At 46.2% G+C, this 121,896-nt stretch overlaps 2 protein-coding genes, 1 non-coding gene and 1 pseudogene across 3 annotated transcripts in view; 3 read left to right on the top strand and 1 right to left on the bottom strand.

Moving 5' to 3' along the window:
- Window positions 1–1,270: 1,270 nt before the first annotated feature.
- Tll2 (tolloid like 2) lies at window positions 1,271–118,155 on the top strand. The gene is made up of 21 exons (XM_076834561.1): window positions 1,271–1,463; window positions 27,467–27,577; window positions 58,032–58,109; window positions 72,096–72,251; window positions 74,517–74,634; window positions 78,146–78,324; window positions 79,277–79,382; window positions 86,081–86,205; window positions 88,695–88,810; window positions 92,649–92,751; window positions 100,267–100,383; window positions 101,570–101,715; window positions 102,166–102,361; window positions 106,855–106,980; window positions 107,482–107,642; window positions 108,838–109,018; window positions 109,569–109,694; window positions 111,081–111,208; window positions 114,035–114,248; window positions 116,353–116,603; window positions 118,021–118,155. Exons 1-21 carry the CDS (start codon window positions 1,271–1,273, stop codon window positions 118,153–118,155), a joined length of 3,066 nt encoding a protein of 1,021 aa, XP_076690676.1.
- LOC143381193 (superoxide dismutase [Cu-Zn] pseudogene) lies at window positions 67,746–68,203 on the top strand (annotated as a pseudogene).
- Trnaa-ugc (transfer RNA alanine (anticodon UGC)) lies at window positions 71,090–71,162 on the bottom strand. Its single transcript has one exon. It is a non-coding gene; the product is annotated as a tRNA-Ala (tRNA).
- Window positions 118,156–121,719: 3,564 nt separating the features above from the next.
- The window catches only part of Opalin (oligodendrocytic myelin paranodal and inner loop protein), a 13,810-nt gene continuing 13,633 nt past the window's right edge, over window positions 121,720–121,896 (top strand). Inside the window, exon 1 of the mRNA XM_076834344.1 lies at window positions 121,720–121,761. Within this exon, the coding sequence (XP_076690459.1) occupies window positions 121,720–121,761 (42 nt within the window). The remainder of the gene's footprint in view (window positions 121,762–121,896) is intronic.

The raw sequence follows: 121,896 nt of genomic DNA, 5'->3' as shown, positions 1-121,896 counted from the left end.
CATATGGAAACTCCAAAGAAAAGTTCAGTCTAATTTTCTGCTTTCAGTCTGAATGCAAGAAGATTCTACTGGTGTGTTGATAAAAGCCTCTGCATGTACACATTGCTGTGTTATACTTAAGGCAATTCTGCTTGCATAAAAAGATTTTTGAAAAGCAAATGATAATGTCTCTAAATCAAGATGGCTCAGTTCTCACAATTTTTACACATAAGGTACAACATTCAAAACATAGGTTTCAATTTTTTTTTATTGTGCTCCTAAGCTATCTGGGCATATGTTTTTCATTGGGGGAAAATATTCCAGAAATTGGTCATTTTTATTCCACTAAATTAATGGTGAGGAACTTATTTGATAAAACATGTCTGTAATTCAACACAAAAAGCACGTTCATTTGTTCTTTTTGCCTGTAGGAAACATCTTAGACTATTTTACTAAAGGATAGGGTCACCTAGAGGGGAAATCTGTCGTCTTAAATCGTTCTTCTTTACACGTCATCAGCCAATACATGAGCTTGGGTGGGTGCTGCAACAACCGGAGGAGGGGATGTTGAGAGAGCTCAGAGAATCCTTGATTTTTCCTGCGGTGAGAGGGACTTTATCTCTTCAGAGAAGCGATGGTCTGAAAACACACTGCGAGTTGGTAGAGATGCGAACCGCTCAAATAGGGCTGCTGGCCGTGTTCCTGCCTTCGTCCACGTGTGCCTCGGGGAGTTGTAAAGTGAGTTTTGAGAATAAGGCGGGAAGCCCAGGTTTGATATCCTGGAGCTATATTCCCGAGGGCCGAAGGCCAAGGTGGCATCCAACCAAGGGCGCCTTCCACTGGGTGGGCGCGCCGCTGGTCCCCGGCCCTTGCCTTCAGCATCTTCACCTTGCTCCCCTTCCTCCGAAGTTGCGGAGGTGCCGGGAAGAGGAGGGGCCTCGTCTCGGGCGCCCGAGTGATTGGTTGTCCGGGGTCCTTGGCGAGGGCTCTGTGGTCCAGCCCTGGTGGAGAGGGGCGGAGCGGCCACTGCTCCAACCACCGCCGCCACCGCTACAGTCGCAGCCGCCGCAGCCCCGGCCGCTGGGCAAGTCACTCCGAGCGTCTGCTTTCCGGGTGCCCCGACACGGACAGGGGGCGCCGCGCTCAGCTCGTTTTGCGCCAGAGCCATGCCCGGCAGCCGCGTGTAACCGCCGAGCTTCGACCGCCGCGAGCCCACCTCGTGCACCGTCCCTCGCCTGAGCCGAGCTTTCTGTGCACGCAACTCCCTCGGCCCCCGCCGCCCCGCACCACCATGCCCCGGGCGACTGCCTTTGGGGCCCCGGTGTCACTGCTGCTGCCGCCCCTGCTGCTGCTGCTGTTGCCGCTGCCCCGCGGCACTGGGGGGCTGGAGGAGCGCTTGGACGTCGCCTCGGACTATTCGGCTCTGGAGGGCGAGGAGGGCGCGGAGCAGCAGCTGGAGCATTACCACGACCCGTGCAAAGCCGGTAGGTGCCGTCGCCTCCGGGGAAGTCCGGCAGAAGTTTGCCTTTGAAATGCAAATGAGTGGTGGGCGAGCCGGCGCTGCAGTCTGTGGGGCTGGTCTCCCCTCCCCTCCCTGGAGATGCCCCGGGTTCCCCGGGAAAACAATGCTTACTAGGAGCTGCTTAAATACCCCTCTGAGCCCTGGACGTTCCGGCAGGTTTGCTGCGCTCACCGGGTGGTGGCCGCAGGAACGTTCCCAAAGCGAATCGGGTTGAGTACCCGAGGCCGAGAGGGCGCTGAGTGTCCGAGGGTGCCTGTCAGCCGAGGGTTCAGCACCGGCCGCCGCCGGACGCTTTGGGCTGTAGCAGAGCAACCGGCTGGGCGCGGCGCTCCCGGGCTCAGATGGAGTTGCCGGCTCTAGCCTCACAGCATATGTAAGTTTTGCTCAAAGTTTCCCAAGATCTGTAGGTACTCTTGGGAAGAAATTTTAAGAAGAGAAAAGCTTCACAGTCTGTAGAAGGAAGGGTCGCCTAGGAAGAATGCGCAGGACTTGAATTGCGGCAAACTTCCCGGTAGTCCCCTCAGCATCGTCCCGGCCCGGAGATGCCCTGGGCGGGCGGAGATGGAAACCGGCAGGTGCTCTAATCCCGCCAGGAAGCGGCGCCCCGGGACGCGCGGGACTACCGCGAACTACCAACTAGCTGAGGGTTCTCTGGGTAGTGGCTTCCGAGCAGGAATCCTTGAGTTGTCAGCCCCAGAAGGACCCAAGCGCAGGTTCCAAAGATAGCTGAAGGGGCAGTTCCCAGCCAGGCCAGGGGGTTGCTCTCCTCCCGGGGAGGTGCTGGGCTCAGAGGACCCCACTCCTGCTCTGTGGCCAGTGGCCCGTGGGTAGTGGTGTTTATCTCTGAGCATTGTCCAGCCAGTGTCACTTAGCGGCCAGCTGAGACGAGCAGAAAGAGGTAAGCTGTCACCCTCAGAAGGCAGGTTGCATCTTCCAGGTCTGTGCCAGTGTCATGGTCCAGAGCTGCATTCTCTCCTTCCTCTTTCAGCCTCGTTTCCTCATCTCTAAATTGGGGAGCAAATAGGAAGGCTCAGATGATTTCTGGAAAAATTCTTTTCCAGTGGAATGACTATGATAGCATTTTAGTTATTTTTATTGTTACTGCAGTGGCTCTGGTATAGCCTGGGTGGAAACCAGAGGAAGTCAGGAAAGAAAAGGTTCCTAAGAGGCTAGAGGACCTAGGGAATTTGTGAGACCTCAAGATTACATAAAGGTTGAAGATCAAACCAGGCATGAGGAGTCTGGTTTTACCACAGGGAAGATTCTTGCAGAATATCCACCTAGTGCTATGTCTTGTGGGTCTTCTGAGTTGGGAAGGTGGGCAGAAGTAATTCAAGAGAATGTCAGCAGGTAGCATGCAGTGCCTCAGGGGACATCACTCATAGCCAAGGGAGAAGGGTATCCAGAGTGCTGTTGGGATGGCGGTCTGGCCCTGAAAAGAGGGTACTGAGTTTGGGAGAATGGGGCAGGGGTGGATCAGCCACCAGTGACACCTGTCAGGTACTAGTCTCTGCCAGGTGGGAGCTGGCCCTTGCGGGAGGCAGTACAGCAGCTGGTGCTCAGGAATAGGTTGAGCACCTGCGGTATGTTGGATGCTGGCCTGGACACCGCAAATCCAGAGGTAAAAAAGACACAGTGCGGTCTGTGAGAGCTTCCCAGCCTCGTCTCAGCCTTGAGGGAGATCCCTGAGGCAGTGTAGCCTGATGGGGCCTCATTTTCTCTAGCAGTTTTGCAGAGAATGTTGGCTAACCAGGGGCAGGCATGTTCTGCAACTGTTGCCCACAGGATGGGATGGGCTGGCAGGGTGAAAACGTGGAGAATCCTGGGAGTGTGGTTTCAGTCAGCTCTGTATCCTCCCAGCCCTCTGGCCTCTCTGGGCTATGTGATACTGAGAGTGGCCAGAAGAGGGCAATGGCAAGGGAGACCTAGGGAGAAGGAAACAATCTCATTCTACCCAATCTCATGGAAATTCCTTGATCTAGGGAACAGCCATATGGAAGGGCAACAAGCAGTTCAGAGGGCACTGAAGTCTCAATGAAAGGATTTGCCTTTGGGCTCAGCTGAAGGGCACTGCACTTCCTGGTTGCATATTTAAAGCAAACCTTTAAGAGCAGCTCATTCCTGTCTCAGCCAGAAGCCCTTCTCCTAGGATCTGCTTCAGGGTTTCTAATCTAAAATAGTTCCCACATGTCTCTTCTCCATTGTGGGTCTCCATTCTCTGTGGATCCCGCTTGCAGAGGGGAGAAACTTGGATCTGTTCCTGGCCTCTCAGTAGCTGTGTCACCTTGGACGCATCCCCTGTGGAAGGAAGATTTTGGTCTTGTTAAGAATGACAGTTCTGGGGTGCTTTCCTCTTGGTTCTCATCAGCCATCTTGCCCTGGGACCACTTCACACCTAACAGGCATTTGAGCCCCCCAGTTCCTTCCTATTCAGTGTTTTATGGTTTTGTGACCTTTGATTCCAGCCAGGCTTTCAGAGGCTGAGCAAACTTGCAAGTGTCATATGTACTATTTACAATGTTAATGTTTACAGTTCATCACTTTTTCAATTTACTTTTTACCATTTTTACCAGTTTACCATTTGCTCTGCCGTTATAAGTTGCATGACCTTGAACAAGTCATTTGATTTATAATTTCTGACAGATGGAAGTGCTTAGAACAGTGGTTGGACACATTGTTAGGTACTTACAAATAGATTTTCTAGAAATAGGTGGAAAGAACATCTTCATGCAGATCTTTTGAAGCAGATTTTAAGCTGTAAATTCTATATTTACTAATAGATAGTCTTTGATGCTGTGAAGGGGGATGACTTTTAAATCAGATAATTATGGAGTGGGACTGAATCTGTGAAGCACTCCTGGCCTGGGACTGGTGAGGGATGTTGGGTTTCTGGGAACATATTTTGTCCAGTGGTTTATAGCTCTCTTGTTTTGCTTTTCCTTTGATTCAGACAGAACAACCCTGTACTATACAGTAAGTCACAACACCCTCCCCACCACCAGGCCTCTGAGAGCAAAGCTTGGTGCGCCTTCTGCTGCTGCCTGACCTCATCCATAGCTCTTTAAGAAGATTCAAGCCAGAAGGCCTGGATCCTTATCAGACCTTGCCTCTTACTCTCTGTGTGACTGTTAACAAGTCATTTTACCTCTCCATGCCTCAGTCTCCCCATCCGCAAAATGGAGATGAGAGCAAAAATACTTGTCTTGTAGGCTAGATATAAGGCTAGTTTTATTTGAATTCCTCAGAGAGCAAGGCCTTATACAAGGACTTGTGTGTAGACAGTGTGTTTGGAAAGCAATCCCAGGAACCAGAGGGGAGGGAGCAGGAAGGGTGAGATAGAGAAGGAAATTCCATGTAGGGAGTGGGATTGAGGTAGCTGTTTTATGTGATGCGATTTTGACCCCAATGGGACCTCAGAGAAGCTTACAGAATACTTCCTAGAATTATCTGCCCAAAGGATAGGAGGCTGGAGCATTTATCCAGAGGCTGCTCCCTTTGTTGTTGGCTCCCTGATCCAGTCTCTATTCCTGCACAAGAGACCACCCTCAACTCAGTGGTGTAGAAAATCACCATGTTCTTATATCTGGAGTCTGTGGATTAGGAATTTGGAAAGGACCCAGCAGCATGGCTTTTGTCTGTTCCATGTGGTCTGAGCCTCACCTAGGAAGATTTTCAGGCTGGAGTGACTCACCAGCTAGGGGCTAGAGTCTTCTGGAGGCTCGTTCACTCACATGTCTGGCAGTTGAGACTGGCTGTTGCCTGGTACCTCAGTTGGACTGTTGGATAAACATCTGCAAATGGCCTCTTGTGGTTTCTCTGTGAGTGCTAGTTGGGCTTCCTTATAGCATGGCCACTGGACTCTAAGTGAATCCACGAGAAACAGATGGAAGCTATAGTGCCTTTGATGGTCCTACCTTGGGGTCATGAATCATCACTTCCACTGTGGTCACAAGCCCTCCCAGACTCAAGGGAAGGGAACAGAGACTCACCTGTCCTATGGGAAGAATGTCACAGTCACATTGTTAAACAAGAATGTGGGATAGGAGACATTGTTGTAGCTGGTTCGGGAAACTGTGACCTGCCATCCTCCTGCACATCCAGGCTTTGTGGGCCCTCCAGGTTCAGAAAGTCCTAGAGCAGAAATGTGGGGAGACATGGAGTGAAGGCATGGAACTGCCCAGAGTTGAGCTGAGAGCATGTGACTCAGGTCACCAAAATTGTTTACATGAGGCTCAGATTATGTGAAATTGCTTGTATAGCCTTTGAATTTATTAAATCCAAGGGAACCTGTGGGCAGCCAGCTTTACTTTTCAGCCAGTGGTTGGACAGGTGCCAGGGCTTCCTCACAGCTGAGTCCTGGGTTGGTGATATGATAAAGTTGGTGGCACCTGATGATGCATGGCTCAAGAGCCAGTGGTGAGGGTTGTGGCCTGGGAACTGCCTATTTCTTTGTGGGCAAGTTTAGATCCTTTTCACACTTTCAGACCTTACTTCTGCCTGGAATTTGGGGCCTCACTCCACCTTGTCATTCTCTCCAGGATGCCTTACTAATCAGGTGTGTTTTGGAGGGGGTCACCTAGAGCACTCTCTGGGGCATCTCTTGCCAGCAGCCATCACATTGCTGATGTAAGACTAAAATGTTAAACTTTACAGAGTCGGGGATTTTTGTCACAAGGCCGGTACCTACCGTATCCAGCATTCTGAAGGCATTGGTCATCATCTGTTGTACCAGAGAGGAGTGATTCAGGCCCTGTGTGGGTTGGGTCCTTTGCTGATGGAACTCCATACTTGCTGTCAGCCTGACAGGAAAAGTAGCCCTGGCCAGAGGGCTGCAGACCTCATGAGAATTCCTGGAGCTTTTGGGCCCAAGGGCAGGGCTTCTCCAGCCTTTCTACCCTTCATGGCAGGCACCAGCACCCTGGTTCCTATGCAGAGCTGAGTCTCACAACTGGCATCCCACTGGTCCCCCAGGAGAGTCCCACGGGTCACGCCCTGGTTAAGACCCCTGGCATTTCCACAGCTTGATTTTCATTCCTACTTGTCATGAGGTGCTTGCTGACAGGCAGGTGCTGATTTGATGGAATTGAAATGTTTCAGGGCCATGTTGGACTTATGTGTTCGTCTTCCCAATCTCCAGGCAGAAGCAGCATCTAGTCTACCTCTGTCTCTCCTAGTTCATTCCATGCAGTGTCCCAGAGAAGACTGGTTAAAGGTACAGGATCTGACACCTGCCAAACATGGATTCAAAATCTGCCCCTTGAGCTGGGCATGGTGATGGCACCTAAACTCCCAGCTACTTGGGAGGCTAAGGCAGGAGAGTCACTTGAGCCCATAAGTTGGAGACCACTTTGGGCAAACATAGCAAGACCCCATCTCAAAAATAAACAAAAAGCCCCACAGAATCTTTCCCTTTGCAAGACTGTGTGACCTTGAGTAAGTTGCTTAGGCTCCCTGAGCCTCAGTTTCCTCACTTGAAAAAAAGTGCTAAAATCTACTTGCTACAAGCATTATTCATTAATTTTTCAGCAGTTTCTGGCATGAGGCAAGTGCTCAATGATATTTATATAATTATAGTTCACAAGAACTTATTGAACTTATTTGCTGAAATGCTGTAGAAGAATTTGAATTTTTGCAATAAATAAATTAATAATTTCATATAGTATAATTAGAGTTGGGAATTCTTTTTAAAAATTAAATACTTTTTAGTTATAGGTGGACACAATATCTTTATTTTTTTATTTTTATTTTTTATGTGATGCTGAGGATTGAACCCAGTGCCTCATGCATGCTAGGTGAGCGCTCTACCTCTGAGCCACAACCCCAGCCCAGAGTTGGGGATTCTTAATTTCAGATCTGCTAATTGTTGTTAAACAGTCTCAAAATTAGGTGAAGAGGACTGGGCATAGTGGCAAGTGCTTGTAATCACAGCAACTTGGTAAGCTGAGGCAGGAGGATCCCAAGTTCAAAGCCAACCTGGGCAACTTAGCAAGAACTTGACTCAAAAATAAAAGAGGACTAGGATATAGCTCAGTGGTAAAGCACCCAAGTTCATTCACTAGCACCAAAAAAAAAAAAAAAAAGGGAAGGGTGAATTTTATAGTATAGGAGTTTGTATCTCAATAAAAATGCTTTAAAAAAATAAGAGTAAATAAAAATGAGGAGCAGGGGCCAAATTGTGGAAGTAAATTCACTGTCTTGGCTTCTGAATTACAGTCAACTAAGAAGTCAGCTCATCCAAGCAAGCCTGATGTGTGGCCATCACATGTCAAATAGCCCAGGGCTCCTAACAGTGGCCGCTACTCACACTGCTTGAGCAGTGTCTGGAAAAGAGGAGACTGGACTGGGGAGCATGCCTGGTACGTGGGGCTGCTCTGAGAGGTAAAGATAATAAGAACTCCACCCGTGACCCTGAACACTGCACCCAGGGCACACAGCATCTGTTTTGCCTTAGAGGAAACTGAGCTTTGGGCCTGGACTTTCTACCTGACAATAATGCTTCTTTAACTTCCAATGCTCTCCCTGTGAACAGAGCCCATGTTTGCAGACACAAAATCCACATTGACATCATCACAGATAGGTCCCCAAATCTTTCTCTTTTTAAAAAATATTTGTAGTTGTAGATAGACACAATAACTTTATTATTGTTATTTTATTTTTTATTTTATGTGGTGCTGAGGATTGAACTCAGTGCTTCACAAGTGCTAGGAAAGCACTCTACCACTGAACTACAACCCAGTCCAGGTCCCCAAGTCTTGCAGTGGAGTCCATTTTTCCTTTTTTCTGTACCCAGAGGTGCAGTGGTTGACATTGCACACCTGTTTTAGTCCCCTTTTTTGCTGCTGTGATTAAAAGTTTTGACCAGAACAACTATAAAAGAGGAAGAGTTTATTTGAGGGCTCACGGTTTCAGAGGTCTTAGTTCATAGAAGGCCAGCTCCATTCCTTAGGACCCAAGGTGACACAGAGCATCATGTTTGGAGAGTGTGGCAGAGGGAAGCAGCTCACATCAGAAAGCAGAGACTCCACTCTCTAGACATGAATATATACCCAAAGCCACGCCCTAATTCCCACCTCCTGCAGCCACACCCTGCCACTCAGTTACCACTCAGTTAATCCCTGTCAGGGGATTAAATCACTGATTAGTTAAGACTCTTAGAATCTATTCATTTCTCCTCTGAACCTTCTTACATTGTCTCACATGTGAGCTTCTGGGGGATACCTCACATCCAAACCATAACAACACTCTTCCTACAGGTGGCATGTGTGTCATAAGAGTGTCCTTTCCTTCGTCCTGCATAGTGAGACAGGAGGAGGGGAAATAACGTTATTGCAGAGCCCCCACAAAGCCCCAGATCTGCAGGGCTTCTGGCACATGCCAAGCTCTGCACTGACGATCTATGTACCTGTCAGACCTCGACACTGCCCCTGGCTCCTCTTGCCTGTGCTGTACACAGCTGGCTGCCTGAGCAGGAAGATGCTCCGAGATGGAAGCTGAGTATAGACAGGTCAGCCAGGCGTTTCATTCCCCAGCACCTCTGAGGTCAGTTCTGAACATCTGGCTGACCACTGCTTCTCTGGACACCCTCATGGTGCTCCCCTGCCTGGGCCATGGTTGTTAGGGTACCTGGCTCCTCCCAGGTCCACAAAGGACAAGAACCTTGTGGCAGCATTGTGGTTCCATACCATGATTTGGCATCAGGCTGACTTAGGTCCTCCTTCTCCGCTCTTACTAGCTGTGAGACCTTGAGCAACTCCTCAACCTTTTAAGTTTGCAGTTTCCTCATCTGTACTATATGGTTAATAGAAATTCCTATTAGCAGGCTGTTGAGGTATGAAAGATAATTGATATTGTGCCTAGCAGATAGAAGCATTTGATTAATATGCTACATACTCTCAGCATAGATTCATTGCTAGAATTACCTGGCTGCTGAAGAACCTGTCGTGGCCCCCAAAATGTGTGGATGAATTGGTTCACTTAAACACCACTGCTTTCCATTCCTGTAAGGCAGCAGGGGCGAAGCAGGCAGACACTATAGGCCATTCGCCTAGGTTCAAGTCCTGGCTCTGCCACTAATAGCTGTGGGACTCTGAGCAAACCTGCTTAAGCTTGCTGAGACTCAGTTTTCTCATCTACAAGATGGAGATACTAATGTCTGCCACATAGGATTACTATGAAGATTGAATGAATTCATATAGGTAAAGTACTTAGAATAATGCCTGGAGATGGTAGATGTTTAGTAAATACTTTAGTTTTTTATTATCATCATCCTGCAGAAATCCAACAAGATTTCCAGCTGGCAGGAAACCCAATATCCGAACAACCAAAGCCCAATGATGTTTTAGGAGTTTGATGTTGATTAATGACACAGGTAGCTCCTCTATATCTGGAAACCTACAAACTGAAACCTACCTAGAAGCTTGGGAGCCTCCTTGGGGATGGTTAGGCCGAGAGTTTCTGTATCACCTAGACACTGACATCTGGTCCCACCTGAGAAACCAGCTCCTGGCTGTTTGGAGAAGTGCCTCCTGGCCACTTTTCTTCCCAAAGCAGTGTTCCTATGGCCTTCAGGTTCCAAAGAGCTCCAGGCACCAGCCTATACCACATTGTTGGTGGCACACAGCCTCTCCCAGGAGACCTTGCCCCTCAATCTGAAGAGAAGCTATAATTTCATGGGTCCTCAAACCAAGAAGACTTGGCTCTTGCCAATGTTTTTCAAGAGGAAAATGAAGATATTAACCCTCCCATTGCCACATTTCCTTGACTCTGGCTACAACTAATAATTTACAAAGCTCCTTTCCTTCCATTCCCTCTACTGGTCTCTCAAACAGATCAGATTATGCGGATGCCCCTAGGACATGGCCTGGCCTCATGTAATTTCATGGGCATTGTAAGAAATAGTTTGGGTGCTTGTGCAGGGGACAACCTGGGCTGGGCCCTGCCCAGGATTGAGCTTGGAAGTGGTAGAACAAGAACCTCAAATCCCTGCTCTCCACTCCAGGCCATGTGGCCTGTCCTAACTTGGATCCTCTATCTTTTCTCAACTCTGCTACCCACAGTAAACAAGCATCTATACCACGCCTAGTCTGAAGGTCATGTTTGTGTATTTGTTCCCCAGACTACCAAAACGTACCACCTTGTCTCTGCCCTTAGCATAGGAATCTGACAAGGATGAGAGAATTCTGGCCTTCAAAGCACTCTCAGTCCCAAAGCACTGAGAATAATGACGAATAACTCAGGATGCTGAAATACATCTGTCCCTCCATCTTTCTTCCGGAAGGCCCTGGGGCAGTGCATGAGTGTCAGGTCCAGCCATGCTCTTTCCCCTAGATAACCTAGACGATCAAGTTTCCCAAGGAAGCTCTGGGTTTCAAGAGCAGAGGCAATGAAACCCCTTGCAAGTGACTCTTTTTGGGCATCAGGTAACCCAAGGCTAGAAGCCCATCTCTTCCCTTACTATCAATTTGGCTTCGATCAAGTTTCTTAACCTCTCTGAGCTTCAGTTTTCCTCATTTGAAAAATGGGAATGATATGAAAACCCATCATATGGGTTTGTTTGAAGATTAAATGTTAATGTGTTTAGCAAGCTATCATTCATTGCTATTCTCCTTGCTATTAATAGTATTCCTATTATTGTTCCCCACTTAAGAATTTCCCTGTAAGTGACAATCCCAGTGGCCTGCAGATACTTATTTCTCCCTCTCAGGACTGCCAAGAGTTCTCTGGGGATCTGCAGCATGTGGCAAGTGATAATGTTTTCTTCCACTGCTCGCTCGCTCTCACCCATGAAGCAGGGAGAGGATGACAGATAAACCAATGCATATAAACAGGTTTATCCTGGTACCCTCAGCCTGCTCATAATCCAGTTCTGCCTGGATGCAAACATAGCAACAGGAACCGAGCTTTCCTGCTGATTGGTTATGGACCTATCTGTGATCACGCCACCCTCTAACCACTTCTGCCAATTACCAATAAATATTCCCAAGCTCGCCTGCATGAGCACTTGAGTGTTGATGTTCAGCCCAGGTCTTTGCTGCTCCGCCAGCTGGGCCACTTATCTCCCACCTCATCCTGCAATTTGCACAGAGCCTCTTCCTCTTCCTCCCACCTGGATTCCTAGCCTAGAGTTGCTGCGAGTCCTCTGAGCTGTTCTCCCAGAAACAGCCTCAAACTACCAGCTTCCTGAAACTCTTTTTCATGTCCCTGGACTTGTTATCTCCCTGTTGATCTGGGCCTGGTTTCCCATCGTGTCCTCCATGGCTCACAAAGTTCTGGACCCCGTGGTCACAGGTGCCAGAGTCCACCCAGGTGGACTGGTTGCCAGCCTGGCCACCTGACTCTCTCTCCCTGTGTCATGCAGTCCAAACCAAGTCTTGTCAGTTCTGTTTCCAAAATTGAGTCTGTCCATTTCTCTGCATCCTTACTGCCACCATGGTCCAAGACCCCACCAGCCTGCATTAGAGCCTGCATTGGAGCCTGACCTGATGCCACTTTTGCCTCAGGAAATCTGTTTTCCATGTTGTAGGCAGAGGGATCTCTCTGAACTCATATCTGAGCATGTTTGCAAAGTTGGACCTGCTTAGGACCCTTCATGATTTCCAGTGTACTTGGTAGGAGAGCAGTCTGCAGCCCTGTGTGCCCTGGTCATTGCTCAGCCTCCCTCTCCTTACCGATCATGCTGTGTCTCAAGTAGGTTCTTTTCCTGCCTGCAAAGATCCCCTGACTGTCCACATGGTGAACTCCAACTCTTTCTCCAGGACTCATCTTGCTGTCATTTCCAGTCACAATCAGGCCCCTTCTCTTAAATCACTCTTCACCCTTGTTTTTCAGCATAGCACTTTTATACACCTAGAACTGTAGAATAGTCGCTGTGACTTGCTCAGCGACTATTTCCGCCTTGCATAATGAACTCCCAGAGTGAGAAACTGGACTCATTTGGTTTTCCAGTCATTGACACAGTGCTAGCCCCCGGCGGGTGCTCAAGAAAATACCATAGAGATTCAGAAAAAGTAGCAATCACCGTGAGACAATTAAAGAAGGTCTCCTAGTGAGAAACGTGGGAACCCCTGAGCTTGGCTGAAAGAATGGATGGGATTTGGAAGAGCTGGGATGCAGGAGAAGGCATTTCAGGTATTGTGAAAGGTGAGACCACAAGGGTGTTTGGGATCTGTTTGGAGCTGGGAGTTTACTCTGGTTTACTTTGCAGAATAGCAGTGACAAGATTGAAATAAGCTTGGAACGGTGAATGTCAAGCTGAGGCATTTGAAACATATCCCTAAGGAAATAGGGAGCTGTTGCTGGGCTTTGAGCAGAGGACTGTTGTACTGAAGGATATAGAGCTTAGGATCCACAAAAGCAGGAAACAGAGGAACCACCAGTCATCCTGGCCTTGGGAACATGAAGACTGGCTTGTGGCCTTGAGGATGGAAAGGGAAGGAAAAGATCATAGTTTTGTGGGTGGGAGGGATCCTGAGCTGTGCTGTGCCTCGGGGTCATGGCTGAAATATGAATTAAGTCATCCAGATATGTTCAGCAAGCATTAAGGTACCCTTGAGGTGGAGAGGAAAGGGAGATTATGTTTTAACATGAAACATTTTTTCTGAAGTACATGGCAAATATGCAAGGGCTAAATATGTTCAGTAATCCTGTTGCTTAGAAGTAACTGTTAACATTTTATTCTATCTTCTTCCAGATTTTTTCTATGAACATTTGTAACATTTTTTTCCCTGAAAATACTGCACACAATTGCTTTGAACCATTCTTCTATTTCACTTTCTCTTAGTTCCATGAACCTTTTTCTATGACAGGTAATAAATGCACTTGTAGAGCATCCATTTAAGTTGTTTTGTACCTGGTTGCATAGATGCACCATCATTTATTAAACCAATCTCCTTTGTTGGGCACACAGATTTTTTCCCCCTGGCAAATATGCTTTTATAAACAATGATGCTGGATCATCCTTTTAGTTTGATTTCTATGTGCATCTCTAATGATTTCTCTAGGATAGATTCCTAGTGGTGGAACTGCTAGGAATATAGATGCTTTTTAGAGCTTTTTAAACTACCCTTTAGACTGGGAGCTTAGTTCAGTGGTAGAGAGTTTGCCTAGCACTGCCAAGGCCCTGGGTTCCTTTCCTGCCCCTGAAAAAACAAAATCAATCAAATCTCCCTACAAAAATTTTTGACTCCTGGGCTGGGGGTTGTGGCTCAGTGGTAGAGCATTTGCTTAGCATGCATGAGGCACTGGGTTTGATCCCCAGCACCACATAAAAAAAATAAAGATAAAATAAAATAAAATTATTGTGTCCATCTACAAATTAAAAAAATCTGACTCCTTTACATTCCCATCAGGAGTAATACTTTGTATTCTAGTTTTTAAAATTTTTTTGCCTTATTTGCCACTCGTAATTTTTGGAGAGAAGATTTTTTTTAAACACTTTAAAAAAAACTTATCTGTACCTTTCACTGACTTTTTCCCATGAAGGTGAATATGGCTGAATCAGTTAAGATGAAATCACTAGTAATGGACCCAAGTTCATTGGCTGTGTCCATCAGGGTCCAGTTGGGGGAATGGAATCACACCAGTAATTTGAACAGTAATTAGTAAATCTAATATCAATAATTGTTAACTCACAGAAGTGAATTGACTGTTAAAGGAGAAGAGAACTTGAAGGAAAGCATGACTAGCAGAGAAAAGGAGCAACTACCAGGGAGGGAGCCCACCCAGCCTGCCCCTCCAGGCTGAAATTCTAACTTCACAAGGGAAGGTGTGGCTGTGGTCTGCTGAAGGTTGGACAAGTTTGCTGAGAACTAGTGCCCACCCCCGTTTTGTGTTAGTCTACTTTTTGTTGCTATACCCAAACACCAGACAGAACAACTTAGAGGGAAAAAAAAAAATTTCGAGCTCACAGTTCCAGAGGTTCAATCTCACTCTGGACCTTGAGGTGAGGCAGAACTTCATGGCAGAAGGGTAGGATGGAGGAACACAGTGCAGGAAGCAGAGAGAGGGAGAGAGGAGTCAGGGGGATGAGATCCAGTCCCTAAGGGCACACTACAGATACCTACTTCCTCCAGTCTTGCCCTACATGCCTACAGTTACCACCCTGTACAATAGTCCTTTCAAATTATTAATCCATCAAATGGATTAATCCACTGATTTAGGTTATAGTTCTCATAATCTAATCATTTTACCTCTGAGCATTCCTGCATTGTCTCCGACATGAGCTTTCAGAGAAAACTTCATATCCAAGCCATAACACCACTTAGCTGCAGGGGAGATGTTTCAACACTTCCAGTGACGTACTCTGAAGCACTGCTGTGTAGTACCAGAGGTAGTCTGTCCTGTGTTTTATGTCCTGCATCACTACTTTTGCTTTGAGGCCAGTGTTAAGTAAAATAAGGGTTACTAAACACAAGCCCTGTGATACTGAGATAGTCACCTGATATCTGAGATGGCTACTAAGTGACCAGTGGGGCAGTAACCTATACAGCACGGATATGCTAGATGTGTTGGTCAGCTTTTGTTGCTATGACCAAAATACCCAACAGGAACAACTTAGAGGAAGAAAAGTTTATTTGGGCTCATGATTTCAAAGATTCCATCCATGGATGACCAACTCCAGTGCTCTGGGCCTAAGGTGAAACAGAGCATCATGGTGGAAGGGTGTGAAAGAAGAAAACTACTCAACTCATGGCAGTCAGGAAGCAGAGTGAAAGATGGGAGGGGCCAGAAGAAGAGAGATAATCCCCAGGGCATGCCCACAATGACTCACCTCCTCCAGCCACATACCACCTGTCTGCATTTACCCAGTAATCCATTCAAATTATTAGTCCACTAAGTGGATTAATCCACTGACTAAGTTATAACTTTCTGGATCTAATTATTTCACCTCCTGCATTAACACAGGAACTTTGGAGAGAGATCTCATATCCAAACCAAAATCTTGAACAGAAAGATAAGTCACATTCTAAGCAGGAATGGGGCAGGATGACATATGATTTCATTATGCTATTCAGAACAGTTGCACAATTTAAAACTTGTGAATTGTCTTTTTCTGGAATTTTCTATCTAATATTTTCAGGCCGTAGGTGATGGTGGGTAACTGAAACAATGATGGTGAGGGAAACAACAGATGGTGAGGGAGGGACTACCATACTGCAGGAAAAGGCTGGCCAGTAGAAATTTGTCCATTGGAGACTGGCAAAACTCTGAAGGTTGGTACCAATGGTTCTCCTGAACACTGTCAGCAGCCATTCTTATAGAGTAAGACAGACAAGCTCACCAGAATCAGGATGAGAAGTCCTCTCTGCATGCAGTATCCCTGCAGTGCCCTCCACCTACAAAACCTAACATTGTGCCAGCAGGTGGAGAAAGGTTCACAGGGACCAGCTCCAGTACCACACAACATGATGAAGAAGGACAGACGGGGCGCTGAAGGCAGTATATCAGTAGCTGGGGGAGTGGCTTCAGCCAGCAGGAAGTCTATTTCTTTCTCACATCAGAGTCTGGAGGACTGCAGTCCGGGGCCTGTATGACCGTTCATCCCCAGGAGGTCCTCCAGGACCCAAACCCCTCCCCATTGACCACTCACTCTCCCTAGCTTGAAGCCCTTGTCTTCGGGGTCCAAGATGATATATAGTGCTCAAACCATCACAGGCACCATCTAGACATGGGAGCCATGGAAAATAAAGAGAGAGAGGGCTGGTGGGTGGGGGCAGGGTGGGGGGACAAGGAAGAAGATTCCCAGGATCTGCCATTTGTTCCTTGTACCTCATCTCATTGTCTGGAACTTGGCCGTAGATGTGCCCAGACGTGGGCACCTGGAAGATCTTGGCATCTGGAAGACCTGGAACTAAAAATCAGAGGTTTTGTTAGTATAGAAGAAGGAGAGAAAATGTGCTGGTGGGCAATGAAGCAGTCTCTGCCACGATAGACCAAAACTGCTGGACGTTTATGCAGAAGATTCAGTCAAGATAATAAGAGGCCGCTACCATTTCTAAAAGTTAACCAGCTGAACCATGTAAAGTCTTTTTAAAAAAAATTTTTTTTTAGTTCTAGATGAACACAGTACTTTTATTTTATTTATCTGTTTTTATGTGGTGCTGAGAATCAAACCCAGGGCCTCACACATGCTAGGCGAGCACTCTACCACTGAGCCACAACCCCAGCCCTGAACAATGTAAAATCTTTGAGTCAAAGCTGGTAAAATGTTAGAGCTGGGAAGAGCCTATGGAATTGTTTATTTTAGGTTTCCTGTGTTTCCTACAAGAACCCTGAGGGCCTAGAGGGGCAGTAACTTATCCAAGAGCACATGAGTAGCTATGGGTCTGATTGGAGGTAGACTTTAGGCCTCCTTGGTGCTACTCCTACTGTGTCTTTCCACTCTCTGCACTACTTAGGGTCTCCAATGGCCTTCGTCATCAGAACGAATCATGCATAATTACACTCATAATTTATGGCTCTACAGAAGATCATTCCACAGTGGAGATATTAGGGTTTATGAGATTGCCTAGTCCCGGAATCAGACACATAAGAGGAAAATTACAATCCAAGAAGCTTTTGGCTTTTAGGATCTAAACTGAATCCTTGTCTCCATTATTGAGAGGATCCCATATGAGCTTGCACTGTGGGAACACAGTGGGTGTGAGATAGCAGAAAGTCATATTCTGCTGGAATGAAGCAGTGAAAAGCATCGTTTCAGACTGAAGTAGTCCTCCCTGTTGCCATCTTCCTTTTTAGCTATAGAAATAATGGAAGAATTTTCTTAGAATAGCTATGTAAGTCAGGAGCCCAGTAGGAAACAGAATTTAAACCCCATGTTTCCGATGAGGAGACACTAGGGAAGGGACTAGTTAGACACACAGTGTTAAATAAGAGAGGTGAGACACCCAGAGACTGGACAGCTACCCTGTAGGGAAGGGACAGGGGAGGAAGCAGCATTCCTACAACTGGAACCAGGTGGGAGGGGAAGTGGCAGAGAGAGGCATCTACTGCCAGGCCTGCAGATCTGAAAAAGGTCTCCTCTTCTCTCTAGTTTACCAGAGTCTTCTCGTTGAGTGCAACCAAAAGCCAGAGCAGGCAGGAAATTGGAAGATGAAACCTATAGCAGGAGTCATCTCCCTGGGCACAGAACAGAACAAGAGAGGATGGAGAATAAGCAGACAAAGAATAACTGTAATCAGAGCTCAGGACTTGACACAGATATTCATTTACATGGGCTGAAAATTTTTAGTATTTTTACAATAATTTTTAAGTGGCAAATGTGTGACACATACAATGCTGCCACCTCCCCATCTCCCCATGCCAGTGGCAGACATTGCTCATTGATTGTGGGTTCAAGAAGTCACCTCATAGTGCTCAAGGAGACACCATCAATTGAGTAGTGTTGGCATGTGCAACACTACTACTATTCGGAGCTATAAAACTTCAATAGCCTTGCATGGCCCACCTGCCCATGCCAATCTGGTACATAATTTTTTCCCCCCACTGAGCAGATATTTGTTGAGCCAAGTTCTTAGAAAGCTGAATTGTGGCATGGCTCTGGAATATATTGGTGCAACCATATTGTGACATACAGATGAAGATGTGAGATAAGAGGCAAGGTGGCCACCAGCCTAGGCACCAGCCAGACCCTCGTGGCTCATCTGTAAAGTAGGATGATGCCCACTGGGTCAGAGAGCAGTACTGGGTGTTCTTTTTTGAGATGTGATCAGTTCTTGAGCTGCTCTATAGGATGCCACTGGATAGGGCGCTCTCCTAGGTCCTGACCGACCTTTAACACAGGAATCTGTGGAGTCCTAGGTCCTGTAGGGTTTCTAATGTGCACATGCAGATTGGAGTAGAGTTTCTATTTTAAGTGGCTTTGAATAACTGGAATAAATAGATAATAGGCTTTGGATATTGCTGGTATGACATAGGGTATGAATGACAACAGGTCTCAACTCCTGCCATTTCTATCAATTCGTGCCGGCCCTTCTGTGGCAGGCATTGTGTTGAGATGGACTCAGAGGCTGTGTCCAGGTTGAATGGACAGTTGGGGATATTTGTCCTGGGCAAGAGTGGGTAAGAGAAGGCATATGTTAGTCATATCTGTCATTTCTGGTGTGGTGAAGAGACTTGGCAGACACAGTCTCTACATGTGATATTTTGAGTGTGTTGTTTGGCCTTCCTGGGCCCCCAGTTTCCTCATATGGAAAACAAGGACATCCCTTAGATGACTTTTAAATTTTCCCCATCTTAGAAATTCCTTGATTCAAATTAGTTTTTTTAAGTCTCAATATACAACTTGCAACAAATCTGCTTGATCCAATTAAAATATTTACAACTTCCCACTCCTCTCTGCCATATGCTCGAATAACTGAGCCATCCGTCCTTCAAGAAGGCCATTTCCCCAGGAGCAGCTGGGGACCCTGGAGACAGGAGGCTTCCCATACTAAACAGATCCTACCCAAAGATCCAGGCAGTGATTCACACTCGCCCCTTTCCTCTCCTGTGTCCTCTGCAAGCCCGAACCTCTCCCCTCCTGCTCTGCAATTGCGCCTGAATGCAGAGTCCTGAAATTTAGGGTCATGGTTTCAAAGTTCATGGTCCTGAGAATAAACAAAAAAACTATTGTGGTTGCATAGAGCTGTGGACCCCATTAACACCGTCCCATGAATATTTATAGCGTGGAACTACAAAAGAACATAGAGGCCATATTGTATTTCCTAGAACTTTCCTTCCATGGGGTCCTTTCTCTGTGAGTCACTTTAATGTAAGCTTTGCTTATTTAGTTGCACACTTTAAGCCGATTAACTTTTTACTAAAAAAACCCTCCCTGTTTGTTTGTACATACACTCCCTCGACAAAGATTCACAGAAAACTGCTTTAAACCTGTTAAATCCCTCCGCTGGAAACTTGAAGTGAACTAAATGCATCTCTGGGTAGGATTTCCCTGTAATTCTCCCCGCCTCTGGCCCCTCCACCCCACCTCCGCCTGTTTCCTGAGAGGAATTCCAATGGTTTGCATGCTTCCTCTTTAGTTCCTCCAATAACCTAGGCTTATCTCTAGGTGACTACCTGGAGGAACTTTAGTGAGGTCCTTCCTCGCTTCTCAAGTGGCTTGCTATTGGGTGAACAAGCAGCAGGCCCAGGCAGAGGCACAGTACTTCTCTAAAATCAGAGTGAAATTAATCGTTGGCTCTGGGGGGCCACAGAGACCATCAGCTCCATAGGTTCCTGAACTTTAGTGTGTGTTCCTGATCTACAGGGGTGAGGCAGGGCTTGCATTTGGAATGTGTGTTCCTGGGCCCTGGCCCCGGAGATTCTGATTTCATAACTCTGGGTTGGGGCCTGGAGGTCTGCATTATCAACTCTCAGACATTTCTAATGCTTGTGGGTTTGAGTAGCACCTCCAGAAATACCAAGCTGGTTCAGCTGTCTCATTGTACCGGTGAAGAAAATGACACTGAAGGTCAACTTGACCAAAGTCACTCACAGCTTCCAGTGTAGACCATTTGAGATGCACCCTCACTGTGGAATACCTGTGGTTAGGACCCTAAGTAGAAAGTGACTTGAAAAGCACCCACACTTTAGTGCAGCCCTAAGTTATAAGTGTAGATGTGAAAACCAGTGAATAAGCTGAGGTACCTGCTGGAGGTCTCCCTTGGTTTTGGAGTGAACCCAGGACAGTGTAGTGAACCCATATGTGACTAGGATGCACTGGAAAGGTCTTGCAAGGGGCTGCCCTGGGCCTGCCCCATTCTGGGAGCCAGGGAGCTGAGTCTTGGGGAGGTTGCAGTTAGCCATAGAAGGTGGCAGCAGAATTGAAGGAGTCCCCCTCTGACTGCCTGGGCTGCTCCCTGCCTCTCAGACCCCACACCCCAGCTCTGCAGGCCACCAATCAGGAACCTGATTGCATTCAACCCTGCCAGGATTCCTCAGCCCCAAGACTCTTGGAATTTCCACTGGGAGGGCTGTAAAGCACCCTCCAGGACCCCCCTCCTCTACCCAGTCCTAAGCAACTGGCAGACTGTCCAGTTTTTGCCAGACAGGAAGCTCCTCTGCAAACAGAGTACCTCTTGCTGACCTCATCTTGAGTCTAAGTCCTAGAAACTAGGTCTGGGTAGGGCAGAGAGACAAGTTCTAGGTTTGGAGTTTGGGGCCAAAAAGTCTGAGTTGAGGTCCTCCCTCTTTGATATGGACTCCCATATGTGTTGTTCATTCATCTCCCTAAGCATCACTTTCCCACGTAAAATCAGGGTTCTGGCCCACCTTCCCTCCCCTAGGACTGCTGCAAGGAGCACTCTTTTCTTGTTCATTCATTAAAATGTTCTGAGGGTCAGTGCCAGGCCCCGTGCTGAGTGCTGGGGTCCTGGGAGTCAGAGGGAGGAGGATGTGTACATGGAAGCAAACTGTGAAGTGCTGTATCAAAGTGAGGGACTCCTTTTGACCCTTTCACTTTAGGTGCTCTAACAGCCTTGGAATTTGTTCCCTGTATCTGAGCCTCCATGCCCCCGCCCAGCCTCTGTTCCTGCAGCCTCGTGTCTACCTTGCTCTTGCCATCTTCCGTAGTCCGTGCATCTGGATCCCCCACTCCAGCTGTCCCCCTCACTGCCCCCTTTCAACCCCTGCCCTGACAGAGCCTTGCTCTGTCACCTCTAGACCTTTGCATGTGCTATCTCTTTGGCCCATATGACCTTTCCTCCTATTAGCCACCATCAAGCTTCTGCTCATGTGTCATCCTCCTACTCAAGTGTCACCCCTCAGGGAGTCCTTTCCTAATTCCAGCTCAGAGGCTGGGATCTGTCACTCCTCCTTGTCAAGGTCACCCAGGGGGACTTTGTATAGAGGATAGCAAAGGCACATGGCGAGTAAGTTAGAATTCAGAATTCAGCTGGAGCAAGCTGCCTAAGCTGGCTCAGCCCTCTCCTCACCTGAGAAGTGGAGCCAGTGATGTGTTGATTGTCTGGCTCGTGTGAAGGTAGAAGGAGGCCAAGAATCTGCGTGTGGCTGGTGCTCAAGACGGTGAGCATTTTCATCCCTCCAATGCTTTGCTTCTGAGAGAAGATCCAAACACTGGATTTGGAAAAACATAAGGGGGATGTGATGGAAGGGTGTGAACTCCATGTCTCTGGATGTGTGTCAAAAGAGACTGCTCAGATGTCAGATGGGAGATGGGAGATGAGACCCTTTTACCTGCTGGGCCCCTGCTAGTCCCAGGAGTCTATAATTCCTGGAGCATTGCTGAGTAGCTTAGCAGTCTTTGAAATTTGTCCCTTAAGAGAACAATCTCAGTGAAAAGAGATTCCAGGGACAGCCATGTTGGGAAATGAGGCATTTCAGCCTTTCTCTTGGCATCCTGATAGTTGTTAGGATTTTAATGGCTCTGAGTAGTCCTGCAGGAAAGAACACGATTTAACATAGCATCTTTCAGAAACTTCTTAGAATGTAAAAGTTTGGGAAGTGCTGGTTCAGGGTATGAGGGTTCTGATTTGGGAATCAAAGAGACTTTGGTTGACTTCAAACGCCTGTTCTTGCCTGCATGATCTTGGCCTATCTGTGAAGGAGGAGCAAGCAAGGCTTCCTCACATACTGTAAAAGGATGGATTCAGGTAAACAATAGAAGACATTTGGCCTGATCCTAGAGATAACAGTGAACACTTCATGCTTCTGCTGTAGATGCGGACAGACAGACTGGACAATATGTGGTGCTGTGCAAATCCTGAGTGGGGCTGCACTGAGCGGTGGGGCTGCACTTAAGGCCCAGAGCATGGCTATGTTTTGCAGCTGTGGGGGTCAGGCACACATACACAGGCATCAGATGGGGGAAACAGAGCTTGGAGACCATGAGGTACTGTTGTCATATTGTTGTCACTAGAGTTGTGTGCTGAAGCTGGCTGTTACTTGCTTGTGAAGGGCCAACTGTGCATACCTCTTCCCCACTCCATGTTCAATGACTCTGAAATCAGCCATGGTGGATGTTCACTCCAAGGACATCAGCAAACACTCTCCCAGCCACTTGTTAAATATCAGCCTACCCCTGAGAGAAGATATGGTATTTCCACACTTATTATATAATAGCGTTGCAACTGTGTTTGACTAATTTCTAAGGATTTCTATTTATGATTTCTTAAAAGCATTTTTCCTATTGTGTTTCATTATCTGTTCCTGAAGTGATGTTTATTTATGAGCCAGTGTTTCCTAAGCAAACACTTCCACCTGATGGCAGTGACTTGAATTGCAGGTTGAGGTTCCCCTGCAGCCAGCCAGTGCTGGAGTGGAGGGCATTTTCGTTGTTATGTATTTGAGTTGCTTCCTGTGACCTCTCCCTTCAAATTCTATATCTCTACAAAGAATTGTCCTGCTTGACCTTTTCACTATAGCCATGACATGCATAAGAGAGATGGCGGTGAGACCGTGACAACAGGGTCACAGTTGTTGGAGATTGTCTCTGGTCCCTTGCTTCAGTGCTTCTCAACATGTCATGTGCATATGATTTACCTGAGGGATCTTGTTAGCATGCACATCCTGATTTGGCAGGTCTAGGTTCTGAGATTCTGCATTTCTATGAAGCTCCAAGATGATGCTGATGCTGCAGGTCTATGGATTGCACTTTTAGTAGCTGGAGATGGAAGAGGTGATGAAAACAATTTGCGAGTCTTCTCTAGCACGGATCATGTTTGCCTTTTAGTAAGAATTCAATAGCTGTGTGTGATAAATGTGCAAATTGTCCTGTGGTATCTATGGGGTGTTGGTTCCAGGACTGTCCTTGGAAATGGAAACCTAAGGGTTCTCAGGTCCCTTATAAAAATGACATAGATTTACAACCTTCTGCACTTCCTCCTGTATACTTTAAACAATCTCTAGGTTACTTCTCATATCTAAGGCAGTGTAAATATGTAATAGTTGTTATACTGTATTGTTTAAGGAATAATAAGAGGAAAGATAATCTATACATGTTCAGTATAGACACTGTTTTTTCCAAATATATTTGATCCATTTTCAGTTGAATCTATAGATGCAAAACCCATGGATACAGAGGCCTTACTGTATAAATTTAGCTCATTTGCTTCTAAATATTGTTGATTAAATTTTTTAATTTGAATTTATTTTGGTGTTTTGTTTGAAGTTCAAAGCCAACTTGATTTTTCCTCAAATAGCTAACCCATTTGTTTTAACATAATTCATTCATTAATCTCTTACTTTCCACAAATTAACAAAAACCTCATTTAATCACAGAGTCTTCTTATATAGTCTGGAGACTGCTTCCGGACTATTCTGCTTGGCAGGATGGTTAAAGCTTTAGCCCATTTTGATGCCTGATGAAACCAGTTCTCCTTGGTCCTCTTGTTCTTACTGTTATCACCTACTTATGCAGATGAAATTTAATATCAGTTTTTTAATAATAAAAATTATTGTGATTTTTTATTAAAGTGTATTAAATATAACATTAATTTGAAAAGGGTTAACATTTTTTATTATATTCTTCCTTCTTCAAGAATACAGTAATATGGGAGTTGAATTAAGCCTTGTGGGGCAGGGTCTTCTGGAGGAGGAGAGGGAGCAGGGTAAAGACAGGTGTCTAGGCAAACTCAGTGAAAATTAGAGTGGCACCACTCATTACCTCCAGTGTTCCCTGTGGTCCAGGTCCTGGGCTGAATGCTCATCTCATTTAATGAGTAATCAACACATCTCATATCATTTCATCTCACACAACTCTACAAGGTATTTCCAACCCTGTTTCCAGATGAGGACACTGTAGCTCAAAGGGATCAAGTTATTTTCCTAAGATTACACAGCTCTTAAATAGCAACAGAAGGGTTTGACCTCAGATCTTTCTGACTCGAAGGCATGTACTTTGAATGCCCGTTCCTCTCCCAATCTCTGTGTCATCACCACAGAGGTATACGACTCACCTCACATCTTCACTCCGTGTCCCAGCCTGTGGAGCCACTAATTTATGAATCATCCTCCTATCGATGTGGGAAAGGGAACATGACAAACCTTGTGCCAGGTCTCAGAGGTTCTGCTTAGAAGTGACTCATGTCACTTTCGCTCACTTTCAATAGCCAGGAAAAAAAAAAAAAATCACATGGCAAAGACTGACATCAGAGAGATGTGGAAGCACAAATTTATATCTAGGAGAAAGAATAAATTTACAAACAATAATAGATTCTATCATTCATCTCCTCTCCTCTGGTGATTAATATTTGCTTTCCTTCTCCCATATACACAATGTATTTATCCTTCCACAGGGGAGACCCCAAAGTCCTGTGCAGTCTTGAAACCAGCCTCAAAGTCCTGGGTCTTGTGATCCTCTATACTGAGTCATGATGTGACTCCTCTTCCTCCAGAGACTTGCAAACTAACAAAACAAAGCAAAATAGAATTACATACTCACTCCCTCCCATCTATACTCAATATTCAGTGATAGATCAGAAATAGGATAAGTGTAACAGACGTTTCCATACAGAAAGGGGGCGACGGGGAGCAAGAATAGTTCCATGAAATGGTTCCATGAAAACGCTGAAATCATATTAGGCAAATGTTGCAAAAGGCCCCACAACTATTAGGTCTCATGCTCGTGGCCCCTTGGGCACTGTGCTGTTCGGACGTGTTGGTCATCTTCACGTCTGTGTGGACCACCTCTGTACCATGGCCACACAGTGATTTCCTAGCCAGGCGTCTCTGCTCCTTTGCTCTTATTAATCTTCTGTGAGGGAATTTCAGGATCAGTCTCCTTTGCTCGTATCTTCCTTTTTTCAATGGAAAGGATTTACTGGGCACCATCCTGATTGGTCCTTGCTACAAGGTTGAGTTTGTTTTCCTCTAATAGTTTCCTGTAGGTGTAACTTTCATACTGTATAATTCTGCCCTTGTTAAGGGTGCGATTCCATGATTCTAGTAATTTAACAATTTCTTGAGTCTAATTTTAGAGCCTTTCTATCAGCCTAAAAGTCCCCCTCAGGCTCATTTGTGGTCAATCCTTATTCCCATCCCTGATCCTAGTCAATTACTGATCTTCCTCGCTCCATCAGTTAGCCTTTTCTAGACATTTCATGTAAGTCACATCATTTAACATGTAGTCCTTTGCATATGGTTCTTTCACTTAGAATGATGCTTTTTGAGATTCATACATGTTGTAGTACATGTCTATAGTTTATTCCCTCGAATTGCTAAATGATGTTCCAATGTATAGTTATGCCACATTTTATTTATCTGATCAACAGTTGATGGACATCTAGGTTGTTCCAAGTTTGAGGCCATTATGAGTAAGGATGCTACAAACATTGAGTATATGTCTTTGTATGAATATGTTCTCATTTCTCTTGGGAAAATCCCTAAGAATGGGGTTTATGGTTCTTATGATGAGTTTATATTTCATTTTTAAATAAAGTTGCCAGTTTTCCATTCCCATTAATATTGCATGAGTGTTCTTGTCTACCTATACCACGAGGCTGAGTTTTAATCAGTCCTATGACTCAAACTTCTCAGTTTTATTGTTTCATTATGAGAAGAGATTGGCTCTTTCAACTCTCCAAATCCCTAAATTTTTGCCCACTTCTTGTTTATTTGTTTGTTTTATTCCTACTAAATTTTGTCCAGTTCTTTTCTGAGCTTGTTTCTTTCTTTAGGACCTTGTTAACCATAGTTAATAGCAACCAAAGCAGGCAATTAACATTCTGAGTTTCAGTCCCTTCTCTTAAAACCATATGCTCATTCAGTCCATCATCTGCCTTCCAGATTAATGCAGGCAACAGTTTACCCGAAGCCTCATCACTGCAAACATCCATCACCTCTTTTCAGCCTTTAGTAACAGTCTCCTTGACAGCTGGCCTAAAGATAGTGGGTTCTTATTATACTACCAGACCACCTTTGATAGCAGTTTCTGTATTAATCAGGATAAAAAAGTTGTGCTGTAGTTTCGAATGTTCCAGAATCTGAGAGGGTTATAAAAACAAGTTTTTCTCCCCCACCTCCATCCACGCTACCATCAGCTTTCTGTTACTGTAACAAATACCTGCAATAATCAACTTGTAAAGAGAAAATGTTGATTTGGGCTCACAGCTCTAGAGATCCAGTCTGTGTTGGGTTGGCCCTGTTACTTTTGGCCTGTGGTGAGGCAGCACATCATGGTGGGAGCCCATTTGAAATAAAACTGCTCACCCCATCACCAGCGAGCAAAGAGAAAGAGGAGGAGGCCAGGGTCTCACAGTCTCCTTCAAGGGCATCCCCAGGACCCAAAGCCCTCCCATAGGAATCCACCTTTTAATGGCTCTACCATCTCCCAATAGTGCCACCCTGGGGACCAAGCCTTTAACACATGGACCTCAGATCAGAGCCGCACATCCATCCTGACAAGCCCTGCCTGTGCTTCACATCATCTGTGCTGGAGATCCCAGGGAGCTGGGCTTACCCTGTGCAGAGCCTTGTTGTCTTCCGGGAGAGGGAAAGGAGAACATGGTGAATCATGTGCTAACTCCTAAGGCCTCCTCGCACACTGGATTAGTCACCGCAGGTTATGTGGCCAATCCTGACATCAATGGGGCAGGGAAATATAATCTTCCCCTGGGGAAGGGCAGCAGATATTGTGAACAATAGTATGAGTGATGACATTATGCTTTTTTTGTTGTTGTTTATATCCTGGGGACTGAAGAAGAGAAAAAGCTTTCTTTATATGGCAGCTTTACCCAAAGTTGCCTAGAATTAGGGTAAGTTGGGGGCCTTTCAAAATGCCTTGTAGACCAAGGATTTGGATTCCCATGGATGTTGGCCCCTAGCCCCGTGGCTTTCATGTGCAGAATAGCTGCCGTTCCTCTTTCTCTGCCAGCAATTTGAGTCCCCCCAAGTTGCTCAGGGAGAGATTTGATTGGGGGGACTGTCTTTTCTAGAGTTTGCTCCTCAACATCCCACACCTTCTGGGGCCTTTGTAAATTCATTTTCTTGACTTCCAGCTTTAGTTGAACCACTTCTGTTTTTCCTTCCTAGCTGTCTTCTGGGGAGACATTGCTTTGGATGAAGATGATCTGAAGTTATTTCACATCGACAAGGCCCAAGACTGGACCAAGCTGTCAGTGGAGGAGTCGGGTCATAGCACGGGTAAGTACTGATTCCCATTCTTCTGCCCCAGCTGGTAGGGATGGGCTCCAGCAGAGGGAATGGGGTCACAAGTCTTTGATGTCTGACTGTTGGTCCAGGGAAAGCCAGGGACAGGTTGCCCTTCCTTCTCTAGGGAAGAAGTGCAGCGGGGCCTCCAAGTTGGCGGGTTCTTCTGAGATGTCTCCACTTGTCCCTTTATCCGAGGGTCTAGGCTGGAGCTCTGTGTTGGTTCTTAGGATTCTGGCCAGGGGTCCTCCTTATCCCAGACTGAAAAGAGTTGCCCATTGGGCTGGTTTTAGGACATGTCCATTGAAAATGTTAAGAATGACCACCCAGGGGGAGGTGTTTGCCCGCAGGGTATTGTGTGCCTGTTTGGCTGACAAGCCAGGTACTAGTCACCTGGGGCCCAGACACCACCCAGCCTTCAGACTCTGCTTGCCCTCTCCCTCCTTGCTGCCCACCTGGGGTGAATACTACTGAGACGGGTCTTCTGGGTTCTCCTCACCTCCCTGCCCACTGGGTCAATGGCCTTGGCTTTGCATCTTAGACATGGTCCAGGGAGCTGAACATGGGAACGGGTGTCGACAGGTAGAGGCACCTGTGACCCTGTTCCCACCTCCCTTCCTTTCTCTTGGAGCTTTTTGAGCACCTTCCTGGGCCAGCGATGGTGCTGTGGAGGGAAAGAGGAGACGATGCAGCTGCTGCCTTTAGGGAGGCTGGTGTGGATCTGGCCCAGCTGCCTGTACAATGGGGGTGAGACCAACCTCATCCCATAGAGGTTTGGGGGAAGGACTCCAGAGGTAACAGGCTGCCCATGGCTTGGCACATAAGATCTCAGGAAAGGGCAGGGATTTTACTAAGAAACTCCTCTGGCAATGTGTAAGGAACCAAGGGCAATAGGAAGAGAGAAGGGTGAGCAGAGCCTGGCATCCTGTGAATGGACACCATTGTGTTGTGTCCTGAAGGGCAAACAGGAGTCCCTAAGTGGGAAAGGACATTTTGGGTGGAGGGGAAGCTAGGTACAAAGACAAGGAAGGTAAGAGGTACTCTCTTTCTTGGGGGGACTGGGATAAGGCATAGGTTCCTGGAGGGTGGCCCTTTGGGATGGGCCCTGTGAGAGATGTGTCTGGCTGGGTTGGACTGTGAGGGGCTTGTCTGACCAGTCAGTGAACTCAGGCTTTACCTGTGGGCTGCAGGGCTCCTGCCCTTTCTGAATAGGTGTATGTAGGACAGAGTGCCTTGGGAGAATCCCCTCCCCCACTGCTCTCCTGAGCTAGGTTCCTGGCTGGAACCTGGGCAGCCTTGCCATGCTGATTGCTGGTGATGGGGACAGGGTGTATCAAGCAACCCCTTCCCCAGCTGCAGATGGACTTGGTGATGTCCAGGAACATCCCTGAAGCTTGGAGGGATGAAGGTGGGAATGTGACCAGATTGGGGCATTGGGAAGGGAGGGGTGATGACTTCCATGGTTCATGGGGAACATGAGCAGCTAGAGGGACCAAAGCTCGGCACAGGGCTTGGTGGGCGAGGGGTCAGGGTTGTCAGGAGGTCGGGGGGAACCATTGCCAGGGACTGGGGAGATGGAGGTCCCCTTAGCCACACAAACCTTCTTGGTGGCATCCAGTTCTATGACCAGTGTTCTTAGAATTTCTGAGGCCTCTTTCATATGGTTTGGAGTCTTAGAATTTGAAATGAAGTTTTAAATTATTTTTCTTAACAGTACATCCACAGTCTTAATTGAGCTCCACAAAAAAGGAAAAGTCTCTTCATAATTCTACCATCTACCATGCCATCAAATCACTCTTCTCTTGCTTTTCCCAGAAGCCTAGAGAAATTAACCTCACTAGAGTCTGTGTGGTTAAGATGTTTTCTTAAATGTTTCATGTTGCAGTGTTACTTAAAATTAGTGAACTTCACTACCTTGAATGTACATTATAATAAACTTTTATGTAAATAAATGTCCCTGTAACTACAACCCAGGCCAAGATGTGGAACATTCCAGGCTCCAGAAGCCTCCTTTCCCCCAGTCAGCTCTTGTTCCAGAGTCACCTCTAGTCTAACCTTCATCACCAGGCTCATTTTCCCTGCTTACAGGGGACCCTATGCCATGTGTTTTTCTGTCTTCTTTCACTCAGCTTTATGACTGTGAAGTCCTCCCATGTTGCTAGGTGGTATTCTATTGTGTGAGTGGACCCTGGCTTCTTCATTATGTGACAGACATTTGGGCAATTTACAGTCTTTGGCTATGAGAAATAAAGCTGCTGTTGACATTCTTATACGTATCTTTGGTAGACACAGAATCATTCATTGCTGCTGGCCATGTACCAGGGAGCTATGGCAGGGTCCTAGGGTACACTAGTTTAGCATTAGAGGAAACAAACTATATTCCAAAGTAGTTGTACCAATTTACACTCCACACCAGTACTTATTTGCTTAGAAAGCAGGAATGATGTTCACACAGGGTCTGTGAAGGCCTCTGGTCTTGGGCCTCCCAGCTTGGGCGTCTTTTTGCCCTCTGGGCCTGAACAGAGATCAGATGGTGTCCATTAGTCATTGCAAATGCTCAGGCTGCTCCTAGCTGCTCTCTGGCACAGCTTAGGGGTTCAGGGTTGGCAAATATGAGTGAGAGGCACCAGAGAGAGACTGGGTGGTGGCCAGCCACCATGCCAGCTGTATTCCCAGCTACTGGAGAGACCCTGTTAAGGAAGGTCTCCCGAGGATGCCATGGCAAAGGGAAACCTAACGCTTCACCTGTCACCGTACTTCCTCTGGCTGGATGTGGAATGTGGAGGTGGAAGTTTCTGTCTTTTTCTCCCTTGAGCTGAGAGAGGGCAGAGGCTGCATCACATTTAGCTTTGGACTCCAGAGAGGTAGGCCAGCTGATTTAACTTAGAAGGCAGTGGCCAGAATTGGTGAAGACAAGAAGAGGTGGACAGAGATTGCAGACCTTGGAACCTTCTCCCAGAGCATGAGAGGAAACCAAGAACTCCGCACATCAGGGAAGGACACTTAGAGGAAAATGGTCACAATCACAGCCTTAGAGTTACGCTGCCTGGGCTGAATTCTCGGGCTAGGTCTTAGTTTCTTTATCTGCCAATGGAAATAGTAATAATATCTACCTCAGAGTGATGTCATGAGGACAAAAGAAAAGAATGTGCAAAGTGCCTGACACACAACAAATGCTCAATAAATAGCAACTGATATCCATAAATATCAACAGTCTTCTCATTCCTATTAACATTTCTAGAAAAAAGATGGATCGAAGAGTGTCTAGGATGAAAGTGGGAAGTGGAGATTTGCTACCTGTGGAGGGAATTTGGGGGCGTGGGCACGCATCTTTAGAACATACACTTGGTGTTTCCTCCTTCCCAAGCTTGTTATGTATTTTTTTCTTTTCGGTGTGTTTTTAGGGCAAGGTAATTTTTATCCTGATTGCTTTTCTCTGTGGGCCAATAGGACTTTGCATCTATCTAGAATAGTTATTTTATTTTCAAAATGGGAATATGTTTTATTGTTTGGGCTGATTAAACTAATACCACTTGTAAAAAAATAAAAAGTTCAATAGCTCATAATTGTATAAAGCATAAAGGGAAAATCCCCTGTTATCCCAGCCTCAGGGATCCCTATCATTAGTTGCTGCGTTTTTCCACTATTAATGTGCGTGGGCCACATGCGCAAATATGTACACATATGCATGCATATATTTTAAACATAAAAGAGATACCTATTTTTTAAACATAAAAGAGATTTCACTGAACATACTCAGTGTAGTCTGTGCTTTGCTTGACACCGCATTGTGGATCCTCTTTCCTGCAGTACCTTGTGATCTCTCTTATTATCCTGTGGCTATAGTGGTCCATTGTGTAGTTCTGCCACACTTCATCTCACTAAGCCCTTACATGTGGATGTGAAGGTTGTTTGTCCCTTTTTTTCCTAAAAAAAAAAGTCTTCTTAAGAAGGAGCTCTACCTTGACCCCCTCTTCTTCCATCCAAATAAGCCAAAGATGCCTTCCTAGACAGAGAGTACTGCATTTCCGAACTTTGGTAAAAGCCCCTGTTTCCTTTGTTTGGAGGCTTCGGGGTGGGGAGAGCTCAGGGAAGGGGGCTGAAGTCCCTGAACAGGGATGTGGGGGAAGGGCCCAGAAACCTCAGGGCCTCCTTTCCTGGTCTGTGCTATGAGCTGAACTACTTTCCTGGCTGAAGAATGAAGTTGTCATTTTCCCTAGATGTGGCCTTGGTCAGCCTCATTTCCAGCATTCCAAGTTCAGTCAGTGGCAGAGTCAGGACTAGAGCCCGATTTCCCAGCTCCCAGGTTGCTGTGTCCTCCACAGTGTACCAGCCTGCCTGCCATATTGCCAGTTGGAAGGAACAGAAAACAACCTGGAAGTAGGCTGAAATGTGGGTGAGCAAAGACCCTGGCCTGGTTTAGGAGCCCACTCAGGGGTTGCACTGGGCACAGAAGAAGCCACTGAAGGCTTTGGGGCTCCCAGCAGGGGGCACCATTCTATTCACTTAGGGGCAACTGTTCCAGTCCATATCAGTGCCTCTAATCTCTCTTTCCCCATCCCCATTATCTTCCTGTTAACGTTGCAACAATTGTGGGTGGAATAGCACCCCTCCAAAAACTCTCACCTAGAACCTCAAAAGGTGACCTTCTTTGGAAATAGTGTTTTTGTAGATCTAATTAGATCGTTAGATGAAATCATCCTGGACTCAGTCCCACCCTAAACCAGTGACTGGAATCTTTATAAATCCAGAAAGGCACAGGGAAGAGGCCATGTGAAGATGGAGGCAGAGACTGGAGTTTGCAGCTGCAAGCCAAGAACATCAAGGATTGTCAGGAGCCACCACACCAAAGATGGGGCAAAGGATTCTTCTCCAGAGCGTACAGAGGGAGCACAGCCCTAGCAGCCCCTTAAATTTCAGACTTTTAGTGTCTAGAATTGGGTGTTGTTGCCACCCAGTTTATGGTAACTTGGACCGCAGTCCTAGGGATCTAATGTGATGCCGCCCTAGGAGCCCTGCAGAGCCCCCAAGGCCTATCAAAAACATTCCTTAGTCTGCCTCCCAAGGTCCCTGTCTGCTCTGTCCACATTCCAGGCTCCCTTCCCTCGGCTGGCCCTCCAGCCAAATGCAATGACATCGTGTCTGCACACGCCCTGAGTTCCTTCCTTTCAGCCTTCTGTTCCAGCTGCTCCCTCTGCTCCAAGTCCCCATTATACAGATCAAGAAATGAAGGCCCAGGGAGGGCCAAGGACTCATCCATGGCCCTGCAGCTGAACGCATCTGGGACACCTCTTCAGTCAGCACAGCCGCCAGCTATGGGAAACTGCCTGGCAGACAGTGCCATGAAGAGTGGCCTGTTGTGTACTTGGGATGCCGAGAGAGCTGTCTTCCCCCATGTGGGGAAGGGCCCAATCCCCTGCTGTGGGAGCTGCCAGGGGATACGGGGAGATACCCGGCAGCAGCATTTTGGATGTGTGTGGGGCAGGGAGAGCATATCCTTTGGACAGAGAAAGTCCTTCTGTATGCATTTTATTTGCAGTGAGAAGAATGGGAACTCTGGGCAGGCATGGGCCAAGCTGCCTGTGAATGGGGCCCTTGAATTAACATTGCAGAGTTTCCTAAAGCTGCTAATCGGATTAGCTGTGTAGTGAAGGAAGTACTTAGCGGGAGGCACACACACTCTCCGACTCTCTCGCATCCTGTTCAGTGTGGTGGTGGCAGAACTTGTCGCCTCATTTCTGAGTTCTTAGACACTTCACTCAACCTCACAAGATGTGGAGAAGGCTGTGTGGTGGCTTCTTTGGACTTTTTGCTTGTTTATTTCTTCCTGAAAGACCCAAGGAAGCTATCTTTGCAGATGTACCTAGAGAGCAGTTGTCTCTGTCCAGATAATGGATCTGATTTCTTGATCTCTGTAATGAGGACTCTGAAAGGGGAAGCGGTTTTAATTACTTATTGGCTCTGATGGAAGCTGATGTTTCCCGCCTCGTTTATTCTGAGCCATCAGGCCATAGCCATCTCTGTTTAAGAAGCCAACCTTGTTCTAAATCCTTGCGTTCTGAACGCTTGCCATCTGTATAGAGCATCAGCAAAACCCCAGCAGTTTGACATCTGGGTTCAAAATAATAAATGAGCAGGAGAGAGTCCAGGATGTCACTTTGGATAGCCTGTGTCCTCTCTCTGGACATCAGACCTCTGAAGTCTCTTCACCCACCACATTGTTGTCTACTAACAGAGAATTCCTCCTCCAGCTCTGGCCAGGACGTGGAGTGGCACAGGATGCCCCCACCTTATCTCAGTGTTCCCATCTGAATAGAGAGGCTGATGAAACCATATCCTCCTTTCTCTCAAGCCCGCTCTGAATTCAAGCTCCGCATTTCACATGACAGAAAAGGGAGACCGAGGCTAGCAGACATCACTGGGCTCACTTTTGGCATCAAAGGCTACTGTATACCTGAATCAGAGAACTGTGGTTCAGTTTCTGGGCTCTGCTTTCTAAGATTGAGGGGTCTAGAAAAAAACTCAGATGTCTCAAGGCTCTTGAGAGAACGTGTGTGCAGGGTTGTTTTAAGCAGCCTTGTTGACTGGCTGTGCTTTCTCAGCCTCTAGGCCCATGGACACATTCCCCAGGCTTGGTAGACAGTGTTTCAGAATTTCACTCGTTTTTGTTGGGGCAGGAAAATGAACTAACAAGTGTCTGGGAGAGTGGCAGCTGGTGGCTCCCTGTGATATTCTGTGGAAGGAGCCATGTCTTGAGTGCATGAATAAATGCCAGGTGGACTTCTTGCTGGGACAGTTCATTGGAGTCAAGTCTGTCTTCTTTCGCATCATGCATTGCCAGGTGCCACCTCTGAGGAACCTGGTGACCTCTATGACTAGGGCCTCTAACTTTGGAGGGACAAGGGTCTGACATGGGCCTCTCTTCCTCATCCTAATTCTACCTACAGTCTCCACAAGAGCTGGGTGAACAGGGACCCAGAGAATAAGGTCACAGTGATTTCTTTTTTCCTGGTACATTGCACTTGACATTTTGAGGTTCTTGGACTTCTTTGAGAGTCTGATGAACATTATGAGCACTTCTCTGACACAAATACACACACACACACCCCCCCCCACACACAATTTTGCTTGCAATTTCAAGAGGTTTAAATTACCCTATGGATCTCAAGTTAGGAAATTCTATTCCTTGGCTTCCCTTTTCTGTGGGCTTCCACCTGTTGGCGATGTTCACGTGCGCATCTGCAGTGCGGAATGTGGTGAGTATGGAGTCAGGTAGGCCTTGGTTTGTGTCTCTGTACTAATTAGCTGTAGGACTTAGGCTAACTCCTTCCTTATTCATAAGATAGGATACTTTCACTGGGGGATGAAATAAATGTGGTAGGTATGGGCTGGGGATGTGGCTCAAGCGGTAGTGCGCTCGCCTGGCATGCGTGCGGCCCGGGTTCGATCCTCAGCACCACATACAAACAAAGATGTTGTCCACCAAAAACTAAAAAATAAATAAATATTAAAAAAAAAATGTGGCAGGTAAAGCATTTTTCCAGGGTCTGACACCAGAAGCCATAATACCCGTGGTGGTTGTCCCTTTGCTGGCTCCATTATCTTCTTTTCTCTCTAGTCTACTTCTGTGTCCCAGACCCTGTGCTCCACAAGCGTGTGGCTCTCCTGGAGCTCCTCATTGTCATACTCTGCCAAGACCTTGGGGAAATGCCGGAGCTGGGCCTGCGGCAACACACTCTGATCAGTCCTTGGATTTGATCCCACCGAGCATACGTGAAATCTCTGTCAATCAATCCCCCAATAAGGACTTCCTTCATCATCTTGAGCCAACCTCCAGGGTCACAAGGTCTGAAAATCAATTAGGTGCTGGTTCCTCTTCAGTAGCCACAGTGAAAAGAATAATAACCTGTAGATGTGAGATCCAGGGTTCAGAGGGGTGAGTAATTTGTTTGTGATCACACAAATAATTATTGGAAAAGTAAAGATTAGGACTTTTATCTATCCAGGTCTCTGTTGTCTCTAGAAATAGCCTCCGGCATCACCACCAACCTGGTCTTGCTGAGCTGATGGACACTTGGTCTCTCCATCCACCCAAGAGGTGATGTAAAAGACAAGCAGAGCTCCACAGGTGAACAGGAGCTGCCCACATCCCACCTTCCATTGCTCCTACTTGCATGCAGCGGTTGCCTTTCTCCATCAGACTGTCAATAGCAGTGACTCATCTTTGTTGAGTCTTGGGCCTCCTGCGTGCGTGCCCGCAGACTGAGTAGAAATGATGCCCCACAAATACTCAAGAACTGTGGATCCCATGTGCTGTTTGGATTGTTTTCGTTAGCTTTTTCACTGCTGTGACCAAAACACCTGACAAGAACGATTTTCAGGAGGAAAAGTTTATTTGGGAGCTCACAGTTTCAGAGGACTCAGTCCATAGACAGCCGGCTCTATCCCTTGAGGCTTGAGGCAGAACGTCATGGCAGAAGAGTGTGGTGGAGGAAAGAGCTAAGGACATCACACCAGGAAGCAATGAGAGAGAGAGAGAGAGAGAGAGAGAGAGAGAGAGAGAGAGAGAGAGAGAGAATGTTCTGTTCACCATGACAACATAGAAACCCCAAAGGCATACTCCCAATGATCCACGCCCTCCAGTCACACCCTATATGCCTACCATTACCTTGCAGTTGACCCCTATCTGGGGATTAATTCACTGATTGGGTTAAGGCTCTGCTAACCCAATCATTTCACCTCTAAACCTTGCATTGTCTTGCACATGAGCTGTTGGGAGACGTCTCATTTCTAAACCATAACAGGGATCAAATCCAAGGGTCTAACCGGGGTCTCGGGACTGTATAGAGGGTTCTTCTTCTCCTCCACTTGCCTAAGAGGCTGTCGGGGTTGGGACTGTTTGCTTGAAGGTGTGATCCTGCAAACCCTGGCTTGGGGTGGATGCTAGCAACAAAATGATTCTCAGGCCCAGGATTGTGACCTTGAGGCTGCACAGGCCCACATCACTTTGCAGGGAGTGCCCAAAAAGGGCATCCTGTAGCCACATGCCAGATACTGGGTCCTCTGTCCAGATTCCAGATGGAAAACATGGTTCTTAGCACTTCTCTGAGTCAAAGAGCATGTACTGGAAAATCCTCCCAGCTCCTCTCAGCCTTCCACTTCCTGACAGACGAGGCATCCAGGTGACCACCCATAGTTATCCTGCCCCTGCTATGTGCCTTCTCCTGGGCTCCCACAGGGTAGAACTTTATCTTCCTGCGCTGGACTCCTAGTCGTCCTCAGCACTCTCCTCTGGGGTTTACTCCACAGCTTTGCTGCCTCTCTTATGTCAGCTTTATGATTAGAATCATTTCCTCCCCTCTTTCCTTCCTTCTGTAGTCAGTGCTAATGGGGGACCCCTTCTGTGCTCAGCACCAAGGATATATCTATATCCACCTTTCCCCTATCATTGAGAAGACTGAGCTTTAATGATGAGAGTGATTACTGTCATGCTTTGGGTGCACTGGAGAAATGGGGCAGGCTGGAGGAGTGGGACCTGGGATCAAAACCCTGCTGGCATGGGTGGTCACCTACCCCCTAAAACAGGCAAAGTCCCCACTTGGAGGGAAGGCTCCAGATGACAGCTGTCATCCAGGCTGGGAATTGCTCAGGAATCCAATCTAGGAATCCAGAAACCTAGGAAAATAGCATTTAACAAGCTTCTAGTTCCATGCTGGCAGCTCCAAATAGCAAGGCAAGGATCCCTGGGTCTTGTGAGAAGTGAGAGTTAGTGAGAACGCAAGCCAGAGTGTTGGCCTGGGAGAGGAAGATGGGGACAGAGTTAGAATAAATCAGAAGTGCACAAATAAAAGTCAGGGGCCAGGTTAGAGCCAGACCAGAGGTAATGGTGATGTGCTACCCAGCCTCTTGAGTGTGGAGTCCCAAATCCTTAAACCCTTGCCTGAGGACAGGGCTGGCCGGAGCCAGTGCCTGAGCTCAGCTGACAGAAGTCAGCAGGCCCTGGCAGAAAAGGAGGACCTCAGGACAGGAACCAGCAAGGTCTGGCAGCTCCCCCACCCAGAAAGTTTTTAATTTAATAAGTTGATCTGAGATGATCAAGAAGCATCTGATACAGTGCACATCTGCTCTTTGGGAAGGACAAAGGGATGCAACATAAGGATGCTATCATCTCACTCTCTGGGGCCTCATTCAGGCTGACTTACAGCTTGGATTGAAGCCAGAGTTCACTGAGAACTTGAAGGATTGGGAAAAGCAAATTCACCTTTGAGTTGATCTCTATTATGACTACATTTGTCAGGATTTGAAGAAGCAGTGTTGAGAGTCCACCTGGAGCTGTAGAGGATGCACAGCCAGCCAGGCGGATGCTCTTGAGTATGCATCCAGACAGCTAGGAGCCTCCCAGGCACGAATCTGGGAGCCTGAATCAAAATTGGGAGATTAGCCTGAGAGGCTGGGACAAATGAAGAGCTAGCACCTGACATGCTAGCCGAGGGTCTTTCAGTTGTAAGATACAGAATCCCTCTCAAGGTAACTCAAGTTAAAGAGTTTATTGTAGCAGAGGCAGAGTATGGCTATAGCTATCATGTAGTTGACCCCTATTAGAAGATTAATTCACCGATTGGGTTAAGGTTCTCATAACCCAATCATTTCACCTCTAAACCTTCTTGCATCGTCTTACACGTGAGCTTTGGGAGGCACCTCTTGGGGACAGGAATAGGAATTGGAAAAAAAGGAACAAGGCTGATTTCTCTTCTCAGGGGCCAAAAATGTCTCTTATTTTTGCTTTTTGTCTCCTCTTTTTTGCACCTGTCCCAATGGCCACCATGCCTAGCTCAACATCAGGATCCCTCAGCTGATGCATCCTCCATTGAAATCCTGTGGTGTTTCTCATCCTGATATAAAAGAATGCAATGGCAAATTCTTTTGGTAAAAATAAAGGATGCTTTCATTCAATAAGTAATCACTCCTTAACTTTATTTTTCTTTTTAAAAATTTTTAAATTGTTTTAATTAGTTATACATGACAATAGAATGCATTTATGTACTTTGATATACATAGATGGAATATAATTTCTCATTTTTCTGAGTGTACATGTTGCATTCTACTATCTTTCCTATCCTTACATCCCCTCCCCTCCCCTGCCCTCCCATCACTTCCCTCTACCTAATCTAAGGTAATGCTATTCTTCCCTAGTGCCTCCTGCCTTCTTGTGAATTAGCATCTGCATATTAGAGAAAACATTCAGCCTTTAGGTTTGTGGGATTGGCTTATTTTGCTTAGCATGATATTCTCCAACTCCAATCATTTACTGGCAAATGCCATAATTTCACTCTTCTTTAAAGCTGAGTAATATCAGAAATTCTTGAAATGAAGGAATCAGTAAGCCAAATTATAAATTCAATAGAAAGCATCACCAACAGACTTGACCACTTGGAAGACAGAACCTCAGACAATGAAGACAAAATATATAATCTTGAAAGTAGAGTTGAACATGTGGAGAAGATGAAAAGAAACCATGAACAGAATATCCAAGAATTATGGGATAACACAAAAAAAATTGAATTTAAGAGTTCTTGGGATAGATGAAGGAACAGAGATACAAACCAAAGGAATGCACCATCTTTTCAATGATATAATAGCAGAAAATTTCCCCCAACTTAAAGAATGGAATGGAAAATCAGATACAAGAGGCTTACAGGACCCCAAATGTACAAAATTACAGCAGACTCACACCAAGACACATTATAATGAGAATGACTAACACAGAGAATAAAGATAAAATCTTAAAGGCTATGAGAGAAAAAAAATCAATTACATATAGGGGAAACCAATTCAGATCTTAACTTATTTCTCAACCCAGACCCTCAAAACTAGGAGGTCCTGGAATAATATATTTCAAGCTCTGAAAGAAAACAGATGTCAACCAAGAATTTTATATCCAGCAAAATTAAGTTTAAGATTTGAAGATGAAATTAAAACATTCCATGATAAACAAAAATTAGAAGAATTCACAACTAGAAAGCCTACACTACAGAGCATTCTAACAAAATATTCCATAAGGATGAAGTGAACTTTTTTTTTTGTACATACCTGTGGTACCCAGGTCAGGGTACTGCAGAAGTCCTGAGAGTGGAAGAGATGTCCGGGGGGTGGGGGGGGGGTTATATAATAAGCTGAGCAGAAGACTGACAACCTCCCGGGAGGAGATTGGAGGTGGAAATGAAATAGCAATGAGAGCATGCAGTGGGTTCAGATCTGTGGCCCAAGAGAAGAAGAAATAATGGAGCAATTTTTGGTTTGGGGAGGTGGTGGACGAGTGAACTGACCCCCTGTGATGGCCCAATTTTTTTTGGAGTTAACTTGGCTTTTAGAGACAAGCCTGGTAATCCCATCCTCATCTTGCCATTTATGATGTCATTTTCATGGAAAAATACTTTATGAGTTACCATCAGCCATCTTAATACACAGAATTTGGGAACACAGCCTCACAAGAGCTGGGGACAATTTTTATCAAAGGAGAAGCCAATATTTGCTTCCCAGCTTTGACGACAGAAATACTGTGCCTCACCTTCACAAGCATTGTTATTTTGATTCTTCTTAATCTGTCTGTCTCTGTCTCTGTCTCTCTTTCTCTTTTTCCTTCAGTGCTGGAGATTGAACCTAGGACTTGTACATGCTAGGCAAGTGCTCTACCACTGAGCCATATCTACATCCCCAGCCTTTAATTTACACTCCTTTGACTGTGCGTTTTGTTGAATTGTGATTTTATGTTTCCTGATCCTAGATTAAATAGCAGTTGATGTCTAAAGTAGAATTGGATGAAATAAACTCTACAAAAGTAACTCTTCTTATTTATTTATGTAGCCCTCCAATAAATATGTCCAATACCAGTGGCCTAGATTTAAAAACTGTTTCTCATCCTGATGTAAAAGAATGTGATGTGAATGCGTGAATGCTTTTTGATAAAAATAAAGGATGCTTTCATTCAATAAGTAACCTCCTCTTAACTTTTTTTTTTTTTTTTTGGTAACAGAGATTGGACCCAGGGATGCTTAACCACTGAACCATATTATGAACCCTTTGTTTTTGTTGTTGTTTTTGAGACAGGGTCTTGCTAATTTACTTACAGCCTTGCTAAATTGCTGAGGCCAGCTTTGAACTTGCAACCCTCTAGCCTCAGCCTCCTGAGTCACTGGGATTATAGGCATGTGCCACAGTGCCCAGGCCCTTAACCTTTTTTGACCTAATATTTTAGTTTTCCTAAAGTTAAGTACCTTTGTTTTTGAGTTTCTCAGCATCTCTTAATTGGTGCATTTGCTATGGCTGGACACCACCCTTCCTCATGCATGCACTGACTGTTCAAGCATATTTACTGGGCATGATAACAAATTCAATTGGTTTTTGACAAAATCAGTGCTACAACCCTCAGTGACCTATGATAGGGAAGACTTTAGAAATGTCACTTCACTTTGGGGGAACCTCAGCTTCTTTATCTATAAGATGGAGAGTTGGACTCAAAACTTCCCAAGCGCCAACAATGAGTCTTTTGGTTGGTGAGCTCCCCGAATGCAATGTGAATGGGACACATGGCGTCTGCTTCAGGCATTGCTGATTAGACTCCCATGAGGGCTTTGGTTTTCGAAGGAAAACCAAATGTCTCATGGAACTTCAGAACAGATCTGGTTAAATCCAGTATAATCTGGGGCCTTCCAGACACCCTCCAGGGGCTCCCAGAGATACAGGCAGAAATATGGCTTTGGCTTCCCCTTTAGAAAACAACAACAGCCATGGGCTGGAGGGAGAAGGTTTAGGAAGCCCAGCTTCTCCCACAGCAGAGCCGCAGGAGGGATGGGAAACCAAGCACCCATTGATGAGAAGGCTGGACCTTCAGAGCTGGAGACAGCTTGAGGAGTGGCAGGTGGCCTTGCTGGTGTAAGTTTAGGATATGCTCCCTTATCCTGATGTCCAGTGGCTGATGTGCAGGATGGCCTGGATAAACCCATGTTTTTCTGGGGTTGTTTTCTGGGTTGTTATTTCTGTGGTTTCCAGGGAGATGCAGAGAGAGAAGGTGATGATGGTGGTGGAGTTGCCAGTGGAATCTCACTTTGTGTTCTGTCATCTTATTTCCCTTTAGTCTCCTTAATGACCCTTACTTGCCCACAAACCCTGAGGACAAAGCCCCAGCTGACCTTGGTGCTGAGCCTGTGGACTTTTAAAGCCCCTGCTGCCGCTTGCTTCTGCTTCCCTGGTTCTCCAACACCTTTGCATGCCTGGGGCTTGGCAGCCTCAGCCGAAGGCCTCCCTCCCTTCTCTGACATTAGCATGGCCATAAGCATGGCTGTCCCATCCTTCCTCCAGCTCAGAGGTCTTAGCGGTCAGCCCACCAGCCAAATCTGGTCTGCAGATGTGTTTTGTTTGTTTTGTAGTGCTTACTTTTTTGAATTTACTGCCAACATTTAAAAATCTGATTTCTCATAAAAACCCAGAACTCTGGCTTCTCTTGAAAAGTTAGAAGATGTGGCCATGCTGGTCCAGCAATCCCACATGGCAACAATCAGCGGGGTTGCATAATGATGGGCCGGGCTCTACAGGGGCAGGTGTCTGAGATTTGCTGTCGTCCCCATCACTCCCTATCATCCTTCACACCCAGCCTCTCTCACCCCAAAATGTTACCTGCCTGACCCCCAACTTTAGGCCCATGTGTAATGGCGCCATGTTGGGCCCTATTTCAGGTCCTAGGACACTGGTCAAGGTCACTTCTCTCTTCTCCATCAGAAAAGGAGTGTCCTGAAACTTCACCTATGACATGGCAGCCTGGGAGATGGTCCTTTTGGGGGTCTTCTTTTCTTCTTTCTGTTAAACATTTGTGCTCTGGCACCTATTTATAATGCAGCATGACATGCCCCAGGCTCTGGGTGGTATAGGGTGGGGGGACAGAAAAGGCAGACGGGGGCATGAGGGCTTGGGGCACTGCACATGTGCTGGTACCAGAACAGGTTCTTCCTGATCCAACAAATGCAATGATGGAACCATGAATAGGTGTCAACCTCTCTGGGACAAAGGGGTCATTGTATTTTACTGATTAATGCCATCACCCCCAACCGCTTACCTATGATCCTTAGTCCAGTCTGTCGTATGCTGGGAGAACTCAGGTTCTTGCTGATGCCCTCAACTGTCCCCTGCTGATGGACCAGAGTGGCCACTCCTCTCAAGGCCTCCACTTATTGTCTTGGAAACTAACACTTGATCTTGAGAGCCAGTTCATTTGCTTCCCTCCTTTGATGAGGTGGGATGCTGATAGCCAGACACTTCAGATGAAGCATCCATCATGAGCCCGTCAGTGAGGACTTGAGGAATCCTTGGGCCCATCAGTGTGAATGCCTCTTCCCTCTGTCTTCTTTACTGAGGTGCAGTTGATCTCATAACCCACCAATCTGTGAATTCTCCTACTCACCTAACTTTATTTGCAATGCTAAAACCAATACAGCACTTTTGTGGTTGTTCATAGACATGCAAACTGAGAACAATTTTTAAAAATATCTTTGTGGTAGATGGACACAATACCTTATTTTATTTATTTATTTTTATGTGATGCTGAGGATCGAATCCAGTGCTTCATGCATGCTGGGCAAGTGCTCTACCACTGAGCCCCAGCCCCAGCCCCTGGAGAACAAATTTTAAGTGGCTATGTTTGCATGCTCCCGGCTGAGGCCGGATGATGCACCTTCAGACCACGTTTCAACCCTCATACTGTGTGAACAGGGGTCTCTTTTGTGGTGTACTTAATGCTCTGTTTTTGTTGATGATTTTGATGTTTAAAATGGTCCCCAAGTACAGCGCTGAAGAGCTAACTAGTGTTCCTGATGGCAAAAAAGCTGTGATGGGCCTTGTATAAAGGTCTGTGTTGCTTTCAGGCATGAGTTACAGTGCTGTTGCCTATGAAGTCAATATGAATGAATCAATGACAAATATAAAATAAGGTGTCTTTAAACAGAAGCAAACATGAAACGAGGTTATGTACTGATCATTTTGTGGAAATGTGAACAGCCCAGTGCATTACATAATACTTTATGTTTTTCTGTTTAGTAGGCTATACTATATATCTCTTCCCTAGGAGCCATTGTTTGGTATTATCTAATTTAGTGTTCCCTGCAAGTTCATAGACCATAACCCCTACAAATATTGAGAAAGGACTTTATCTTCTTTCTGCAGGATGAAAGCACCAAACTGGGTGTTCTGTATTGTCTAAGATTTCCCTCTTCCTTCTCTGCTCCCGTTATAACACTAGGGAAGAAGCAATGAGGTGAAGAGCAAGGGCTGGAGTCAGACTCTCACTTTTGCCAGGTACCAGGTAGTGACCACAGATCAAGTGCTTTACCTCACCGGAGCTGTTTCCTCATCTGTAAATGGGAATAGCAATAATATGGCTGATCCAATTGAGTCTACTTTGGCTGAACCTGCTAAGCATCTGCTATGAATAGCACGTGGTTAGAGATTTACAGGATGATGTCCTGGTCCTCCAGGAGAACATTGTCCTTCAGGGGTGACAGCCTAGTTTACAAAGTATTGTAGTATAGGCATGATATGATCAGGGCAGGAAGCCCCTTGAGGGCAGGGACTGTGTCTGATCTGTTTTCTGCCCTGGTCCCTGGTACAGTGCCTGGCACAGAGAGGCACCCTATAGAAGCTTGTTGGGTGAAGGAAGGAAGGAAGGAAGGAAGGAAGGAAGGAATATAAGGTCATGAAAGAGATGAGAAAGCACAGAGGAGGGACGTGGCTTTGTGGGAAGAGGCCAAGGTGGCCTTGCTGGATTTTGCTTAGGGTTGCCATGGGGTGGGTGCTGCAGGTAGAAGATGGAGCTGGTCAAAGGTATAGAAGTGGGAACTGGGCAGTGAGAACTGAGCAACCCAGGAAGTAGATGGTTCGGGGTATCTGGCAGGTGGGTGAGACGGTGGGCATGAGGGTACTGGGGGGCATTGGAAAGGCTTGTTGGGATCAGCCCAGGGGAGACCCAGGGCAGAGGCCTTGGCTTGTCCTCCACAGTCTGCCCTCCTCTCCACCTTTGTGCTGGAAGGTCCCATCCTCCCCTCCACCTTTCCCTGGAGCTCACCAGCTCTTCTCAGGGAGGCCTCTGGATGCCCGTGTTTCCTCTCTCTCCCACACTGTCCGAGGCTTGTCAGTTATCATTGTCTATGCATACCCAGTGCCTTAATCTCATGAAGAGCACATTTTAGATGCATGCCAAAATTTGCCAGATAAGTGATCCCACCCCAAATGAAAATTAAACCTCCACCAGGATCACCACGATTGTTTATTTTATTTATTTTACTAATTTAATAGCTGAAAAATGGTGCCTTGTTTTGGGCTTTATCTTCATTTCTCAAGACTGAACTTCTATATGGTTATGTTAGTCACTTTTGTGTCACTGTGACCAAAATACCCAACAAGAACAAATTAGAGGAAGGAAAGTTGGCTTTGGCTCATGATTTCAAAGGCTTAGTACATGGTGGGCCAAGACCATTGTTGCTCTGGGCCCAAAGTGAGGCAGAACAACATGGCGGCAGGGCATGGCAGAGGAGCAGGGTTCCAATCATGGCAGGCCGGAAGCAGAGAGAAGGAAGAGATGAAGGGGCCACAGGGAAGATGAACCCCTTTGGACATATCTCCTCCAGCTACTCCCTACCTGGCTCCCGATACCCCTGACACTTTCTCCCCTTCTCCAGCCATGCCCCACCTGCCTACTGTTAACACTCTGTCCATTCAAATTGGAGGGACTGATTAGGATACCGCTCTTATAGTCCAGTAATTTCACCTCTGCACATCCCTGTAGCAAGATAGGAGCTTTTGGGGGACACCTCATTTCCCAACAGTAACAATAATCATCTACTGCTTTAGCCCTTTGGGCTACTGTAACAGCACATCTTGGACTGGGTAACTTACAACCATCAGATATTTATTTCTTACTGTTCTGGAGGCTGGGAGGTCCAAGATGAAGGCCCTGGGAGATTCCATGTCTAGGGAGGGCTCACTTCTTTGTTCATAGGTGGCACCTTCTTCTCTCTGTGTCATACTTGGAAGAGGGGATGTGGGAGCTCTCTGGGGTCTCTATAAGGGCACTGATTAATTCGTGAAGATTTGGCCCCCATGATTTAATTGCCTCCCCAAGGCTCCCCCCTCCAAATATCATTAGGCGAGGGGTTAGGATTTCCACATGGGAATTTTGAGGGGGCCACAAACCTTCAGTCTGTAGTATCTACTTAATTATATTTATCTTCTCTCACATGTTTGCTCATTCCCTTTATCTGTATGTCTACTGGATATAGTTTTTTTCATTGATTTGCACAAGCTATTTATACAACTTTATTTGTGGATAATAATTGTTATCCTCAGTGCAGATATTTTCCCTTGTATAGGTGATGTATTTTCATTTTGGAGAATTCATTTTTCTGACCTCAAAGTTTTAAAGTTTCTGAAGCTAAACTATCAAACCAAGTTTTCTTTTTCTTAAACTTTTCGATTTCCAAGATTATTTCTACCGTAGCTTTGGAAAATAACTTTCTCTCTCTCTCTCTCTCTCTCTGTCTTTGTAATTTTTCTATGCTTGTTAAAAATTACGTTTTTAATCCATTGGGCTTTTTTGGGGAGTGGGCTAGACACCCCTCCCCCTAATTTCTGAAGCATGCTCTCAACACCATCTGTTTTATATTCTTTCCTCGTGTTTAGTGACAACTTCTTTATCACATGGTGTGCTCTAATGTGTACTGTTAGCAGTTCTGTCCCATTTGTCTGTGTGTCTCTCTGTGTTAGTTTCTTTATATGCTTTAATATCACTCTTCAATTTTAGAACTGAAATGTCTCATATTGTTTATCCTTCTGGATGATTTTAAGGATCACTTTCTACAAAATATAAAAGGATTCCAACAAAATTCTCTTAGAATTTGAGCTGTGATGGTGTAAATCCAGAGTTTGGGAAGCTATCACAGGTATCCGTCTTGCCTATCCATCGGGGAGCAGGATGTCTCTCCTTTACTTACTATTTTTACAAATTGCAATAAAAATGTATACTGCTCCTCCTGCGACTGTACACATTTCCTTACCAAGTTTTTCCCGTGTCACTTATGTTGACTACTCTCAATGGGCCCTCTTCAGTTTTCCTTTTAATTGGCAAATTTCACTGTGTAGAATGGGTGGTGGGTGCTTGGATCACATCCCTGAAAGCCTTCCCTCCTCCTCCCCTCACGTCCACCCAGGTCCCCGATTTTGCTTTGTGCTGTCACCTCAGCAGCTCTCCTAAGCCTCCCTCCCTTCTCCCCGCGGCCCTGCCTCCCCTCAGAACACCACCCCTTCTTGCTGGGAGAAGGGTATTGATGTCCCACTTGACCTCACATCCTCCATCCCCCCTCCTCCCCACCCTCTCTCCCACCGGCGGCCCATTGTTCATACACCTCCCGTAAGCCAGCACGTGCCAGGGCTGGGGACACACCAGTGAAGGAAACAGAGCTTGTGTTTTCTAGGCTGTGAGGGAGACGGGCTGTGAACACACAAGCAAATAAGTGAGATCATTGCTGATCCTGCCCAGTGGACCCCAGAGGAAATAAATGGGGGATGAGAAGATTCTTCCAGAACCTTCTCCTATGCTTTAGCTTTTGGTGCAGCTTTTTGATCTTCCGTGTTTCAGGGAAGAATTTAATCCGTGTCCCCCGTGCTTTGGTCCCTACTGCTCCCTTCCTGCTCCCCCCAGCCATGAAGACTGTGATTCTGATCTCTCCCCAGTGCTGCCACCCAATCACTCCCTGCTTCAGAAATCACCCTTCTCAGAAGCTTCTGGAAGGCTGGGTGAAGCTTCACTCCCTGAAGGCCTCTGAGGATCAGCAGTTTCCCTCTAGAGTTTCACAGAACCCCAAAGAGCCAAATGTCCTGTCTGTTCAGGTGACAGCCATTTCTGTGAAGGAAAGAGCTGTCACCTCCTTCCTGTCTGTTGTCCCCTCCTTCTCACACCCTGCTGACCTGTTGGCCTTGGGTGGACAGAGACAAGCTGTCACCTGTTGGGCAAATTCAGGCCAAGGCTTCATCTAGCAGCAGGTGGGGTCTGGAGAGCTGCATGCGGGGGACAGCCAGCAGGGATAGAGCTTGGGCCACAGCATGGTCATCAAGATACGAGGTTGTGGCATCCTAAGGTGACCTGAAGAATAATCAAGGCTATGGGCCCCAATGATTGTGCTGCTCACAATCTAGAAAGTTAGATCCTATTATACCCATTTTATGGCCTAGAAAACAGGTTCAGAGAAGCCAAAGATCAGTCAGGTTATAAAGGCTGGTCAATTGTTGAAGCACTTCTTGTCCTTCAGCATCGCTCCAGTGCCCCCTGCATCACCTCCAGGAAGCCCCCCTGGGCTTCCAGGTTCGGGGTGAGATTTCATTCACCTGATAGCTGTCACTCAGCTTCATGCCTCGTGGCTTCTGCAGGTGGGGCAGAGTCTAGTTCACAGCCGCAGGTCTGTCCAGTATGGCTCAGCACACCTGGAGCAATGGGCCTTGATTCAAGGCAGGTGGTGAACCCTAGTTAGAGGTGGACATCTTGGAAGACTCTGGGGAACCCTGTGGTTCTGAGGTCAACCAGAATTGAAGAGCGAGGCTTCCTTTGTATCCAGAGGGGATTGTTTTCTATTGCTGAGGAAGGACTCGCTCAGCTTTTGAGGGCATGGGCTGATCCCTGCTTTGAGGTCTGAGAGCTCTGACTATTGGCACCTGTATCTAGGGCAGCCCCCTGGTGGTGGGGGAGCGAGCTTCTGGGGGAGGGGACAATGGCTTGCTAGAGGCAGCGTCCCTGGGGTCTCAGACTCCCACTCCTCTCTGCCTTCTCCTTGATGCCCTCCTCTCTCGGCTCCTCCTCTTCTTCAGAGGCACTGCCCCTGTCTCCTGGGATATTAGTATCTCAGAATATACATAAGGCTCCCTGAAGCCCGAGAACCATTCCTGCGAGGTACACTCAGAAAGTTCTCCTAGGGAACATGATCCTTTGTCTTCTAGATGCCCCGGGAGGAAGAACCTGGGATTTTCCTGACCTTTTCTATTGGGATATTAGCTGTAGATAATTAAGGTTGACTCTCTAGCCCTGTATTGCAAAAAGCACTTGTGGAAATGAATGGGTCTGGTATTGCATCTGGGTTTTGCCCCTTACTTTGACTGTGTTAAAGTTTCTAAGCCTCGGTTCTCTCACTTGCAACTAAATCTAGCCAAAGTCCTTACCTCAGAAGGACTGTGTTAAGAAGTACATGAGAAAATACAGCTAAGGCAGCAAGCACAGTGTTTGGCATATGCAAAGTATCCAATAACCATTCATTAGCACGCTCCATGAATGCCAGCCTGCAACTTAGGAGCCATTACACAGGAAATCTTGGCCAATCAGCTCTACTTTCCCAGAGAAAACAGGATGACCATATATAAACTGGTCACTTGAGCCTTTTCTTAAAGTATATCTTCAGTTAATTTTTTATACTGTTATTTAATATTTCAAATTGTTAAGGGGAAGCAGCACCATATGGAGCAAGATTTGAAGAAATTTCATGCCTAGTCATGGTGGCACGCCTTCGTTTCACTGATTGTCAATGACCACCAGTGGATTCTCAGCCTGAGCTTGGTTTCATTAAGTCTGCTTTAATGAGGACCTAAACTTTTTCCTTGGCCTGTGATGCTTCAAGTATAATAACATGTGTTCCTCTATGACATATTCCTTCCTTCCATTCTGTTCCTTCAGACTTCAGAACAGTTTTGGAGTCAATAATGATAATAATAATAGTAGTAAAACTAACTCAATGAGTGCTGATGAGAGCCAGACATCACTATATGCTCTGTATGTATTATCCCTTTCTTTTTTAAAAAAATATTTATTTTTTAGTTTTTTTTTTTTTAGGTGGACACAATATCTTTATTTTATTTTTATGTGGTGCTGAGGATCGAACCCAGTGCCTCATGCATGCTAGGCAAGCACTCTACCACTGAGGCACAACCCCAGCCCCTATTATCCCTTTCTTAATCTTCATAACAACCCTATGAGGTGGTTTAGTTTTTATGTAGCAGTAAAGAAGTGGACATAGCCAAAAAGCCAGGGCCAGGCTAAGTGTGAACAATACGGACCTAGGACACAAGGATACCTCAAGTTCAGGGATCAGGAGAAAACTGGAGGTTTGAAGCCAGGTAAGCAATAGGTATCCCAAGAGCATGCCTGTGCAGAAGATCTGATGGTAACTCATCCAGCAATCAGGGAACAGGAGGAATGCAGATACAAATATTCAAGATGAGTGGAGGGTCCAGTATCAAGCAAATGGACGGCTGAAAGAGGAGAACTCAAATTTGCAAGATTAAAAAGTCTCCCAAGAGCCTCTCCCTGGGGCAGGAGCAAGTTCTAGGCCTCATCAGCCAGTGCCAGGATGCAGGTAATTGTCCATGAACTTGGCTGGAGAAGGAAAGATGGGATCTTGGAAGATACCACTGGTTGAGAGAAGGTGCTAAGGGGCCATCCCTTGTTCTCACCAGTGAGCTTTTCTCTCTTCCACCTTGCCAAGCTGTGGACTCTGTTTCTTTCTGTGGTCAGAGCAGAAAAAGGGTTATTAGATTACAGGTTTCCCATATGCATGAACACATCTGTTTTTTTTTTTTTTGTTTTTTTTTTTTTTTTTATTCTGTCAGGAAAAGGTTTTCCTGACAACTCTGTGTGTGCATGTGTGTACATATCCATCTGTATGTGTGCACACCCACCTGTGTGTGCACTATAAAGTGCAGAGCACACATTCTTAGGCACAGTGTGTGCTGTCATTTAGTTCTTCTTTTAGAAAATCCTTTTACTTGCTGATTATGAAAATAATGTGGTGAACAAAATTTAGAAATTACAAAAAGGAATTTTGAACTTCACCAGACAATGGCCCACCAGAGATGATGACAGTGGTCATTGTGGATATTTCCATCCAGTATGTTTTTTGTATACGTTTTCTATGAAAAATAGAATTATACAGGTTTCTATAGGAATCCTACTGTGTACCAGCTTTTTTTTTCTTTTACTTACAATATGAACATTTTTTTTTTTCATTTAGGGAAACTTCTAAAACTGTTTAAAAGGTGAAAGTGTTCCATTATATCATAATTTATCCCATTTATTGCTACAGTCTTTTTTAATCATTAAAAAATTTTGAGATGAACTGTGTCTTCATTATCAATTAATTTCTAGTATAGATACCTAGAAATCATATTATTGCCTTGTTTAAAAGATTTGGATACATCTTTCAAAATTACTTCATAAAATATTACCAATTTATGGCATTTCTTCACCAGAAGTGTGTAAGAATTCCCATTTTATTACACACTTGCCAATATTAAGTCATTTCATTAACATTCTGGCAAAGATCTTTTAACTCATGTTCCCTTTTCTTTCTGTAGCATTTGAAATTTGGCATGGATATAAGAGTCACTTGGCATTGAATTGCTTAATATTACACATTAATTACCATAGTGATTGGCTTGTTTGTTCCTAAATCAATCTTTTAAAGGAGATTTGCCTTTGTTTTGTTTTGTTTTGTTTTTTTTCATAGTGAATAAGTGAAACCTCAGCTGAGCAGATATGGCTTGTAGGTAGTTTTGCGACAGAGGCGTGCAGATGTTTCTTCCCAGGATGCTGCTCGGTTCACACCTATGTATAGGTGGGGTTATGCACATCTGAAGTAGAGGCAGGGTCACAGCAAGGATTCTTGAGTCAGGTGGACTCTCCTGGCTGGGACAGTCCAACCACCAGCTAGCTGGGTGACCTTGGACAACTTACTCACTTATTCATGAACCTCAGGTTTCTCTTCTGTGAAAGAGGAATAACATTACTTACTCGCAGGATTTCTGTGCATAGTATGTGTGACCAAAGGGCCCAGCAAGTTAAGACAAGGTTGTGAAGAGAAGGCTCGCTCAGGTGGCCCTCTCAGGTGTCAGTCCCTATATGCTGGCATTAAACCCGGTTCCATCCACACTGGACTCTGTATTTTCCTTTCTCAGGATTTTTTTTTTTTTTTTCTCAAAGTTGTGCATTGTTTTTTAGGCTAATACTCTCCTCAAATGTCTACTTCTCACTACTTAGCTCAGATGTCACCTTCCCAGAGAGACCTTTCCTGGGCTTCATTCCCCATTGCTCTTTCATAAAACTGTTTTAAGTTTCTTCAAAGTGCTTCATCATCCCACAAAATGATCTCATTGTTTATTGCTAATCTTAAGCCCCTCCCTTAGAAGCAGGCCCCTAGGCTCTGTCTGCAGGAACCCAGAGCAGGTGCTTGCCCAAGAGTCTTGAATGAGTGGACTAAGAAGCAAAGTTTTTTTCAGGATCTTGCACTGAAGATTGTTTTCTGTTTTCTTAGGGTAAAGCAAAGCAATTTTATGCTAGATTTACCTGTGATGGGTCAAAGGTATAAATACAGCTATTATCAGTCAACATTAGAACTGAGGATTCCCCAGCAGGGTGGCTTTGACATATGAAGTAGATGAAGGGTTTGGGCACCAGACTGATCCAGACAGAATCTCAGCTTCTGCACTCAAAGACTGTGAGTACTCCAAGCCTCAGTTACCCTGCAGGTAAAATGGGAATAATACCCACTGGTTGTCCTGAGGATTAAATGGAGAACATATGTGATATACCGTCAAATAATCTGCAGATAAAAAAGATAAGTAGTCTGTGTTTAAGAAAACTAAGGATCAAGTAATATCAGGCTTTAAGAATGAAGAATGGAAGGAATAATTAATACAGGTTTTTTTATGAATGTCCATATTAATGAATATTCATAGCCACTATTGTTCAAATGGGCAATATTGATCTATGGCCCAGGGGCTTTTTGGCAAAGCCTTTCTGTCTAGGCCCTCTCTCTGTCTAGATGTCTTTGGATGGATATCGTTAATATTTCATTAATTATGGTGGAGGGGCGTTGTGTGTACATCAATGTATCATATGATGCATATAATTAAAGGCACTTTTTGTTGGGAGCGGAAGAAAACTGGGCTTTCCCAAAGAAAAGCAGCTTGCTCCCAAAGTTGCTAACAGATTGCTTCTTAATTGAACTTGGGAGGTGAATTATATGGTGAATTAGAAAAAAGAACAACTCTGAATTTAGTGAATTGTTCCATAAAGGAAACTGTGGGATTGAATTGCAAATGCTGGATAGAAACATTTCAGCAGGGCCCCATGCATCACGGGCTGCTGACCTCTGCTATGTTTCAGTGAGAGCCCGAACAGGCCAGAGCTCTCTTTTCAAGGCCTGGAAGGCATTCTTTCCCAGAGACCAGCTGTAAGCCTGGGTTTCTTATGCAAAGGAGGCGTTTGAATAAACCCCTGTGACTAATGAAATCTACAAGGTCTTTGCATATCCTCTCATTGAAGAGGTAATTAAGCAAAGACCAAATATGGGGAGCTATTTTTATTTCAATTTTTTTTTTTATCTTGCAATCATACATACACCAGGAAAAATATATCTCCATACCCAGAATGCTGCCCACTTTGCTCCCAGTCATTGTCTACATCAGGCTCTATCTTCTTCCTTGTTCTGTGGTGCCTACAGCTGCAGGCCCAGCCTGAGCCTCACCTGTCTTACACATTAGCTAGCTTTTTCAGAAAACAGAGGCACACTTTTCATCTATTTAGAGGTGAGAATGGCTTTTCCTAGAGTTTGATGCGTCTGCCTCCAACTCCACATCTTCCTTTCCTGGTGAGCTTTGGAGACGGGAGATCAGCTGTAAGGAAATGAGATGAGGATTCTGAGTGGCCAGTCTCCACCTTGCCTGCGCCTCAAGATCACCCAGGAAGATTTTCAAAGTTCCTGTGGCCAGACGCCGTCCCAAACAGTTAAATAAGAGCCTCTGGGGGTTCGGCCCAGATCTCAGTATTTTTTTTTTTTCTCAAAAATTTTTTCCCTAGATCATTCAATATTGCAGCCAAGGTTGAGAGCCATTGTTCCAGGAATAGCTACCTCCCCCTCTCCATAAAAGTTGATGAGGACAAATGTTTCTAATGGCGAAACTGAGCTAGGAATTCTAGTCCTTCTTTTAAAACTGGCTCTTTTGTTTTCTTATTCTCCCATCTATCGATTGTTACTGAGTACCTGCTATGTGCCAGGCCTCTTCCTTCAAGATGCTAGAAGCTAAAAATTAGCCCACAGGATTCTGCGCACTACAAAGGAGATCCCAGGACCTTGTGCTGAGGGATGTGAGTGAGCCAGGGAGCTATGGGAGTGGCAGAGGATAAGGGCTCTGACGGAGGAGGAGCGCCTGGCAGCTTCCCAGAAGAAGTGGTGTCTGAATGGAGACTTGAAGGACCAGTAGGATTTGGGCAGATGAAGAGGTATTTGTAGCTAAGAAAGCTGAACAAGAAGATGAAAGTAGAAATTCAGTCACTGTAGGTGCTTCGTGTGGCTAAGCTTGCAACGGGAGTGGGAAGTGGCAAGAGATGAAGAGCATGAACTCCAAATAGATCCCACTGGACCACACTGGAAACTTGAGGTTTGCTGCCCTTCTGGGGGGAAAATAAGATGGAGCCTGCATCTATTGAGGATAAGGACAGAGGGGGAATTTATGTTCTTAACTACTATGGCCCCGACCATGTCTTTAGGTGTCTTCCATAGACCCACTGGGCAATGCCTTATGGCCCTTGGGAATAAATGGCCCCTATCAGGTGCCTCTCCTGTGCTTGTCCTCATTCCTGGGAAAGGAGCACAGGTGTGAGATGAGACAGCACCCACTTCTAGCCATTATCAGTATTAACCATCTCTGCACCCTCAGAACAGGCAAGTCACACACAGAGGCCCTCATCTGTCAATGGTCCCTGTGTTAGTGGGTCTCCATGAGGCTAGAACTGGAAAACTCCAAGGAAAGTACTTAGCGCTGTTCTTAGCACATGGTCAGTACCATGACTGGTACTTAGTACATGATGGGCTCATGCACTTAGGGCACCTGGTTTTCCCCACCTCCAGGATTTCTTCACCTACTCTAACCCCAAGCACCAGAGACCCAAGTAAATCAGGATCTTCTCCTCTCCCCTGTCTGCTGCTGAGCTCTTAGTCCCTCCCAGCCCTGGCTCTCTCCTTTATAGTTTGTGGCTCCCTTGAGCCCGTACTGCTCCTAGACACAGCTAGTGCTCTCCCCCTGTCCGCCATCTTTCCTTTTGTAGGAGCCAAGGAAGTCTAAATTACTGGCCATCAATACTGGACTTCCATTGCTGTACGGAATCTTATTCCAATCCCCTTCTACTCACCTTTTTGTTTTTCTTTCTTTTAGTGCTGGGGATTGAACCCAGGGGAGTTCTATTACTAAGCACATCCATAGCCCTTTTCTAATTTTTATTTTGAGGCAGGTTCTCACTAAGTTTCCTAGACTAGCCTCAAACTTGTGATCCTCCTGCCTCAGCCTCCTGAGTAGCTGGGGTAATATACACCATGTACACCATGACCATCTTTTCTTTTCTTCCCTTTTTTCTTTTTTGGTTACCCCTACCTTTTAATATTTTATTTAGAGACAGGGTCTAGCTGAGTTGCTTAGGGCCTCACTAAATTGCTGAGACTGGCTTTGAACTTACGATCCTTCTGCCTCAGCCTCCAAAGCCACTGGAATTAATAGGCATGTGCCACCATGCCTGGCCTTGTCTACTTTTAATAACCCCTGCCACATACAAAGCTGGTGCAATTACAAAGCTCTTTCATTGTGCTCTGGCTCCTATCTACATCACTCAAAAGTCTAAGTCCTGAAAATGACTGGCAAGGCCCCACATGAACTGGCCCTGCAGACCCCCACTGCCCACTGACCTCACGGCCTACCACTCTCTCATCTTCCTACTGCCAGGCACACTCCCTTTGCACCTGCTGGCCCCTCAGTTTGGAATGCTCTTCTCCTATAGCCACAGACTTTCCCCTGTTCTTTCTAGACTTCTTACCTGAAATGGAAAACCCCTGTCCCCCTTGCCCTCACTTATTTTCTTCATAGCACTTATCAACAGCTGTCTTGAATAGTTAGCTGTCTATTTGTTTATTGCTTTCTTCCCTACCCTGCATCAGAATTTAATTTCCATGAGGTCAGGGTAGAGTTTCTGCAGTGTCGTATCCTGAGCAGCAGAAACAGTGTCTGGCATGTAGCAGGTGCTGGATAAATATTTGTTGAATGAACGAATGCCTAAACAAACCTATTACCTCATTTGGTCCTTGCAACAGCCCATTTGACAGACAAAAGATGCTAGGCCCAAGTTCTTGTCCGCAGTTGCTCAGAGAGTGGAGGCCGAGCTGGACCCGGAGCCCGGCTGCAGCTCGCCTTCCCTTCACAGATGGCACATTCCTTGGCTGGTGAAGGATTTCAGACCATCAGGATTTCCCCTGACCTTTAGCCTGAGAGGAAATGATATCGCAACTGGAAGAATCCCCCGAGGGCCGGGAGCTGGCAGCGGAGGCCCCGGCAGCTGCAGGGAGTGTGTGAGTGGATTCCGAGTTGGCCAGAAAGGCAGCAGAACGAGCAGGATGCAGTGTGGAGCCTCCTGTCCCCGCCTGGCGTTACCGGGACCTTTCTCTACAGGAGGCCCCGCAGCTGCAGCCTGGCTAGGTCAGAGTCCTGGGAGGGAGGGAAAGGGACTGCTGGTCAGGCGTCCATCAGGAGTTGGTGTGGGGGCCACACCGTGGGCTCTCGTGGCCCAGGGATGAGATTTTATGCTGAACAGCGCTGAACGCCCATGGGCTGTGGCACAGGGAAGATCAAGGGGTTTCTGATCAGGACAATGCGTCCTGACCCCTCAGCTCCCCTTATTGGTTGGGTGACTCTGGGCTAATCATCTTAGGGTATCTTTTCCTCTGTAAAATGGGGGTTCCACTCCCACCTACCACAGAGTGTTCTAATGAGGCTCAAAGGGAAATACAGGGGAAATGCTTTATAGACTCCAAGTTTCTAAACAAATGAAATGTGTGTGTGTAAAGCATATATATATATATATATATATATATATATATATGCTTGTAAATAGATTATCCTTTGGGAGCTTCCATGTGGCTTAATCTGTGCAATTATCTCTTCTGGGCACAAATCTGCTCCCTGGTGCCCTGCCCACCAGTCATGGTGGTCCCTCGCACCCCTTATATCCACTCTTCCAGCCCCTGCTATTGGCTCTGCCCCCAGCTAGGTTCCTGATCAGCAGGTGCCTGGCACCTCTACTGCAGTGTGCTGTCTGCCCACCGACCAGGGCAAATCTCCTGATACTGCCTTCCACTCCTGCCTGCCCCAGAACAATCTTAGAAAAATATATACCCTCCTCCCTCTCCTGTTTTATTACTTCCACAGGGTTGTGACAAAGAGAATAAAATCAAAGGTCACAGCATGACTGGCAGGGCCCTGTGAATCCTGCCTCCCTCTCAGGCCTTCCCTTGCTCCACATGGCTAGCTCACTCCGGATCCAGGTTCTTTCTCCATCCTTCTGGCCCAGATCTCCACGTGGCCGGATCCTGCTGGTCTCAGATTTCAATCCCAGTGTCACCTCTCCAGAAGGCCTTTTCCAACCACCTTACACATGACTCCTGCAGTCGCCCTGGGCACGCACTGCACTGGATCTTCAGAGCACTTTCTGAACCTACAGTTGTCTTCATCTGTTTTCTCACCTGCTTATTGTCCAGCTTCCTTTTTAGAATGCACACATCTTGAGGACAGGAACCCCATCGTCTTGTTCACAGCTGGACCCACAGCGCCTGGAACTGCACCTAGTAGGACTAGGAAGCACTGGGTGATTGACATTGTCCTGGTGGAGAGGAATGTGAACCGGGTGTATGGATGGTGGCCACTGGCAAACGCACCCCAGCCTCACTGTCCTTGGTGGATGCAGGACCCGCAGGATCTAACTTATATAGTGAACAGCAGTTTCTTCCAGGTTACTCTCCCCCAAGGGAAACCAGAATTCCTAGAGAACACCCAGAGCACAGCCACCACATTCCTTCTGGGCGGACCCCAGACAAGACAGCTTCCCCTCGCTTCTGGGCTTTCTTTCCTTTTTATTTGTTCTAATTAGTTACATATGAAAGTAGAATGCATTTTGACAGATGATACATAAATGCAGAATAACATCTCTTTCTTCTGGTTGTACCTGCTTTGGGCCTTTCTTATGGAGGTAGGGGTCAGAAAATGGACTTCTGGCTTGCCTCTTTGTAAATCTGATTCTGAGTGCTCTTGAGTTGATCGAGATTAATCGATTAATTGATTAATTTGTGAGTGATCTACGTGTTTATAAAGAAAGTAGGCTCTCTTTTTTTGCTGTAGTGTCTAGAATAGTATCTAGAAGGGTGCCCATCACATGATGAGTGCTCAGTGAACCTGGTGGAGCAGATCACTGCTGATGACCAGGTGTGGTTCTCCCTTCCTGAAGATGCTGCAGAGAAGGCTGATGTGTCCTCCTCTTTCTCTGTTCTTATAGGTGGCCTTGAAGAGCAGCCATCTGAGAGCTGGCCAAATGCTACCGCCTTGAATACCAGCAGCCAGGAAGCTAGAAAGGGTAATGTATGTGAGGCCCCACCAGGTCTTTGGGTACCTTTTATATTTTTTAATGGCAAAAACCAGATAACTGCGAATTTACCATACTGACCATTTTAAAGTGTACCCTTTAGTGGCCTTGAGTACATTTACAATGTGGTGTGACTGTCCCCATAATCTATCTAGTTCCAGAACTTTTTCATCACTCCCAAAGAAGAACTCATACCTGTTAATCAGTCCCACACTTCCCTAGTCCCTGGCTTGAGAGATGACGAGACATGGGGAATCAGGCATCTCAGGGAATGAGAGGTCCTGGGAGGCCCGGAAGAGGGACAGCTGGGGTGGGGATGGGGGGTAGCTTAGACCAGAACCCCTAGAGAGGGGACGGGTGAGGTTGCAGGCTGTTTGTGGACAGGGACCACCTGTCAGCCTGGAAGTACTCCCTTGGCTTGTCTGCACACAAGGCTCAGACATGAGTGTGGCCTTCCAGTCCTGGGAGCTTCTAGCTTGGAGATCACTGGAGGCACCTCAATTTTGGAGAAGCCTTTCCCATTCAGAGTGAGGCTGGAGGAGAGAGCCTGCATGACTCTCCTCTGGCTGTGGCCTTCAGGATTCGGCTTATGGTCAGAAATGGCATTTCTTCTCCATCAAGCTAACTGCAGAGCAAAGCAATAATTTTTTTTTTTTTTTTTTTTGTATTGGGGAGTGATTCCAGGGGCGCTCAACCACTGAGCCACATCCCCAGCCCCTTTTTGCATTTTATTTAGAGGCAGGTATCACTGAGTTACTTAGGCCTCAATAAATTGCTGAGGCTGGCTTTGAACTTCTGATCCTCCTGCCTCAGCCTCCCAAGGTGCTGGGATTATAGGCGTGTACCACCATACATGGCGGGAATAATTTTTAAATACCAGAATCCTTTATTTCAAGGATGTAGCGATGAAATAGAAATAATTATTTGCTTTACTTTCTGTTTTTGCTTTAATGATAACTTTCGTACATATTCACATGTATATATAATTTCACACACATTCCCACAAATGCATTAATGTGATGATGTCATCATATACTATTTCTAAGTGTTTCCTTTTTTTCCCCTTTAATTTAGTACCCCCTCCATCTTCTTTTTCCCCTACCACCCTCTACTCTCTCTCCAATAATGCCTGCTAATGAATTTGTGTGCACCATGCACCTATGTTGACATATACACTTATATAGAAATGTACATATGTAAGCAGACATAAGCATATATACAGATATAGGCTTTGTCATTGTTTTAAAATTTGATACATATTCTTAAATGCATCATGCTTTTCTCATCAATACTTCATGGGAAACCCCTCCAAGGTTTAACTTAAATTTATGCTTTTGAATAGTTGCAAAATATTCCTGGTATGGATAGATCATAATGTGTTCAATCGTTCCCTTCTTAATTAGCATTCCCTTCACTTTTGGTTCTTGACTCCATGAACAATGCCTGCAGTAGACATTCCCGCACAGATAGCCTTTACCGCTTCGTATATTTTTAAGAAATGTTGCTAGATTGCAAGTCTACAGTTGTGACAATTCACATTTCCATAGCAACTTATAAGTGTGCCCCTTTCCCCAGATCCTCACTAGTACAAGGTGTTGTCAGTGTTTTTAACCAGTGAACAACAGCTTATTGTTACTTAATTTATATTTCTCTGACTGTTGGTGGTTTCGAGCATCTTTTTCTGGGTTTGCCAGTAATTTGTATATGCATTTCTGGGATTTGCCTCTTTCATTTTCTCTTTCTTCTCCGTATGACTGACTATTGGGCAAAACTACCTTTAAACTTGATGACTTCAAAAGGTGATTTGTTATCTTTCATCACTTTGTGGGCTGACTGGGCTCAGTGGGGCAGCTCTTGGACTGACATTGCCTGAGGTCACTAACTTGAAGGCATTCATCTGGCAGCTGAATGGGGCTGGAAGGTCCAGGAAAGCTTTAGTCACCCCTGGTCCCTCCACATGGACCCTCTCCGCATTCAGTTGTCCAGACTGAGAAGTTCTACAACATGGCAACTGGCCTACCCCAAGGGAGGAAGCAGAAGATGCAGACCACCCAAGGCCTGGAATTCAGAACTCCAAACATGCTGCCTCTGCCACATTCAAAATGGATTCCACAGCACGCGGATGAGGGGACTTGTGGGGGCCATACCTGGAAACTATCACTGTATCTTATCTGCTCACCAGCAATAGAAATTATTTAGAGTTTTTTATGCTTACCGTTTTCGCAGGTATAAAATGACCCAACGAAATAAACTGTGATAGTCAGACACGCTTGGGTTTGAATCCCAGCTCACCCATTTAGTAGCCATGGCTTTGATGAAGTTATTCATCTCCTTATATGAGACTCGGGGAGAATTAGAAATTATATTTATGTAAAGTGCATAGCCAGGTGTCTGGAACTCAAAAGGTGCCCATGAATGTAGCTCTTCCACGTTTTCCTCCCCACCTCCACTTCCAAGAATTATATTATCCAACATTGAGAGTGCATCATTTACCTCTGGACTGGGATTCCACAGCTGTTCCACAGCTGCACAGAAACACAATTACAGAGGACAGGAAGGAACAAGTCTGCTGCAGCCCATTGAAATTCTGTCTCTAGCTGGGCTGCACACGGGACCCGCACTGCAATAAAAGGTCTTGGGCTTTCTAAGGAGGGTGAGGACCGCGCTGCCCTCTCTACACACATACCTCTGAAACTGGCTATGTCCATAGTCTGCAGCCTCAGATGATCTTGGTTTGTTCAGAGAGATTAGTGATGTCAAGGATAGGTCAGTCTCTACTCTGCATTACAGGGGCAGACAAGCAGGTCTCTAGGCAGCCAGGGCAATCCAGAGGAGGAAGGAGACTCCAAAGGTGAGGTGAGGATGGGCTGATCCTTCCCATCCCGTCCCTTCAGGACAATGTTGGGCACCAGCCTGGGGTGCCTCTTGTTTTTGCTTGAATGATAGATAAGTGTGCCAATCTCAGATTCCTCTTTAATTGCAACCTACCCCCCTTCCGCTCCCCGAGAACAAGAGACCGCCCAAGCAGGAGAAAGGCTCTGGGGCAAGCGTCCGGGCCGCTGGTTTCAGCCGCAGGTTTATTTCCTGGCATTATGTGGCTCCCTTCAGCCCTGACGGTGGGGATTTGTGCCTGCAGCATTGGGTGTGTGTGTGTGAGTGTGTGTGTGTGTGTGTGTGTGTGAATTGCTGAACAGCTCTCTCAGCACTCCCTGGCAGAGGCTTTGGTCAGAGAAGCCCCTTCCCTTAGAGATGGGAGCTTAGCTTTCGGTGGCCGAGAATGAGATGGATGAAATGGAGTTTGTCACTGCACCACAGTGGAACTGTGACTGGACAGACTGTATTTCTAGAATCATATTCATAAAAGAGAGTGGAACTTTCCCTTCAGTCGTAGGCCCTCAGGCCTTTGTGCTGCAGTAAAGAATAATGGAATCTGGTTGCACCGAGGAACAAGGGGCCCACAAACTTGGGTGCAAAATGCCCCTGCATGTCACCTGTGGCAGTGCATTTGGGTGTAATCACCAAGCCCGACTAGTTTCAGGCCCACATTTTAACCTGTCCCCAATCCAGACCGGCATCGTAATCACTGTAGCTCACACCAAGCCCCTCCTCACCGCAGGTGTTTGATGTCCTTTGGCCAGCTCAATGTTCACAGGAAGTCAGGCTCAGAAGGGAAAGTGGTTTATTCAAAGCCACACAGGTAGCAAATGGCAGCACTTTGCTTGAGCTTAAGTTCCCTTGCTCCTAAATACCTTCGTCTTAACCTTTGAGCCCTATCAGTGGTTTCCAGACTTCACTGAGCTTGGTCAACAGTGGGAAGATTTAAAAACTGCAGATGCCTTTACTCTAAGATAGGCCTGTTGAGTTGCAATCCTTGGGCAGAGGACCACACCAGCATTTTAAAAAGCTTCCATCTGACTCTAGCTGTGCAGCCAGGTTGAGAACCCTTGTGTAGGATAATCTACTATCTCCCTTTTTACCAAGGGGCTGCTCTTGAGTTTTTCAGGATTGGGGCAGGTAAGGTGTGGATTCGTCCATCTGTCATGGTGTGAGGATTTTGCAGATGACCAGACAGTCAGGTGCATACTTCCGGTGTAGGAGTGACCCTCTGCTTAATCTGAAGATTGCAGTTGCTTGCTTGAGAATGCCGGACCAGGCCTGGTTCTGTTTATGACATGGCTGTGCCTTCAGCCGGAAACGGAACACTGAACAGTTATGCCGTTTTGCTCTGTCAGAGAGGAAAGGGCCCCTCCCTGAGCCAGAGAATTTAAATGGGCTTTATCCCCCTCCCTCCTCCACCCCCAGTGTGTTAAATCCTTTCAGACGCCCCTGAGCTCCTCTTCAAATGCAGGACTCTTGGCCATAATAAATAATTACATCCTTCTATTTGGACTCCAATTCCAGATAGTAGTAATCCAAGAAAATCCAATAATGACAGTTGCATTAAGATCCTCCTTCCAGGCTAAGCAGAACATCTGTTTAGACATATTTTTAATCGGCAAATGCTTCCTGTGTTGAGTCCTCAGCAAATTAAATTTCTCACTGGACCGAAGGGGAAGCTGTCATTCAATAACCCATCTCTGGAAATTACACCCCAGTCTCTTTCCAGGTGCACTTAAGATTTTCCCATGCTGACTCGGCCGCATAAAATCAGCCCTTACAATACTGGGTCACATGTGTATGTAGCACAGCTTGTCCGAGCGGCCTGGGATGTCTTGGTGTTATTCCCTCCAATAGAGAAATATTTTTGCCCAAAGAAGAATTGGCAGCAGAGGAAAATTAAGAGACTTGTTGAAAACCATATGGGAAACGAATAACAAACTTCCACTTGCTACATCGCTGCCTGTGATTACTTAAGACTTGATGATTCTCAGGATGTAAACATTAAGGGCTTCAGCCTTGCCAACATTTCGGAGAGGTTTCCGCCACAGAATTGTTTGGACTGTTGGGCTGTTTATTTTTAGAATGGCTCATCCATTCTTTCATTCATTCAAAATACAAATATCCTGGATGCTTAGCACCAGCCAGGCATGGTTCGGGGTCTGGAGCATGGAGGGTGAACAAGTCCATCACGGCTCATGCTCTCATGGAACTTCCATTCTACTGGAACAATTCACACTGGAAACCTTGATGCACCGGATTCTAGGGCTGGGATAGCAAATTGGAATATGCATAGGGCCAGGCAGTTGGGGGAGGTGGGTTGAATGGGGCAGCATGAAACGGGGAGAGGGGTTCTGGCAAACAGGAAAACAAGTCCCCGTCCCCTGACTACCGGGAACAGGTGCTCCTTTACTCCAGTGGGTTGTACTATGGTGGAAGATGGACTCACTGTTGCCAGATCTTTCCGTTTTTAAAGTAAAACCAGAAAATCTGGATTGTTATGTGAAATCCCTTGATTTTAAAACGTTGGCTTCCAAAGTGAGATTTTTTTTAAAAAAACATAGTGTGGGCCAGAGTGTCTAGGCCAAACAAAACACATCTGTGGGTTGGGTTGATCCCAAGACTGCAAGTGTATGACTTCTGTTCTAGAAATTCTAGCAGTTAAACAATTAATTTCAGGTTTAAAAATATATTACATATCAACTTTCTGCGCTGGGAAATATGACCAATTAAACTAGGTACCTCTTACACCAGCATAGAAATGTTGGGGGAGGGGGACAAACAAACCTTTCTACTACCCCAAATCAAAAATATGAAGTGAAGTTTAAGAGGGAGAAAAAACCAGTAAATGGCCATGATGAGAAGATAATAGGAAAGTTAGCCTCATAGAACTGAGCTTCAGATGGTTGTGAAACTATGCAGAGGATACAGAAACTGGACTGGAATACGAGGAGACAGGGGCTGCTGTTTTAATGGCCAATGCTATGTCTATAGAGATCCAGAAGATGTGGCTTTTATCCCAGGTGAGGCAGGAAGTAGAGACGGAGATGCACATCAAATAAATGCCCTCAAAGGGCTCAGAGGAGTGGAAACAAATCTTGTTATCTTTCACAGGCTCTAATTTTGGAGGCAAAAATATCATTTTCAAGAGACTTAATCCCCAAACCTGTTCCACATGCAGGTATGATATTTCCTGTATATGGAAACTCCAAAGTGAGAAATCAACATTAAAAACTGATCTGGGATCCATAGAATCCCAAGAGCTCTGAAACAAATGTAAACTAAGGTCACACCCATGATCCAGGGCACCTGGTATTCTTGGAAGAAAGGAACACCTTTGCTTTAAAATGAACTTTAAAACTTTAGAAACACAAAAAGCTAGTCCATGAAGGAGAATCAGCAGATACAACAAATTGAAGAACTGTTATCTCCAGATATTCAAAGATAAGACAACCCTGAAGGAATGGCAATCAATGTAACTGAAATGAATAATGAGCCAGAAGAAGATCTAGACACTATAGTGGAGGGGAAAAACAAGACAGTATGGAAAAGAGAAGACATATTTGAAAAAGCACCAACATAAGTCTTCAATAAATGATGACTGTATTCATTGAGACTGGAACAAGATAAAAATCCTATGTTGAACACAACTAAAGAAAGAAAAAGGGAGGTAAAAATAGATCTGAGGAAATACACAGGTTTCAGCACTGATAGACAAAGAGATGTAAATAAAATGTGAAAAACATGTGAAGAGACATGGAGGTTAAAATGGCACCGTCCAGTGGGTAATCAGTAAGAATTTTAGAAGGTGAGATGACGCCTGTACAGAGACTGGGGGAAAGGCCAAATAAAACCCTCGATGAATTAGAATTTTCCAGAATTGAAGGAAGATGTGAAATTTTCAGAATGGTACTAAATCCCAAATAGAGAAGTAAGATAAATCTACCTATATATAGACAATTATAGTGATGCCAAGGAACACCAAAGACAAAGAGCAAAAGAAGGAAACGAAGAAAAGATGAGACATAATGGGAAATGAAATGACCATTAAACTAAAAATACAGTTCCACTGGCAATGATGACGGCCACAGGCACTGGAATACACTCTCACCATGAAAGAATATTAAAAGAGACATTTCCAGGTAGAAGAAATGGGATGGAGGAAGTAGCAGTGAGCAAGGGAATGGGTGGATTTGAAGGTAGCTATACATCTATATTGCAGACACACAAACCAGGCCTTGATTATAGAGACTGATTTTGGAGCTTGAAAGCAAGTAACCAATAACACGAAAAATTGGAGTTTTCTGTGTCTTTAAGACCCTTTTGTTTTTCAAAATGAAACAGGGGCCTCTGGTTTCTTCTGATTCATCTTCTTGTCCACTAATTCTTTATACTTTGTTAAATCAAACATGAAGTTAAAAATCAAAGGCAATGCTATGTAAAACATAAAGGGAACAATAGAAGTAAAAGGGAAGTCTATAAAATGTAGAAATCCAATAGAAATCAGGAAAGAAAAAAAAGGAGGAAACGGATAAAAGGAAAAAAAGAAAGCACAAAATGAAAGGAAGGCAAATATCCAGGCATATAACTTATAAAATACATGATGGAATTCACTTGTTAAAATAATCTCAGGAAATACACTCTGGATATTTACTGTTTAAAAGAGCCCCACCTAAACCTAGTTAAGCTTACATGCAGAAATCCTAAATAAAATATTTGCAAATCAAATCCAGTAATGTATAAAAAGAATTACATACCGTAACCAAGTGGGATTTATTCCAGGAATGCAAGGCTGTTTTAACATTTGAAAATCAATATTTATGTATATAGTCCACTGTATCAACAAGCTAAAAAAGAACAATCTGGTGATCTCAAATCAATTTGATACAGAAAAAAAACATTTAACAAAATCTAACACTTATTCAGGATTAAATGTCAGCAAGAATAGAAAGGATTTATCTTAACTTGATATAAACTCTCTACAGAAGGACACAGAGTTTGTGTCATACTTAATTATAAAAAACTCAATGCTTTCCTTACTGAGATCCAGAACAAGACAAGGATGCCTGCTCTTGACACCCTTATTCAACATAGTTCTGGAGTTCTAGACACTGCAATAAAGCAAGAAAACAAATAAAAGGCATACAAATTGCAAAGGAAGAATTAAAATGTTGTCCATATTTATAAATGATGTTTGTCTATGTAGAAGAACCCAAGGAATCTAGAAGAAAACAAAATAAAAAACTCCTAGAACAAGTAAGTGAACTTAGCAAGATGGTAGAATACAAGACCACCAAACAACAAATATGCAAAAGCAAAAATTTTAAAACCAATATCCTTTATAGTCACTACAAAGAAAATGAGATACTTAGATATACACTTACCAAAATATAGGATTTGTATGATGAAAATTTACAAATGCTGACAAAAGAAATCAAGGAAGATCTAGATAATGGAGAAGCATGAGTATTCACAGGAGCTTTATCTGTAATAGCAGGAAACAACCCAGATGTCTTTCAGTAGTTGAATGATTAAACAAAACTGTGGTCCATGCATTCTAAGCACAGCTACTCAGAAACAAAAGAAACTTCATAAACACATCCTGGATGACTTTCCAAGGAATTATGCTGAGTGGTAAAAGCCAGTCCCCAAAGGTTATATACCACATGATTCCATGTATACGTCTTTGAATGAGAGAATTTTAGAAATGGGGCAGACTAGTTGCCAGGATTTAACAATGGGTAGGTGGAAGGAGGGAGGGAGGTGGATGTGATCATAAAATAGCAACATTAAGAATCTTTGGTGATGGAACTGTTCCTGTTCTGTGTCGTGAATATAGTAGTAGACACACACAAAGTCCATGTATGATAACATTGTGTAGAACTATGTGCGCACGCAAGCGAACACACACACACACACACACACAAGTAACAATGGAGAAATCTGAATGAAATCAGTGGGTTGTGTCAATATGCATATCCTAGTTGATATTGGACCATAGTTTTATAAATGTTACCATTTATAAAGCATACACAAAATCTCTTTTATGTCTTATATATGTGTGTGAATCTACAGTCTATCTCTATAAAAATTTCATTTTACAAGAAACTATTCTGATCATTGCAAAGTTCTATTGTTCGTTGTGGAAAGTATAATTCATTTACAGAATGACACCTGTTGTCTGACTAGAAAAGACATAATTACACAAAAATATTGAAAATAAATGTATGGGAAAATGCCATCTGAGGCAAACAGTAGTGGAAAAAAACCTAATATGGTAAAAAATAATCTTTCATATCGGTGAACATTATTATTATCATTATAAAGAGGGTCAGTAATGATAAAACAAATAGTTTATCTATTTGTTTTATTTAAAACAAATCCTAAACTTGTATCACTTAACCAACATAGTTTTAAGCAATCTAGAGCAAAAATGAAGAACAAAGGAGAAAACAACAGTTCACCTTAGGTCTGGAGGTTATCTAAAGCATTTTTCTCAGTAGCTATTGTTAGTACATTTTTGTCACTATAAGGAAATACCCGAGGCAGGCTACTTTTAAATAAAAAAGATTTAGTTCAGAGTTCTGAAGATTGAAGAGCATGGTGCTCAACTCTGGTGAGGACCTCACGGCAAAACAATGACCAAAGCATGTATAGGAAGGAATGATCCGGTGCCAGCATCTCCTGCGACATTGTCACAGCTACTTTAGCAATGCTTGGGGTCAGACTGTCGCACTCCTCTAGTGAGTTATGGCAGTGAAGGCCGTGTGCATGCTGAAGGACAATGGTCCAGTGCAGGGCACCATCCACTTCAAGCAGAAGGCAGATAAAGTTTTAGTATCGGGACACATTATAGAATTGGCTGAAGGGCAGCACGGATTCCATGTCCATCAGTTGAGAGATAATGCAGAAGGCTGTACAAGTGCAGGTCCTCACTTTAATCCTCAGTCCAAACAACATGGTGGGCCAACGGATGAAGAAAGGCACGTCAGAGAGCTGGACAATGTGATTGCTGACAAAGATGGTGTGGCCAATGTGTCTGTTGAGGATTCTCTGCTCTCACTCTCAGGAGAGCATGCCATCATTGGCCACACAATGGTAGTCCGTGAAAACCAGATGACTTGGGCAAAGGTGGAAATGAAGAAAGTACAAAAGTGGGAAATGCCGGAAGTTGTCTGGCTTGTGGTGTAGTAGGGATAGAACAGTAAACATTCCCTTCCATGTGGCTGGGTCCCAGAAACTCATCTGTTATCCTGCTAGCTGGTAGAAATTTAACTTGGTAAACATTAAACATTGTATGTGATTCTGCAACTTGTATTTGGGGTAAAAATGGGAGTTCATAACCCACTTGAATCAATTGTATGGAAGATGATATGTCATGAGCTTTGTAATGTTTTGAACAACCAATAAAATAAAAAAATTTAAAAAAATTAAACATTGTAATCTTAAAAGTATAGCTGTGTGACTTCTTTTTAATTGCTCTAAGTATTTGTAATGAGAGGGAGTGATTACGTGATGCGGCAGAAAGCTGAGATTCAGGGCTCAGGCTCACTCAGATTTTATAACATAATGCTCTTTTGAGAGCTCAGGGGTGCATTTTTGCTCTAGATTGTTTAAACACAACTACCACATTCACTTCCATATTGTCTTTGACTGCTTTTGTACCATAATGGCACAGTTGAGCATTTGCAACAGAGAATATATAATCCACAAATCTTAAAATATTTACTATCTGACCTCTTGTAGAAAAAAAAAATGTTGACTCCTGTCTTGGACAACAGGACCTTGGAACACAATGCAGTGTTAGAAATTAATAACACAGAGAGACAAATATTTAGACATTAAAAATCACACTGCTAGGTGAATGGATAAAGAAAATGTGGTACATATACACAATGAAATATTAATTACTGAGTCTTAAGAAGAATGAAATTATGGCATTTGCAGGTTAATGAATGGAGCTGGAGAATATCGTGCTAAGTGAAATAAACCAAATCCAAAAAAACAAAAGCCAAATGATTTCTCTGATAAGTGGATGCTGATCATAATGGGGGCAGGGTAGGGAAGAATGGAGGAACTTGGGATTGGGCCAAGGGAGTGTGGGGAGGGGGTGTGTGTGTGGGGTGGGAAGGACGATGGAATGACATGGACATTATTACCCTGTGTACATGTGTGATTACACAACTGGTGTGACTGCACCATGTTCAGCCAGAGGAATGAGAATTTGTGCTCCATTTGTGTATGATGTGTCAAAATGCATTCTACTGTCATGTATAACTAATTAGAACAAATTTTAAAATTTTTAAAAATCACACTGCTAAATAATTCAAGGGTCAAAGAAGAAAATCTAAATGGAACTTATAGAATGTATTAGTACCTAATATTGAAAAAGTACATGTCAAATGCGGGATGTAGGTAAAGAGAAAGAGAGAAATTGAAGACTTAAAAAATGTTAATATTAGAAAATAAGAGGTCTGGGTTGTATCTCAACGGTAGAGCACTCATCTGGCAAGTGTGAGGCCCTGAGTTCGATCCTCAGCACCACATATAAATAAATAAAATAAAGGTATATATAAATATATATGTATGTATGTATGTTTATATGTGTGTATATATATATGTTCAAATATATATATATATATATATATATATATATATATATATATATACATATATATGTATATATATATATGAAAGGTTAAAAACTTATGTGCTAAGCGTTCATATTTGACAGGTTTGCCAAAACAATTCCATGGGGGAAAACGAGTCTTTTCCAAAAATAGCTCCAGAATAACTTGGTGTCCACATGCAAAGGAATAAAGTTGGACCCCTACTTCATACCATATATAAAAATTAACTAAAAATGGATCAAAGACCTATATATAAAAGCTAAAACTCTAGAACTCTTAAAAGAAAACACAGGTAAAATCTTTGTGACCTTGGATTAAGCTATGGTTTCTTAGATATGACAGCAAAGGCATAAACAAGAGAAAAAAATAGATAGATTAGACCTCATCAAAGTTTACAACTTTTATACTTCAAATGATGCTAACATAAAGAGTGATAAGGCAATCTAAAAGATGGGAGGAAAATATTTAGAATTCATGTATTTAAAAATTTGGGGTGCCTAACATATTACAAGTAATTAAGGCTAGGTATGCAATTCAGGGGTGGAAAGCCTGTCTAGCACACTCAAAGTCCTGGGTTTGAGCCCCAGCACCAGAAAAACAAGCAAATAAAAAGAATAATTATTGTAATATAATGAGAAAGAAAACAGTTAAGGTGTGGACAAAGGATTTGACTAGTTATACAAATAACCAATAAACATATCTGAGATGTTCAACGTCGTTTGTCGTCAGGGAAATACAAATGAAAACTACAATGACATGCCACATCACACGCATTAGGATGACTATAATAAAAAAAAAGACTGACAATACCAAGTATTAACAAGGAACTCTGGTGCATTGCTGTGAGGATTTGAAACAGTGCGGGTGCTGTGGAAAATCTGGTCGTTCTGCAAAAGGTTAAATAGAGTTGCCCTAGGATTCAGCAAGTTCATGCCTAGGCATATTTGCAACAGAATGGAAAAGTTAGTCCAAAAAAATGTGCATGTGAATGCTCTTCACAGTGTTGTTCATAATAGCCAAAAAGGGGAAACAATTCAAATGTCCATCAACTGAAGAATGGATAAACAAAATGTGGTATATCCATACAATGGAATATTATTTAACCATAAAATGAAGCAAAGAACTGATTCATGTTATAACATAGATGAACCTGAAAAACATACCAACTGAAAGGAGCGATACACAAAAGGCACCTGGAGCATGATTGCATTTATGATAGACACATCCATAGAAACAAAGGAGACCACTGGCTGCCAAGGTCTAGAAAGGGAGCTGTAGGGAGAGACTGAACAGTTACAGGGATTTCTTTGGAGTGATGAGAACATTGTACAATTTGATAGTGGTGATGGCTGCACAACTTTGTGAATATACTAAAAACCACTGAATTGTACACTATAAAAGGCTGAATATTATGATTGTGAATTATATCTCAATTCTTTTTTCTTGCTGCTTTTTTTTGGCCCAGGGGGATGCTGGGGATTGAACCCAGGATCTTGTGCATGCAAGGCAAGCACTCTACCAAGTGAGCTACATCCCCTGCAATATCTCAATTTAAAAAAGAAAGAAAGAAAGAAAGAAGAAGCTAGAAAGGAAACATCAGAATAAAAAAATGAAAAGAGAAGGAAATAAAAAATAAATAAAATTGATGAAGTAAAAAAAAAAAAAAATGAAAAGAAAAAAACCTGATTTTTAGGGGGTGGAGATGAAAACTAAAGCAAAAATGCCCCAGGTGAGACCGATGAGGGATTCCAGGCAAGCAGACCTTTTGTTTTTACAAAACCACAAATTATCTGAATGATGAATAACACAAGTGTGGATTTAGGTATGCGGTGGCCCCAAGCTTACACATTCTATTCCACCTGTCCACCTCTGCTATTTCCAGAAGTCTAATGCTTGGACTCAGAACTTTAAATCAAACCTCTGTTTGTTTCCTACATTCTTCTCTTACGGGTCCAGATGTGACCAGACACTGGGGAGAGCTGGGAGGTTTTATGAGGCTCTGTTTTTTCCAGGGTTTATCTTACAAATAATTTATTTTTGCAGCATCACACTCTGGTGCACTTTCTTTGCTGTACTGGACAAATTATTTTAATATTTGCAACACTGACCATCTTGAGTCAAGGCAAAGGATTGACCCAGCTTGCTCCCCCAAAAGTTCATGGCTTTGAAAAGAAAGTCCACCCCAATCTGGGCTCACACAGAGGGATCTAGTCTGTGGCCCCAGGGGGCACCTTTCAATACCTCAAACAAGCCAGACCCTCTCCCATTAGAGGCTGGTCCATTACTATACTTCCTCTTCCTCTCATTGGAATGCCGCCACCCAGGACGAAGCCCTGCATGTTGAAATGCACCCCCCACCCTAGTATGCAGGTTTTAATGCCCCTCTGTGGCTTCGTGGTTCGTGCAATCTTAAGGTAATGCACAAGAGGAACCAGAGGGCAAAGTACATGGTGCCCTGACTGTCTTGCAGATGGCAAGGAGGACATCATGCTTCTGCACAGCCCTGGGACCTTGGATGCCACAGCCAAGACCTTCTCTGCCCGCGTCCGAAGAGCCACAACTTCAAGAACAGAAAGGATATGGCCTGGAGGCGTCATCCCCTATGTCATCGGAGGGAACTTCACTGGTCAGTAGCCCCAAATAAGGCTGCTTTGGGGCTGGGTGCTCTGGCTCCCAGGGTTGAGAGCATCCTTCCAGGAGGGACTCAGGTGGGACAAAGTGGATGCCAGGACCACAGCAGTCCCAATCCGCCTAGGCTCTCTTGTTCCCAGGAAAACCACAATCTCTTGGGGGGCTATATCCTCAAAGTGGTCACGTTGTTCCCAAGGATTAGGTAGGGACAAATCACCCTAGTCCCGAAGGACAGATGGGGTTTGCACTATAAGCACGTGAGGACAAGCCAACTCCCACCCCCAGACACAAAGGGCAGCACAAGTGGCTGCACATGGTAGCCTGTCATCTTCTGCCCAGATGAGCACCAGGACGTAGTGGTCCCTTATCAACACCCATCAGAGTAGTGCTTTCCGGGGCAAGCAGGGGGTGCCAGTAGAGGTGACACAATGTGGCATGACTCCCTGGGTTCAAATACTGACATTTCCCATCCCACAGAGATGTTTTGAGAATCAAATAAATTAATATAGATAAAGCACTTAGAATTGGGTGTAGAACGTAGTAATTAGTATTTCCTATTAGTATTATTGTCTTTAGAATATGTGAGTCATCCCATTGGCTTCCCATTGCCTCTGAAACCACCCATCACGGCCTACCAGGCTGTCCCCTGGTGGCCTGCCTCCCCTCCTTCCTGGTCTTCTACCTTCTCCTCCTTTTCCCTAGTCCCTATGCTCTGGCCTCAGCAGCCATCTTCCCGTTCCAGAACATGCCCACCTCCAGCCCCCTTGGCACATGTAGGCTGTCACTTGCCCTTCTGTTTGCCAAGAGCTTTGCATGGCTGGCTGCTTCTAGTCAGTCAAATCTCACATGAAGGGACACACATCCATAGAAAGTCCCTCTGCCTCCCCATGACCCCACCAGGTGTCCCAGAGCCTAGTTTAGAACCTTTACGGCACTTACCATCACCCAAAATGACTTCCCCTGTTATTTCTGGTTGCTTTTTGCCTCTGCCTGAGCTCTGTGGGAGCTGGGTTTTTTTTTTCCTTCCTATTTTCTCTCCCACATCTCCAGCACCTAGGACAGGGCCTGGTCCAGAAGAGGCAGAATCTGTCCATGGCAGGCCTGTGGCCAGTACAGCCAGAGTTGAACACCTCAGTGAAAGCCACAGAGTGAGCCCCCAGGTTCTCAGTGCCCTTCATGAGTCCTTCAGATCCCTGTGGCTCTGTGACTTCTACTATAAGAGGTATTTGATAAAAGAAGGTGTCCTGATGACCTGGCATGGCCACTGAGAACCACAGATGAGCAAGTTGGTGAAAGAACTACACAGACCTGGAGAGGGGTCCCCTGAAGCCTGGAAGGAGCATGGAGCTGCTCCTTTGTCTCTTCTTGGTGGCATTACCCATACTTCCTAGAGCCAGATGCATCATTAAGTGCTGCAGTAAAGAGATGACTAGGACTTTGCCCTGCCCTTGGGGAGCCCCCAGTTCTAAAGCAGAAAAGTATATATGCCTAAGGAACCGAAAAATAGGATTATGAATGGCTGCTATTGTTTTTGGTATCTTAATTGTGTTCTGACCATAGATTATATTACCTTCTGTGATCATCTGACCACAGATTATATTACCTTCATCAGAATGAACTAATGGTATATATTAGGATTTTGTTGTTCTTTAATACGTAGGATTGCTATTTTGATGAGTAATTTAGCCATCAACAAATTGAACTGAAAATGTCAAGATGTCAAGAAGAGTGGACAGCTGTTATTCTTTATTCTGTGTCTATGTTTTGGGGGATAATATGACAAGGTGCCACATCTTCTAGGCTATGGCAGGAGTTTATTGCAGTTTTTTATGTTTTAATTTAATTTAATTTACTTATTTGTACCCCTCTAACACTCTAACTCCTAGCCTCAGCCCTGTTTGTACTTCCCAAATACCTATGTTTTTTGAAAGCTTTTTGAAAAGCTGAAAGATATTTGATAAAATTATATATATTCAAGGTGTACAAAGTGGTAATTTGATACATGATTCCATTATGTAATGATCACCACAATTAAATTAACTAACACATCCATCACCACCCGTAGTTACCATTTGGGGTCTATGTGTGGGGATGGTGGTGTGAGAACATTTAAAATCTGCTCTTATTACATTTCAAGCAAACATTACAATAGTATTAGCAGGTCTGTGTTCTTTGATCATCAGAGCAGGCTTAGGCCAGCATGTTTAAGGAAGGCATGGCCCCAGGTATGAAGTGATCAGCCCTTGCCCTGTCATTCCAGGCAGCCAGAGGGCCATTTTTAAGCAGGCCATGAGACACTGGGAAAAGCACACCTGTGTGACCTTCATAGAGAGGACGGATGAGGAAAGCTTTATCGTTTTCAGTTACAGGAACTGTGGGTGAGTACACAGAAGCAAGACCCTCTTAGCAGAATCAGAGGTGCATGAGTCTTGAATTCCTCTGTAACACTTAGGTGGTGATTTATAGGAGTCGAGGGTTTGCTGGAAGCTCTCCTTGCCCTCAGTGAAATTGCAATCCATTTACAAAGCAGATGGGTCCAGAGTGACTCCAGGAAGACCTACTCTTAGTGGGTCCCATTTCTAGGAGTGCAATAGGTTGTGTTTTATATGGAGAAAAGGTTAGGCCAGTGGCTCTTAACCTCTGATCCCACTGAGAAGCCAATAGCTGGAAAAAGCTGTCCTTTCTCAAGAATAAATGTACATAGATGCAAAATTCTGCATGGCCTTACACACTTCCTACAGAAACCTTACACACGAGAAAATGACTGAATTATGAAAAAAGATATCTGTTATGCTGATAAATGTGTGAGGTACTCTCTACTGAAAAAGAAAGGTTTCCATTTAAGGTCAAAAATCAAAATCGAACTGCATGCTCTACATATAAGCTTAGAATCATGAGCTGGTCCATAACCCAGAGAGGTTTAAAAGCAAAAGAAAAGGAGGTGTACAGACAAACACTAGCAAAGGGAAGTTGGCATCCTGATTGTAATTATAGATGAGGCTTTTCTTGTTTGGGTTTTTGTTTTTATTATGCATTTATTTATTTTGTGGTGCTGGGGATTGAACCCAGGGTCTTCGCCCATGCTAAGCAAGATCTCTCTCTGAGCTTCATTCCCAGCCCTGTTGTTGTTTTGGAAGTTAGAAAGTGTTAAAAAAAAAGTGACACTTTATAATAAGGAAGGGTACAAGTTATGGTGAGAATATGTGTCACAAATATTTATGCACTAAATCGCATAGCATTAAGGGTCATAAACAAGCCTTGGGTATCCAAGGGGAAATTGACAGAAATACCAGCAGCAGGATATTTACTTCACTTTCATCAAGTAGGTTAGCATCAAGTTGACTAAAAAATAAGTAGAGAATTATAGAGGACCTAAAAAGTATAATTAATACAGTTGGCAGGAGAATGAAATAAACACTATGAATACTGACTCTGTAGGTCTGTCGTATTCTGTAACATCTTTTTAAAGTGCGTGTTGAAGGTGTATTGACCTTGTCCATCTGTTCAGCATTAAGAACATCTCAGTAGGCCCTAAAAGGCAGAAATAACATTAAAATATTCTCAGATTCAAAGCAATGAAACTGGACACAATAACAAAAATAGAATTTCCATTAATTGAAAAGTTAAAAGCTCCTCCTATTTTTTTAATAGCTCTTAGGTCTTACAAAAATCAAGATTAACATGGCAGAATGTCTAGATAATGAAAGCTGTATGTTCAAAATTAAATAGATAAGGCCAAGGCCTTATCCACAAAATATCCACACCAATACTTAAGAAATAATTATCCAATTAAGAGAAGTCAACTACAATAAATAAAATAGATATAAACCACAGTTGTCACAATAACAAAATAAACCTAATGAGAGCACAAGGAGACATTATAGGGCTAATAAATTCAAGAGTGAAATCTTTGAATAAAGAAGAGACAACGGATAAACCACTTGTTGGTGTAACTGAGACCAAAAGTGGCAGCACAGAAACACACAACATTAGAAATGGAAAAGATTTTATGATTATAAAAGAGTACTTTGCAACATTCCAGGGCAAGAAATGTGAAAATCTTGATTATGTGAATGACTTCAAGGTAAATATAAAGTCCTGACACACACCAATGGCTTTGAGAGAAATTGAAAAATAGAGGTAAAAAAGCTTTTTTGCCCTAAGAACCAAATGCAGAGTTTCATAGGGGAATTCTTTTATACCTTCAAGAATCAGAATATTCTGATACTACTGAAACTTTTCAGAGCATAGAAAAAAAATATTTTCAAATTCCTCTAAGGAGCTTGCTTCCCTAAAATGACAAGGAGGGAATCAACAATAAATAAATAAATAAGTTATAGACATCTCACATATGAATAGCCATGAAAAATCCCAAGTAAAACATTAGACTCAACAGTAGGAAAAAGGAAGAGTAGGTTGCCACGTAGGCTTACCTAAGGAATACAGGACTAGTTCATCATTAGGAAATCTACTCACAAGATTGATAGGCCAAAGGAGGGAAACCATGTGCATATATTTATATATCATTGCATTTGAAACCACAAGCCAATATTGGTAACAATCCTAGAAGCATTTTTGTTGGAATTAGGAACAAGCCAAAGATGTTTATGGTCACTACCATGATTTGACCTTGCTTTGGAAATACTAAGTGATATAATGAGGCAGGAGAATGAAATAAACACTATGAATATTGGCAGGAACAAGGCAAAGTTCATGTTATTGGAAGTTAATGTGATCATGTGCCTAGAAAACCCAGAAAATCAATTGAAAAACCATTAGAAACCCAAAGAGACTCTACTAAGGTGGACTGATCACAAAAGTAACTGGCAAAAAAATGAATTGCTTTTGTTTATACATGAAATAGCATGATGCGTTTTACAATGGAAAAAATATCGCTTTTTAATCATTATCAAAATTTCAAATGCCCATATCCTTTTGTTCATTAATTCCATTGTTTGGGATTCACCCTGCCGTGAACAAGGGAGATTCTAGCTTTTCTTTATTTCCCTTTTGTTTTGGTGTTGTTTATTTGTTTTATTTCTCTCTTGCAGCTTTGTTTAAATAGCAAAAAACTAAGTGTATTTTGGTAAGAGTCTGATGAAGTAAATTTTAATGCTATAAAAATATTTAGTACCGAGAAATAAACTTGGTACTGTATTGCTTTGAAAAGAATTAAAGAGGTCTACAGTGGACTCTTTAAAGCCTAAAATGAGGGAAGGAGGCAGGCTGAAAAACAAGGTGCATAGTGTATTGTGTAATTTAAATATATACTTATATAAAGATAGCTTTCTGTCTCTCTGTATTTATATCTGTCCATCTGTCTGTCTTTCTTTCTGTCTTATAATTGTCTGGGAATACATCCAAGAAACTGTTAGCAATGTTTAGCTTTGGATAGAGATTGAATGTGCGGATGAGAGACTTCGATCTTTTGAAACATGGTCAATAGACGTTATCTGGATGATAAGATTATGGGACATTTTAATAGTTTGACAAAATCAGTGTTGGACAGTGTATTAGGAATAATGAATAAATAGTTGAAAAAAGAATTGTGCCCAGAAGGGAGTCTCTGTTTCCTCTAACAATGGTACTAAGAGGCACACTTTTCAGAAACTTCTGCCTCCTTCTCCTGTCTCTTTTCCTCGTCCTTATAAATGGTCCAATCGAGCCTCAGGTGCATGTGCTTAATTCCAGGAGGGGAAACTCTTTCTTCAGATTCCCAGAAGGTTTGAGAAGCATCTTTTGAGGACATCTCTGGATTGGTCGGGGAGTCAAACAATGGGAGGGCTTTCACCTGGGAAGTGTGCCAGTGGGCGGGGAGGGGTGGGGTTCTTGCCTCTTGCCCTGGATATCCCCTGACCTGCTGACCTGAGTGTTTCTATCACTGTCCAGCTGTTGCTCCTACGTTGGGCGTCGAGGAGGGGGACCCCAGGCCATATCCATTGGCAAAAACTGTGACAAGTTTGGCATCGTGGCTCACGAGCTGGGCCATGTAGTTGGTTTCTGGCATGAGCACACCCGGCCAGACAGAGATCAGCATGTCACCATCATCAGAGAAAACATCCAGCCAGGTAAGGAGGCCTCTGTGGAGTCTGGAAGCCACCATCCAGGAAGGTGGCACCCACAGAGTCAAGAGGGAGTGGAGGAGAGGGCCTGCCTGGAGCTGAGCAAAGCTGATAGCTAAACATGGGGCAGCCACACAAGTGTGTGGGCACTTGCTGCCAGCACTGCCACTGACCGTCCCACTGTGGCCTTCTTGGGCAGCCATCTGCTCAAGTTTGTAGAACAAAAGTGAAATAATGATTTTCCCTTGTTGTAAAAGACAGTTCCCTCAATGGAACAGAATCAACCAGAATTCTGTTGCAGCATCAGGACTGATCAGCCAAAGAAAGTTCTGCCGGCTGCCGTCGCGAGTCATTTTGCTGACTTGGGCAACACATGGTTTTGAAACTGCAGTGCAGTTAAGATACCAGTGCATGTAAGAGCCGTGTTTCTGCCTAGAAGCCTTCTGCATCTAGATTTTTAAAAACGTATCTTCTCACGTTAAATAATTCAACTTAACCGTTGATATTTAACAGGAAACTTGCTTGTTGAGTTATAGGGTTGCCTTCAACATGCTTTAGAGAATCTAAACTGTGAAGTCCTTGGGATTGAATTTAACTCTGATTCATTTTCATTTCCTCCTTCAAATTGCAAGAATGGAATTTTTGGTTTTTAGCCTAACTTCCCCCCCCCCCCACAAGCAGATTGAGTGCTAATCAGCCTGCAAATATAGTTCAAGATCTTCAAGTGGCATTTGGGGAGGGGTGTTGGGTGGCAGGGCTGGGAGAACACAGGGCTTGCATTAAGTTTCCAATTTCCAACGTCTGTTAGAAACGACAACAGGAAGCTCCGTAAACCCTGTTATTTGACTAGCTGGGGTAAGGGTGGCGGGAAATGCTATGGGCCCCCCCTCTCCCTCCTCTGCCTCCTTTCAGGTGCTGCCTTGGTTTTCAAAGGCCTTAACAGAGTGTTGTGTCACAGGTCAGGAGTATAATTTCTTAAAAATGGAAGCTGGGGAAGTGAGCTCTCTGGGAGAGACCTACGACTTTGACAGCATCATGCACTACGCCCGGAACACCTTCTCAAGGTCGGAACCCTTGCTTGTGCTGTCTGTGTTTTATCATGCCTGCTGCAGGCTTGGGTCAGATTCCTGAGGTCTGTGCAGAGCGAGCGAGTCTCTGCATGCTCCTAGCACGGCTGGCCTGTCTGTCCTTGAAATACAGTGGCCCCTGGGCTGCAGTGAAATATAATCTAATCAGGTTCCTGCTAATAAGATTGAATCCCATTGTGAAGCTGGCGTTCCATCATGTCCTAATGTCACAAGCAGCAAACTGGAAAAGGGGAATTATTGAGAGGTTGGCTGGGATAATAACTTAGAAGCTGTGTGTGAAATTTGGGGGGGTGGGGGAACCTCTTTAAAGTCATGTCATGTGTAAGTGTGGTGGTGCTCACTGCTTCTCCTAGAAGTGGTTTGGTTTATTGGAAGCTAGGTTGTGTCAGAGGCTGGAGGGCTGTAAACCACAGATTCACCTTAGAGGTAAAGAAAATGAGGCTCCAGCTAGCTCAGAGGTGCACAGGTAGCTGGGGTTGGAGGGAGAACAAGGATCCAGGTTCTCTGCCTGCCGATCATGGATGATAAAGCTACTTACTGAGTGGGGCTGGACCTGTTTTTTATGGTTGGTATTGGCAGGGTCTGAAGAGCCGGGTCACTGTTCTCCTCCTTACTGTCCTGCTTCTAGGCCACATAATGTTTTTTTTTTTTTTGTATAGAAGTTTTTCCCTACCAGTTCCATTTTTGTAGGTCTTCCCGCTCTTGAGTTAAAGAAGATACACAGTTCATATATTCTCTCTCTTGGCACTTTCTTTTCAGTGTTCTCTTAAAAGCAGCTGTTTGTTTCTTTAATTGTTCCCCCAGAAAAGGTTTGAGGTGACTTCCAATACATGCATACAAGGAAAAAAATGGATTGAGAAAACTGAGGGAAAGAGAGGGGGAAAAAAAATAAGAATAGAAAGTTACATCGAAGCCTGGAATAACTTTAGTATTCAGAATACATGCTGTAAGTTCTTGCACATCTTGTTGGGGTTGGCAGCAGACCTTGCCCTGTGCTTCCTAGCAGTCACAGCAAAAAAGGGAAACAATCTATTTTGGGAGTTGCGATTGTGCATAAAGATTAAAGGTAGCCATTGGCTCAGGAGACCGTTTCTAGACTGAAATAGATACCAGTCACCAGGCCTCCTTTGTTCTGGTGAGACTGGTGGAGGCACCCTGTTGATGCCGTCATAAGATTAGTAAATCTCAGCATCCCAGGTTGTCTCTTCCCTGGCCACACAGCTGAGTCAGTCCTGACCTCTCTCCTGAATCCAGGAGGGAGCTCCCAAGCTCTAACGGGAGAGTTCAGTCAAGTCAAAATCTTTGACAGCATTTCAAAGTGGCATAGGCCGAGCCACCTTTGGTTCTTCTTTCTCCTCTTGGCTCTTCTTCAAAGACACAAGGGGCAGTGGAGTGTGACCAAGAGGCCACTGAATTGAGAGTAGGAAGACTGGGTTCCAACCAAGGTCTCTCACAGCCTGGCAGCCGAGGTAGGTGCAGACAGCAGTTAGGGGCGGCTGTGTAGTTTGTTCAATTTCCCATTCCATGGGGGCTCAGTCTTTCCATGAGGTGGCCTGAGTGTCCTCTGAGCCCCTTCCGTCTCTAACCTTCATGTTTCACTTTCTTAATCTGGTGTAGATGGGTGAGGGGTTGACAGATAGGATCTTACCTGATTCTGTACAGGAAATCTGGAGCTGGCTGGGCTTCCTCTTCCATGTTGGGAGGCTGAGACTTTGAGAGCCCACTCTGGAGCTTTGTGTACAGAGTCTCAGGAAGCCAGTGGAGTGGGCAGGATGAGTGCCTGTTGGGGGTGCATGTCCCTGTGTGTTGGGCTGACCCTCCAGTTTGGGAAATGGCACAGGGAATAACCAAGTATCACTCCATCATGCCATCATCTGTCATGTAGAGATCAAGTATTACAAGAGTAGGAATCCTTGTTGAGTTGGCCCCCCTGAGAAGCTGGTACCTTGGATCTTGTTTCCATAACTCTTCATATTGCTTTTTAATTAATTATGGAATTATTATTGCTCTCTTACTATTTGCATTTTGTATTCCTCTCTCCCTTGGTAGATGAGATCCTTGGGGAGAATCTATCTCATTCTCTTCTAGTCTTCAGCACTCAGCAGGGTGCTTAGCACATGATAGGTATTTGTTAAATGAGTATACTAATGTATGAGTTCAAAGGGGCCCAGGAGGTCAGCAGTGTTGTTGCAATTCTCTGCACATTTCACGATAAGTGACTTCAGTAAGGAGAATCTGTGAGCTCTCCCAGCCTGAGTGCGCTGTGGGAACTGCAGTGTCTTTGGGCCTGGTCTGTGCCAGGTGCTGCACAAAACTTTGGAGCCAGAGGCCAGACATGGGCTCTTTGGACATCAGTACTTCTTTTCTTGTCTTTTCTTTTTTTTTTTTTTAAAGAAAAATCTCTTATTTTTTTTTCCCCTTGAGATTTCTAGCTCATAATCCCATCCCTTTTGCCCCTCAGGAGAAAACCATTACTGCTATCTATTATCAAAGGCAACCATTTTATCAGCATGAACCAGTGGAAATCCATGATCCAAACCCATGAAATAATCTCTCCTCATCCAAAGTACCCACAGTTCCTAGGAGGAAGATTGACAGGGGCAGCACTGGGTGTGATGGGCAGCTTCCCCAAAGGCCATCGTCCCTTCTGCAGCTGTTACCTTATCTATTATTGCAGAACAATTCTCGGCCTAACCTAGCAGAATAATCCGCTGCCAAACTTAGGGACCTAAAACAGCAGCTCATTCTTTTTTCTGATACTCTGGGTCAGACTGGCTCATTTTTCTCTGGTCTGCCCTGATATCACTCATGCAGCAACAGTCATTTGACAGTTTGAACTGGGGGTCAAGATGACCAGTCACACAGCTCACAGTTGGTGCTGCTTGGCTGTGCCAGTCGGTTCCCCTTGCTAGGGGCTGCCCTCATCCTCCAGTAGATGTGAGCAGGCTCTTCTCTGCTTGAGGACCTAGCTCCTGGGAGCGTGCTGGGAAGCAGCAAGGCCCAGGCTTAGAATTTGCATGACATCTGTCTCTTCTGCTCCATTTTATTGGTCAGAGCAACCCACAAGGCCAGCCCAGTCTCTGGTGAAGAAATAGACTCCACCTCTGAATGAGAGGGGTGGCGACTTCACATTGCAAAGGGATATAAATATTAGGAGGTGTGATTAATTATTTTATTGATCTATCATTGCTTTCTTTTTACCTCTGCACCAGAGTTTGGAATGTTTTTTTTTCCAAATCTATTTTGCTACAGGTGGATACCTAAATTGTCTTTTCTGCCAATTTTCTGAAAACCATTCTTTTCTTTGGGCCCTTACTAGTGGGCTTTTCTGGAATTTTGTCAGTTTCTCAAGTCCCAGTGGCTCAGGAGGCTGAGGCAGGAGGACAGCAAGTTTGAGGACAGCAAGTTCAAGTTCAGCCTCAGCAACTCAGTGAGGCCCTAAGCAACTTTATGAGACCCTATCTTAAAACTAAAAAAATAAAAAGAGCTGGGGATGTGACTCTATGGTTAAAGGCCCCTGGGTTCAAACCTTGGTACAAAAAAAAAGTTTCTCTACTCCCTAACTTGAGGTCATGACTCCTGTTTGCATATCCCTGAAACCATACTGCACTTTGTCTTTGATTCTGTGAAAGAGCAGAAGACAGCCTACAAATGTATACTCCTCTAGGAGACAAAGGCTTTTCCCGCTGATGGGAAACCCAGTCTTTTTTTCTCTTTACAACTGAGCCATCTCCTTATAACTTTATTCCCTCTGGTTTATTGTGCTGCTTCTCCCTTAGTTGGACCCAAGCTGTGGGGAGTGATATCTTTGGAGAGGTTTTGTTGGGCATAGGTCCAGGGAACAGGAGGAGACAGTCTCCTAGTACAGGGATGTCTTTGTTTGGAGAACCCAGAGCTGACAGTTTTATTCCCTATGGCATCTGCCAAAGCCATTCTTAGTCTAGCAGAATGTCAATGTCAGTGTTAGGGGTTGCTCCCCATGAGAGGGGGAAGGATCACTATGGCAATGTGTTACTCAGGGCAGCTCTTCCAGCAGATCTCTTTCAGTGTCCTGTGCCTTGCTGGTAGCTCGGAGACGTACAGGGATATCCCAGCTCCAAAACCTGTTCTCATGTGAGCCAGTGTGCCTGTTTGAGGTCTCCAGGGCTTTAAGTCTCCTGGGCACTTAATACTATCATTGAAGGCCCACTGTTTCCTGTCCACTGTTTCACTGGCTGGGAAGGAAGAAGATGCTCAGGGGTGGGTTCCAGGGCTGCCTGGGTTCCAGAGCTGGCTGTCCACTGGGCAAGTTGTGTAAGCCCCACAGGTTTGGATTTCTCACCTGTAGAGCAGGAAGCCTAGTGATAGGGGATCTGCCTTCCAGGTTGTAAAGAAGATTAAAAGAGAAGATGCTTGTCAAGCTCCAAGCAGGTCTCTTATCACTAGGCTCAGGGATCAGAGCACAGTGGGCTTCAGGAAATGGCTCTTGAATTAAAGCATGCAGCCAAGACAAGGGCTGACTTCAAAACATTTGCAAAATAGCTATTTACATCCACAAGGAAATGCTGAAATGCACACAATCACCTAGCTACTAACTGTGCACTCTCCTTTTTCCTGGCTCTCTCACTTTCAAACACTATTTCTCTTAACTCTGTACTAACCTAGAAAATGCATATTATCTGTATTTCTTCCTGGTCACATTACTCTGTCATATTTTTGCACTAGAGGTGCTTGTTTTTCTAAATCAGACTCCAAGCTGACTTTCTCTTCAACACTAGCACGAGAAGTCTAGACCATCCGCTGATTTCCCTTTCAGCCTCCGGGTGCCCAGCTTTCTTTAAATGTGCCCTGGCTTTCTCTAACTCCTCCTGTCTCCTCTCTGGGTCCGCAGTCCCCTAGAGAAACCTCAGTGGAATCCTTGGTTTCCCTTAGTGACCTCACCAGGTTTTAAACCATAAGTAATGACTCTAGAGAACTCTAAATTCAATCACCTATTATTGTAAAAATAGGCACCGCTGCTCTCACAAATGATGTGTCCATTTGTAGATATTTCCATGAAGAAAGGAATTTTGCAGCACAAACGTAATAATCACCACATTGTCCGAGCAGCCTAGGCTCACACAGCTTGCCTGGCAAAGTCACCAACAGACCTTGCATGTGGAGACCAGGTCTCCTGCCCTCCCTCACCATTCTTAGGACACACCTGAGCTAAGGCAGTGGCTTGGGAATGAGGAGAAGGGTAGGGACTGGAGGGATGCCATCATAGAAGGCGTGGGACCTGGTCATTAGTCCAAGGGAGTGTGAGGGAGAGGGAGAAGCTGAGGCCTCTTTGGTCCAGTCTCAGGAGAAAAAGGTCATGGAATTAGCAGGAGAAGATTGGAACAAATTTGTTTTGGGACATGTTGGGTAAAGAAGCCCCTAGGATAGCTCAGAGGAGGTGGGACCAGGTGTCAGGGGCCTGGTAGATGGTTCTAAGCTGGAAACAGAATTTACTGTGTGTCTCAGGTGGTGGGTAAAATCCTGGGAGTAGGTGGAACACGGAGAGAGGAGAACAGAGGAAGTGGGCAGAACCCCAAGGGGCAGCATTAGTCAGGAAGCAGAAGTGACTCCTGTAGCTCAGCTTAGAGCAGTGCTCTGGGAACAGGAAAAAGAGAGTGAAGAGGGGTGGGGGGTGACAGGTCCTAGGGCTGTAGAGAGCACAGGCAAAGACTGAGAAACACCCATTGGTAGGTGAGTGGTGACCATCACGGATGGTATCAGATAGCAGTTGGAGTGAGGAGTGAATGATAGGTGATCATCAAACAGGGAGGGGATGCAATTCTTCCCAGAAACTCAGTTTAGAAAGAAGGAAACAGGTGGTACCAAGAGGAGCTGGTTCAATGCAAGGCCTAACCTCCAGGAGAGTCCCCACACAGATGGTCTGGAGGCAGAGAGGAGGCTCAGAGCTGGCAGCAAAGCAGGTGGGGAGAAACCACGCCCACCCAGGGCGGTGCAGATAAGGCCAGGGCTCAGCCAGGCATCCTGGTTTCCATTTATGTTTTAGAAATGAAGCTGGCATTTCAGATATCATTCACATGGGAGTAGAATATGATGCTAACCCTGGGAAGGGCTGCCACAACCATCCAGGCCAACCTCTTTCAACTTTCTCTTGTTCTCTGCATTTCTCTCTGGCCATCACGACCCCTCAAGCTCTGATTTACCAACTCATTTGCCTTCACTTGCTGGCTAGCCGCCCAGAGCCACACACTGCACCAGCTCCCGTGCTCCCTCTGAATGACTCCAGAACTTATCTATGCATAGCACTGCCCAATGCACACCTCCAGGGGGCGCCACTCACACCGTGATCTATGGTGCTCCCTGCCTTGTGTAGTGTGCTGACCCCAGGGCTAGGCCTCTCAGGGACTTCATGAAATGCTCAGTACACATCAGTAAGGAAGGTTCTGGCAACCAGGCTAGGGCATATTTTTCCACTTGGCAGTCATCTTTCCTTGGAAAGTGAGCAGGCAGCTGATGAGATGAAATGCGGAAAGGCCAGCCAGAGCGAAGGAAGCTGCTCCCGTCATGCCAGCCCGGGGAGAGGCAGGCGGAGGAAGGAATGCTGAGGAGAATAGGGGCAAGGAAATGAAGACTAAAGCCCACGGTGCACAGGCTGGCAGTCTGACTTTTCTTCCTCTCTCTCTTTTTTGTTCCTGTAGAGGAGTTTTCTTAGACACCATCCTTCCCCGTCGGGATGACAATGGCGTCAGGCCCACCATTGGCCAGCGTGTGCGTCTCAGTCAGGGAGACATAGCTCAAGCCCGGAAGCTGTACAAATGCCCAGGTAACTGTGAGCCACAGGGTTCCCAATACCTCTGAGCATCCCACAGAGCGCAGCTCACTGCTGTTTGCAAATGGCATTCTTGTGATGACTTGGGGAACCTAAAGGGACTGATCCTTGGCAGTTATTATTTCTGAGACCTGTCTTAGGAGGTGTGAGATTGCATTGAAAACCAAAATGGTGAGGAGAATTAATAGGTCTCAGAGCCTGTAGCAAGACTTGTGAAGGTCTTTGGACTTCTCTGGCAAAGCCCGGGGTCCAGAGGGGAAGAAGTCACAGTAGGAGAGCAGTACATAGGCATCCAGGGTGGTTGGCCCCATTACAGTCAGAGCACTGGATGATTGGGACTGATGATGTGAATTTGGCAAGACAAGAACCAAGGAGCTGGGCAGGAAGACAGAGTGAGGGAGAATGCTTGGGGAGAATGGAGGTCGTTTCCCAAATACTATGGGTAAGGGAAGCCTCGGTGCTATAAAGGAGGCCATTTCTATGGCCTTAGGTCAGTGACCAGTGGCTGCTATTGAAGACTGGGCAGTACCCATGGGTTGGAGCAAATGCCTATTCTGTGGCCAGTTCAGCAGTCCCCGTCCTTTGAATTGGCCCTCTTTGCCTTTTGTCCTCTTACTTTCAGCACCATCTCAACCCCTGCTACCCTGGGGGTGAGGTCTCCTTTCATCCCCTGAGCTGCTGGGTGACAGTGCAAAGCATTGGTTGCAGCAGCCAAAATTTTACCACAGATGGGACAAAATACATTCCTATGGTTGGGGAGGACAGTAGGAAGTTCCATTACCAACAGGTCCAGTCACTTTCCAAATGCAAGCCTCTGGAGAAATCCTGGGCTGTCACATTGCTCTACTACACAGGACCATGGGACCTGCAAAGGACTGTGTGGGGCTTGCATCCTCATGAAACTAGGAAATATGTCCATTCAGCTATTAGTCATCTAGGGGCACGTTGGGGCCAAAATACAGAACACGTATATCATATAACCTTGCTGAATTTAAAGGGAAACCTTATAGCTCTCCCTGGGAAATGCCACAGTATTTATTTAGTTATAATGTATATGCTGCTTATTTCCCAAAAGGGTCCAAGGCAGCTGGTAAATACCATGGAGCTACACAGTAATATATCTGTTGTTGCAGAATGTTGATGATTATTCTAAAATAATTTCCATGGAACCCTCGGGGGTGTTGACTGCCGGGCATAATCCTCGTGATGCCTGGCAGTTGTTCGGTAATATGATATTGAAGCCCCGATATCCAGGATTTCCTGAGGCCAGGGATGGGCTGTTCTCCACACATCTCTTCCTGAAGTTCTAAAAACTATGGATCTTCAAGTCGTTTCACAGAGTGACTGAAAGCTAAGCTGTTGTCAGGCAGAGGTTGAGTCACATGTAGGAGAAGATGTTTAAGGACATTTGTTCCCACGCTTTGGAGGTGTCCCCATAAGATGAGAGGCACCCAGCAAGCCAGCGTCTTTGTCTTTGGGGTTTAAATCCCTGGAGCTCAGAGAAGTTCAAAACCTGAAGCTCCCAATATACAGGTACCTTTTTTTTTTTTTTTAAGGACAAATCTGGGGAAATATTTTTAACATCCATGTTCTATGTTTTAGACTCATGACCAAGTACCCTTCAAACACAAGGGCAGGATAGCAGACGGTAGAATATTTTAGCTTCCTGTGCTTCTGCATTCTTCTCTGTTTTCTTGACTAGATGATAGCTTGTTTGGAGGTGTGTGGCAGGAAAAAAAAAAAAAAAAGAGGGAGGAGGGGGAGGTATGGGCAAGTTTCAAACTAATAGCTGAGGGCTGGAGATGCAGCTCAGTGGTAGAGTGCTTGACCAGCATTCTTGGGGCCCTTGGTTTGATTCCCAGTGCTGGGGAAAAAAAAATGATTCACACTAACAGCTGAAAAGAGTTTAAAAGTATTTTTTTTCTTGCCTCACTGACTGGCACTTCCATATTCTTCCTGTGGCATATGTTATCATTAGCAATCATAATGGCTGCAGTGTATGGAGCACTCAGTAGGTCCCAAGCCCTGAGCACACCCACTTCACACAATGCACATGATTCCACTCACGCTCTGAGTGAGGCCCTGCTTACTTTACAGGTAAGAAAACAAAAGTCCAGCACACAACCACACTGCTGGCCAGAAAGCAGATATTCCACCCCAGCTCTGGGCTGTCCTAAGTCCTGAGAGTCTTAGCAGAGCCCCTGGGTGTCACTCTTTGTACCCTGATGTTACTTTCACTTATGTTAGCTAGAAAAATGTCAGCGTGCCAGAAAAATGTCAGCGTGAGCTTTTGGGAGACACTTCATATCCAAACCATAACAGATGTTCACAGAAAAATGTCAGCGTCCAAGATTGCTTCTTGCCAGTGGTTCTGAAGGTTTTGGGTGGTGAAGGGTGCGTTTGCCCTGCATCCCTGAGCAGGGGCTGCTTGGGCGGGGACCAGATGCATGAGCCATGTCACAGTTCTTGTTTTGCTTATGCAGCATGTGGGGAGACCCTGCAGGACACAACAGGAAACTTTTCTGCACCTGGTTTCCCAAACGGCTACCCTTCTTACTCTCACTGCGTCTGGAGAATCTCTGTCACTCCAGGGGAAAAGGTAGGCGGAGCATTAACTGCCCTAGTTGGATCATTGCACGTGGTATATATGTACTGAAGTCGCACAGTGTACTCCATAAATATGTACTATTATTATTAATAAAAAATTAATTAATTAAAAATAAATGTTTAAAGAGATGAAACTGTTAACTACCCTGATTTGATCATTACACACTCTATACTTGTATCAAATTCTCACTTTGCCCCATAAATATGTACAATTAAAATGATAATAAATAAATATTAAAGGTGAAAAACCTTCTTGTGAGTTGGGTGAGATAGGAGGACTTATTTTTACAGTTACTAGTAATCATAAGAGCAGTTTTCTTATGAGCACACAATATGTGCCAGGTACTTCACCGGTGCTATACATTCATTATTTCTGGACTTCTCCACCAGACTTACCTGTACATGAGGAGGCCTGGCACATACTAGATACCTATGTAAGTTACAAATCAAGCTAACTGTAAAGTAGACTGTATCTCCTACCTTGATAAGCACACTGTTATTATGCCCTGGAGAACAAGGTTCAATTCAGAATTTATTGACAGCTCAGAGTGCTGCTCTGGAAGGTGTCAACATGGCAGAACTGGCCCCAAACCCACCGTTGATTGCTTCAGGAGCACTGTGCTGACACCCTGGCCACAGTCCCAGGCATCAGCCACTCCTACTTTGCAGACAGCTGCTCCTTGGCTAGTGGATGTGGGTAGCCACCCTCAGGAGGATGGGTCCAAAGAATAGTTCCTTGCATGCCCTGCAAGTGGGCTCAGAGCTATATGGACAGGGAATTCCAGGGTCCTGGATCCTTGGAGTAGGGCTTTGAGACCAAGGAGTATAAGCTCTGGGTTCACATGTTCCTTTGGCCCTGAAGATTCCATGACCCTCTAGAGCTGAGCCTAGGACAAGGGCCTCTTTACTCTGCAATAAAGGTGGCATGTTCTCAACCCTACTTCAGGGTGCATATTCTTATATCCAGTCTATGAAGGAAGAATTTTAAGCTCAGACATTAAGGTAATTGCCCAAATTCATGGTGAGATATAGAACTGGGAATGGGAAACCAGACTTTGTACTCCAAAGTTTATCTTATTACTTAAAATCTACAAATGCAAGTGTTCTTCAAATTGTCTTAGATGTTGTTTTAGTCAGCCTTTTTGCTGCTGTGACTAAAAGATCTAGCCCGAACAATTTTAGGGAAGAAAAGTTTATTTGAGGGCTCATGATTTCAGAGGTTTCTCAGTCCATGGTTCATTCCTCGGGGTTCAACGTGGGGCAGGACGTCATGATGGAAGAGTGTGGTAGAGGGAAGCAGCTCACGTGGTGATCAGAAAGCAGAGAGAGAGATCTCCATTTGCCAGATACAAATATATACCCCAAAGCCACGGCCCAGTGACAGCAGCTGGGGGTGGCAACAGGGTGGGTTGGAATTTTTCAGGTGCCTACCTAGCTTGTCACACCTGTCCTGCCTTCAGGCATTCCTAATTCATAGCTTTAAAAAGATGCCCATTTAAATGTTGAGTTAAGCATAGTGTGATGGCATTTTCGAAGGACTGGATTCTATTCTTAGTATGTAACGTAAATCATTTGATTGGATCCTCACATCAACCTCATATGCTAGGTGCCCTTACCATGCTCATTTTACAGGTAAGGAAATGGACTTGCCCAAGAATACTGTTTGTTGCACAGTTGGGTAACTGAATTGGGAACCCACATGCTTGACCATCATCTTATGTTATTACCCAGAGGGGACAAGCTGGTAGACAGACACTGTGTGTGCATTTATACATATACATTTGCACACATACATGTGCGCTCACACATGTACACTCTTTCTTTGACTCTGAGCATTTAAGATGGTGTTGTTGCCATCTTGTATCCAAGACTCCAGATCTTCTTCCTTGGGCAGATGGGAGGTGTCTGTGTTGGAGGTGCTAACAGGGGGGAGGCAGGGAAGAGGAGGAGGAGGAGCAGGAGGAGGAAGGAGTCTGATAATCTCCAAATTGCTGAATTGCCCTGCACAGCTGAGGCTGTGATATGTGAGCCTCAATTATTTGTGCTAACTGGGGGCAGGGAGAATATACATCATTGAAATTCCTACACCAATTATTCCAATTTCTGCTTCACACAGCCTTCCCCAGAGCTCCTAGTAATTAGCAAACTTGATTGATTCAAGTATCACCTCTCGTTCATCACCTCTTCCCCTATGGTCTTTATGGTTCACTAACACACTTAAAATAATTAGCCTGAATAATTATCCTGTTCATTCAGATCATGAATGTGTTACCAGGGAAGTTGTACTAACATTTCCTTTCTGTAATTTTAAAAAGCGAAGACTAAAGAATCATCGCGCAACCAACTTCTAAGTATTGTTGAACTCAATCACCTGAATACAGGCACTGTGGGGGATGGGAGAGAAACCTAAGGTAGATCCCTATCTTTAAGAGGCTTAGCGTTTAGTTTGGGCTCCCCCTTGCTCCCTGGGAATCTGGTTTAATGGAAGGAGGGGCATTGGCTTGGTACCAGCTTTTTCCTGAAGTTTCCAAGGTGATTCTAATGTGTAGTATGGTTGAAAAACACTAGTTTTAAAGGAGAATGACATATCTTACTCATGCATGCACACACGCACGCGCGCGCACACACACACACACACACACACACACACCCAGTGACAGAGATAAGCTGGCCTCTTATTTTCTGGAACACGCTCTTCATTTCCTAGGGGACGACAGGGCTTTGTGAGAGAAGATGCTACTTGTCCTGGGATCTTGTGGGCACCCCAACACCTTGAGATGGGCAACCTGTGAGGGTTTGTGTCAGTTGTGTTCTCTAAGTGCACACTCTTGGGACCTGGTTTTAATTGCCACTTATGGGGTGCCTCCTACATGCTGGGCAGGCTTCCGGACAGTGATCCCCAGGGCTGTTTGAATATTAGAGAAGTAGCCAGTGGAGAAGCAGAGAGTGAAGGTGCTGGGAACAGATGAGCTGTTGACAGCAAGGTCCCTGGAATTGTAAAAGGAGTAGGTTCTGGGTGCAGGGCAGGGGCCAGGGCCAGCTGAAGAGCAGGAAGAGCTGAGGATTGAAGGAGCAGGGACATGCTGAAGGTGGGCAGCGAGCCAGCTAGAGAGCTTGGACCAGAAGGCTACTGCTTCTCAGTGTGACAGCCACCCCTGGCTCTTAGGTTTTACGTCAGAGTGTCCTGGTTAGCTTGTCACACCTGTCCTGCCTTCCTTCGCTGACCTCCCTAAAAGCAGGACACCCTCTTACTGATCTCTCTCAGTCACTCAACACAGGCTAGCACACAGTAGGTGGTCAACAAGCCATGGTGGAATGAATGAATGCACTAATTATAGGAAGGCTATTAGATACACCACACCTCAGAACAGTGAGGTCATGGCCGAGGGGACATTGATCACGGACGTGCTCAGATGCACTCAGGCTAACCCCAGACCCCCCAGAATGATTGATGATGTTATAAGATCTTTCCGTATCTCTGAACTTCACTGACCCCTTACCTCCTTCCAAATCCCAGTCTCAACGCGCCCTGGGCTGTCTTTTTAATGCATTGTGCTCTCTGTAAACCACCTAGTGACTTCAAAAGCTCAAGTGATTCCCCAGACAGAGTCTAAGGGCCCATCTCCTTCTGTTTACTCCCCATCCTGCCTAAGGTTTATTATTTAATGTCATGAGGTTTCCTGTGCCTGTATTTTTGAGAAAACACTCCTACTGCATTCTGGGGGCTCTGTATGCTAAACGGTAACATGAGAACACCGGTATGCGAGACACATCGTGCAGAACTCTTCTGTCTTTGTTGTCCAAACTCACTTTATGGTAATTCCTTACAGATCATCCTGAACTTCACATCCATGGATTTGTTTAAGAGCCGCCTGTGCTGGTATGATTATGTGGAGGTCCGGGATGGTTACTGGAGAAAAGCCCCCCTCTTGGGTGAGTGGACTTCAGACAGCCTTAAGAGAGAAGCCATCAGGTGTTCTCTGGGATGCTCCTGCTGTCTCCAAGGGACTGTCTTGTTGGCAGTCACAGGAAGCTCTCAAGGGCCTGTGTCATTGTAAAACTCTGAACACTCCATTTGGCCACACATGTTAAAAGCTTTTAAAACTGCTTATACCCTTTGACCCAGCAATTGCACTTCTTGGAATTTATCCTAGGGAGCTAATTAAGGAAGTGCGCAAAGCTCTAGCTACAGGGATGTGCACTGAAGCAAGGAAAATTGAAAGCAATTTAAACGTTCGATGGTAGGGGTTAGCCGAAGAAATGATAATACATCTTTTCCGTGGAAGACTTTCTAGCCATTAAAAGTTGGAGGTGGCTATGTGTTAATATAGAAAGGTGTTCATGGTATGCTATTACACAGAAAATTGTGACAGAATAGAATATGTAGTAGCATTAATTAAAAATATGTGTACTGATATACATACATGCATACATACCTAATGTAGACATTGCAAACTTAGATGCCCTCGAAGGTGTAAAGGAATGAGATGGGATTGGTGTAAGAAGTGGTATGGATTGTGATGAACTGAATACCAAATGTGTCACCCCAAATCATTCCAAACAAAATGACTTAAAAAACATTGTGCAGGCTAAATCCCACTGGAAGAAACCATTTTGTGACCTAATACATAAAAACCAAGTGAAATTATAAATGTTAATGAGTAATAGCAGTTATCTCAATATGGTGGAGTTTTTAAAAAAATTTTTATTCTGTTCTTGGTTTAGAACTTTTTCCCCTTTTCTATGCTGGATATGTATTTTTGTGAGATGAACAGGGTGTGAACTCATCCATGAAGAGGCAGCTTGGATCTTGGAGTGAGGGACTATGAGCAGGTAGTGCAAAGAGAAAGCTGAGTTCATTCCAGACTTGTCACAAAAGCACAGACCCCTCATGAGTGACCTGGGAAGATGACCACTGTTGAGGACCAGTGGATCAATGACTTGGGACTCATTCGGCTCAGGAATGGCAGCCATGATGGAGCTGGAGCGAGAAGCAGATGAACAGGAGCTAGAGGGAAACGTCCCAGCTGAGGGGGCTGTCCTCCTCATTAGAGCCGGCTGTAGGGTGGGCTTCTGGGTTGGATTGGCCTGGGGGCTCGGTGAGGACTTGGTCTCTGGCATATCTTCCTATGAGCAGAGAAGCCACTCGTGCTAGGCTGAGCATGACCAGCCTGCAAGTGAGCTGCTGCTGCTCACTGGGCTGAAGTTCATAGTGGCAATTGAGGAGAGGGCTAAACCCAGAGAATCACTGCTACACGGAGCCCTGGCATCATGCCGGATCCTGGGGAACCACCTGTGGGATACGCCGAAGACACAGTGACAGAAGGTCTGGTTGGACTCAGGAGGGGCCCTGGTAGCTATTGAGTTTCTTTATGACTAAGGGGTCTCCACCCGGTCAGCTACCACTGTGAATAGCGCACAAGCACCAGTGTCGGGAAGGCCATGAGTTTAGATTTCTAGAGGTAAAACAGGCATCCACGTCCTTGGGAGCTCTGGGGAGCTGGGAAGCAGCCAGGCAGGCTCCAAGTGGGGGTTCCAGGTTGTCACCATGAGGAGGAATCTTCTGGGTAGATAGCAGCCCAGGTAGACAGGACGGGAAGGTGATCCCCAGGCCAAGCATGCCCAGGAATGTGTCCACTGCAGGACAAGTGGGTTGTGCCACCCAGTGGCAGTGTAGAGGCTATCTGTCCCCATCTGTTTCCTGCCTAACCCGATCAGACGTGGCAGGTGCCAACAGCACTAGTGCTTCACGGGCAGCACCGATCAGGTATGGCAAGATGACAGAGGGCGGGATCCCTGGGAGCAGAGGTTCTCAGGCTCGGCTGAGCACCAGCACGGCCTGGGAAGAGTTCCCTGAAGAGAGACTCCCGGAGACGACTGAAATGGGTCAGAGAATGGTCCAGCTGACCTGATACAAAGAACGGGGGCTGCAAGGACGCTTATCAATGAAGTGGGTGCCCCTGAGAAAGGAAGTTGGGCTGGAGTCGGCTTCAGCTGTGTTTTGCACACTTCTCGATTGTTCGGATTTTTTATAAGTACATTTCACTGGAGCTGTTTGGGAGGAGCCCACGAGAACAGGGACCCACAGACCCCCTGCCCCTTCGTGAGAAAGCCAAGCTCCCCAGTGTGCACTAATTTTCGAGGGTCACAGCTAGCTAGTGACAGATAAGAGAGGCAATGTTCAGAGATCCAAGGGACGGGGAGAGATGGCTGCTGGGTCTGAGCAGGATGTCCCCTGAGGGTTGTCATATAAATACATTAATCTGTGTTCATCGAAATTTAAATCTGACTGACTTCCTGGAGTTCTGTTTGCTGAACCTGGCAGCCTCTCCCCCGGGGAACGGGATGGGCTTAAGACTCAGGAGGAAGAAGCTCTCTGTTACCCGGTTTCCCCAGAGAGGGCCAAGGCACGTTCCTGGGAACGGGCACTGGCAGAGGGCCAGGCGCTCCCTTGGCTGGAACTTGAAGCAGGAATTTTCTTACTTCAGGTCCTGGTGTCTCCGGCTACGCTTTCATTAATGACAGAGGACTTTTGCAGCTTATTGGTGGTGGCGATGGTTTGGGTATTTTTGTTTTGTTTTGGGGGACCTGGGTATATATTTTACCCACTAATGCAGTGTGTGGTGTGTGTGATATGTGTGAGGTGTGTGTTTGCTGTGTGGTGTGGTGTGTGTAGTGTGTGGTATGTATGTGGCATGTGATGTGGTATATGATGTGGTATGTGTGGTAGGTGTGAGGTGTGTGTGTGTGTGGTACAGTGTGTGTGTGGTATGTATGTGGTGTGTGGTATATAGATATGTGTGAGGTGTGTGTTTGGTGTGTGGTGTGTGGTATGTATGTGGTATGTGGTACAGTGTGTGTGTGGTATTATGTGGGGTGTGATGAGATTTATGTGATATGTGTGAGGTGTGTGTTTGCTATGTGTGTATAATATGTATGTGGTATGTGGTGTGTGTGTGTAGTGTGGTATATGTGGTTTGTGGTACAGTGTGTGTGGTATGTATGTGGTATGTGGTGTGTGTGGTATGGTGTGTATATGTGGTGTGGTTTGTGTGGTGTGTGCTGTATGGTTTGGTGTGTGTGTGTGGTGTGTATGTGTGTGGGGGGTGTGTGTATGTATGTGTGTGGTGTGTGCTGTGTGGTATGGTGTGTGTGTGGTGTGTTTTGTGTGGTATGGTGTGTGTGTGTGTGGTGTGTGCTGTGTGGTATGGTGTGTGTGTGGTGTATATGTTTGTGTGTGGTGTGTGCTGTGTGGTATGGTGTGTGTGTGGTGTGTGCTGTGTGGTATGGTGTATATGTAGTGTATATGTGTGTGTGTGGTGTGTGTGTGGTATGTGGTGTGGTGTGCGTAGTGTGTGGTATGTAGTGTGTGGTGTGTGTGTGTACTGTGTGCTGTGGTGTATGTGTGTGGTGTGTGGTGTGTGTGTGGTATGCTGTGTGGTGTGTGTGTGTGGTGTGTGTGTATGTATGTGTGTGTGGTATGTGTGTATGTATGTGTGTGTGGTGTGTATGTATGTGTGTGTGGTGTGTGTGTATGTATGTGTGTGTGGTGTGTATGTATGTGTGTGTGGTGTGTGTATGTGTGTGTGGTGTGTGTGAGTGTGTGCTGTGTGGTATGGTATGTGTGCGCGTGCGCGTGCTCAGCTTCTGTGACCGCCATTCTTCTTCTGCGGCAGTTCTCCTTTGCCAACTCTTTGGCCTGCTCTGATGTTTCCAAATGCAGTTGTTAGTGAACTTTTGTGTTTGGAACAAGTGCACCGTGTCAGCAGAGCCGGTCCCTGGGAGGGGTCAGTGCCATGAAATCTACTGGAAGGAGGCAGGTCAATGCCCCTTTGGCAGGAGGGAGAGCGGATTAGGGTGGATTGTGAAAGTATGCATCTTGCTCTGAAAAACTGTGCGTTGCATTTTTTTCCCAGGGCAGTGTGTGAAAATCCAGGCATAATGCGCGCATAACTTTTTATGAATGAACCCTTTATGACTCCCCATGGAGCCCACTTGTAGTGGTCCTCATCTGCATTTCCTCTTCTTGATATCCTTATTAAACTCCTCCTCCAGATCCAGGAACCAGATTTCAGTTTAGGAATTTGATACCTTTTCTCTATTCCAGTTTCTCTCCAGCCTATTTATTCTCCCTGGAAGGAGGCTGTTTGGGACCCAGATTTTCACATAGCGATTTCAAGGGAAAATTAAGAAGAACATTTCATGACTGGTACAGATCTCAGATTGTTTTTTCAGTTTCAGGGGCCACTTAAAAGATTGTGCTGAAAGACAGGAGGCGATGTTGCATGGAGAACCTGTCCAGTATTTCTAAGCACTGTCCTGGAAACTGAGTTCCTCTTGCGTATTTCTTAGAGGAATTACTCTAAAAAAAAAAAAAACCCTCAGAAGCCTATAAATTTTCAGTAATTGATATCCTTATTAAACTCCTCCTCCAGATCCGGGAACTATTGTACCTAGTTTTGGGCATTCTGGAACTCCACCATACACACAAAAGCCCCCTTTCCCTGAAATGGGGAGGAAAGTTCAGAAAGGCCAGTCTGGCCATCAGTGTGGTGTGGCCTCACTGCCGTGGAGTGCCCTAAGCCGGAGCAGCTTCCCGAACCAACAGGAATGATAGAGTGAGGCCAGCAGCCAAGACCGCTGTTCCACTAGACTTGCTTCCTGGTGTGAGGCTTTGACCTTCATTTGGAGGAACTCGGCTGTTTCCAATCTGGGAAATGGACATGGTGCTTACATTCCTAGAGAGCAGAGTCCACGTCTATCTATCCAAAATTGTGCAGTGTTCAGAATTTCACCCAAGTTCCTTTTGATGGTGGTGATAATGAAGGAGGTAATACTGATGATGAAAGGCCAGATCTCAGACAACGAGGTACAAATTCTGCTTCCATTTCCACCTTTGAGAAAAGTTCTCTGATCCTCGATTTTTCCCCCTATGAAATGGGTTAGCAATAGCACTGAGGTCAGGGAGTATCGGGAATGAAGTGAGATAAAGCCACATGAAGTCCCTAGGACAGTGGCTGGCATGGACCTGGTCAGTGACAAAGGAACTTTTCTGAGAGCCACTGTGGTAAAGCTGAGAATGCTGGGGTGTTACTCTAGGGGCCAGGTAATGGGGTCCAGTTAAGAATGAAAAAGCAACTGGGAGGAGCACTTAGAGTTTTAGTCTATCCAGTCGAGTCTGGCTTTGCAGAGGCTGTAAATATACTCAGCCACAGTTCCTCCCTTCTCCAGGGTCCAGAGCAGAGGCTGCTGATCCTCTGACCCTAGGCTGGTGGGTGGTTCTTATCCGGTTAGGTCCTCGGGCAGTGAGGCAGCCAGTGTCCCTTTTTCTTTTGGAAATAGTCCCCATTGACTGTGACAGCTGGGGTTTTAAAAGCAGGAACTTGGACTTGAAACTCAGGCTAGGCTAAGAAGGAATTCCCTTTGTGGACTGGCATTGTCTAACTGCTGTTCAGCGCGCTGTCTCCCCGCTGGCGAGCGCTGGTATGTGTCTTTTTCCAAAAACTAATCGAAACTAATTGGCCACGCCAGAGGAACAATTACCGAAAATTTATAGGCTTCTGAGGGATTTTTTTTCTTGCCAAAGTCTCTGCAGCGGTTTCATCTCATCTCTCTGAATATTAAGCTTACCAAATCCAAATGTCTACAGGTGCCCAGAATCAAAAGGAAGCAGAGATCAGCGACTCTCTATTCCATCTCTCCCCAAAGAATACAAACCACAGTTGACCACTAAGAAATGCCCCTCATGACATCTAGACCTCCCCCAGTCTCGCTGCTCCCCTCTTTCTCAGGAAGGTAAAGCGGAAGTACAGCTTCAAGTGGTCTGCCCTGTGCCTGATGTGGCATTGACAGCGAGTGTGCACTAAATATCTGTTAAATGGACTTTAAATAAAGTGGAGATAAAATTTACAATCTGTGAAGTTCACCATTTAAATTCAGTGGTGTCTCGTATGTTCACAGAGGCACACAATCAATTTTAGAATATTTCCATCATCCTCCAAAGGACGCCATATTTGTTGGAGTCTCCCCACTACTCCTGTCCCCAAAGCTAAATAAATTCTTTGAGGACTGTGCACAAGTAGGTGCCTGGCAGAACCACAGACTTTCAGTCCCCATCGACCCTGGCTGCTTTGTGTTCTGACCAGCGAGACTCAATCCATTCCTGCCCCACCCCATCCCTGCCCATGACCTTGGATCACCATGTACTAGGAAGGCATCCTCCATAGAGGGTCCAGATTTCAGACCACACATACAAGTGTCTAAAAAATACTGGGATTTTTTTTTTTTCAAGAACAAAAATATCTATCTATTATGAGCCCTTTTTCTATCAGGTGTTAGGAACTTGGTTTCATTCAACTTGTGTTTTCTTCCCCTGGGTTGGGGGCATGTTTTGTGCCACGGCATGGCAGGGAGGCCTCCATATTGCCATCCTGACTGGCCTTGCTGGGATGTCCTCATCTCCACCTAGTCAGTGCTAAATGGCTACCGAGCCCCTCTCTGCCTCAATACTAGGGCAGTTCAGAATGGTACCACATCCACATCTCCCTCCAAGCTAGGGAGACATTCTCTGCCTCCCCAAATTCTGTGGATTGGGAGAAAGTTGCTTCCGCCTCCCCACAGCAGCCTAGCATTGTGTTGCTGAGCCATACCATGCTCTGCAGAGGAGCTCTGCATTCCTGTCTCACGGCCAAGTGTCTTGCAGAACCATGTAGACACTTCTGCTCTGACCCCACAAGGGGCAGGGGAATCTTAGGGTCCTGTTGCTCCTCAGACTCTGGCCAAGGACTGATGATGAAATTTTCTGCTTCTCCCAGATCCTAAAACCTGCCTGAGGTTTCTGTTGTCCTTTTCCATACAGTCTCAGCTCAGGGTGGGACAGATCCTTGTAGGGATTGCATGGTGCCCTCTCCAACCCTGCCTCCTAGTCCCTTCCCTCCTCCCTTCTAGGAACCTTTCTAAGATTCCAAGGGTGAGGAAATGTGCACTCAATCATTGTGCGGGCTTCCACATCTTCTGTATCGTGAGATTCAAAAGCCAGGATTCGTTTTCTTTGTTGTGTCTTCTCTGGCCTTCATTCTTGAGGCAAGGAAAGCAGAATGCCCCCTGCCTTTGGGGATGAAAGAATAGGAAACAGCAAAGAAGCAGGTCTCACTCCCTGACCGCCCTTCCGCCACACCTGCAGAGCCACCACATTTGGCAGGGGAGGGGTCTCAGTGGTACCCCGGGTGCTTAGAGTGATCAGAATCTGGAATTCTCCTGCATGAGGCACAGGAGAATGATCACCAGACATTCAATCCGTCTCCCAGTCCTGTGTGTGCTATAGGTCAGCTGTCACCGGTTGGGTTATTGCTCACTTCAATCCTCTTTGAAAGACCATGATGGTCAGTCTGCAGTGAGCACCTTCTTGGCGTCCCCGGGTATCCTGACTGTGTCTTTTGCACTTTTCAGGTAGGTTCTGTGGCGATAAAGTCCCAGAGCCCGTGGTCTCCACCGACAGCCGGCTCTGGGTAGAGTTCCGCAGCAGCAGCAACATCCTGGGCAAAGGGTTCTTCGCGGTGTATGAAGGTTTGTTCATGCCACTCAGGTGGCTGCTGTCCTTCCCATACTGCTATCCCTCTCCCACCTGGGGGATGCATGGCAGCTTGCCAGAGCCTGGGGCCCCGCGGGTGCACGCTGAGGATTGCAAGGCGGCCTCTGCCACAGCTGGAAAGCAGAGAGCAGCTGGGCTGCCCTCAGAACCCGAGGCATCTACCTGTCACCAGCCTGCTGAACCCTCCTTCCGGACCATCCAGGGAGTGTTTTACCCACACAGGGATAGTGTCAGGGTTATAGAGCAGTGGCCTCTGAATAGCTATGTGAGCCTGAGCAAAGAACCTGACCTCTCTGGGTCTCTGTTTGTTTCACTTGTGAAAAGAAAACTCTGTAGACAACATCAGGGAAGAAACTGCACTTCTTAAAAGTGCTGCCATAGAAAGTAATACTGCTTCTTCTTCTTCTTCTTTTTTTTGGTACTGGGGATTGAACTTGAAGCACTTGACCACTGAGCCACATATCCAGCCCTATTTTGTATTTAGAGCCTATTTTTTATTTAGAGCCAGGGTCTCACTGAGTTGCTTAGCGCCTTGCTTTTGCTGAGGCTGGCTTTGAGCTTGCGATCCTCCTGCCTCAGCCTCCCAAGCCGCTGGGATTACAGGAGGGTAATGCTGCTTCTATGTGCCCAGCTTCTCTGGCTCACTGCTCACACCACCTGCCCCACCCTAGGGGAAAAAAAAAAAAAAAAGGGACACTGCTAGAAAATTATGAAGGCTCCTGTTGGCCTCAAATTATTATACTTTTGGAGAGGCCGGAGGGTTTTTTTCATAGAATAATAAAGTATTATTAATAACACTAATAATAATAACAATAACATTCTTGTCTATGTGAGCGTGCATACATGTGCCTACACAATGTGTGTTAGAATCACCCCAGGACACTGCTGCTGCGCAGCGCTCCCCAGAGCCACTCAAATCAGAACCTCTGGGAGTGTGGCTCTGACATCCACAGTTGGAGTGATCTTCCAGGTGAATTTGATGCCCAGGGAAGGCTCCATATGGTTATTTTCTTCATATGAAAAAAATCCAGATGCATTTGTGCCTTTCTGAGGCAGTCTTTGTTGGATGCAGATGAAAATGTTGGTGCGTGGAGCCACCTACTGGTGACAAGTGACCTCCTGCCTTCCCCTGACCCCCTTCCTCCCACCCTCTTTCTAAAGCTACCTGTGGAGGAGACATTAACAAAGATGCCGGCCAGATTCAATCTCCCAACTACCCAGATGACTACAGGCCTTCCAAGGAATGTGTGTGGAGGATTACGGTTTCCGAGGGGTTCCACGTGGGACTTACCTTCCAAGCTTTTGAGGTAAGGACACTTGAATTGTCTTACCTGGGAGGCAGTAAGTGGCAATTTTTGTTGGAAAAGCGCTCTGTAAAGATATGTTTTCATGTTAAAAATGGGAACCCAAGAAGCCATTTCAAGCCCCTAGTGAGTTGTGCCTGGACATCGGATATCAAAATTTTTGTCAATTTTGAAATTTGGTTCACCTCCTTTCTGCAGGCTGCTTGTGGGCAGGCTGAGGGTGCCAGGTCGGAATCCAGGGCAGTTTTGTAGAATCCTTCTTCCCTGTTTCTCTGATTCTCTTCTCAGCTTGATTCGCCCTTGACTTCTGTAACAAGGAAACAGTTTGGAGAAGTTCCGGACACGCCGGCTGGGTTAGCTCGTGAGGGTGAAGTCTAGGCTTCATTCTCAAGTGGGACACCACAAAGCCCTGCCATCTGCCACCTTCCGCACTGTCTCTGTTTCTCCCTTTAGATTGAAAGGCATGACAGCTGCGCCTACGACTACCTGGAGATCCGGGATGGCCCCACGGAAGACAGCGCCCTGATTGGCCACTTCTGTGGCTATGAGAAGCCCGAGGATGTGAAATCGAGCTCCAACAGACTGTGGATGAAGTTCGTGTCCGATGGTTCCATCAACAAGGCGGGGTTTGCGGCTAATTTTTTCAAGGGTATGAATTAGCGTTTCGCTTCCCCTTTTAGTCACAGGAAGAAATATTGCTCCCCCAGTGTTAGAATCATAAAACCCATATGGCACCTCAGCACCAAACCAGACTCCCTGCAGGGAGGAGGCAGCGACCCATTTCAGAGCTGCATGTAGGGTCCCGTGGAGCCCCCAACTGATCCGGAGCAGGCTCAGTCTTGGCCTCTGCAGGCCCAGTGGGTCTGTACTTGGAAATTCAATTTAGCAAGCCGACAAGGTCAAACCACACTTGAGGGAAGCCGAACATTTATAATAACAAATATCTGTATAGAGGTGATCATCAGTTGAGCACCTACTGTGTGCCAGAGCTGTGTTAGGTACTTGATTTGCTTGATGTCACTGAATTCCCCAAATAGCCCCCTGAGTTAGGTTTGGGTTACATTTGATCAGCACTGAATAGGGCTGCTCAGGATCAGCCAGGAAAGTGGCAAATGGAGGAGCCCAACACAGTGTGACTTCCCAGCTCAAACTCTTCCTAGGGTGTTGCCTTGCACTCCTTAGTGTGGGCCGGAGGCAACCCAGGACTTCAGCTCCTGAAGCGTCAGCCCCCAGCCTCCATGCCTACCCCTGGGGGAGTGTGGGGGGAACAGATTAGGGGATGCTCTGGGAACAAACCTCCTTGTTTCCTTGGGGACCTGCTACTCTGCAGGGTCTTGGTGGAAGCAGCTCCAGCATACTCGGCCCCAGTGTGGGCTTCCAAGCCTCCTGTGAATGGTGGGTCTTCCTTGTCTGCTCTCGGGTCCCCTGAAGTCCTGCAGACCACACCCTAGGAGGAGAACATGGATGTTGCTCAGTGCATTGCGATTGGCGCCCAGTAGCATTCCTGCAGTCCGCGTAGAGACAGCCTGTCCTCTGCAGTGGAGACCCCTTAATAAGTGCCAGCACTTCCTGAGCTGCCCAGCCACTCCCGCCCAGGGAGGCTGCTTCTCTGTCTCTCCACCTCTCCTGGGCTCCTGGCCCTGCCAGCCCAGAGATCCTGGTCCCTCTTCCCTTCTCCCTTCTCCCTTCTGCCTGCTTTTTAGACTCTCTTCCAGATTCTACATGAAGGATCTGGGTGTCCGAAGAACCCTCTTCTAACCATACCACCCAAGCAGGCAGCCATGTGTCCTTACTGAAGCCTCAGTTGTCCCCTTTGTAGAGTAGGGAGGAGGATATCTACCCCTTTTCTCCAACCCTGTGAAGCCCCCATAAAATGACATCTGTGGAGGCATTTTATAAGCTGAGTGCCACACGAGATGTGGGTTACTATTTTTCCCTTTATGAGGCATCCTGGGGACAGCAAGAAAGAGAACAGGAATCATAATGGCCAGTTTCCTCAGCCCAGCCTTCTCCCAGCCAGACCAGCTCCAGTGGCAGGACCGAGCCAGTGAAAGAAACTGGAAGTGTAACTACAAGACCTGCAGGAGAGCTGGAGCGAGAAGAGGCTCTTGCCTTGGTGCCAGTTGGCAGCAGGCTCTGCCCAGGGCCCAGCTGGCCCATGACACTGGCCAGGGTGCCAGTTGGCCTCAGCCCTCATCTCTTGATGCCAGATGGCAGCCCCTCTGAGGGCCTGCTGGCTGGGCAGCAAGCTGAGCACCTTGGGCTTCTGTTGCTTTGGGAGAGGGCAGTGGCTTTCAGGGGTTGGGTGGGCCAGTTGGTCCCACGCCCCCTCCATGACGAATGCAAGGATTCCACCTTGAGCCCCATGTTCCACTGTCCAGTGCAGATGGGCAGTGCTGGGTGTCTAGTGGTGGGGACTGGCTTCCTTCAAGGCATTTCCTCAAAAGTTCTCTCGCCCCTTTCCCCAGCTCTCTCTGAAACCATTTTTTGGGATCCTGCCTAAACCATCTCTTAGCCACAGAATGGCTCCATCTACTTATTCCACCTAGAGCATAGAAAGAAGCCAGAGCTGACCATACTGAGCAGAGTCCTGGCTCCAGCCTCTTCTCCTACCTGCCTCTGTGCTCTCCCTGGCTGGTTGGCCTCGGCCACAACAGCCCAGAGCAAGCAGGAGCCAGTGGACTTGGAGCAGATGCTACTTTGTGGCAGCGCGGAGGTGATGCAGACAACCAGGCTCCCGCTGAGAGCAGGGCCCTGGGACACTTTTGTACATCTATGAAGTGGTGAGATGCCACCACCACCGCTCTTGAAAAGGCCACCCTTTCTCCCCCTGGCCGGCTCAATGCCTTACCCTTCCGGTCTTTGCAGGAATTGCATTTCCTTTGCTTTAGGCTTAAGTCCACTCCACTGGACTCCCTCCTGCACCTGGTTATGGCACTGAGAAACTTATCCATGGATCTTTCCTGTGTGTTCTGCCCACCACCACTGTATCTTCTGGCATCAGAACTCCTCCTGTCCCTGCTTTGGGCCTTTGTTTGTCTTCATCTGCTCTGACAGACTCTCCTTGGTTTCCTTCTGTCCTTTACCCATTTTTTAGCATCTGCTGTGCATTCCTCCTGCCCATTTGGTCTTCCTCCGCCGGCCCATCCTTGATGTGCTTTCCATCATTCTGTCCCCCCCGCCTTGGCTCCTTCCCCTCCTCAGGCCTGCACTGCTCCACTTACCTGGTTCAGGTGTGGCCAGGTAGTTTTCTCCTTCTACTCCCCCATCGTTGTGTGTCTCTACCCACTGAATTTCAGCAGCCACTCCACTGTTGTCTGTAGTGACCCCCCTGAGCCCCGTATGCTGGGTACTTCACGGGCATCATTTCCAATCACCCCCTCGAAGCAAGGACCGTTCTTCTCCTATTTCTGCTCAGGAGGGAGGCTCAGAGGGGTTAAATCCCAGTGGTCACCCAGTTTGCACTGGAGTGGGGAAGAGCCCCTGGTGGACCCAGCCTGATCTGTCTCACTTGAAGGCCTGGGTTCTGTCCACTGATTCTTGTTATCTGTTCTCTTCTTTCCATGTTTTCTAGCCGATGTCTAAGAAAGTGCTTTTCCTATTGTAAGGTGAGGAAAAACAATTGCCTGATGGTTACTGTTTCAAAGTACTTAATACTAAATTTATTGGAGGCCACGGATAATTTCAACTCCCTGCCTGGGCCATCTTTAATCCCAGTGGCCCCTAACTGGCCACTGCTGAGCCCAAGAACTGAGGGGTACCTCAGTTTACTAGCAACTGTGTGAAGCGGTGGGATGTTTACATGCCATCCAGGCTGGTGAGAGATTGGTGCAGCCCAGAAAGGGGAGATCTGCAGCTCACGGGCTCATCAAGTAGGGAAAGTACAGCGGAGAGGGTGGGGTGAGGCTGGAGGACTTGCGTCTTTGCAGGGCCATTGGGCTGGGACATGCATGGAGTCAGACAAACCAAGAAACACCTTCGAGAAGTAGCCAGAGCCCTGCCCTGGACTTTTCAGGCAGGATCTGGAAAGCCGTCCATTAGTAGAAGGACCCCTGCCTGTGGTGGGAGACTGGGTGTCTTTCTTAGATGTCCTGATTTCTGTCATTACAGTGTCATGTCTTCTTCACAGTTTGGGGAACAACTCCTTGTCCGCGCTCTTCTTATCTTCCGTGGTGCTCTGGAACAATACTCTCCTTCCTGCCCCGTTCTACCCTTTCCTCTTCCCAGGCTGGACTTTCTATTTTCAGTGTTTTGTTGTCCCTCGGCTAGACTCCTCTACCTCTGTGGACTGCAGCCTGCAAGCTCTTTTTCAGGGCTAGATGTTCCAGGGCTCGACAACGCAGAATATTTTCCCTTTTATTCCTAATGCTCTTTGGAGATGCCACTTGCTAGGATTTGTCTTGTCTTCAGTAGGACATAGGCTAGCGTGGGGGGAGGAGCCTCCAATGCTCCTGTGCTCTTCTGGATGGCACTCATGGTATTCCACTTCTTGTTATTTAATGCTCCAAACGCACCCCTAGGAGCTTGTCGGTGCTGAATCCCTCAGGCTCCCCCACCCTTCCTCCTCCTGGCTTCTCCCTGCAGTTTCTTCCGGGAGCAATGAGAAGCCCAGTGTTTTTTGTAACCTTTCAGATCTCCCTAAATTTATTTATTGAGGCTATCTATAAGAAAGCTGAGTGACAGATTTCACTTTTAATGTCTATAGTACTTACACACCTTCATCTAGAAAAGTGTCCTTTCATTGTTCCCTTTTTGTGAATGTCTCTGAGAAGTTCTATGTTAGGGGGTGGGAATCCTCCATTCCATGGTATTTAAATGGTATGGAACCCTGTGAGATTTTTTCTAAAATCACACACATGCACACTGCTTACTGGACACCTTGTAGAATTTGATTGTCCAGGAATGGGTTCCCCAGGAGAAGCCCCACACTGGCTGACCAGGTGCTCCTGCTTGGGTTGTTAGGATCCCACCCAAATTACAGCTACCGCCAGTTCAAATGTGGACACAGGACTCCTTGGAGGTGGTCAGCAGGACTGCACTGGTTCTTGGAAGACTCCAACTGGGGTCCCTGGGATGTGAAGGGCGGGGAGTCGGCCAGGTAGCTGTGTGATGATTTTAGCGGGGTGCCTTCCTCCCCAGCAGAGGTGGATGAATGCTCCAGGCCAGAGCACGGTGGGTGCGAGCAGCGCTGTGTGAACACACTGGGCAGCTACAAGTGCGCCTGCGACCCAGGCTATGAGCTGGCCACCGACAAGAAGACATGTGAAGGTTGGTGCTGGTCCTGTCAAGCTGGAATGGCAGGGGAGGGGGGGCAAGTTTTAGGAGAGATGGGGCAGAGATGGGGCAGCAGGCTGGCTGTGGACTAATAGCTTATTTCCTCCATCCCTTTTCTCCCTGGCCGGGGTCTGTGCACCTTGCCCACCTGTGTGAATCAGCTTGCTAATGCAAGCCAGGTGTGGTGAACAGCTTGATGCAAACACTTCTATTTGTCCTTTGCTCCAAGTTATGTGGAACCCTCACCTGTGCTGACCACAGGTCGAATGCATGGTTGTCATTTTTAAAAGCAGTAAAGACTCTTCTCAGTTCTGTCCCTCCAAATCCTCAGTTGAAGCAATGAGGTTAGAAAACAGGACACTACATTCATCAGTTCAGATTGCCTAACTTTTTTCATTATTACTGAAGAACAGCAGGGCTTATTGCTGCCTGGGGGAAACTGCAGTCACTTGGAACTAAAACCAAATGAATCTTGTTTCTGCTTCCCTCGTGCAGTGGCCTGTGGCGGTTTCATTACCAAGCTGAACGGAACCATCACCAGCCCTGGGTGGCCCAAGGAGTATCCCACAAATAAAAACTGTGTCTGGCAGGTGGTGGCCCCTGTTCAGTACCGCATCTCCCTGCAGTTCGAAGTGTTTGAACTGGAAGGCAATGACGTATGTCTCTGCGCTCACTGATGCGGGACTGTGTTGAGAAGTGACTCGGAGCTGGGCACCGGGGAGGGGCCCCGCAGGCAGGGAGGTGGCTGGTGTTGGAGCTGCTGCTTTCAGAGTCATAGAATCCTGGGGCGCATTATCCAGCGGTGTTGGCTGCACATCCTCTGTGAATAGTGCCTCAGGTCTCTTGTCATTGATAAATCCAAGGAGAAGGGGGATAAGCATGAAGGAGGCAGGTGTCGGGGTTTGGGGGTGCTCAGGACAGGTCTGAACACTGGGGTGCAAATGTGGGGGTGGGTGTTCATCTGTGGAGAACAGAGGGGCTGAGGACCACCTAGACACAAGGATGCTAGAGAGGACCTCTCTCCTCTCTGGAGAGTGGTCTTGGATGACCAAGTCAGGTGAGGCCCAGGCAGTGTCCTGAATCAGAGTGCTTGCTGGAAACGCTCCCTGTCTGCACCTGGAACTGGAGGGACCCTGGTGGCACACAAGCCCTTTTCCATGTTCCCCCTGCCCCAACCAAGCTGGGATTCTCACCCTAATAGTGCCAGCCAGGTTGTCACCTAGTCAGCCCTTGAGGGTACTCAGAAGAGACCCCAATGCTAGTGACCCTGATACACAGAGACTCAGGTGCCAATGAGGGGTTCACCACCAAGTAAATACTGCATGGGAAAAATAAACCCTCGAAAGTAATTGTTCAGACCATTCAGCAGTGAAGTTGCTTTTGAGAAACATCATTGCTACACAGGTAACACGAGCCATTCCAGTCCTGGCTCCACCACTGGCTAGCTGTGTGACTTCAGAAAAATGTCTTTCCCCTTCTGAGCTTTAGTTTCTCTCCTTGGGAATATGATGGAGTTGGATTGTGTCCTCCTCTTCCTCCTTCTCCTTCTCTAGCTGTGGGGGCCCTTTTTCAAGCAAACTCTCGTGTAGAAGCCCAATATACAAAATAAGTAGAAATCAGGCTACAGTTAGCCATAAGCTATGGTGCCAGGCACAAGAGCCTCAGCTGGAAAGCCAAGTCCCCATCATTGCCCTCTGGGACTCCTTCTAGTGACAGGCACAGAGAGTCAAGGGGAACCTCCCCTGGGGTGGGCTGAGACCTTCAGGCTCCATGACAAAGTGCAGCTCTCAGAAAGAGGCCTGGGGTGGGGACACGGGCGTAACAGGCTGCTCTGCACCTTGCTCCCTGTAGGTCTGCAAGTACGACTTTGTGGAGGTTCGCAGTGGCCTGTCCCCTGACGCCAGGCTGCATGGCAAGTTCTGTGGCTCAGAGACCCCCGAGGTCATCACCTCGCAGAGCAACAACATGCGCGTGGAGTTCAAGTCTGACAACACCGTCTCCAAACGCGGCTTCAGGGCCCACTTCTTCTCAGGTGTGTGGGTTTGGAGGTGAGGCCAGGGACTGGGGGTGAGGTGGCTTTACAGGCCTCCCGGGGGTCCTGGGCTCCTCCTGTCTCCTACTCCCTCCCTTCTCTCTTGGGTCCTCTGCCTTGGCAGTAAGGAGCCTGCACCTAGAGGTCTTCTGTCTGGTTTGGTTTGGTATCAGTGGCTAAGCTTCTTACGGCTGCCACAACCAACTACCACACCTGGGTGGCTTAGAACAACAGAATTGTATTCTCTTAGAGTTCTGCAGCCAGCAATCTGAGATCAAGGAGTCAGCTCTGGAGACAATCCTCCTTGGCCTCTTCTAGCTGCGGTGGCTCCCTGCAAGTCTGGGCATTTGTTGGGTGGTGGCTGCAACCCTCCCATACACAAGCCAAGTAACACCCAAATCTGAGCAAAGAGACCCCACATCAGGAGAAAAGCAGGGGTGGTCAATCAGGGAGGCCCCCCTTGGAGGAGGCCACTTTGGTCAGGTTCTGAACCACGCGGGAAGTTCCCAAGTTGGCCGCTCCTCTTAGGAGAGTCCCTTGACCTCCCCAGACAAGGACGAGTGCGCCAAGGACAATGGTGGCTGCCAGCATGAGTGTGTCAACACGTTTGGGAGCTACCTGTGCAGGTGCAGGAGCGGCTACCGGCTGCATGAGAATGGACACGACTGTAAAGAGGGTGAGCCGGAGCCTGCAGGGGTGGCGCTGCCTTGGCCACCTGCCCTGCCTTCGGAGTGCGCATGTGCTTGCGGGAGGGCGGGGCGTGGGCGGGAACAGGTGTGGGCAGCCTCCTACCCTCTGCCAGGTTGCCATGGTGTTCCTAGGCTGGGCCTTTGCCCTCCTCCCAGTGACCACTTGCGGACCTCCTGCCAGGTCTTAGCAGGCACGGGGCAGCCTCAGGGGCTTTAAGCTGAGTTACAATAGCAGGGTGGGTATCTGTGGACAGCAGAATCAGACTACCTGGGTCTAAATCCTCTCTCTGCCATTCACTAGCTGTGTGACCTTGAGCTAACTACTTAACCTCCCTGAGTCACAGTTTCCTCTTTTGTTAAAAAGGTGCTAAATATCTCCTTCCTAAAGTTTTTGTAAAAATGTCTAGAAAGTATTTCAGGCAGTCTGATACATATTATACCTTTAGATGTCAATAAATATGGGCCATTTATGCCTGTCATGGTATTATTTACATATTACAGTAATACAGACCTCATAGTGAAATATATTTTGCTCCAGCCCCATTCACTGCTGGGAGTTCTTCAGGGCCAGAAGGCTATCAATGTCCAGTCATTCTGGACAAAAACCTTCCCTCTGTTCTTACCCTGTCAAGGGAAGGGAGTTTGCCCCTCTGTGATCAACACAGACTTCATGCCTTGGCCCAGCAGGAGAAGTCGTGGGTGGGGAGGATGGGAAGACCACAGGCCCCTTTTAGTTTCTTCTTTGGACCTGGGAAGGATTGAGTGAGAGGATGCCTGCAAAACACTCACCACAATGCTCAGCACAGAGGGAGACGATATCTAGCTACTGGCCAAAGTGCTAGGCATTGAGCAAGTCGTGGGACCACCGTTTGCTAATGCACTGTAACCAGGATGAAGCAGGCAGACTCCAGGTGAAAACACTTTGAAAAGCAGAAGGAAGCGTGTAGACAGAGGGATGAAGCGGTCGGCTGGGGCCTCTCACACACATGATCTCATTTGATCCACGCGTGCAAGGTCGGCCCCACTTCTACAAATTAAGACACAGCCCTGAGGACCGTCTGTGGTAGAACCAGGACTCAACCAAGCTCCAAATGAGCCCGGGGTCTGTGCTCTTAGCTCTACTAGATTGCAATGATGACCTTGATGTGAACGTCAAAGGGAGGAGGTGACCTGGCTGCTGAGCCACAGCCAGGAAGGCAGCACAGCTAGTTCAAACAGATAGGCAAGTCTCTGCACCAGGGGACACTTGATCCAGGTTGGCCACCCATATGTTGATGACCCTGAGACAAGGGAGAAGTGGGGAGGCTCCCCTAGAATGAACGCCTTTGGTGCTACCCGAAGTGAATGATTCTCTTTCCATCCATCACACCCAGCTGGCTGTGCGCACAAGATCAGCAGTGCAGAGGGGACCCTGGCAAGCCCCAACTGGCCTGATAAATACCCCAGCCGGCGGGAGTGTACCTGGAACATCTCTTCAACCGCAGGCCACAGGGTGAAACTCGTGAGTCATTTTTGTAGTTTGAATCTCCACTCAGCCACTTCCCAGATCAGAAACTTGGGCGAGTCATTCATTTCTGGATCTTGGTTTTACTATCTGGAAAATGGGGATGCTAATGAAACCCACTTCCTGGGGCCTGTTGTGCAGATGAAACGAGAAAACGAAGAACAGCTCTATAAATGTACCAGTTTACAGGGGCCCCTGGGTGAGGTGGTGCCCAACACACAGATCTGCAGTGCTGTTGGAGATTCGAGTGTTTCCAGTTTTGACTTTTTACACAATGTTTCATTCTCAAGGTAAAGACAGAAAGAAGGAAAATTAATAAGTACGGAAGGTTGGGAAGGGGAAATCAAAAGTCCCCAGATCCCATTGCACTCTAGAAATGACCATTCTCAACCCTTCCTTGCAAATTCCTCCAGAAATTTCCTATGCACGTACAGTGCATACATATGCATGGGAAAATAAAGGTCTTTTTTTCTTAGTCTTCTCAAAGGGAATATTATTATTCATTTTCTTCTATAACTTACATTTTTCTTCAATTTTCAATAGAAGCATTATGTGAATTCTTTCTTGAATTAAAAAAAAACAACCTTGCATCATTTATTTAAAGTATCTGATGTGTAGTCACGCTCAGTTGTTTCAAAAGAGAAATGAGTCTCTCTTCCAATTCTCATTCCTCAGCCCCCAGAGGCTCTCATATCCTGGAGTATTAGAGAATTTGTTGTACTCCTGACAGACGGACATTTTTAAAACGAGTCCTCTGCAGAGATGAGGAAGATTGGCCCCGAGACTGCCCGAGCAGTAATTCAGGGAGAATGGAAGAGAACAAAAGAGACCGTGGCACAGGGACTTGGCACAGTCCGTAGACTATGGCACAGGGACTTGGGAGGGTGTTGACTGATGAGAGCCACGAAAGAGGAGCAGAGGCAGGAGAATGGGCTTCCGGGATATGGAGGGTGCAGAAAGGACCCCTGACTGCAGGGCGCCCTGGGCAGGCACCTCCTGTGCATGCTCTGCCCGCACGGGGGATGCTACTCTGCTGCGCTCCCAGGAGCTGCTGCCCTGGGTCAGTCAGAATGGCCTGGAATCTGGGTGAGGGTGAGTTAGAGTGAATGCAGAAAGACAGTCCTGCTGTCTGCTGGAAAATGTTCCCAGGGGCAACCTACATCCCTGACAACCCGAGGGACTGGCGCCCCCTGGGGATGGGATTGCGAGCCTGCACAACCGGAAGCTTTTATCCAAGGTGCCTGCACACACCTGTTCCTTTAAAAAAGACATTCCCTTGGAATTCTATCTTTCGCTACTAATAGAATGTGAATTGAATGCTTCCCCAGGAAGCTGGTGTTTCACAGTGACAAGGCAGACATGGCTTTGGGGAGCTCCCCACCTCCTTGGCCTGCCTTCTCCTTCCCACTGCATGGCTCACCCAGGTACCCTGCTCTCCCTCTCCTGCCTGGTGTCTCTACCCATCCTCCCTCGTCAAGGCTCCCTTTTTCCTGAGGTGTGAGAGCTTTTCCCATTCCTGGTACTTGCCATCCTGGTGAAGTGTTAGAGGGGTCTTTCTGTTTTCCACCCCCTACCTTCATCTCTGTCCTGTACCCCAGCCTCCCTGTTTTAAATTTAGATTCCCCCAACTAATGGCCTTGCTCCTGCTTTGCCCTTCAGTCCAAGACTTCATCCAACACTGTCCTTGCTCACCTTGTCCTGTGTCCTTGACACCATAGGCAGCCCGTCAGTTGGTCCTGTCTTCAGCACCCAAGCAGCCTGCACTGGGGCTGCAAAGCCTGTGTATTACTGATGTTCAGGGGTCCCCTGAATACCTTCAGGGAATAGTTTTTAGGGGGTGCAGGTAGAAGGGAGGTGATACAACCATGTGATCATTAAGAGTTTGGGATAGAGACAGCTGGCTGGGGTCAAGTTTAGCTCTGTCTCTAGTCGCATTATTGGGCAAGCCGGGTAGCTTCTCTAAGACTTGGTTCCCCTTCTGCATACTGTTTTTCTTATAGCATCACCAGAATCAAGTGGGAAAATGCTCATAAATGCTTGGCATGGAAAAAATGCCCAACAAATTATGGTCACTCTGATCTGGCATGGAGCAGCCTGCCCTCCTGTTTCATCTGTAGAGCAGAGTTTGAGGATCAGGATCTTCAAAGTCACAGATTCTGGGTTATGGCCAAGCTCTGCCAGTGGATGACCTTGGGCAAGTCAGCTGACATCTCCTTGCCTCAGTTTCCTCATCTGTAAAAGTAGGGATTGGACACGTGACAGGATTATAAGGACCCATTAGGTTCCGAGTTTTCAATTATGAGAATGTTTCATTGAAATTGACAAAGGTGCTTTTAAATAAGTTGGAAATTATAATTTGGAGCTTACTTGTTAAAGTAATTAGTATTATATTATAACATAATTATATTCTTGTTTTTATATAATCCTGGTATATAATTTGTTGTATATTATGTATTTAAGTTTTTATGTATATTCCACATCTGGGACTATGAGACAGAAAGGGACTTTCAATAAGGTGATATTGTGAAGCTCTGAACCCAGCTGCTGGCTCCAGGAGCACAGTCGGTGCCAGCTCTTAGGATGAAGCGAGGGGTGGAAGGAAGTCAGCTCTGGGTGGTGAGTAGCAAGAGTGTAGGTAACTCTTGGGTTGCTTTGGGGACCAAAATGGAGGCCTAGGGGAGACCCCGCCTCCAGACATCGTCCTGGCTGCACAGCCTCTGCACAGTGGCTGGACAGGTGCCTCTGGGCACTACCTCTCCCCTTTTTCTCTGGCCTTGGCTGAACACCAGTCCCTTTCCTTACTTTTTCTTCCTTCTTCCCCAGACATTCAATGAGTTTGAGATTGAGCAGCACCAGGAATGTGCCTATGACCATCTAGAGATGTACGATGGGCCCGACACCCTCGCCCCCATCCTTGGCCGCTTCTGTGGCAGCAAAAAGCCAGACCCCGTGGTGGCCTCGGGAAGCAGCCTGTTTCTCAGGTTTTATTCGGATGCCTCCGTGCAGAGGAAAGGCTTCCAGGCAGCATACAGCACAGGTATCGGGCCTCAGGCGATAAGCACTTTGGCAGGAGGAGAGTGGGGTCAAAGGCAGGGAAGGACTGCCTTGTGTCTCTTTGGGGGAAAGGGAGGGGAGGGTGGCTGTGATAAAATGTCCCTGTTAAAAGGAAACATTGGCCACCACAGGCAGAGGGTGGTTTTCTATTGATGTTAATTAACTGACAAAATTTGACAGGGAAAGCGTTTCTTTCCTTCCTTCCTTCCTTCCTCCCTTTGAACAATGTATTTGTGATTTTTTTTTCTGGTCTGCAGAACCCAAGTCTGGGAGCGGGCTGGTGAGAGCAGCCCTCTTTATCTCTGAGGACTGATTCAGGAAAATGAAACATGTTTCTGCTCCCCATTATTTTTTCCTCAAGATATCAATAGTTATATTGGGTCCTGGGAAAATGTATATGCTAGTGACTTATTTACTTGGCTAGGTAGATAAGTAATAAGGTCAATAAGTAAACTGGCTCTGCTCGTCACCTGTTGCTCTGTTAGCTGTCACCTGGGACCAGCACTCTGGGGCGGTGTTGGCTCTTTGATCCTGGCTTAGATGGTGGCAGAGCCCAGGGCTACCTGAAACTTCTCAGCCACCTGAGTGTGATGCTGAGTCTGAGGTCATGATCACGGGACCCTGTGACCCCTTTTTTCAGAGGTAGAAAACAGGAATCGGGTCAAGTAAAATGGCAGCCAGCATCCCCAGGCAGCCTCGCTTGCCCCTGCCTAGCCCAAAACACTGGATGGTTTGTGAGGACTCTCTTCAGCACCTTGAGGATTTCTGGCTTCCCCCACCGAAGTTGAAAGGCCACTGACTAGTGACATTACCCTCTTGTCCCTGTAGATGGAAATTGGAATGTGGGTGTTCAAGGAGGGTTAGGAACCCAGCAGGAAATGGGGACACACTCAGAGTTGTTATTTGGGGAGATTTTAATAAAAAAGACTGTTTACAAAGCATGGGCAAGGTGTGGGGACACTGCAAGGGACAGGACACTCACTAGGACTGTAGACCCACAAAACTTCTATCACTCCAGGCACAGCCCCAGCAGTGACTTACAGGAGGAACAGGCAGAGAGGAGCCGGGATGCAGTACCTGACTTCTCTCCTGCTCCCTCTGACTTTCCCGTGCTCCCCGTGGCTGGACAGAGCTGGAAGTGAAAGAGCGGTAAAGGGGCCTGTGCAGGTAGACTAGAGGTCAGCCCCTAGGGCCCTGGAGCAAAGCGGGAAGGAGGCCTCCTGCCTCTGTGCTCACGTCATTGCTGTCTGCATCTCAGGAATTTGAAATTTCCCAGACTCTGAAGAAATTGTAGGCAGAGCATGGCAGTAAGAGCTGGTAGTCAGGGCAGGGCCCAGGTTGGGGTGCAACTCCAGCTGGGCCTGAGCATTCAGAACAGAATGGCCAGAATCCACACCAGGGGAGCTGTGGCACCTGGGAGTACAGCAGTTTGAGGTACAAGGTGGAGGAATTTGCCTCCAGGTGCTTCTGATCTAGCCCCATCTGGTCTCATTTACCCATTTTATTTTAGTAGCCCAGACACAAGATGTTACAGGCCCAGGGCATCCTGGGCTTCTGTCCTAGTAAAACACAGAAGCCAAGGCTACGGAATCCAAGCCCAAAGCTGAGGTGTGGCTGTGACACCCTCGTCAAACCTCCCAAATGCAAGAGCGAGTCCAGTAGATTGAGGTTTCTGGGTTTGGGCACTCAGCTGCAGTTCTGATGTGCCTTTATCGCCCTCTGTTGGCAGAAGTGAAAAGTGATGGTAAGTCTATGGGGCTGCTGAGCCCATCTTGAGCTGCTGGCACTTCCAGGACTTGAAATCAGATCCCATATCCCAGCGACCAGTGGGGCATGCCGTTCATCTACCCCCTGTCTTCTTAAGTTTGGGGAGAAAAACAACAGCCAGCTTTTCAGCGCCATGCTCTGGGATTCCCAGAGGCCTTATGTGGCCCAGCATAGGAACATGGAACCTTGTTTTGTAAGGGCCAGTTTGGCCCCTCAGGGGTCCCTGACCTCGGAGTCCCAGGCCTCTGTTGACTCCTCTGTGACACACCAGGCACGAGGGTTCTGGGTGCCAAGGGAATATCTCATTCTCTCTGCTGCAGAGTGTGGGGGCAGGCTGAAGGCCGAAGTGCAGACCAAAGAGCTGTATTCCCATGCCCAGTTTGGGGACAACAACTACCCAAGCCAGGCCCACTGTGACTGGGTGATAGTGGCAGAAGACGGCTACGGCGTGGAGCTGATATTCCGGACCTTTGAGGTGGAGGAGGAGGCCGACTGTGGCTATGACTACATGGAGGCCTACGACGGCTACGACAGCTCAGCACCCAGGCTGGGCCGCTTCTGTGGCTCAGGGGTGAGTCCAGGGTGTCAGTGCCATGGGCGAAAACCAGGGATTTGGAGCATGAGTGAAACAGGCCTGGGTTTGAGACCTAACTGTCCCTAACGCCTTCTAGCAACAGTCAGGAGGCCCCTTTTTCCTGCAGGGGAGGGGGAAACAGGAGGCTCCCGGGAGAGGAGGTTGGGAGGGAGCCAGGAACCAGTTCATGAAGGCTTTGGACTGAGATCAGTCCAAGGAAGAGCACTGGGCTTTTAGGCCCTATTTTTACAAAGGATCCTCTCTCCCATTTTTTTTTTTTTCTTTCAGGATTTTCTTACTATTTAATTATGATTTTGTGTATTCCCTATACTCATGATTCTCTCCCCATGCAAAGCCAAATGCTTATGAAATAAGCAGTTATTGTAAATAATACAAATACTCAAAGTCACTGTCACTTTTCTCATGATTGTCTCTTTCCTGGACCAGGACAGGCCTGTTTTGTTTATTCTTTTCCCAGCACGGGGCTCAGGGCATGGCTGTATACTGTGCTCAGTGATGTAGTGAGCCAACTAGTACAATGCCCTGGTGGCTCCCTGGCCTTGCCACACCACACACTGCGAACACTGGGCTCCAGCCTTTTTCTCTGCCTCCAGGGCTCATCACTCAGTCTTCTTTGCTATTGGCTGGACTCATGTCAAAGCCTTTGGAATCATGAGAGCTCCTTGTATACAGAAAACTGACATGGTATTTATGTCTTTCAATAATTTCCCTCCATCTACCTTCACCCTCCTCTCCTGTGGAGAGGAGCCTTGGTGGGTCCCAAGCACAGCGCTCTGTGGGAAGCCCCATTTGACTCTACTAGGACCTGGCAGGTGGCAGTCTTGGAACTTGCCAGAACCTTTCTGACAGGTGTAGTCAGCTCCAGTGTACTTTTTGTCTTTGGACAGGACATAACCTGAAGATTTTGGTCCCCTGGGAGACACAGTGGTGAAATGACAGAGCTGGGTGATGTGTGGCACATAATTCACGGTCAGAAAGAGCTGAGCTCAGGTCCTACCCACCTGCGTGCACTTGAGTCTTGGTTTCCTCAGTGTGAATGGAGGGAGTATCTGCCTCATAAAGTTCTTGCAAGTGTCCATGAGGTCAGATCTGGAAGTGCTGGGCACAGTGCCTGGCCCATCCATGCACCTCATAAACCACAGGTTCTCTGGGATTTGTGGGTCTAGGAGCGTGTTTGGAAAAGCAGGGCTCAGGGAACTTTCTGGAGAATTTGCAGTGCTTTCCTTTGGAAAGGATCTCATTTGGATGCCCTTCTGTCTGCAGTGCCAGGGACACCTCGTGGCTGCATTGGCCATCCTGTGTCCTTAGGTATGGTCCTGTCCCATCCTCGTTTAAACTCCAGTCACAGCCAACTGACCTCAGGTCCCCTGGTTTCCCTTTCTCCTTTTCTTAGCCACTGGAAGAGATCTACTCTGCAGGGGATTCCCTGATGATTCGCTTCCACACGGATGATACCATCAACAAGAAAGGCTTTCATGCTCGATATACCAGCACCAAGTTCCAGGATGCCCTGCACATGAAGAAATAATGCCCACGTCCTCAAAAGATAGGAACTGAGAATGTTCTTACAACAGCAGCACCTGGCAAATCAGCCCTAAAACAATGTACAGTATTTTTTTCAAGCAAAAACTCAAAATCCAGTCTTGAAGGTCTATATTTGGATGAAGGCACATGCATGTTTGGCCAAGGAGGAGAGATGTGCCTCTGGTTCCAGTGACAGTGTTGTCAGTGGTGGGCCTCTGGAGATTAAGGCCTGAAGCCCACTCCAGCTGTGCTTCTTCCTGCTCGCTCTCCTTCCCTTGCTCCTGGGGGGCAAGAGGCCAGCTCTGGGGTCGGTCAGTCCTCTTCCTCCTGCTTCCATAGGTGCCAGGAAATGTGACCAAATCCTGGAGACGCAGGTTACACTGAGCAGTGAGAATAAAAGCTTGGCTGACTTGTTACAGCTTTGGCTGGAAACTTTGGCCTTCTCTCCAACAGAGACATGTCAACCAGGAAACCTGAAAAGGTAGACATCCAGGGAAAAGAGACATCACAGCAAGCAGCACACACAAAAGCTCTGAGCACCAGCATTATCATCGCTAAGGTGGAAGACCTCAGGCATGGCCCTCCGTGCCCCCTCTAGGCTTCTCCATCCCTCATTGCACTAAGGGGCCATAGCATCCACTAAACTCCAGCAGAACATTTGCTGGGGAGAATTCTTAGTTTGCCAAGAATAAAACATCCTGGCTCATTCTGATAGTCCCTCTATCACTGACTTGAGGATCCCCATCTGTGCTTGGGGGAGGTCCCTGGGCCTGGAAGGCCCTCCAGCTATGGAAACATGCGCTGCTGTGAACCTTGACTCCCTGACAGCAGGTTCAAACTGTACCTGCAAGACGTGCAAAGACATCTCAGGAGGGGCCCGTTCAGGTCCCTCTCGGGTGAACACTGTGGAAAACTGGTTCATTCTGTTATGTAAGAATCATCACCTGGTGGAACAAGTCCACTTGTGACCAATCTCCTGAAATCAGACAGGTTCAAGAGTGTGCTGGTGACTTTTCTCAGATTAACTAGCATCCGAGGAATGGAACGCTAGCATTCGGTCAACTTGCAATCAGGATTCACAACACGCGGCACTTGTTCTAGGGACATGTGGGGGATGATGTTTACATAATTTTAGCACCTCAAGGTATAATTTAAACAGTGATGTAGTTTTGAATGGCATTTCATTAAGGCATCAATGGGCATTATGAGCTAAAAGCTGTGGTATGTTAGCTTTAAAAGAGTATTTATGTTGGAATAATTTTAAAATAATGTTTACATGACAGTAAGTCCTGTTTGGCTGGTATTGAACACAGGGTGGCCCCTGAGAGTACTTCCACTAGGAGCCAAGACGCTCCCCAGCCCTAGAATTCCTTTGAGATCAATCATCGTTTTGAACACAGTATTTGTAAAAGGCGAGAGGTTCTATTTTTTAAAGATCAGAATATGCTGCCAAAAGATGATGTTCCGTTAAATGATGGCTGGGAGTAAAAACTCGAATAATACAAAGAAGAGTAAAAGAAGTGCAGGGGAATACTTTTTTTTTCCCTTAAAACAGAAAGAAATCAAATTATTATTATTAATAATAATATATGTCTGTATATATGTAAGTATGTAAAGGATCAGCTGTCAAAGCCTTAATCAATGCAGTGTGAAGAATGCCCACCCACTAGTGGAGCTTTGTTGTACAGGCCCCCGGTGCTGGCCCTATGTGTTTTGCTGTCACCAAGCTCTCCTCTGGCTTTCCTTGGCCGTGGACTGAGTTTCAGCCTCCATTCTCACATCTTGGTAGATGGCAGACCCTGCCCAGGATGAACTTTGAGGTGACCAATGGAGTCCCTCTTCTCATGGTTCAGACCCCTCCTGCCTGTTCTGGTGGGTTCTGCTGCTCAGATCTGTGGATCGTCTGAGGTTGATTTTGTCCCATTTTGTCTGTCAGCGTTGAAACTGAAATCAGAATGCATAAGGAGGACGCTAAGGGTCTCTCTCCAAGGAGATGAGAATTCTGCATTTTTAACCTTGAGAAGTTTTAAGTACGATGAAGAGATTCCACGGAGAAGTGGGAGGGAGGGAGAAACAGAGCTGGTTTCAGCATTGGGCACCCTGGTGACACACTGATGATTCATTGCTTTAGTGTGAATGTTTCCAAAAATACACGACTCCAACCACTGTCACCGTGTGGCCAATTCACAACAATGGGGCCCTTATGAAAACCTTTATTTAGGCCTGTGAGTGACGTAGACCCAGAAGACAAGCTCTGATTCAGCTGGGGCTGGACAGGCCCCTCCTCTGGAAGCCTGCACCCTTGGGGATCTACGCAGGACACAGTCCTGCAAAGAGCAGAAAGACCCAGGCCCCTGCACAGGCTCTTCCAGTTGCTCAGCAACCTGCCTGCAGATGTCTCTGGAAGTGGAGGAAGGAGCCAGAGGATGACCCTTCATCTTGCTTTGTCCTTTAACTGGGTGCCATGCCTTGGGTGACACAGAGCTTCAAGACTAGAGAATTAACTTCAAACAAAGGACCTGATGGAGTTTGGGGCTCTGGGTCTCCAGCCTGGTCTAATTTTAGTGTAATCAGAGCTCACAGAAGCCAGGGCCTGCAGCTTAGAGCAGGAGAAGGGTCTCAGTTTAACATTAGGCAGTAGAATTTCTTCAAACAGAGGAGGCAAGGCTGTGCACTGATTCACTATTTTCTCTATTTTCCTCTAAAGTTTCCATTTCTATTTTACTACTTCCCTCAAAAGTGTCATAGAATCCACAAATGGCTCAGCCTGTTTAAATTATTTGTTAAATATGAGCTAACTGGCAGATTCACATAGGAATTTACCATCCACCTGATCCATTTGATAATTCCTGGTATTGTTAGTACTCAGTTTAGGAACAAACGTTCCCTCGGCTTCAGCAGATGTTTTCAAGGTTTTTCTTTATAGACTGAACTTCTGAAAAATAATCCCAGATGCCTAAAAGGTTTCTTTAAAAAAAAATTAAAGCATTATCTATAAGTGTATGGGTATTTTTTATTTTGAGTAACTTTACATTTCAGGAAATGATGTCAAGAAGAATGTGTGTGTGGAGGGGAGAGCTAACATACATCTGTTTAGAAAGGATGCCTCATTAAACGATGTGGATTTATTGATGTGTCCTGGGTGTGTGTTACTAGTTCAGACAGAATGGGTTCTCTTCATGATCATTTTCTCCACAACCACCAGTGCTCGCCGGGCAGGGTGTGGCAGGGGGCTTTCTCTAGAGCCTTCTACCCCCTGGTGAGTCTCAAGCGCACAGCTCAGAACGCAATTCCCTACTGGACTCAGAAAAGCACAAGCAAAGCAAAGCAAAGCAGGCAGCTCTCACACTTGCCCCTTAGCCTTGCACATCCCTAGCCTGGCCAGAGGGTATTGGGCCCCAAACTTCAGTTCTTCAGCACAGGTTTGAATCTTCATGTGATAATTGGCGCCAGTTGCATTGATTCAAATGGTGTAGTCATTGGAAATGTAACATTCCCACTTTACAGATGAAGAGACTGAGGCTGCCAACTGCCTATGAGCAGGCAGCCACCAGCCAGTAGGGTCGCCATGGCCTTAAATGCAGGTCCTACTGTATTCTCTGGCTTGCGGGTACCATCAGATTCAGCTTAGAGGTCACTTTGGTCTTGGGAACTGGAAGCACCCTGAGGCAGAGACCACATGCTCTTGTGTCCCATGCCTGGCCCCTTAGAGATGACTGAGTCCCTGACTGTTCATTGTGTCACC

This window comes from Callospermophilus lateralis, chromosome 15 (assembly GCF_048772815.1).
Source record: "Callospermophilus lateralis isolate mCalLat2 chromosome 15, mCalLat2.hap1, whole genome shotgun sequence".
Classification (NCBI taxonomy): Eukaryota; Metazoa; Chordata; class Mammalia; order Rodentia; family Sciuridae; genus Callospermophilus; species Callospermophilus lateralis.
Note: the sequence above shows the minus strand (reverse complement) of the source record. Positions and strands in the feature narration are given on the sequence as shown.

What these genes read in the sequence shown, in the direction of transcription:
- Tll2 (XM_076834561.1), top strand. Translation starts at nt 1,271, where the DNA reads ATGCCCCGGGCGACTGCCTTTGGGGCCCCGGTGTCACTGCTGCTGCCG. An exon ending in CTGTCACTCCAGGGGAAAAG is followed by an intron (nt 88,811 to 92,648) that starts GTAGGCGGAGCA and finishes AATTCCTTACAG; the next exon opens with ATCATCCTGAACTTCACATC. An exon ending in GCCGCTTCTGTGGCTCAGGG is followed by an intron (nt 116,604 to 118,020) that starts GTGAGTCCAGGG and finishes TCCTTTTCTTAG; the next exon opens with CCACTGGAAGAGATCTACTC.